Raw genomic sequence first — 143,053 nt, forward strand, 5'->3', positions numbered from 1 at the left:
CATGACTGGGCTAAACGGACAAGTAATCTGACTTGGGGTGGGCAGAGGTTGATTAAGATCTATTGGTGTATCATCAAATGACTTGCTGCAGGTCTGCAAAGGATTTTGCCTCCACAATAGTTGAGCAATTAGTACATAAACTTTATTAGCCCAGTTAATCCAAACATAAATTTTATTAATTTCCCCCGCCCCTCCACAGTGGTGATCAAAGCTGTTTTGTGTATGCTCAAAGCATCAAACAGGCCTGTGTTTTTCATTATACGGTGCTAGTTTTGACAGCGATGTGGCGCTGAAGGGGGAAACATTACTTTAGTTTTTTTTATCCGTTGTATTAGAAAGGCAAGAATACAATTATTAAAATATCACTTATGTGCTTTGATTCACAGAACAAATAAAACAATAGTTTATTAAGTAGGCTACTGCGGCTTTGAGCAATTTTTAAGTGGTCCATGGCCATGCGCACATAGAAGTTTGGAAGCTGCTTCCTCCTGTAACTTAGGAACATAGGAAACTGCCTTATACCAAACATAGGAGCCAATATTTGAGGGGGTCAACCCCCCCCCCAAGTTGAAGGCCATTGCCATTAGAATGGTGTGTGCATGCCAAGTCATGTGATTAATTATTCAAGGCGTTGGTTACCTGAGGGGGACCCCCCCCCCCATATTTTAGTCAAGTTGGTGCCCCTGATACCAAGCCAGAGCGGGTCAACATTGAGTGGCAGTGGGTCTCCAACATTTCAGGAAGGTAATCTCTCTTAGTTCTACCTGAAGATGCTGAGGACTAAACCTGGACCCCCATGTTCCTTTGACAAATATTTATCGGAGCTGAAGGTGGAAGTCCAATAGGTACCTGTTTTGTTTGTACCTGTAAGACAAGGCAAGCATTGGGTAAGGTAGATCATTTTGGACAGTTCTTCAATAGGGCAGGGAGATCCTCAGCTTGGTAATTAAGACTGTAACAGCTACTGGGGTGACTGCAAAAATAAATAAATCTCCTCCTCTCATCTTAACTTTTTTTCTTTTCAAAGTGGACTGGCTCAGTTGTGGAAAACTGGCTTTGGGGACTGGATGGGAAGAGAAGGGAAGAAAGAGAACCCTTTATAGACCTCTTTTTTTGGTGGTGGTGGTGTTTTGAGGACACCACACAACAACAACAACCATCCATGAGTTTCCCCCACGAAATCAAGGCTGCTGGCTGTGTGCAGCTCCCATGCCCAGAAATCTTCCTGGGACCTAAATGGTGTTTGAGCAAAGACTCAACTTTCCCCATCGTCTTCCACCCATCCCTGCTGCAGGTGATACACACCCTGAGGGTGTTTTGTGCGTTTTTTTTGGTGGGGTGGGGGGAGTTTAGAGCGAAGAGAAAGGAGATGAGGGGAGGGAGAACAGGAGGAGAGAGTGAGTGGAGGAGGAGGAAAGGGGGAATGAGAGAGAGAGAGAGCGCAGAAGGAGGACCAATCTTGGGAGGGAAAGGTATTAGGAACAGCTGCTCTAGCTCTTGCTCCCGCTCCTTTCCCAACGCACAAACCCGCTGCCAAAAGCAGCTCCGGGAGCCAACAAGCATGGGCAATAGTCCCCCTTTACCCCTGAGATCAGGCTGGCTCCATCTGTTGACAGCGGCGGCGTTCTGCATCTGGGGGTCAGAAGCCAAGGTAACCCCGTGGGGATGTTTACGTGGTGGGCGGGCGGGCGGGAGGGAGGGGAGGGGGTGCTCTCTTTCGGGTCCCCCTCCTTCCTTCTGGGTAGATTTCTCCCTCTTAGTGAGGGGTGGCGGGGCACCCTTAAAACTCCCAACTCCAGCGGTAGGTGATGCGTGGGGGGCTAATAACGCCGAGCCACAAAGTGTGGGGTTGGTGCGTAATTGCGTTTTCTCTTCAACCGGGGGGGACGGGGAGTGCGGGGGGGGGGTTGGTGGGTTGGCTTGTCCAGACATGCCAGGATGTTTTTGTTTTTCCAGCGAGTGGTGGTTGTGCTGGGGGATGTGGAAGAGAAGGAAACGCTTTGATTTGCAAATTGTGCCCATGTGTGAAAAATAAAAAAAAAAAGGTGGGTGGAGAGCGGGAGGCGGCTACCGCCTTTCAAGTCAGCGAGGGGAGATGTTTATGATTTTCTCTGCCCGAGAGTGGAGAGCAGCGTACACGGTCGCCTTTTATTCTCACCCCGTTGACTCTGGTCTTTTTCTGTTTTTTGGTTTTTTAAACTATGCTACGCGGAAAATTTGGAGACGGGGGGGTGGGCTATACAGCAAGGACACACGAGTGTGTTTTCCTCTTTGATCTGTCACGTGTACCCCTCCCCTCCCTCCCCCGCCCGCCCCGCTCTCCTTTTAATTAAGTTGCAAGGAAGGACATGACCACCTCATAGCTAAAAGGCTTTTCACGCTCTGGAATCGGTGCCTTAGATGGAAATCCCGATTAAAACAGGTGAGGGGGGGGGCGAGGCAGAGCTGCTCAGATGAGCCTGTTGAGCTAATTAATTTGGTCCTCTGGCCACAGATAACAGAGGATGGCTTTTGCTTTGTTTTCAAGGACTCGGAGGTCTGAAACTACCTGCTACCTCCTGCCTTCCTCCTCTACTTTCCTTTTTAGGCAAACAGGTGCTTCAGGCTTTTGTACAGTTTCAAAAACCTGTGTGATCTGTTTGGCTGCTGTTCTCACACTGTTGCTGCCAACGTGGGGCGAAGTCTGTTGCCCACGAGGTATTTTGGGGGACGGTTTCCATTATCCTTGACTGTAAGTCATGCTTTATAAGGCTAATCAGGGGAGGACATGGGTCGTCTTTTGTAATATGGCGCCCTGTGCAAGGCCAAAATTTGGCACCCCAAAATGGATTTTTTGCACCCCTTGGCTTGGTGCCCTTTGCAGAGGAACAGCCTGCACCACCCTAAATCTGGCGCTGGACCAGCGAAGTGAGGAGCTGAATAAAATCTGAAGGGCCACTGGTTCTCGATTCCTGTCTTTAAAGAGATTGTAAGAGGCAAGTGTCATAGGCTAAGCATTTGTTCCATCGCTGAAATTTGGCAGTGAAAATGGCAGGGTTCGTGAGTGTGTGTGTGTGTTTAATTTTTATACCATGTTACATTTCCACTAAGGCTTTCAGAGGCAAGAGAAAATAAAACATTACAAATCAAAATCGAAATAGAATAAAGATCCATGTTTAAAGCAGCATGATTAACAGGAAGAACTACAGTTCCCAGGATTCTTTGGGGGAAGCCATGTGCTTTGAAGGTGTGTTGGATGTGCTATAAAATGTATGGTGTGGATCGGCCTACGTTCCATTGGTGTATATCATTTTGTCAACAGAACAAGTTAAATGACTTTAACTTAGCTCTACCTTGGGTACAACCTAATGGTCCAAACTATAAATGATGTTGATTACATTTTTAAAAAATAAATACGCAGATTAATTCATGTAAACAGTAACCTCAGGGAAGCCTTAACAACTTTGGGACTGTGAGGAGTAAAATTTTAACTCTTTTCTATCCCTGACATGCTCCTGACAAAAATCCTCACTCCAAAACTGCTATTTGCATTTGTAGTGACCATTGGCCCCGTTCAGATGAAATGGTAGAAGCAGCTTCTGAGAGCCAAATTTGTCAGGATTTGGAAAGAAAGAGTTAAACGCCACTCCCCACGTCAGGCTTCCCCCCTATGCTGCTGTAGATATAAACAAGCACACATGTCAATTAGACAAGTAACACCTTGTCTCCATTGACCTAAAGTTCCTTGATTTTGACCATGTATGCATAGGAACTCATTGGGTCTGCCTTAAGGGCACAACCTGCTTTAAGTTTCTAGAGTTGAATTTATTATCCCAGAGGAGAAAGTGAGTGATGTATTGTTGGGTGGTAACTGAAATTGTGTTTTTTTGCTGCCAAGGGTCAGAGTCTGGATTATATTTTCTGAAGGTTTGTAAGGTTTATTAATATGACTCGGTGTGAGAGACTGAATCAGTTTACTGTGAGAGGATTTTTAGGGCCCACCCAGTTTTTTTTTATTGTACGCTGTTTCAAACTGTTTTTTAATATTGTGCCTAAATTGTTGTGATCTGTCCCAGTAACCTGCCCCAGGACCTTAGGGTGAAGAACAGATTAACAACAACCAACTATGTCCAACTGGGTGGGAGATGAGAAGGGAACATTTATATTGCTGTCTGTGTGGTGCTGTATTGCCCTAGATAGAGGTGGGTGAATTAACTGGTTGTATTTAATGCTGCCTAGGATTTTGTGTGTGCCAGATGTTAGCTTTGCAACAAATAGCTGGCTGCACACTAGCTGTATTATGGGTACTGTGGTAGTTGGGAATAGTTGAGGGTGAGGTTTGTGTGCAGAGGACTGCCAATGATGTATTTGGGAGATGTTTTTGTGGGTGGGTGGCGTGTGGGTGCAGCTCCTACCTCAGTTATTTTGTTTACCCACGAATGGAGTTTGTGCTGTGTTTTCATATTTGACTTTTTATTTATTTTTTACTTTTTCTGTTTAAGAGAACATTGTATTCCCCTTCACAGAGCCACAATTCGCAGTCACTTAAGAAGCCACAGTTCCCAGGATTTTTTCCAGAGAACTCATTGGCTTTGAATGTGCATTGCACTCTATCAAGCGTCCATATGACTGGACAGATGGCTTTTGAAGAGGAGAAAGTAAGCAGTCTGGGGTCTTTTTTTGGCCTTCATGGTTTTGACAAGAAATAACATTGGCTTTTTCCTTTTAAGACTTCACAAGCCATTAATCTTGTGGCTGTGAAGTTTTCTTTCTTTTTCTTTTTCTTTGTTGGAAACACAATCATTTTGAGTCATGAATATGATTTCAACATTGGTCTGTTTAAAGACCATTGCACAGCTTTGCAGCACATCTAAGCATGGCTCCGAGAGCTAAAAAATTAGTTTCTGTCAGAGCCTTCTGATAGACCTCCCTATCCCTATTCAGACAAATAAAAAGTATAATTTCCTGCCTTGGAGCTTTGATTGGACAAACCACTAAGCCTGCAAATTTATTTTTAAAAGATTTATTGGCTAGGCCTTCTTCCCACAGAGGTGGCAAACCTGTGACTGGACTTTACTACTTTCAGTTGCAGGCAGGGACGCATATGATAGGATGTGAGGGTGATCTGGCTGCGACATCTGTCACCCCATTGATCGCCAGGGTTGGTTTGGCTGATCTGACTGGCTAGGTGGGTGTCCCCTCCCCTCCCTCCCTGCTCCTTGTGCGTCCCTCCCAAAACTGTGTGCTCGGTGGAAGATGAAGACCATCCCAGATAGAAGGAGCCTACTGTTTTTCAGTCAAGGGTGTACGATAGAATGTGCCTCCATGTAAAAATAAAAATCTTTTGTGTGCACAGAAAGCTAGCAGATCAGGGAGAAGACATGGTCAGAAACTCCCCCCCCCGCCCCGAAAGGCTACTGTTCTGTATGCATGGAGTTTTATATAACAGAACTTTCATTTATGAGAGTCCTCATCTGCATATCTAGGGAAACTGTAGTTTCCCCCCTCATGGGGCTAGAATTTGCAGTTTCCTTAGCAGACTACAGTTCCCATGATTCTTTGGAAAAGTCATTGGCTATAAATATGGCATGGATCTGCCTGTTATTGCACAGGAGAATACATAAGCAGGTTTCTGGCTGTTGCAAATGGATTGCAAATAGATTGTAGAATCTTCTGCACAACAAGTTCCTGCTAGGAGAGCTGTTGTGCTGCATGCCCACCCACTAGTTTGTGCAAGTCTGTATAGCATCCTTCCCCAAGTTGATGCCCTCCAAAAGTTTTGGTCTGTAACTCCTCACTGGTGGAGACTGCCATATATGATAACACTGTACACCCCAACCTTATATATGCGTACTTGGCAGTAAACTCAATCGAGCCTATTCCCAGGTGCACTGGAGTGCAGCCCTAGTTATATCACCTTAATTTGGCTCTGAATATTGTTGCTTGTATACCCGGAAGTGTCTGCGGACAGCGCTGGCCCCCGGCCTCTTGAGTGAGATGGGTGCACAACCCTAGAGTCTGTCAAGACTGGCCCGTACGGGCAGGGGTACCTTTACCTTTATATCTTTCCAAATAATCTTTGCTACATGAACTAGGTGGATCCTAATGAAAGATGTATTTGGAGACATCATCAGAGAAACCAGTCTCAAAGAACTTATCACATCATCCCAGGTCATTGTGAAAATAAATTTGGCCAATATATTGTACTGTAGAGATAGGGTATCTCCTATATGTGCAGGAAGTCCCAGGTCCATGTCTTTGCATCTCCAGGTAGGACCAAGGAAGATTCCTGCCTGAGTCCCTGGACAACCAACAACAAGCCATTGCTTCAGCTTGTGGTTTGTTGAAAGTAAACACACTATAGTTAAGCCACTGGCAGCATTCAGGCATAATTCTAAACCATAGTTTTGGGTTATGTTCAAACCAGACCACTGTGTACCGGAAAATCCTGTTGGCACTACATACTCGGTGTAAACCCTGACAGCAGGAGACAGAGTTTATTTCAACCCACTCTTTGCCAAAAAAAAAATGTCAGGTTAAATTTGTGGCTATACACATGCCACATAGTATATGCAAACTTGGCCAGTGCCCCAAGTCTATTAAGGGAGACCCTCCACACCCCAGAAGAAACAAGTAAGTCCCACAGAGATCCCGTAAGGCTATCCACTAGCTTATGTATGTAGTTGCATCTTTATAAAAGTGAAAATATCCTCACAATTTGTTTAGATCTGTGGTTCCCAAACTTTTCTTCCCACAGACCATGGGGAAATTGTTGATGGTTTTTCTGGGTGGAATTCGACTAAGGTTTACTCAGAGTAGACCCATTGAAATTAATGGGCCCAACTTAGCTGTGTTCATTAATTTCAGTACTGTACATATGTAGTTGCATACTAACCTCCACCTGTCGTAGCAATTGCAATACTCTGCAACTGTATTTTATTGCTTGTTTTGTTTCTTGCCTGTTACTTTACTGTATTTCAAATTGAATTCTGTAGCGTTCAGGTTGTAACACAGCAGAATATTATGTGAGAAGTGGAGGAGGCAATGGATGAACAACTGCAAATCTATATGAATATTTGATGTGACTGATGGGCTGTCTCCTGTCTCCAATCACAAATCCACAAAAACAGCACAGACCACCATTGGTCCACAGACCACTGTTTGGGAACCCCTGGCTTAGATGGTCTGGTGTGGTTTCTCAGGCTCACAGTAGCCATATGATGTGGGTTAGGTCGAGAGGTGGGTGATCCTAAGGACACCCAGTGAGGTTGACAACCGAGCAGGAATTTGAAACCAGATTTCTTTATCTATACGTCTTGTTTTCCATATACCATGCTGCCTTAATTAGCAGAAGCAGTGCCATAATTGTGGAGCATAACGCTCTCTCTTTTTATGATCATGCCTCAGGGTTCATTCTTCCCTCCTCTGCCCCACTGAATGGCTGATTTGAAAACTGGGTCCAATTTATTTTTGGGAAATTCTGTTTTTTATTAAGAAAAATAAAATAAAAATAAAACCACAATATGTTGATTCCAGGAGGAGGAAGCACATATGCATAGTTGAAATTAAATGCTTCCTGCTAGCTCCTAAGTGTGGGGCAGTGTGTTATCTAGAGTGCAGGCTTTTAAGAAGCCTGAATTCAAATCCCCCCAGGGACACCACTTAGGTAGGGCAGGAAATGCAGTCTCCCCTCCGCCTCCTTTCTTTCAGACCACATGCAATGGCTTCTTAAAGGAGTCTGTACCTCTTTCTCCTGCTGTTGTGAACGTAATAGTCACTATAAAGATGATTGCAGAACTAAATATATTTCCTAGGGAGTATGTTCAATTGGGAAGGGATGCGGGTGGCGCTGTGGGTTAAACCACAGAGCCTAGGACTTCCTGATCAGAAGGTCGGCGGTTCGAGTCCCCGCAATGGGGTGAGCTCCCATTGCTCGGGCCCTGCTCCTACCAACCTAGCAGTTCAAAAGCACGTCAAAGTGCAAGTAGATGAATAGGTACCACTCCAGCGGGAAGGTAAACGGCATTTCTGTGTGCTGCTCTGGTTCGCCAGAAGTGGCTTAGTCATGCTGGCCACATGATCCGGAAACTGTACGCTGGCTCCCTCAGCCAATAAAGCGAGATGAGCTCCGCAACCCCAGAGTCGGCCACGACTGGACCTAATGGTCAGGGGTCCCTTTACCTTTTACTTCTAAAGGTGGGTGGCGTAAATGGTTCTAAGTTGTTTTGATTTGGTGGTTTTTTATATATAATAGCTTATTTAATTGTTATTCAATATTTATAATGGATTGGTGTACAATTCTGTTGCATCTTGTGCTCCACCTTGGGTTCTGCACTGGGAGAGTTGGTCATGACTGGACCTAATGGTCAGGGGTCCCTTTACCTTTACCTTTAAGTTCAATTGGAGTAAGGGGTGACATGAGAGAGATGTTTCTTTTCTCTTCCTCAAAGCACTAGAACTCACGGACATTCAAAGAAGCTGAATGTTGGAAGAACGTCCTGCAGCACAGTTAAACTATGGCACTTGCTCCCACAGGAGACAGTGATGGCCACCAGCTTAGATGGGTTTAGACAAATTAATGGTGGAGAGGGCTATTGATGGCTGCTGGTCAGGATTGCTATGCTTCCTCCACAGTCAAAGGCAGTAATGCTTCTGAATACCATTTGTTAGGAAACGCAGGAGGCGGAGAGTGCTCTTGTGGGTCCTGCTGGTGAATTTCCCATGGGCATCTGGTTGGCCACCATGAAAACAGGATGCTGGACTAGATGGTCTGATCCAGCAGGCTCTTCTTATGTTCTCAGATCCTCCATGTGTTCCTATTTTCCAGGGACATCCTTGTTTTAGAGAAGCCGTTCCAGTTTCTGATCTGATTCTGGAATGTCCCACTTTTCCTTAGGATCTCCCTATTTTCGTTGGAGAAAAGTGGGAGGGTATGGAGTTATTCTGTACAGTGGGACCTCGGGTTAAGTACTTAATTCGTTCCAGAGGTCCGTTCTTAACCTTAAACTGTTCTTAACCTGAAGCACCACTTTAGCTAATGGGGCCTCCTGCTGCTGCCGCCGCGCCGCCGGAGCACAATTTCTGTTCTCATCCTGAAGCAAAGTTCTTAACCCAAGGTACTATTTCTGGGTTAGCGGAGTCTGTAACCTGAAGCGTATGTAACCTGAAGCGTATGTAACCTGAAGCGTATGTAACCTGAGGTACCACTGTATAGGCAAGGCTTTTTTCAAAATGTTTAATGTTTTATTATCAGCCCAGCAAGACAACGACAAAAATCCACCAACAGCATACAAATCAATATGGCTAACCTGATCCAAAACACCCACTGACCCCACTCACACATGAAAACAAAGACCACCACAGCCAATCACAAACAAACAACCACACCCCAGGCCAACCCCAACCTCACCACCAAAGGAACACAAGTGAATAGCAGAGAACCTGCACAAGCGACACTGACACAAAACCCCACATATGTTAAGTATAATAGAAACATTGCCACCTGACCCCACCCCCACACCTCCCCCCTCTTTCCCCCTCTTCTTCCTAATGTCTCAATAAATGAAATTGATCTGTAAAAAATGTTACTTGGAAAAAGAGAGAGAGAGAGAGAGAAAGAGACATTGCACATACTTTTGTAAACCAAGAAAATCCTTAATAAAATACATTTGAAAATAAATACATAACCCTATTCACTAAAAAAATTAAAATGTTTTATTATGTTTTTTTATGTATGTTGGAAGCTGCCCAGAGTGGTCTGGGCAACCCAGGAAGATGGGTGGGGTATAAATAGTAAAATTATCATTATGGAATGGGACGTCCCTATAAAGTGGTACCTCTGGTTAAGTACTTAATTTGTTCCGGAGGTCCTTTCTTAACCTGAAACTGTTCTTAACCTGAAGCACCACTTTGGCTAATGGGGCCTCCTGCTGCTGCCGTGCCGCCGGAACACGATTTCTGTTCTCATCCTGAAGCAAAGTTCTTAACCTGAAGCATTATTTCTGGGTTAGCGGAGTCTGTAACCTGAAGTGTATGTAACCTGAGGTACCACTGTATATGAAAACAATGGTCAGGGTTGATGGGAGTTGTAGTCCAAAACATAGGGCACGGCACAGGTTCCATATCCCGGCCTAAGGCAAAGGATGGGATAATAATGTAAATAACATGAAGCAGAAGGAGGAGAGAGAATGTCGCAGGCAGTCTAGGGCTGGTTGCGCTTGAAGCAAGAGAGAAAGTCTGCTGTGTATTTTTTCCATGACGGATCACTCCCGAGCTCAGTGAAGTATTAAAAAATTTCAACTCCGAAACTATGTCCATCAATTAGCAAAGAATGCAGTCTGATTAATAAAGTCTATGACATTTCAGCTATTAAGTCTGTAAAAGCAACTGGCAGTGGAGCCAGAATCACAGCTTGCCGTACCGAGGTCTCCTGCCAGATCAACCGACCAAATAATGCAAGTTGAATCCGTACAGTAAATGATGCAGCCGGGGCAACAAAATAGGTGCCTTGGCATGCAACTGCTGAAGCACTGTTTATAGCCAGTAAACACTACCACAATTAGAAAATCTGGGGGGCGGGCAGGGGAGCAATGGACGCTTCTTTTCCAGTATCTGCTGCTACGCTAGTGAACTGTACCAAGTCATACTGTTTGGGGTTGTATGCAATGTACCACTGCCTTGAAATCACTTAGGGGTCTAGTTGTGCTAACTGAACATTGTTGCACAAGGGAAAATACAAGTGCATTACCAAAGTTTACTGTTAAGCAGATTACACAACTGTTGTGTTGGATTCCCTTGTTGCACAACCTATAAATGTTGCCATCTGCTTGCGCAACAAATGGACATTGGACACAGCCTTTTGTACACCTATCCCAATACAGACTGGCAGTGACTCTCCAGGGTCTCTGAGAGTGGAGGATATTATAGCAGGGCCAGCTGCTGTCACACTTGCCTTCTTGCAACCATTGCAGGAAATAAGAGCAAACTCCTAGGGGCTGAGGAGTCTTCGCACCCCCAATAAAATATACGAGGGGACTGGGGGCACCCAAGTTGATAGACATTGCCATTCAAATTGTGTGTGTGCACACTGTGTCTCATGTGATCGATTATGTGGGGCGGGACTTACCTGCCCACTCCAATATTTTATTCAAGATGGCACCCCTGGTTCAGGGGGTGGCTCTGCTTATCATTCGCTTTGGCTCCACCTAGTGGTTGGTCTTCCTGCCTTTCTGCCCTGCCAGTCCCAATTCCACAGGAGGAGGAGGGGGAGTTTGGATTTGATATCCCGCCTTTCACTCCCTTTAAGGAGTCTCAAAGCGGCTAACATTCTCCTTTCCCTTCCTCCCCCACAACAAACACTCTGTGAGGTGAGTGGGGCTGAGAGACTTCAAATAAGTGTGACTGGCCCAAGGTCACCCAGCAGCTGCATGTGGAGGAGCGGAGACGCGAACCCGGTTCCCCAGATTATGAGACTACCGCTTTTAACCACTACACCACGCTGGCTTTGGTGTTAGAGCTGGAGAGTCCCCAAATACAGCAGGACTGGCGTACCACATTTTTTAGTAAAGAGGGGAAAGACAAGAGAGACCTAAGCTGAGCATTGCCTTCTGCATGCAAAACAAGTATAAAATCCAGGTGTAGTTAAAATTCACAATTAAAAAAATCAGTCAAGGTGTTAAAAGGATCCATAATTTAAAAATGCAATAAAACAAGCCAGTTAAGAAGCATAGTAAGGAAAACAGTGTAAAAGGCAATTAAAACAATTAGATCACAAGTTCAAATTCAATGAAATGCTTGCCTAAATGGGCACGTCTTCAGGAGCCGGCAGAATGCCAATGCTGATGTGACCTCTCATATTTAAGCAGGAAGGGCATTCACCACCAGTTAAGAAGTCCAACTCTTTGTTACCACAAGCCAATAATTGTCAATCTGTGGCAAAACTGACTGGGTTCCATTTGATACGGCCCCAAAATTGTAATAACACAATCATCAAGCCAAAGGACCAACACAAGCATGGTGTAGAATGGAATTGTAACTCCTTCCCCTCCCCAAAAGCAGAAGACTTATAAAACAAAAACCTTGGGGTTACAGCAGATATGTTGATACCTCCCTCTTTCCCCCCCATGGCCTTGTTTTGGCTACAATCCTGTCAGCGCTCCCCACCTGAATTTGTTATTGGAAGGAATGATAAGGAGAAAATACCAATGATATTCACTAAGGTACATTATCTGGGGAGGAAAAAACACAGAAAGGGAGCATTTCACATCTGAGGCTGCAATAGAGACCCACAACTGGGAGCTGGGAAATGGAGACACTGGAGGTGCTCTGTGCAGGACAGATTAAAGAAGAAACATATTCTGCCTCCTTCTGGTTGACAGTTCTAGATAGATAGATTTTTGCATCAACCACTGGCCTGTATCATTTAAATATGAAATACAAACATAGAATCATAGAACTGTAATGATGATGATGATTGTTGTTGTTGTTGTTTAGTCGTTTAGTTGTGTCCGACTCTTTGTGACCCCATGGACCACAGCAAGCCAGGCGCTCCTGTCTTCCACTGCCTCCCGCAGTTTGGTCAGACTCATGTTTGTAGCTTCGAGAACACTGTCCTCTGTCGTCCCCTTCTCCTTGTGCCCTCCATCTTTCCCAACATCAGGGTCTTTTCCAGGGAGTCTTCTCTTCTCATGAGGTGGCCAAAGTATTGGAGCCTCAGCTTCAGGATCTGTCCTTCCAGTGAGCACTCAGGGCTGATTTCCTTCAGAATGGATAGGTTTGATCTTCTTGCAGTCCATGGGACTCTCAAGAGTCTCCTCCAGCACCATAATTCAAAAGCTGCTGGTTTCCCCTGGCAACTTTGGGCAGCTTCCAGCACTTATAAAAACATAATAAAACACCAAACATTAAAGACTTCCTGATATTGTAGAGTTGGAAGGGACCACAAGGGCCATCATGTATAAACAATTAAGGAAATAAAATTATCAAACTAAAAACACCAGCTGTTACAATCTGTGTACAAATAAAAACACTACTTCACAGAGAAAGGTACCAAACTCAGTTAGAATTCTGCTGTAATTGACTATATAGCAATCTTACAACTGGCATATAGGCATGATGTTGACCATTTGAGGTTGCCTCCAACACAGAAAATGATTATCTCCCACCAACTATGATACTTGCATGTTTAGTGGACAGCAATGCCCATTGAAAATTCCAGTTTCTAGTTGTGACTGTTGTTGTTGTTAATAATAATAATAAAAAAAGTGGCCACCTGAAGTTGATCAACGTTTGGCTCCTCTCTGGTTATACCAAATTCCATATTCTGGTTTGAGAATGGAACTGAAGGGGTTCGCTTTTTTAGAATGCGGATTTATGTTTTGGGTTTTCTATCCAAGCTTGTTTATAGGAAGCTGCTTTGTACAGAGTCAGACCGCCACCTACCTCAGTATCATCTACACTGAGCTGCAGCAGCACTCCAGGGTTTAGGCAGGAAGTCTTTGCCAGCTGGAGACACCGGTGATTGAACCTGGGACCTCTGGCATGCAAAACAGACTCTCTACCACTGAGCTACAATCCTTCCCTTGATAAGTGCCTAAGCATAACTTCCCTATGTATAGATGCCTGATGCTGATTTGCCGTGACAGCTGCTTTAGGGAACGCAGTGTTTGGGGTATTCATGTCTCTGTTTTGGTGCCTAATGATTTGAGTGCATGAAGCATAGCAATACTCTCTAATGACGACGGGAAAGGAGAATTTCTAAAATTGCAACTACTGACGTGTCTGTGTATTGTTATAACATGCTAATTGCCTTTTTACCTCAGAAAGGGTAGCTGGTGTGTGTGTGCCAGGGGGGTGGGAGAGAGAGAGAGAGAATTTAAAACAGCTAAAACAACTCTGGAGACAAGAGCAGCATCAAAAACTCTGCAGCAGTTTCTTTTTAAGTCTGAAAAAATACAAATCGGAAAAATTTATAGTGTGAAGTTGAACACCATTCAGTAAAGCGTGGGTTGGCATGCTCTAGCCAGCGATAATAGTCAGCATCCTACTAAATAGATCTGCTAGCACAAGGACTTCAGGCAGCATGGAGAAATATTCCCTCCTTTCCTATGCCCCCCCTAAATCTGTTCTGAGGGTCCCCACAAACCCTTGGGGAGGGCACAGAGGAGGTACCACTGGACAAGCAGAAATACTTGCATTAGCAGATCTGTTTAGTTGGATACAGCTCAGTGAGTTTCAGAGCTGGGAACCATCACCTAGAACTAGGGATTTAAGAAGGCATCAGTTTCCATTCCAACTATGTTCCAACTGTGCAGTGCTGTTTCCATTCCGCTGCAGTTCAGTTTCTGGCAAAATCCACGTTATTCGTCTTGACTGTCTTTAGTGGCGGAATTTAATGTAAGTAATTACATTGTTATTAAGTTATTCCATGCCACTCATTTCAGTTTGAAGGAAACACAGTGCAAATGTGTGTGGGGGGGGGTATCATAAATTACATATCATTTGCAGGCTGAAAACAACAGCAGCAAATACCGTTTGCATTCCTTTCCAGACCATGGGACAAATTCTGCAGACGTTGGCAACTTCTGTTTCAATTTCCATCCTAATTCTCCAAAATCCCTACTTAGGTAAAGGTAAAGGTACCCCTGCCCGAACGGGCCAGTCTTGACAGACTCTAGGGTTGTGCGCCCATCTCACTCAAGAGGCCGGGGGCCAGCGCTGTCCGGAGACACTTCCGGGTCACGTGGCCAGCGTGACATCGCTGCTCTGGCGAGCCAGAGCCGCACACGGAAACGCCGTTTACCCTCCCGCTAGTAAGCGGTCCCTATTTATCTACTTGCACCCGGGAGTGTTTTCGAACTGCTAGGTTGGCAGGCGCTGGGACCGAACAACGGGAGCGCACCCCGCCACGGGGATTCGAACCGGCGACCTTTCGATCGGCAAGCCCTAGGCACTGAGGCTTTTACCCACAGCGCCACCCGCGTCCCGTAAATGGGAAATCTGCAATCCTTCAGGTGTTATATAAAAATGTAAGAATAGTCTACGGTCCTGAATGTTGGGACATTCAGCATCATTGGAGCTCCACGAGTTCTTGTGGGAGAGGGTGAAAAGCTCTACATAATTTTACAAGTGGTACCTCGGGTTACATACGCTTTAGGTTACAGATTCCGCTAACCCAGAAATAGTACCTCAGGTTAAGAACTTTGCTTCAGGATGAGGACAGAAATCGTGCTCTGGTGGCGCAGCAGCAGGAGGAGGCCCCATTAGCTAAAGTGGTGCTTCAGGTTAAGAACAGTTTCAGGTTAAGAACGGACCTCCAGAACGAATTAAGTACTTAACCCGAGGTACCCCTGTATAAACTTCTATCATGTTACCTCTAACTCACCTTTTCTCTAAACTAAGAAGTCTCTAACACTTAGGATTGCCATATATCCGGAAGTTCCCGGACATTACCAGGATTCGGCTGTTGGAAATCTCTTTAATGTCCAGGAAAATGTCGGAAGTGTAGATTTTGGTGAATTTCCTTAAAAATAGCTCAAAAATTTGCAAAAAACAACAACCCCTCAACAATTTTTGTGCCTGGAGTTTCACTTTTTGAAATATGGCAACCCTACCAGCGCTGCAACCTTCCTTTATAGGGCAGTTGTTCCATCTCCTTGATCATTTGGGTGACCTTTTTCTGAATCTTTTCCAACTCGACAATATCCCTTTTGAGGTGAGGCAACCAGAACTGTCCACAGTACTCCAGATGTGGTCATAACATATACAGTCATACCTCTTGTTACGTTCGGTTCAGGTTACGCCTTTTCAGGTTGCATCCCGCGGCGACCCGGAAGGGGTTACTCCGCTCGCGCACGTGCAGACGCACAAAATGATGTCCTGCGCGTGTGCAGAAGCGATGAATTGCGACCCGCGCGTGCGCAGACACGAGTTGCGTTCCTTTCAGGTTGCGAATGGGGCTCTGGAATGGATCCCGTTTGCAACCAGAGGTACTACTGTACTTGTACGATGGCATTACAGTATTGGCCATTTTATTTTCAACTCCTTTCCAAATAATCCCTAGCATGGCATTTGTCTTTTTTTTTTTTTTAACAGTCCCTGCACGTTGGGTCAACATCTACTGTGACCCCCCAAGTCTTGCTACTGATCTGTCACCTCCAGTTCAGACCCCATGAGTGTGTATGTCAGGGGTCAGCAAACTTGTTCAGTGTCCCTCAGACCTTGGGGGGGGCAGACTATATATATATATATATATTTTGGGGGGATGAACGAATTCCTGTGCCCCACAAATAACCCAGAGATGCATTTTAAATAAAAGCACACATTCTACTCATGTAAAAACACCAGGCAGGCCCCACAAATAACCCAGCGATGCATTTTAAATAAAAGGACAGATTCTACTCATGTAAAAACACGCTGATTCTTGGACCATCCGCTGACCCGATTTAGAAGGCTGTTGGGCCAGATCCGGTCCCCGGGCCTTAGTTTGCCTACCCACGGTGTATGTGAAACTAACGATTTTTGCTCCAACATGCATCACTCTACACTTGCTTACATTGAATTGCATTTGCCATTTTACCACCCTTTCACTTCATTTGGAGAGGTCCTCTTGGAGCTCTTTGCAACCTCTTTTTGTTTTAACAACCATGAACAATTCAGTGTCATCAGCATGTTTGGCCACCTCACGTCTAACTCTAACAGAGGTTCCCAATTAGCTAAGTACTGTGGACCCCCTGTTTTTCAAAAGCCAAGCTATGGACCTCCTACTGTTGAAAATTTTATTATCTCTATGGTAGTTTTTGTTATGTGAATGGTGCCAGGGAACCCCTGGGGTCCGCAGACCACCGACTGGGAACCACTGCTCTAGATCATTTATGAGCAGGTTAAAAAGCACGAGTCCCAGTACTGACCCTTGAAGTCTCCACTTTCTACTTTTCTCCATTTGGAGAACTGTCCATTATTCCTATTCTTTGCTTCCTGCAATTTAACCAATCCCTGATCCTTGATGTTGCTAACTTCCAACTCCCACCAGCCACAACCTGTATAACGAATGGCCATGGAAGACTGGAGTTGTCGTCTAGCAATATTTCTGTTATAAAACCTTTTATATTTCCAAAAGTGTTAATTTTTTTGCTAGCTGACTCCCCCACCGTATACAGTAATAACCCCCCTTTTCTTTTTGACATTTCCAGGATAAACCCGGGTATTTTCTCTGTTACTAGGGTTAGATAAAACCACATCACTACTTTGTTACTATCTCCCTTTATTGCTATACATAAGATAACAGCCTGGATAGCTCAGTTGGTTAGAGTGTGGTGCTGATAATGCCAAGGTTACAGGTTCGATCCCCGTATGGGACAGCTGCAAATTCCTGCATTGCAGGGGGTTGGACTAGATGATCCTCAGGGTCCCTTCCAACTCTAAAATTCTATGATTCTATGATTCTATTCTATGATTCTATGATTCTATAAGGCGATCTTTTCCATAAGCTTTCCCATACTTCCATTGGGGTATTCTTTCCTTTATTTTCTGCATCAGTTTAATCATAAAATCCTTTATTTGCTTGAATTCTGTATCATATTTCAATACCAAATGGTATGATTTTGACAATAAACAGTCATTTTGGTAATTATTTTTTCATAACCCATTAACCTTCTTGAATTATCATTAATCATGGGATTTTTGATGTTTATGAAAACCTGGATGTGCTTTAAGGGTTTTCCTGGTTTAGTCTGCTCTTGATTCTTTAATAATCGGGCTTCTTATCCCGAATAACCAAATCTCTGTATCTAAGGAAGTTGTTTTTCCTCCAGATGTTAAAAACAAACAGAAGTCAGTTCCAATTCTTAGGGCACCAAGCACTGGTTTCAGAAGAGAGACAGCTGGATTCTTTAACTCTCTTTATATATTTTTATATTTATCCCATATTCTTTACCAGTTAGATGTAAGAAAATTATTATTATGAGGGTAGCAGGGTTAAGGGCTACCCTTGGGCGATGATTCTCTATTTGTGTGATGTTTTTGTATTTTTAGATACAGGGTTGACCAATATACTTTGGATCTGGCACAGCAGAACAATTTGGGGAAAATAAACTGCTTGCTGGTGAGCACTCTGCAACAACAACTCTGCTGATTGGCCTTTCCTGTGACTGACGAACCAGAGCCCTTTTCTCATTCCCATCCCTGCTGGGTCTCCAGGCTTTGCAGTGATGCACAGGCAATGACGTGAAATTTACAAGCATCCTGCCTCCTGAAGTCCAGATTAAAGCAATAGTCCCAGAATCTCCTCATCTTCCCCCACCCCCCAACCCCCCTTTACGATTTTCTCCTTTGGATAAGTTAGGTTTTGAGGGCAGCTGTCGCAATTTTAGCAATGACTGTCTGATTTGCATGTTCTCTGCTTCATGAGTGCGAGATCCAGGGAGTGACTCAATTGTGTGAACAAGCCAGATGACAGTCTAATTTGCATCATTTTCAAATCGCCAATTCAGCTTTTCGGTGTAGGTTTTTTGTTTTGTTTTTAAAGTACCTGTGTAGGGTGTTGCTTTGGTATCATGCATGGGTAGCCATTCCCTCTTGCTGGACTCCTAACTCCCAGTTAAGATCACGGGCACAGGGATGTATTGGGATCATAACTGTCAACCTTCCCTTTTTTATGGGAAATTCCCTTATTCCAGCGCCGTTTCCCGCTGCTTCCCACTGCTATCCTGTAAACGCTGCTGATCCCTTATTTTCAAGGCTCCCCGGGACAGGAGAGGCTGCCGCTCCCTTATTTTCAAATCTGAAAGTTGACAGCTATGATTTGGATATAAGAGTGGAGAGGTAAGCAATTTGTCACTGAGCCCATCCAGACTCGTGTGTGTGTGTGTGTGTGTGTGTGTTGAGAGAGAGAGAGATTCTGTAACATGTCATTGATAATAGTGAATTAGTCGAGGATTTATTCTGGACCATCCACACATCATGCTGCAAATAGTATTGAAAGTGGATGGTGAAGTCCAGTCAAAGGTGACTATGGGGTTGTGGTGCTCATCTCGCTTTCAGGCCAAGGGAGCCGGCCTTTGTCCACAGACAGCTTTCCGGGTCAGCAGGACTAAACAGCTTCTGGTGCAATTGAACACCATGACGGAAGCCAGAGCACACGGAAACACCATTTATCTTCCTGTCGCAGCGGTACCTATTTATCTACTTGCACTGGTGTGCTTTCGAACTGCTAGGTTGGCAGGAGCTGGGACAGAGCAACGGGAGCTCACCCCGTCGAGGGGATTCAAACCAACCAACCTTCTGATCAGCAAGCCCAAGAGGCTCCGTGGTTTAGACCACAGCACCTCCCACATTGTGTATAACTGCCTTGATATCATCGTAACCACAAATAACCATGAATGCACAATTTATTTATTTTTTTAAAAAAGAGTGTCTGGAAGAACCCAGAATGCTTTTGCTTAAAGTGTTACCAGATGCTTTTGACAAAAGAACGGGATATTTTCCTTAATGACCTGCAATCTCTGCCTCTTTGGAATAGGACACCCTTCAGCAAGTGAGAGGCATCAAGAGATTAGCTAGAAGCAGTTGGCAGATTTCGGGGCCCAAGATGGTTTGAAGATATTACATTGATCCTGGTCCCGATTATACTGGCTGCCACAGGGCCATCTTTAGTATATCCGGCGCCATGCTGCAAAGATCCCTCCGGCGCCTCCCCCCCTATTTCCCAGAGTTTCCAACCTTTTTACGGCACTGCCGGCAGCTTTACTGGGCCGGAGGAGTCGGGCAGTGGCTGGAGGACGGCTCCTCTGGTGAGGAAGAGGTGGAGGCTCCGGGCACCGCACTGCTTCGGCGCGGCATGGCGGAGGCGGGTGAGGGCAGTGAGCTGATGCCAGGAGGTGCCACGTCCAGCCTCTGCCTCTTCCCTGGTGCCCTCCAGAACTTCGCGCCCCGGCGCCCTGCTCCACTTGCCTCTATGGGCAAGACGCCCCAGGCTGCCAATTAGTTTCTGGGCCCTAGTCAAAGTGCTGGTTTTGACCTGTCTACATTTTTGTACACCTTTACAGTCATACCTTGGGTTACAGCCGCTTCAGGTTGAGTTTTTTTCAGGTTGCAGACCGCCGAAATCTGGAAGTACCAGAACGGGTACTTCTGGGTTTTGACAGTCGCGCATGCATAGAAGCGCTAAATTGCACTTTGTGCATGCGCAGAAGTGCCGAATCGCAACCCATGCGTGCGCAGACACACAGACACGGGTTGCGAATGCTGTGGGTTGCGGACGTGCATCCAGCACGGATCACGTTCACAACCTGAGCGTCCACTGTACTTGGCTGGAGAACTGCATTGCAAAATTCAGAGGAGTGCAAGTTTTGAAGGATGGGTGCATTTCAGTTCTTCTATTGTTTAAGAAAGCACAAATTAGGTAGGTTCACCTTTCAATGCAAAGTGAAACGAATTTCTCTCCACCCGTAGTATTACAGAGATTCTAGTACTGTCTCATCCAAACTAATTTAGTGCCAGTATCCCTGGACTTCGGGAAAGTGAGAATCACTTAGCATTATAATTGGGACAGGGAGGGGGAGTGTATGGAACTGCTTCAAGGCTGGGGGACATTCTGGGAGGTCCACAGACTGAAGTGAGTGGTGGGAGAGATTTGTCCGCATGCTGTTCTTCCACATATGGATTGCTTTCAACCTCATATGGCTTTCTGCAGCACAGACATCCAACATGTGGAACATCCTACGAGTTTGCATAAAAGGAGATTTGCTTTGTAGTGTTGGAAAACAAAATTCCAAGCTGTTTTCATCTTTGGGTTTAAAACAAATAACTTTTTTTCAAAAGGAATGAGAAGCCAATTCAGCTCTGCAAAATTAGCCAACTCCACTCATTCTGTCCAGGCTAGGAAGGATGGAAAGAAACTTTCTCCTATAGAGCTCAACCCAACCTCATAGGATTATTTTTTGAGTGTGGAATTTAACTTCCCAGAGGCCAAAGTTTGGATGTGAACTCATTCTGGAATTTCTTATTTGGTTTAGGAGAAGGAGCTGTCAACAAGCTACTTTACCCCATCCCCAAAATCCTTTTTCTCACTTTGCTTAAAACATCCCATCAAATGGCTTTATTTTGTCCCCGAATTCTTGACCCTTTTGCTCATCCTCTGCAAATATCCATTCCCATGTACCATTGAAGGTCCGTATAGTTAAAGCTATGGTTTTCCCAGTAGTGATGTATGGAAGTGAGAGCTGGACTGTAAAGAAGGCTGATCGCCGAAGAATTGATGCTTTTGAATTAAGATGCTGGAGGAGACTCTTGAAAGTCCCATGGACTGCAAGAAGAACAAACCTATCCATTCTGAAGGAAATCAGCCCTGAGTGCTCACTGGAAGGTCAGATCCTGAAGCTAAGGCTCCAATACTTTGGCTACCTCATGAGAAGAGAAGACTCCCTGGAAAAGACCCTGATGCTGGAAAGATTGAGGGCACAAGGAGAAGGGGACAACAGGGGACGAGATGGTTGGACAGTGTTCTCGAAGCTACGAACACGAGTTTGACCAAACTGCGGGAGGCAGTGGAAGACAGGAGTGCCTGGCGTGCTCTGGTCCATGGGGTCACGAAGAGTTGGACACGACTAAACGACTAAACAACAACAATGTACAATTGAAACATCAAGAAAGTGGCGAAAAGATTATTTCTGGAAAGGGATAAACCGACGTCAGTAATCTCTGCTCTGATAACCTCCCGATTGGATAACCTCAAATGTGCTGTACATGTGTCCAAGATTCTGGTCTAGATTGACCCAGCAGCCTCTTCTTACGTTATTAAGGCCCTTTCCACCGAATGTTAGGGTGTGGGCAGGATGATGTTGGTGGAGATACTAGGATGCTTTTGTATAATGAGCTGCTCAAGGCGATTATCTCACTCCCACACCATTATCTCAAGCAAGGTAAATCCAGCAGTGTCAAGGGCTTTTCTGCAGTTGCAGTATAATTATGGGTATCTAGTTTCATCATTTTAATTATTTAATGCAGAGTTGGCAAATGCCACTCGTGTCTGATAGTCGTTGTTGTTGTTGTTTAGTTATTTTAGTCGTGTCCGACTCTCCGTGACCCCATGAACCAGAGCATGCCTTGGAAACTCTCACTTCTCAAAGCTGCTCCTTTTTTATGTCCATGGAGTTTTCTTGGCAAAATACTGGAATGGACTGCCAGTTCCTTCTCTAGGTGGATCACATTTAGTCTAAACTCTCGGCTATGACCTGTCCATCTTGGGTGGCCCTGCACGGCATAGCTCATAGCTTCTCTGAGTTATTCAAGCCCCTTCGCCAAGACAAGGCAGTGATCCATGAAGGGGGATAGTCATTATGTGGTCCCCCCCCCCCAATTTTTTCAATTGATTTTCCAGATTAATAACAACACAAACAAACAAACAAACAAACAAACATAAATCCTAACTGTAATAGTTCCGCTTTTGTTAACATTGTTAAGTGACTTCCTCGAATCCCCCTGGCTGAGTTTCAGTGTATATAATTGTAGCAGTTTTCCAAAACTAATTTCTCATAAAATTTACTTACTCCGTTAATATCTTTCTTTTTTTTTCATATTCTTCTTGTGTTTTCCAATTCTTGGCCAGCAAAATCCTAGCAGCAGTTGTGGCATACAAAAACAATCTAGCATCTTTCTTGGGCAATTCCAGACCTATTATTCCAAGAAGAAAGGCTTCTGGTTTCTTAATAAATGTATATTTCAACATTTTTTTCAGTTCATTATAAATCTTCTCCCAGAAGTCTTTCACCTTGGGGCAGGTCCACCACATATGATAGAAGGTACCTTCTTTTTCTTTACATTTCCAACATAGATTATCACTATTGTGATAAATCTTTGCTAATTTTACAGGGGTTAAGTACCATCTATACATCATTTTCATAACATTTTCCTTTAACACCATACATGCAGTGAACTTGACCCCTTTCCTGCACAACCTTTCCCGGTCTTCAGACATTATGTTATGTCCCGCATCTTTTGCCCAATCTATCATGGGGGATAGTCATTATAGTCCCATATTATTGGACACACTATCCTTTAGTTTTCAGAGCAGGCCTGGCAAGGTAGATCAACAACAGTGGCGGAGCTTCATGCTCCGGCACTGGGGGGGAGAGATCAGGCGTGGCCGTGGCTGGTGCACATCCCGGAGGGCGTGGCGCGTGTCCTGGGGGCATGGTGCACCGCCTGCGGGGGTGTGGCACCCAGTATGCAGGGGGCAGCCGCGATGGCGCCCCACCAGGATCGTGGCGTCAGGGGTGGTGCTCTGTGTTTTAATTAATTAATTAATTAATTTTTAAAAATGTCTTAAGGTAAAGGTACCCCTGCCCGTACGGGCCAGTCTTGCCAGACTCTAGGGTTGTGCGCTCATCTCACTCTAAAGGCCGGGAGCCAGCGCTGTCCGAAGACACTTCTGTGTCACATGGCCAGCGTGACAAGCTGCATCTGGCGAGCCAGCGCAGCACACGGAACGCCGCTTACCTTCCTGCTGGTAAGCGGTCCCTATTTATGTACTTGCACCCGAGGGTGCTTTCGAATTGCTAGGTTAGCAGGTACTGGGACCGAACGACGGGAGCGCACCCCGCCGCGGGGATTCGAACCGCCGACCTTTCGATTGGCAAGTCCTAGGTGCTGAGGCTTTAACCCACAGTGCCACCCGCGTCCCTTAAAAAATGTCTTACCACCACCCCAATCCTTACGTGTGTTATGACAGACTCCCTCACTGAAGATGGGAGCTGGGTAAAGTGACCGATTTTCTGAGTGTTTAAAAAAATCGGACTCTTCCCATTAACAATGCTGGAGTGGTCTGTTTTGAGTGCTTATGGTAAGGTTTCTTTATTAAACTAAACTCGGGGGTTTTGCTTGAGCAAAGGATGTCATGCATCCACTTATCCCAGAAAGCAGTGAGGAGGCACTTCTGGAGCAAAACTAGACTTTTTATTGATTTGCACTCAGTGGGGTTTTTCAACTCATGTGAGGCGCAAATACGTAGTTTAAGGCAAACACTATATAGCCTGAAGCACTATGTAGCCTGAAGCAGCACTCTTGCTTAAATGTAGTCTCAGGAAAGACTTCCACCTAGAATGGCTATTTGTGTTTCTACAACAGCAACAATCTCAAAGCCTCTTCTAAGACTTTTACTTTCCTCTCAGGGGATCAGATAGGGTTAATCTGCTGAGCTAACCCTAGTCTCTCTGGAAAAGGTCCCTGTCTAAGTGACAGGCAATCCCTATCTAACCATTTAACTATAAAGTTCTGGATTTTTAAATTTTCAGTCCCTCCTGATTGGCTGATTTTTTAAAAAACACAAATGGGACATAAATGACATCCTGCACATCCGCTTTTCCAATCTTAAATTCAGTTCTCTGCCTTTCTGCAGCAATTTTGCATTAAAAAAAAAAATCCCCATGAAAATTCTTCAGTATCTTAGGGCACATTTCTCTTAATGAATGTATTTTATATGCTGTTATGGCAAATGTAATTTTTTTTTTTTTTTGCAAGCAACTTCTCCCAATGTGATGTCTTTTTGTGTGTAATTTCCACAAATATTTTCATTTTTATGCACAATTTCCCCATGTGTCAGCTGCAGTCCTGCTTGCAGCTTAGAGAGGAAGAGCAATGGCTGGAGAGTACAGTGGTACCTCAGGTTAAGAACTTAATTCGTTCTGGAGGTCTGTTCTTAACCTGAAACTCTTCTTAACCTGAAGCACCACTTTAGCTAATGGGGCTTCCTGCTGCCGCTGTGCCGCCGCTGCATGATTTCTGTTCTCATCCTGAAGCAAAGTTTTTAACCCAAGGTAATATTTCTGGATTAGTGGAGTCTGTAACCTGTAGCGTATGTAACCTGAGGTACCAGTATACTTGGAACCACCTGTCTACAAGCTGTCCATGGCATCAACAAACAAATTCCCATAGTGGAAAAGCACAACTCCTTAAGTCAACAGGGAGGGAGGGAATGCATTTATTTATGTATTTTAGCCCAAATCAAATTACTCATCCAGTTACGTAACAGCAGTTTTACCATATGTAAATGATTATGGGAGTTAGCAATTTCCGCACTATAAAACATCAGTTCCAAGCAAAAGTATAACATGTCGACATGAGCTAGCATTAAAGGCTCTGATTTCCTTAGGGCCTATCCGATTTTGGGCTGCATATACACCATATATTTAAAGTACATGACTCCCACCCCACCCCCCTCATATAATCCTGGGAACTGTAGTTTGTTAAGGCAGCCCATGTAGTTTTGCCGTTGCCTGATGATTATTGGCTTGTGGTAATATAAAAGTTGGCATTTTCATTGGTGGCCCCCGTTTTTGGTAATGCCCCATCGATGATGGCATTCCATTGGCTCCTGAGGACACACCTCTTTAAGCAAGCATTTCCCTGAACTGAACAGCAGGTTTGTTTGTCTGTTTGTTTGTTTATTAATATGCACATACAACCAAACATATACTCACTTATTTCAAAAAACTTGAGTACAAACAAATACAAAGAATACAAAAATAAATACTACACCTATGTGACTTCCCTCCACCAGTGTACGTCATTTCTAATTCCTTAATATGCTTATTTACCTTGAAATTTTTATCTCTCATCCTTATGAACATCAGGTTTTCTTGTTTTGACTGTTTGCTTTATGGCATAGCTTAACTAAGGATGTTTTAACGCCCTAGTGGATTTTTATCGTGGATTTTAATTATATATTGATTTTTACAGTTGTAAACTGTTTGGAAGCCATTTTGGTAAATAGGTGGTATATTAATATATCAATTAATTAATGATAATTGAAGTGGCTGGGAGTTGTAGCTCTGTGAGGGGTAAAATGCAGATGCTTTGGGACGCTTTAAGTGCATGGTGTGTACACAGCCTTGATTTATGACAAAACAAGTTGGAATTGAATCAAATGGCTGGAACCCGAAACCAAAGCACTCCATACTGCAACACTGTGTTGCATATCCTACAAGTAGTCAGCAAAATATTGTAATAATAATTTTTAATAATTTTATTATTTGTACCCCAACCATCTGACTGGGCTGCCCCAGCCACTCTGTGCAGCTCTATCAGACTGTATTATTCCTGCTTGCAGATTGGGGGGAGGGGGAGCACCTGCACATAGGATACTTTAGCACAGGGGTCAGCAAACTTTTTCAGCAGGGGGCCAGTCCACTGTCCCAAATACCTTGTGGGGGGCCGGACTATATTTTTTTTGGGGGGGGAGGGAATGAATGAATTCCTATGCCCCACAAATAGCCCAGAGGTGCATTTAAAATAAAAGGACACATTCTACTCATGTAAAAACACCCTGATTCCCGGACCATCCGCAGGCCAGATTGAGAAGGCGATTGGGCCGCATCTGGCCCCTCGGCCTTAGTTTGTCTACCCATGCTTTAGCACATCAGGGAAGAAACTTAAGGTATGGCATAGCCCACTAATTTATGAAGCTACCTCCCTTCGTGAAAAGAGCTAGCTCACCCCACATTCAGAAGTGGTTTGGTCCTAGGATGCTTCTACAACAAGGCTCTGCTGATTTGCGTACCCCAGTTTAAATTGTGGATAATGCTCTTCAGGGTTTAAAGGAAAAGCAACTGCAAGGGGGATGTAAGAGGATAAGGCTAGGACCAGCTGCCTCATTAAGATAACCACAGCTGTGGACTATCAGAAAAAAGGAGCCTTCACCAGATTGCACAATTACTCCATGAAGTCACCATCCACCACATGGTCTCTTCTTTGGCCAGAATTGTAGCTTGTAGGAATGAGGGTTGAAGCAAAAAATAAATAAATGACCAAATAAATATGGGCACTTAAGTAAAGATCAGGAAAACCAAGAAGGCACCAGATTTTGCACAGACAAAAACATGCACACGCACACGTAACAAGACAGTTCTTGGTGCTTTCTCGAAAGGAGGACTTTTTCCAGCTTGCAAGCAAACAGTCTCATGCTTTTGAAGACTCGCAGACCAAAGCACCATTTCTCTGTAATTATCTGCAGAGCCCTATGGCACCCCATGCTATAATCAGCAAATGCAAAGGATGACAACTACACATGAGTAATTTGGTATATATTATTATGATACACATTTACTTGCTGGTATAATGAGAGCCAAACAAAGGTCAGGACAACATTCTAGAATACGGGATGTATCCAGCCAAGTCCAACTCAGAATAGACCCATTTAAATTAATAGACCTAAGCTAGTCAGGTCCATTAATTTTGACGGGTCTACTCTGAAATGTATTGGATTGAATGCAACCCTATACTGAGATTTTTCCGGACACAGAGGCCACAGCTGCTCTGTAGATGGTCTGTACATTTTAAGCCTTTAATTGGACATTTGCTGGTTGCCGCCAGCCTAGTGATTGCTAGATACTGGAATGATTTGGAGGAGTGTCTGTCATGCCTTGGTAGTAAAAGTTCTGGCAGATTGCTCTAAGCGAAAAACTAAAATATAAGTTTAAAATGGCAGTGGGGGGGAAGTCTACAGACAAGTAGTGGAACAGTATCTCTTTATTGCATATGTGAACAACAAGGGACTCCCTGTAGCATACAGAATATTTTGATCTATTTAATTCTGGACACTAGGACATTATTTTAGAGATTCTAGGACATTTTCTTTTTATCCTAACACATGTCAATCATGTAGAACATGACAGTTTTTATTCTTGGAAGAAGGGGTGTCTTTCGAGATTTTGTTGTTTCTGTTATTGTACGGTGGCAATCCTTTTTGGGTGGTTTGGAGAAAATCAATAAAAACATAATTAAAAACAACACAGCTGGTTAAATGGAGGTGGGTGTTTGATCCAAAGATATATTGGGATTGAATTTTTAAATGCCCAATATATTTATTGGGTCCCTTTCAGACAATAACCCCCAAAACACACACACCAGTAATGTAGGGCTAGCCCCAAGCCAGCATTATCTTGTCCTTATGCAGTGATTGTCTAAAAAACGGACTTGAGGACTTAAGTAAAACATCTGACTGGCCCCCCTGGAAGCAGGCTGTTGGTCGGATCCTGTATGACTCTTCTTATGTTCTCCTCCTCTTGTCGTGGTTAATTGCTTCCTCCACCCCCTACAGCATGCAATTCACCATTTGCAGTCAACAAGCCATAAGCATGCACAGGTCAGTCATCTTGTGGACAACCAGCTGATCGCGATCAGGCAGCCTCAGCCTCTCCACATGTTTTCAAAATGGAAGCCAAGAGATGTGATGCTGGCCTCAACCTGAAGCTCCTCCCTCAAAATCGCACTGCGGTCCCTGTACTATTCACATCTGTGTCTCGACTTACGTAAATCTGAGTGCTTTCAGATGATCACTTTATTGAGCCTCCATCATGATTTGTTTGTAGGGAGATGAGATGATGTTGCTTATTGAATGAGGACGCATGATGATTTGTTTACAGGGAAGTTTGATAATCATGTGTTGCTGAGCAAGTGGGAAAGGGTCATGGCTGATTGGCACAGCATCTGCCTTGCATGCAAAAGGTCCCGGAAGGAGGTAAATATCTGGCATCGGTCAGGTGAGGCTGGGAGAAAAAAAACGGGAAACCGTTGCCAGTCAGTACAGACAGTACTGAGCAGGATGGACCAATGGTCTTAGTCAGTATAAGTATGCTGCTTTGTGTTATATCACACTTTCCACTGCATTTTCCCATCACAAGACGGGCATGTTCTTTTGGGGAAGTACGTTGGTTGTGCAAGACCTCGCAATCAGTGATAATTTTGCAACCTCAATTTGCCAATATGTGATTGAATCCTCTCTGAAAATAGTGACAGTCTAGATGTGCCAACAGCCGCCATAATAAACTGTTCACATTCAGTGGGACAGATTCCTTTCTCATATTTAATAACACTTTACAATTCAATATTATCAGTTGACCCCTCCTTCTGTATCTCCTCCAGACACTCCTCTTTCAGGCTTTAAATTTCTTTTTTTTCTTTTTAAAGCAGTCTTTTGATCTTCCTTGCATTTCCTCCTCCTTTGTCTTGTTGATGGAATACATTCATGAGTCTGCTCAGCCTTTCTGGCTATAATGAATAAATCATTGACTGCTGAGGTGACCTTTTCAGATATACTTTTTGTGAACAGAGCAGATTGTTGGGTTTGGCTGGTTTCCTCCCTGCTTCTTTTTGTTCCATCACCCCTTGCAGCCTTTCATATCAGCAGTTAAAAGTATTCCTTCTCAAATAAAGCCAAACAGCCTGCCTTCCAGATATGGGTGGGGGGCCTCCATCCCACAGGCCAAATTAGGCCCGACATAGATCCCAGTTGGGCCCATTTCCTCAAATCATACCCACCTGCCCTGCAGCTGGCATCAGGTGCACGGTGGTTAGAGATGCAAGTCGTTCAACTGCATGACTGTCCCATAAGGAACTTGATCAAACAGCTGATCGCTGCTGGAAGCAGGCTTGAAGTCACCACCTATCAGCTGATAGGTGGTGATTTCAATTCCGCTAGTCTGTGGTGCTTCAAAGCACCACATAGGGTCAATGCAAGCCCTATGTGGTGCTTTGAAGTTCCTATGATCATCATCTGATGTTATTATGGTGGCAGGTGAGCCTATTCTGTCCTCCCCACCCCAACCCCAGGGTAGGAGAGATAAGTATCCGGCCCACTAACCAGATCAGGTTCCCCGCCCTGCTTAGATTCTAGGAATGTGAGAAAAAATTTAAACCTACATCTCTCATTTTACAAGTTTTCCACTGGAAAAAAGTGGAGTGGGAGGAAGAGAGACTTTAAGAACTAATTTATGGTGTATTTCAAAGCCTTTAATTTCAGGGTGAGCCAAAGAGGGCCTGTTAGTGAGAAGGAATCTAGAATATTTTGACATCTGTGCCTATACACAGACTCTGTAAGATTTGTCTGTTGTCCTGCCAAGATCCTTTTTGTGTTTAAACAGACTAAAAACGACTTAATCCTTTTTAGTTTTGTTTTTAAAATAAATCCCCTTTCCTCCCCAATTAATGCCAGGGAATGAATGGTGCCTGCATAAGAGCGACTGCCTTATTAATTTATAACTTTCCTCTTTTCAAGGCAGCAGGGAGGCGGCGGGATTTATATCCCTCGAGTTAATGCATTGATGTTTTCTGAATTGATTTATTTCCCCTAGATCCATGCATCACCGTGGACCTGAAGGTCAACACGTCCTACTTCCTTCAGAATTAAGGCACGCTCCTCCACACAAAAACATTCCCAACAAGCATGCCAGCTTGATTATACCTTTAATCAAGGAAACTATGGACATGGCAGCTGCCTCCAATGTGAGCGAGGCAACAAGTTACATATCTAGGCCATTCACAATACAGTTGAATCCCACGCAAAGCAAAAGGTGGTGTGTTGATCCATAGGGGCAAGTCCCATAATCCTGTCAGTTTGCATTTCTTAGTGCAGAGAGTATCGATCTGATGTGTAGAGATCTTTCCTATTCTACTTAATTCAAGAGGGTTCTGGAAGCTTCTGGGAGTTTCTCTGTGTGAAAGAAACAAGCAGAAGGGTTGTGCTGTTTGGGTTTTTCCCTCAGATAAGCTGAGTACAGCTGGTTTAAACTGGTTCTGTTATCTCTTTCTGTCAAGATCATGCAGACTATAATAATAAGGCCAGAAGAAGCCTGAGTTTCACTCTTTCTATCGCTCTTCCTTCTGGTGTGGTGTTCTGTACATAATATGCTTAGTGTTAAGGTTTAGTCTTATTGTAAGTTATTGTAAGTTTAAGTTAAGTCTGCTGCAACTGGATTTCTTATGGACAGTGCCAATCGCTGAATGTATTGGATTTGTGACCATTTGCCTTCAGTAGCAGTAAAACTCTGTTGGATGAAATGCAATTGCCTCTGGTCTATTCTTTGGGAATCCTACAACGTGTTTAAGTTTTTACTCTGCTAACTACACAGTCGTACCTCGGAAGTCAAAACGGAATCCATTCCAGAAGTCCGTTCGACTTCCAAAACGTTTGAAAACCAGAGCACGGCTTCTGATTGGCTGCAGGAGGCCAATGCCGTCGGATGTTTGGCTTCCAAAATCGTTCGAAAACTGGAACACTCAATTCCGGGTTTCGATCGTTTGGGAGCCGATTTGTTCAGGAGCCAAGGCGTTTGAGATCCAAGGTATGACTGTACATTGGAATCTGCTCTGGATCAGTATTGAGTAGAATTTCAATGACAAATCCACCACTGGGCATATATTTATCAGGAGCAGCCACTTTACAAACTAACAAGCCTTACTCTGCCTAATAGTGCCAGTTAAAGCCCATCTTAGTTCAGTGCCCTGTTCTCACAGTGGCCAACCACATGTTTATGGGATGCCTATGTGCAGGGCCTGAGTGCAGCAGCACTCTCACACTTGCAGTTCCCTGCGATGGCAATCAGAGGCATATTCCTTACAAATATTCTTCATTGCACAGGCAGGCAGCTAGATGAAGTTTGCAAAGGGGTGGGAACAAATGCCAGTGACAGAGTGTTGTTACTTATTTTATTCAAAGCAACTAAGAAGTAATCTCCTCCCTTTTAATTTCAGGTATACTATTCTTGCGGCGCACAGTTCAACTTGTTGGAAAGAGGTCTTATTTTATCACCTGGTTTCCCAAACAATTACTCATCAGGCATGCACTGTATTTGGCAGTTCTTTATCCCTGCTGGAACATACCTCATGTTGGAAATTTTTGACTTCGATGTGTTTGAAAGCATCAGCGAAAATCCACATGTCTGGGGTGGTTTCCTTTCTCTTCCAAAAAACACAAACGAGGAGCTTTCCCCCACTGAGGAAAATGCAGACTTCCCCACCACCTTTCCTACTAAGGGTATAATTTTCGAAGAGTCTCACTCGAAGGATTTTTATAATCTTCATGATGATAGATTTCCAGAGGCCACCTCTCAGAAACAGGAGTCTAAGCATTTCCAGCAAACGCAAGGACCCAAAGAGTTAGCGGTTACTCAGCCTAGTGAGCTGCCCTTAATAGGAGCTACCAGTGCCACTTTGCCAGGACAAATTTTGGGTGGAGTACAAGGGGATCAAAACCCGAAGGACAAAATACTGTTTGCTCACCTTGCTGCCAGGGGAGGAAGCGAGAATTCAGAAGGCCCTAAACAACATTTAGGAAATGTGACTTTTGCAGAGGACATGACCATTTCAACGGTGGCCTTGCCAACAGATGCTTCCTCCACGCCACTGTCCTCAATTGATGTTTGTCCCCATGATGTCTTGTACGTCTCTGACCTCACTGCCTTCTCTTCTCGCTTCTGCGGAACAAATTCACCGCTGAACAAAAACATGACTTTTGGGTCTTCTCTGAAGATGGTGGAAGTCATTGTGGAGCTGATCACGACCACGGATCGCGGGCGAGGCTTTGCGATGCTCTTTGAGTACAAGAATGATACAGAACTGGTAGCTGTGAGTGACTCAAACGAGGGGATAGAAAATATGATGATGCTGATGATAATAGCAGGGATAGTCTTCTTTGCACTTGTTCTTTTGTCCTCGCTCTGTATAGCTTGCAGGTAGGTGCTGCCCTTGTTGACTCGTTTTTGAACCCTTAACTTGAGATGGGGAAGAAGTTCAATTCAGTTCACATTTCAAGACCGACCTGCTGCATTTGCACTTTCTGAAATAATATCTGAACAAAAGCACAGCCACCCTAAATTTGCATTGTTCTGAATTTTGTGATGCAGTTCTCCAGCTAGGTAATAATGTGTACCAAAAATTGCATATACAGTGGTACCTCCGGTCACAAACTTAATTCGTTCCAGAGGTCCGTTCTTAACCTGAAACCGTTCTTAACCTGAGGCGCGCTTTCACTAATGGGGCCTCCCGCTGCTGCCGGGCCGCCGGCGCGCGACTTCCGCTCACATCCCGAGGCAAAGTTCACTACCAGGAGCATCTACTTCTGGGTTACCCGAAGCGATCATAAGGAAGATGGTACGTAACCCGAGGTTCCACTGTATATTAGGGGAAAGTGTGCAAAAATATATATTAGTGGTAATAACATACAAAGTGCATTATATTTGGGGAAATTGCTTGTAAACATGTGTATATTACTCAGCATGGATACAAAAATGTGGTTATTAGGCTACATTTGCACTAACAAGCTGACAAATTTTTTTTAAGATGTTTTAAAAATGCAAATTGCTGCAGAAATGTGGAGAACTGAATTTAAGATTGGAAAAATGAGAAACAGAGAACTGAAATTTAGTGCTTCGTTGATCCCTACCCTTAACTTTCATTTAAGAATTATCGCTCTCCGCTGAGGGATGCCTTCCAATGAGGGATGCCAGCCGATAAGAATATTACTAAGCTACGTCTGATTGCTTCATTAAATTAATAAATTAAAAACATTTTAATTGCTTTAAAAGGTACCCCAGACTAATGGGGCAGTAGAGTTCTTCTTAATTAAAAAACAAGTGCTTATATTAAACAAAAACCACCTGCACGTACTATCTTTGAAGAGACATTTTAGAGAGAGTACCTCTTCAGAGATGATGCATAGTGAACTATGCCTATTGTCTAAAAACAAAAAAAGGATACTCTTTTCCCCCCTGTAGACCTTTTTCTTTCCTTGTAGGCAAATTTGTGCAGATTTTATTGATTGAATAAATTGACTGAAATTCATACGATTAATTTAGTCTTTCCTTCATTGAGGGACAGCTCCAAATGTCATCTTTGTGTCTTGTTGCCCAGCCTGCAAAGACGGAATAATTTACAACCAAGTGATTTTTGCCGTATATCAGTCATGGATGTCATAGAGCATTTATTTATTCTTCCTACATTTTTATTCTACCTTTTATCTAAGGAGCTCAAGGTGGCATACATACTACTCTCCCTCGCCATTTTATCCTCACAAAAACCCTCTGAGATAGGTTAGGCTGAGAGCGAGTGACTGGCCCAAGGTCTTCCAGTGAGCTCCATGGTCAAGTCGGGATTCGAACCCTGGTCTCCCAGGTCCTAGGTCCAACACTGCAACCACGATGCCACGCTGGCTATCTTAATCTGGACCCAACCTTACGTCCTTTGCACTGGGCTCCAGTTGGTGAATCTCTTCTAATAAAAGTACAAGGCTGGTAAAGTGAATTAGCCACTTCAGGAGGCAAATGCCAAAGGACGGAGAAGCAGACAGAACCATGTGAGCCATGTGGCTTGCTCAGCAACCCCTAAACTAGCATGCTGCTCTGAGGTGCGGTGGAGGACCCTGTCCCATGGCTGTTGTTGAAAAAAAAGAGATGGCTACAGTTTGGGCCATCTTTTATACAGTTGTGCCTTGGATCTCAAATGCCTTGGCTCCTGAACAAATCGGCTCCCGAACGATCAAAACCTGGAAGTGAGTGTTCTGGTTTTCAAACGATTTTCGGAAGCCGAACATTCAGCACAGCTTCCGTGGCTTCCGATTGGCTGCAGGACGCTCCTGCAGGCAATCAGAAGCCGTGCCTTTGTTTTTGAACGGTTCTGGGAGTCGAACGCATTCTGTTCGAGAACCAAGGTACGACTGTACAGTGGACCCTCTGGATATGAATTTAATTCATTCCGGGGGTCCATGCGCACCCTGAAAATTTCGTAAGAAGAGGAGCTGCTTCTGCGCACGCACGTGGTTTGATAGTGCGCTTCTGCGCATGCGTACACGGCGAACCCCGGAAGTATACACTTCGGGGTTGCTGCGTTCGCAGCCTGAGGGTTACGTTACCCGAAGGTAACATAACCTGAGGGTCCACTGTACGGTGGTACCTCGGGTTACATACGCTTCAGGTTACAGACTCTGCTAACCCAGTAAAAGTACCTCGGGTTAAGAACTTTGCTTCAGGATGAGAACAGAAATCGTGCTCCAGTGGCACGGTGGCAGCAGGAGGCCCCATTAGCTAAAGTAGTGCTTCAGGTTAAGAACAGTTTCAGGTTAAGAATGGACCTCTGGAATGAATTAAGTACTTAACCCGAGGTACCACTGTATATGGAATTGGGAAGGTGCCATTTTGCTTTTTTTGCCTCAGGTAGCCAAATGTCTTGGGCTGGACCTGGGAAACAAAAACCCAAAGTCCCAAACCACTGTTGTAGGGTGTCTGAGGGGAAAGTGCTGTAACATAAACACTAATTATTAGTCTCTGTTACTGAAAACTGACTCTAGGCAGCGTTCAACCTCGGCTCTTCTGTAGCTCAACATCGCAAATTAGCTGACGACCGTTTCTGGAGTAAAAGCCTGCACAAAAAAAGCGAATAACCTGTTTTCCGAACATGCCCTGCTTTCTCCTTCTCCTCACCGTGGCCTGTCCTTGGGAGAACCAGAACTTGGCTACCCCTCGCCTCATCTCTCCTATTCTTTTTTATCGTTACCATCCCTATTATTACTGCTTTTAATCTGCCGGTTGCTGGCTAAAAGTAGCAGCTCCCCACCTCTGCAGGCAGCCCGAAAGGCGCAGGCCAAATCTAGCACCCTGGCACTATTCTAATTGAGTGTGTGTGTGTGTGTGCGTATCTGTGTGTGTCTGCTGTAGACACTCATTCCCTTCAGCTCTCTGGGAAACTCCAAGATTTTGCCACACTGTTGTCTTTGTTTACTGGTTGGGGAAAGGAATGAAAGCCTCAGTTGTTGGTTGGCCAATAATTCTAATTACTTTTGGCCATGAGGCCAGGCCTGGGTTAGCAGCGAGGCTGTTTTTCACCCCTCTTCTTTCCCAAGCCCCCAAGAACAAGAGGCTCGTCCACCTTATTTAATTTGAATCGTGCCCTGCAGAGTCCTGAGGGTTTGGGGGTCCCCCTCCCGCCCCACTCTGTGGCTGTGAAGTATGAAGAGGCCTTGCAACAGAAACCAAGCTCTGTTGCAGCGCTGACCTGCCAAGGAGCCGTTTCTGACGGCAACCACTGTGCTACCCGCCGCCTTATCAGAAGAGAATGAGCTTGTTATTCCCTCTCGGCTCCTTGCAGGCAACCCCAAAGGCTGCCACCCCTCCTCTGTTTTTAAACTTAACCCAAAAAAGAGGAGCGCGGTAAGGCTGTATTTCTTAGAGCCCAAGCTGGCCTCACTCTGTGGGGTTGTGGAGCTCACTTGACCAGTTTAGAGCCAATGACTGTCTCTATCTTTGGTGGCCGACAACTTGTGTATCCCTGTACCCAGAATGTGTGTGTGTGTGTGTGTGTGTGTGTGTGTATTTGAGACTCAGATACCAAAAGGGTCCCTTTCACCATTGTCAACCATCTTGGACCCTCAGCAGGTGAGGCCTTGTTGGTGCTGCCACCACTGTGGGGTGGAATTCATGGTTGCCATTAACCTGTGATAGGGCCTTCTCGGTGGTGGCTCCCCATTTGTGGAATGTCCTCCCTGGTGAGGAGCTTACTGACTTTCAGGAGGAATTTTAAAACATTCCTGTTTTAATGGCTGAACCTGGCAGCCCTGGCTGAGATAATGTTTTAAGCATGCTTTTGCTATTGCACTGTTCATGTGTTTGCTGCTTTGGGCTCCTTTGGGAGGAAGGATGGGATATCAATTGAATAAATAAATGAGTGTGTGTTTGTGTGTGCATAGTTATTTCCATGAGTAAGATAACTACTACTATTCAGTGCTCCCCCCCCCCCAAAATGTTTAGGGGTATTCTCATTTTCCTACTTATAGTGAAATACTGCCCCTCAATGGGGCCAAACTTAGATTCACCAAATGTTTAGGGGTATGTGTACCCCTGCGCACCCCCTCCAGATAAAAGCACTTCTACTACCACTACTTCTCAGCGATAACTATAATATGTCCAGATGCTACAAACAGTGCAGAATTCAGCTGTGAGACTGAAGCAGGTACTAGGAATCCCCTAATACTGACTCGGAAAGATCTTCATTAGCTGCCTGTTCATTTCCAGGCTGAATTTTATGTGCTGGTGTTGACCTATAAATCAAAGCTGGCACTTTTACCAGTGTCACCTAACACTGTTCCATACTTCCATAATTGACCCTTCAGTGTGACAGCACCTAAACTTTGGAACTTCCTGCCCCTTGATATTAAGCACTGTACTACCCTCAGCGCTTGCTAAAAATTATTATTATTATTTAAGCAAGCATATCCAGACGTATAAATATAACATTCATTTTAAAATGTCATTTTATTTCATAATGTGTGTGTGTGTGTGTAGATATATTTTTTATTAATGTTAATTTTAATCTGAAAATTTTAGCCTAACTTGTTTTTAATGGTGTTTTTTATCAGTAATTTTAATGTATGTTGTATCTAAACTTGCTTAGAGGTTTTGATATTTAAGTGGTACATAGGTAAATGTAAAGGGACCCCTGACCATTAGGTCCAGTCGTGGCCGACTCTGGGGTTGCGGTGCTCATCTTGCTTTATTGGCCGAGGGAGCCAGCGTACGGCATGACTAAGCCGCTTCTGGCGAACCAGAGCAGCGCACGGAAACGCCGTTTACCTTCCTGCCGGAGTGGTACCTATTTATCTACTTGCACTTTGACGTGCTTTTGAACTGCAAGGTTGGCAGGAAAGTGGTACATAAGTTCTGTTAAATAAAAACAAGTAAAATTAACATAAATGACTTGGAGCAGAGGTATCTAAATGAACAAATCTCACTGTGTCAGCCGGCCCAGCTCCTTAGATCTGTGTGAAAGGCCCTTCTCATAAACACATCACCAAGGGAAACACAGCAGGGGGTGGCACAAGAACTTCTGTTATAGCACCACCATTACTGAAATCCTTACCCCCAGAAGTACACCAAGTGCTGACATTTTTGATGCAAGGTTAAAACATGTCTGTTTGCCTGCATGTTGCATTATTATTATTATTATTATTATTATTATTATTATTATTAATCACCCACCCTTCACCCTAAGATCCCAGGGTGAGTTACAACATTAAAACACAATATTAAAAACTATTTAAAACAAGTTACCATTACAAAAATAAGGTGTATTCTGAAAAATAGACACGTGTTGAAAGCCAGGGTAAAGAGATGCATCTTCAGCATTCTCCGGAAGCTGTACAATGAAGCTGCCATATGAAGCTCCCTCCCCTGTGGGGAGGGAGTTCCACAGCTTAGGGGCTGCCACCAAGAAGGCCCTCTCCTGGGCTGTGACCCTCTGTGCCTCTGAGGTTGGAGGAACTACCAAGAAAGCACCCTCTGCTGATCTTAGCACCCAAGAGTGTTTCTAGGGAAGGAGGCAGGTCTTTCAGATATTTATTCATGACATATTAATTCGTTGCTGTATTTGGGCATTGTATTTTACTTCTGGGAATGTAATGTGCAATTTTGCCCGCTCCAAAAATGGGAACACCACTGTGGGTAGCCTGAATTTTTGGCTGTCTTTCTTCCTAGAAAGAGGTGCAGGATCTTTTTCAAGTGTGAGGGCCACATTCCTGTCTGAACAGTCTTCTGAGAGCCACATGCCAGTGGAGGGCGGGACCAGATGCAAAAGTTGGTGCAGCAATCCATGTACAGTAGACTAGCTTCTACAAACATACACCTCTCTCTATGCTCCACCCATACAAACAAGAGACATTATCAGAGCCTGTGGTGGGTTGTGGCCTGGGAAGAGTTCTAAGGCCAGATAGAGAACCCCTGTGTCAAAGGTTCCCATCTCCTGGTCTAGTAGATGATGCTGAACTTCCAGCTGCAAGGGCTGCTGAAATGTACATATTTGTGACGTTTCCTCTTGCCTCTTTCCCCCTCCCTCCCCTGCTCCCCCCACCCAACCCATTCAGGAAGAAATTGTGTCCCAAAAGGAGCTCTTTGGATGCACGCAGTGACCAAGAGGTTAGTGCTAATAGTTTGTGGTCTTGGTGGTTTGTGCAGGTTCTTGGTTTTTTCCTCTCTTTGATTCTTGTTGTTGTCTCCCTGAAGGTAACAACAACAACAACAATAATAATAATAATAAATTTATCATTTATACCCTGCCCATCTGGCTGAGTTTCCCCAGCCACTCTGGGCAGCTCCCAATCAAGTATTAAAAACAAGACAGCGTTAAATATTAAAAACTTCCCTGAACAGGGCTGCCTTCAGATGTCTTTTAAAAATAGGATAGCTACCATATTTTTCGCTCTATAAGACGCACCGGACCACAAGACGCACCTAGTTTTTGGAGGAGGAAAACAAGAAAAAAAATATTCTGAATCTCAGAAGCCAGAACAGCAAGAGGGATCGCTGCGCAGTGAAAGCAGCGATCCCTCTTGCTGTTCTGGCTTCTGGGATAGCAGCGCAGCCTGCATTCGCTCCATAAGATGCACACACATTTCCCCTTCCTTTTTAGGAGGGAAAAAGTGAGTCTTATAGAGCAAAAAATACGGTACTTATTTCCTTCACATCTGAAGGGAGGGTGTTCCACAGGGTGGGTGCCACTACCAAGAAGGCCCTCTGCCTGGTTCCCTGTAACCTTACTTCTCACAATGAGGGAACAGCCAGAAGGCCCTCGGCGCTGGATCTCAGTGTCCGGGCAGAATGATGGGGTGGAGACGCTCCTTCAGGTATACAGGACCAAGACCGTTTAGGGCTTTAAAGGTCAGCACCAACACTTTGAATTGTGCTCGGAAACGTACTGGGAGCCAATGCAGATCTCTCAGATGTTGACTTGGGAATGTTTTGAGTTGTAGAATGGGATCCAGAATGCTGCTGTTGATATCAATGAGCTGCAGCTGGTGATGCCGAGTCAAGAGAATGAAAACAACAACCACTCTGTTGACGGGAATGGAGCCGGTAAGCAGCAAATGTATAGGGTTTTTCCACGGTACTCTGTACAGAACAGTACTGCTGCAAAACCAGCAACACCCTGATGGTATTAAACTATAAATAATAATAAGACATATTTGTGTTTTCTGTAGTCACTTCCTACGATGGCAGCATGGAGTGCTCTCCTCGGCAAACAGACCAGGATATACCTTCTTCAGTGTCAGCAGTGACCACTGAGTCTGGAAGCGACGAGGTGTTTATTATTTCAGCCAGCCCTGGAGCTGGTGGCTTAAGTTTCACCTCCTACAGAATACAGGTAGAGAAAACCTTGGTGTGTTTTCAGTGAGACATTTTCAGTGAATGAGATCTTGGGCTGTGTTTTTAAGCATTTCCCCCCCTTCCAGTTGTCTCAAGGTTTGATTCACATGTGCATGTTCAACCAGTAATTCGCAGATTTTTCAAAAGCCAGGACACAGCTATAACCTCAAAATACAAGATGGGACCCACTTAACAATGTTTAGCTACAACTTGCAACCTTCAAATTTTGTTAGACTACAACTCCCATCATTCCTACCCATTTCCCATACTGATGGGATATGGGACTCCAGCAACATTTTTGGGGCCACAGGGTTAGCCACCATTAAATTTTGTTCTAACAAAAGGCAGCACATATTTTAAACCTGTGCTACACACAAACACACACACACACACACACACACACACACACACAAAAGGTGTAGCCATCTTGGTGCCCTCCAGATGTTGTAGACTACAATTCCCATTATTCCTGATCATTGGCCTTGCTGGCTAGGATTGATGTGGGTTGTAGTACAAAACATCTGGCGGGCAATGTCTACACAAATACATTGACCAAGAGAAAAGACACAGATTTAAATGAAATTCTGTGAGCTTTTCGTGATACAGGAAAATACTGAAATAAATTCTCCAAATTCCCTGGTGGTAGAATTGTGACTATAGTCTACTGCCTAGGATAGGAACATGCTCCCTGTCCTAAATCAAGTCAGAACTTCGCAAATAAGTACTTGTTTTCCACTTAGTTGCTGCTGTTCTTTTCTTTTCTGGATGTTATGCCAATGTTTATGGGGGTGTGAAATTTTGAACCTTGACAGTAAAAAAAGATCCTAGGATCACCCTCGCTTGAAATGCCTGTCTAGACAATGTGAACCTGTAAGCGGATTTGGAAAAGAAAAAAAAAAAGATTATCTAAATCCTTTTACTGAGAAGCAACTGTTGGTCAACAGTGGCTCCAGGATTCCTAGGGAGTGTGAGTCTGAGCTGTGATCATGGCAGGAGCCCAATGCTTCATGGATGAAAATAGGGACATGCTTGTAATTCCACTGTGCTCATAGTCAGAGTCAGCACCCAGCTGTCTTCTGTTACATTTTTTGGGGTTGTGTTTTCATACCACCTTTCTGCGTAACATTCAGGGGCAGCTGGATCAAGCCGCCATTTAAATTTCCCACAATGCCTCCAGTGGAAAATGGTGGTTAGGGCAGCCCCATGGTATTGTTTGGGCACTGCTGCTCTCTGTTGCTGTTGTCTACACCAGATAAATCCCCCAACAGCAGTATCCACTAACAGAGGAAGGGGCTCACCAATGGAGCATAGGATGTCTTTCTTTATAGAGGTCAGTCATCTATTTTTACAGCTGTCCATGATTTACCATTACTAAGGAACAGGAAATAAGAGCTGTCTCTAGCTCAATAATCCCGTTGAGATTATTGAACCCAAGTTAGCAAAGTCCATCAATTTCAACGTGTCTATTCTGAGTAGGACTAGCATTGGATACAACCCATTCTTGGCCGCTTAATGGATTGCCAAAAAAAGGGGGACAAAATATTTGCATAACCTTTGCTAGTACATGTGGCTGCTCAGCCTCATATCCAGGAGCTAATTGTTGGTGGGAACTTCAGATCCCCTCCTGCTCTCATTTGTTATGGTTATTGATCTTCAAACTGGACTTAGACTAGACAGCCCTTCAAACAGAGGACTCTCGCACAGAAGCCTGTCCTCTGACATCTCTACACACAGAGGAATGTCCTCTATAAAGCTTGAGACCCTAAACAGGAGCAGTTGGGAGTTTATGCTTCCAGCAAGAAAGCTAATCCACCACTGTTGAGAGTCAAGAGTGTGTCTGTCCAGGAAATGAGTTTTGAAATCCATGTAAAAACTGATTCTGTCTTCTAGAGATTATTCCAGTAGTGTTTCACTTCTGGGGCATAGGGTGAGCCAAGCTGGCGATTCCAGATTAATTCTCATGGCATTAATACAATTCCAGAGATATGCCCAAGCCATTTGATGTCTTTTCAGCTTTCTTTCCTTTTTTATTATTTTAAGCAATTCACAAGTTTTTGTGATTAAGACCATCGTTACTGCAAGAATCAGTACTGAAACCAGTTTTGAGATGTAGGTCCCTGAGGGGAATAGGGGTCTCCTAACAACTCTCAGCACCCTTAGCAATGTACAGTTCCCAGGATACTTCAGAGAAAGCCATGACTGCTTGAAATTGTATAATACTTATTCAAGTGCATAGTGTAGATGAGGCTTGTGTATGTGTATGTGTATACTGCAATTTTTAATCTGCAAGCACTATTTTAGGACTGAAGGTACATGTGCTTGGCATGTAGAAGTTCCCTGGTTCTGTGCTATTTACAGTAGCAGGTAACTAGAGAGACCATGCCTGTGAACTTGGGAGTGGAGTTACCAGTCTGAGGAGTCAGTGGTACAGCTAGGGCCCAGCCAGTATGGTCAATGTTCAGGGATTATGGGGACCATCTTCCAACATCTGGAAGGCACCACACTGGGCAAAGCTGATCCAGAAAAGAAGTATATGTTTTTGAGTCAGAACAATTGCTTTCATTCATATGCAAAATACTGTGAATTTAATCTATTGATTAATCAAGTAAAAGTCACAGAACCATAGAATTGTAGAGTTGGAAGGGACTATGAAGGTCATCAAGTCCAACCCCCTGCAATACAGGAATCTTTTGCCCAGCGTGGGACTTGAACCCAAAACCCTGAGTTTAAGAGTCTCATGCTCTACCCGACTGAGCTATGGGATTTTAATTGGGTCAGAGCTTCAAGTATGGATTTTAGAAGAAAATTCACGGGCCAACTGGATAAAGGTATCTCATGCAGTTTTTTGGTTTTGATTTATCTGTCTTTTTTCAATTAGGACAGAAAACTGAAGAGAAGCATCACGAGTCCAGGCTCAGTTTCTGACTGGCTGACAGCAGGTCCAGCAGAATCTGGCACCAGTGCTACAAATATAGGGGTGGCACAGACAGAGAGCCATTGCCCAAGTCAGCGAACATGGCGTGCTCGTACTTTTCATGACTTACTAGCTCCATTGCCTCAGCTACAGAAAAAGTGGTGCAGCTGGGCTACGAACAGCCCTTTCACCAAACTGGTTAACAGCAGTGTAAGTATTTGGAGAAAGCCCTGGGGATGCAAGGTGAATGTGTCCAGCAGATCTGCTGTCAAAGTTTGATCCAGTGGCTTCAGGTCTAGCCTGTTTCCCCTACTGGTACTGTCATGCTTGCATGCTAGTAAGAATCTAGCACCTGCAAGTCAAGTAAGGCCCAGTGTGGGTGGCCCATGGGGTCATTTTCACAGAGCCATGCCCATCTGTCGCACATGTAATGCCATCTATGGCATCAGGTGTGGGGCAGGTAAAGGCACAGCTGCAAAGGAAGCCTTTAAAGGTCAAGGGACCCCTGACCATTAGGTCCAGTCGTGGCCGACTCTGGGGTTGCGGCGCTCATCTCGCTTTATTGGCCAAGGGAGCCAGTGTACAGCTTCCGGGTCGTGTGGCCAGCATGACTAAGCCGCTTCTGGCGAACCAGAGCAGCGCACGGAAATGCCGTTTACCTTCCCGCCGGAGTGGTACCTATTTATCTACTTGCACTTTGACGTGCTTTCAAACTGCTAGGTTGGTAGGAGCAGGGACCGAGCAACGGGAGCTCACCCCGTTGCGGGGATTCGAACTGTCAACCTTCTGATCAGCAAGTCCTAGGCTCTGTGGTTTAACCCACAGCGCCACCCGTGTCCCTAAAGGAAGCCTTTACAGGAGCCTTAAAAGTTCTCTCCCAATTGATCCTTGGCAAACGTGGCTTGCTGTCAACACCCAACAGCTGATAGGCACCAACAGCAAAGCCTCACTTGAGAACTCTGTAGGGCAACCAATCCCTGCCCAGCTAAGTAGTACTAACCAGCTGAGTGACACTTATAGCAAGCCCTGCATAGCCAATGGTCAGGATTGATGGGAGTTATAGTCTAGCAACAACTTGTGGGCCAGAGGTTCCCCATTCCTGACTTTGATTCTGTAATAGAAAAAAAAGAAAAGAATGGTGGAAACCTTGCGAAATATTAACAGGAGTTTTCTTACCTTCAGAACACTCCTTCCCACATGTGCATGTGTGTCTCCCCCCTTTTTTGCTTTGACCTTTAAGTCGTGGGAAAGGCAATCATGCACAAGGCAGAGAAGGAAATGACAGTGAAGAAATAGAGCAAAATGACCTCTTGCTCCTTTTTTTTACGACTTCTTAAGAAATATTCACTTGTAGTTCCCTCAGATCTGATTATCAGAGTTGACGTTATGATTGCTCCTGCCAGGGCTTTTCTGCATCCACGAAAGACCAGACTGCAACTACTCGGAAAGTAACTTCAGCTGCAGAAATAGACGGCATCTCTGAACCGGCTTACTTGGACTCATCGGCCAGCGCTGCATCTTACCCACTGACGTATTCGGCACAGAAACAACGCAAGCTAAGCAACAGCTGCAACTTGAAAAGATCCCGTTTCAGAAACCCTTACTTTGGGTTTTTAACAAGTTCTCCCGACTGTAACCAACCAAGGCTGTCTGATCATGCAAAGCACATTGGCGCAAGATCTCCAGTCAACAGTCCAAGCCAGGGAACCGAAGACCTCCTTGAAGGGCCCATTCAGTTCACAAGCAACATAGTCAATGGCTCAAAATCCAAGGAGCTCTCATTGGAAATGGATAAACCCAAACCTGTTTTTGTTATTTCTGAGGAAGGGGATGATCAGCAGCCTTTGGTTTTAGCAGAGCATGTGAATCAATGTGCAGATGCTTTATCTGAGCCAAATGTTATCCATAATAATATGGGGTTGACCATTGCAGATGAGCAGCCAGTGGACCTAACTCTTCAAGAAAGCTCAGTTGAATCCACCAGTATCAGAGCAGACCTTGATCTTTGGGGAGAGTACCCAAATTCACACAGTGATTCCCTGAAGAGCTGCAGTGGTTACAAGGATAAAAACTATGGGCCTGTTTCAGACACTGGCACCACTAATTCTCATCCGAATTTTGATTCCTTGGCCTCTCACCGGTTGTGTCAAACTTCTGTTCAGTAACTCCTCCAAATATGGGTATCAGAACTGATACTGAAGGTTGTAGGTTTGTGCAATTGGAAGCAATAAAGACACATGTTCCTTTTGAGACGGAATGGAAGCTGCATTGTACGTACAACGTGGAGAATGTGCTTGGGCAGCCTTGACTCTAAATGTTGGAATAGATTGTGTGTTAAGTTATACCCTATTGCATTGCCACCTCTCACTGAGCTGCATCTAATGACTGTTAGTTTTTTGTTGGCTTATTGAGAGCTTATCAAGACTACCTGGCTGGTACTTCTTACAAAGAAGACAGGCTTTCTTAAAGTTGGTGTGATGAATATGGAAGCACTGTCTATTCCCACACTATACCAGGAAGCAAATGGTCAGGCTTGCATTGAAAAGAGGCATGCTGTTTTGGACATAATACTTTGAAATATATCAACCAAATTCTAGTCACAGCTGGAGGAAATCGCACAATTCCTTACTGAAGTTTGATTGTGGCTTGGACAGGGAAGTGGCAGTGGGTACCAGTTAGAACTGTGTTTAGCAGAAGAAACACACACAAAGAAGTAAATGGTTAGCTACATGAGCACAAAACAAAATGCACAGCACCTTTGCTTGGTTTTTTTTTTACTGCATTTGTGTGTAAAACTACATTAGATGTGAGACAGTTAGGATTGTCAAGAGTCTCATTAGCGATGGTAGTTCTGGCGATTCTTAAGGACTGCATTATAAAAGGATTGCTTCTTTCCTAAATCCTGCAGAAGGCTCTGCCACTTGGGGTAGGAGGATTTTCTCTGCCTGTGGTGCAACATACAGTAAGTACACTAATAGTATCATCTGGGGAAAGTCCTGGCAGCTTTGGAGAGATGAATGCACACTTTGGTAAAACACACACTCTCATTGCACATTATTCAAAGAATACCAGCTGCAAGGAACTAGAAGCTCATCAAACCTAGCTAACTACTGTTAGGGCAATTCACAGTGGCCAGGGCCAGTATGCTTGCCTCATATATGCCTGTTCTCACTGCAGCAATAAACACAGTTCCAAAGGTTGTCCCCTGTTTTCTTCGACACCCATTTTTGCCCCATAAACACTGGTGTTCATTGTTGCAAAGATCATAAAGAGTGGAGACGCAACTTAAGAATGGGGGGGTGAGGGGAATCCCAACTGGCTGCAGTTCCCTGTCACGCACATCCGTGCATCTCCATTTCAGAATATTTTACCTCTTGCAAATATATACATGGCAAAATGCTGGGTGGTAAATCATGAATAAATCTGCTATTACTGGGTAAACTACAACCAAGCTATGCACTAGTGTTGTCAAAAACGCATTGCCGCGCACACATTCTCACAATCCCAAAAATAAATCACCAGGGACATTGCAAGTGCAGTTTCCCGTTGAGTTAAACATCCATACAGATTTTGCAGTCCTTGGTCTGGTGGTCTAGTTTTTTCAAATCATCCTTAGACATTTGTCAAGGGTTCTTGGGCGCCTAGGAAGTAAGTGTGTCTTTGAGGATATTTGGGGTATGCTTTGCTCACAGCCACACAAAAAAGTTGCTTTGAGGTCCCCAGTATTCCTTGAGAAAGCAGGTCATGTTTGTCAAGTGCTTTAATAAGTTGCACCCTGGAGCTATTTTTAGCATGTGATGAATATTCTGTTTGTACTGTGTTGTTTTTTAAACATCCAATCTAGCTAGTTATTGCTGATAAACACCTATTTGCTTCTTCAACCATTTTGTTTCCATTACTAAATAATGCATTTCTGTCACCACCAGGGCAGTCTAGAGACTTTTCAGCTTCAAGCAGCTGTGCAATTCTGATTCTAATGAAGTGTGTATTCTAGGGCTGAATGAAAGGAAAGCCTGCTAGTTTGATTATACCTAATAGCCCCTTAAGGATTTTAATTGCTTCCCAATGGTAACCTGGTAAGAAATGTATAATTACTTGCATTTCTTCAAAGGGCTTTTGCTATACACGAATGGAAGGGATCACATCTTGGGGAGCTCTCTGGTTGCACCTGGTTTAGACAGCTGAGGAAGGCTTCCAAATATTTATTGCAAAGCAGATGCCCTGGGAGGAATGGGAAAAATCTAACCCGCCCTATCAAATGGAGCAATTTTTCATTTTTGCTATGCTTAAGGAGTCTTAAGTCTGGCTCCTCCTAATATACTTAGCCTTGATTTTGCCCAGACTAATTTATGGTTTCACCTGCTGTTTAAATTTCCATCTGCTCTATCTTATCAGTATTGATAGCAGTTGTGCAACATTTTTCGTGTGCGTGCGTTTTAATCATGCATGTGGTCTCTATAGAAATATGAGCAGTGGAGTTTAGCCATGGCTATGGACCAAGTATGAACCACATTTACAGTGCCTTTGAACTTGGAATTTTCATACATTTCTCCTCTTCATGATTAATGGGTAACATCCAGAAGTCAACAAGTAGTCTTTAGCTTTTTCTTTTTAAACAAACGAATATTGTATGGCTCTGCAAAAACAAAACGAAACCCAGAACTGTTTGATATACCAAGGGGTCTATTACAGTTGCAGCCCTATGTTAAGGGCAAGACATTCCACTGTTGCACTGAGGACAGAGGGAATGGTATTGTGTCTTAGAAAATGGCTCAACAAATGGATTTGAAACTAGGCAGGGTAGGAGAGGTAGGTCTAAAATGTAACTGGTGCCAATCATATGCAGTCTACCTCCCACTGAGTTCAGTGGGGTAGACTCCCAAGGTTTGTAGCCTGAGGTTGCAATCCTATACATGTTCTTAGCCCAACTGAACTCAGTGGCATTTACTTCATGACTGTGCTGTAACTAAACTATAGGCAAACTGTCTTCTTGACCTTTTCCGAACAGTTTAGTCTTGCTTCTGCATTGTACATTAAGGTTGGCAGCTATGAGTAGCATGGGGGACAGCGTCACTTGGAATTAGGAATGGGAAAGAGTGGGGCTCGAGATTAGGGTCACAGTGGGGTTCAGACAATGGAGGCAAAAAGTGTGGGGTTGCCACCCATCAGCTTGCCTCGGGTACTTGAATGAATGAACTAAGTTGGTCAATAAAGGTCTTTCCCTGCTCCCTTCCGACACGCATTCTGGACCGCAGAAAAGGAAAGTAGCTTCTAGATCCATCTTTTTTAGCTTTTTACCAAAAGATGTGGTTTGATGAGTCAACAGTGTGATGCAGCAGCAAAAAAAGCTAACGCTATTCAGATCAAGGGAAGTAATAGTACCACTCTATTCTGCCTTGGTTAGACCACACCTGGACTATTGTGTCGTGTTCTGAGCACCACAATTTAGGAAGGATGCTAACAAGCTGGAACATGTGCAGAGGAGGGGGAACTATGATGATCAAGGGTCTGGATACCAAGCCTTACAACAAGCGCTTGAAGGAGCTGGGTAAGTTTAGCCTGGAAATGAGAGAAGATATGATAGCCATCTTCAAATATCTTAAGGGCTGTCACATGGAAGGGGGAACAAGCCTGCTTTCTCCTGCTCTGGAGGGTAGGACTTGAACCAATGGCTGAAAGGCGATTCTGACTAAACACACAGAAAAACTTTCCGACAGTAAAAGCTGTTTGACAGTGGAACAGTCTCCCTTGGGAAGTTGTGGACTCCCCTTCCTTGGAGGTTTTTAAGCAGAGGTTAAATGGCCATCTGTCATGGATGCTTTAGCTGAAATTCCTCCATTGCAGGGGGTTGGACTAGATGACCGTTGGGTCCCTTTAGATACTATGATATTGGCCCTTTCCTGCAAAACTGCTGCAGCAGCCAGTACTCAGCTTGGGCTAGACCTTGGAGCTGAAGTCCAGAGTCACACAACAGAGGGCCTCAAAAAATGATCACCCACAGATCATGGGGAAAGCAGAAATCAGGACCAGTCACAGTATAATTCTATTATTATTAAAAACATTTTACATCTGAGGCCAGGTGGTTACAGATGCCTGTGTGGAATCGTGGTTAGAATGTTGGACTAGGACCTGGGAGACAAACTGACACACAGCCTAGATGCTCACTAGTCATCGCCTCTCAGCCTAATCTACCTCACATGGCTGCTGCAGGGATTAAAGGAGGGGGGGGGGGAGAACCATCTACACCTCCCTGGAGGAAAAAAATTGGAATGTAACTGCATTAAAAAAATGTACACCACCACAGAAGCCCTTGTCCCTACTCCTCTCCCTGCCATAACAGTATGTGTGTATGTGTGTGTATAATATATATATAGGAAATTAGATGTCTTCATACACAGTTCAATATCACATGAAGTAGTCCAAAATTTGAGCTTTAATGGCAAAAGAAAGGAGGGGAACCAAGCCAAAATAGAAACTCAACAAAGAAAAAGAAAATAGAAGCAGTTTTCATGAGTAAACTTTTTAATCCTTGACATTGCCACAAAAAAGTTGGAAGAACTATTTGCCCACCTTCTTTACAGAAGAATATCCCAGAGAAGGAGACTAGGCCTTATTTAGCAATACACAATCCTCCCTGTTTTCCACATCTATCCTAAGAACAGACTAATCCCCAACTCCCAGTGTTTTGTCTCTCTTACAGAAGGGAGGTGAAGCCTGTACTTCAGAGAGGTTAAAATATGCCAAACCATTTACAGTTTTTAAACATCAAGTAAACTTTTAGAAGTTAACACATTAACTAAAAAATATCACCTGGCCAAACCATACAATTTGCTTTTGTTTGTTTTTTTGCTTTTGTTTTTTTAAAAAAGGACTAAAACATGTAAGAGTATGTAATACCCATGAACAATGGTGCTCTTCAACCCTTAAAAGAGCATATTAAAGATTAAAGGTCAATTCAGCCCCACCAACATTGGCAATATTAATTATTTTCATTCTTTTAAAAAAGATACAGCGTACGCACAAAAAACCCTTTTCATTCCATTGCAATACTTCAATCGCCTAATGCATAGAAAAAGTAGATTTAGTGTGTATATATGTGTGTGTGTGTGTGAGGAGTGTGGTAGCATCAAATTCACAGCCCTCTGATGTGCAGCACAGCCGATTGCTTCATTTCTTTTTACTCATAACATGGTATTGATGTGCCCAGAGCAGGAATATACGTTCCTAATGTGAACCATTACAAGTCAAGTATAAAGCACCATTTTTTCAGGGGAGTGGGGAGCCCATAATTTTCAACCCTTCCAGCAATCGAAAGAAACTCTTTGCTGGAAGCCAATTCTGAATACAGGAAGAAGCAACAGGGAATGCAAAGCATGTCCTGGAGACAGATGTGCAAGGGGCTCCCTTTTTTCATATATGCAAAAAATGTGCTTGCATGCACATGCTGAGCTGAAACAGAGACCAAGCAGCTGGAAATGCTCAGCCTTAGAGGATTCCGTAACTGCAGACTTTTAAGATATTTTTTCCCCAAAGCTTTAAACACACGCACACAACAGAACTCGTGTCAGAACTGAAACTAAATGCACATTTTCCATTTGTCAACTTCAAGGATTATTCCAGACCAGCTTTCCCCTTAAAAATAGGCCATTCCATACTATTTTGTATTTTGTAGGTACTAAACAGGCATCTTAAAGCCAGATCCACCCATTCTTCCTGCCAAAGCTTTACAGATGCAAGTTCAAGATAGACACTTCACTCACCCTCTTCATCCCTAATATCATATACTCACATCGCTAAATGTTAGTAACTTCCCCACTGATTGTGAGCTTGCAACTTGGCAAGTTATAGGCTGCAGTTTAAGTGAATCCTGTTACCACAGAAGAGTTTTAAGTGCAAGCTGCTAGATGACCTAAAACCAGAAGATAATTCCACTTTTAGTATCCTGACTGCATGTTTGAGTATTCTCCCACAAAAAAATAAATAAATTAAAAAAATCTCTTTATACAGAAGAAAAAGTTAACCCCTACTTCTGACATGCTAATATTTGTGATTGTGGGAGAAGCATTCATACATGGAAGTCATCATTGCAACCTGAAATGATACATGCTTGGAACAGCATTACCCAAATGGATTATCCTGATTGTAACAAACTTGTCCTTATGCTCTGGACTGACTTCTACTCTACCAAGTACAATACAGATATGCAGACATGTAATTGGGAACTATTACATAATTTATAATTTTGCATATTTGTCTATCGTTTTCCTGGGTAAGTTTTAAGTCAGATGGGTTGGGAAGCCTGTTTAACCAAGGACTGCTCTAAATTTAAATGTATGCATGAAGAAAAAGCTGTTATTTCGCTTCTCAAGCACCATGCTATTTCCATGGCAGTAAGCTGCTTCTTGCTCTCTGTTGACGACAGTTGCCAGATTTGTGGTCCAGCACACCAGCAACAGTTCTTTAAGTGTAATATCTGGAGAGTTTGAGTTCAGACAACAGCAGTAATCAACTAAAAACATTCTTCTGTCCTGTCTATGTCTTCACCCTTTTCTTTCGGAATGAAATCCAGCAGTAATTCTGATTTCCCAAAAGGTAACGTATTTTACATTGTGCAGTATTGCCTTTTGGTCTTTCCAATGCCAGGACACGGTTAACATTATTTCAGGAAATGAAAGCACCATATATTCTAAGAATACAACTTGACATCAGGCTGGGCTTGGGAATCTGTTTCAAACTTACTGGTAACATAGAAACCACTTCCCTGTAGCAGTTTCCCATGTTGGACTGGAGATATGTAGGAAAGGTGGAAAGGACCTAAAATAGTGTCGCAGGCCAAACTGCAGTGGGTAGACATAGCATGTGTTCTTCCCACCCTACTCTCCTGCGTCTTCAAGTCAGGGAACTGGATACAGCTGTACCTTGGTTCTCGTACTTAATCCGTTCCAGGAATCCGTTCGACTCCCGAAACTGTTCGAAATTTCCTGCACTCAATCGGAAGCCGTGTCGGACGTATAGCTTTCGAAAACCGGAACACTCACTTCCGGGTTTTTGGCGTTCGGGAGCCAAAACGTCCGAGTTCCAAGGCGCTCAAGAACCAAGGTTTGACTGTACAGGGAAATGACTCCTGTACCACTAACAGGATGTGTGGACGGGGTTCCCAGATCATGAACCCAGATTTAAACCTACTAAGCCATGTTTAGGGTGCAGTCTAGAGCATCCAGTCAATTGACTGCATCAAGGTTTAAGGGCACTCCACTTAAAATTCTCCTATGGCTACAAGTGAGCAGGCGCTCATTATGTTAGGTTGGCGTTTTAGGGTGGGGTGGGGAATAAGTTTCTCTTACAAATGGTTTGGATGTGGTTAGTAAACCGTAACACTTTGGAAGCTCTATGTTTTTAAAGCCAGGAGTGAAAGAACGACGTTTTTACACACTTAAAAGTGACAAATCCTTTTGCAATACCTTTGACCCACCCTTAAAGGACACTCAGGTAGGCAAACATCCTGGATTAGCCTGTTGGCTTTCTCTTTGGGTGAGTTCCCACATTACTGTTTTAGGGTATGGGAAGTTAATGTGTTGCACCATGCCCCATTATTACAAAAAGGAAGACTGTGCTCTTGGCATTATTAAATCTACCAGCACATTGATGTTTTTAAAAAGCAAACTTACGTTGTAAAAATGTACAATGCAAAGCATCATCTAATGTATTGCTGAACAGCGGCATTGCTAATTTAGCAACATAATTCCAGAAGGGGGGGGGGGGGGTTTGAGGAAGCAACTTATTTCTACATCCTACCCTGCTCAAGGCTGCCTTGATCCAACTGTTACAATCTGCAGGATAATTTGCAAAGTAGAAATGTATTCATGCACAGATAATTTCAAAGGCAATTCCTGATTTCAAAGGCAATTCCTGTTATTTGTACTGCTTTGTGTGTAATTCTAAAGTCTAAAGGAGAGCTTAAAAATGCTTAGAATAAGATGTGTGATTCTACCACCATGCCTATCATATAAGCGGAGACAAAAACAACAACTTTCCTCTATGTGTAATGAAAAGAACGCAGGAAATATAAGAATAAGGGGAGGTCCAATCAAAATTTAAAAAAAAAAAAAGTTCTACTGACAGCACCACCAACTAAAAGTTATTGACCTTGCTTGGATTGTGCCCATTCCGTACAACTATCTAGAGACCACCTTTATGGTCTAGGAAAGGAATAACAAGTCTCCAGTGTAACTGAGCTGTAAGTAGGGGACAGCAAATGTCAACAATTGGTGGGGCTGCTCTAAAATATTACCTCCACTTCTCTCCCAATGGCTGTTAAAAAAGAAAAGAAAAGAAAGACTTGAATGAACACATTTGCTTCGTAAAACGAGGTCCAGGATTACTATTATTTTGATCTCAAAGGTCCAACGGATATCAAAGCAAGAAGGTGGACTGTCTTGCTATCATTCTGGTCCCAAGACCGAAAAGCAAACGTATCTAAGGGGAGGAGAAGGGAGCAGAGCCCCAGGGATTCCAGGAAAGCAAAAGACCTGACCAAAAATAAAAAGAGATTGCTCCCCTTTATCTTATCACCACCACAAATAAAAAGGGTACATTTCAGCTGCGCTGACTGGGCATTGCAGCACTTAGGCGCAAATGTTGAAAGAAAGGGCAGGGTATCACAAGTCACCCCTGACAACTGGATGGGCCAGGCCAAATCCAGGGGTGATCTTTTTTGACAGCCATGTTGATTGAAGGGCCATGCAACCAATCCCCTTAGCAAGGCCATGTAGACACAGCCCCAACTGTCCTCCACTGTACCACTTGGGTAGAGCGGATAACTACTGCTGCCCACCTTGTAGTCCTACTTCACCCCACAAACAATAGCTCTCAATATATTTGAACAGCGCAATTACTGCCACACAGTGTAGACTCCCCCTACTTTATTCAATGCCATTAGGATCCTTCAGTCCAATGATGATGTCATTAAGTCAAAAACATGATGAAGCAGGGGCAGACTAATCATGAATGAATTGCTTGTTCCACACTGTCTATTGAAGGAAAAGGAAAGGAAAAAAAGACACTGACCTGCTCATAAACTGTGAAAAACGTTTTACAAATCAAAAATATACACCAGAGGCATCTGATGTAAAAAGAGTAACCAACTCCCTGCTATGAGGGAACAATGAAACAATAACTGTACGGTCAGTATTGCAGATTTAATTTCCCCCTCCTTTCTTACAGGCTGCAAGTATTCAGGCCAGTTAAATGCCTCAAAAAACACCTTCAGTTTTTGAATCGTGTTTGTTCACAGATGTGATTGAATTTCCTGGAACAACAAAAGACTTGAGTTAAAATTTTAAAAAACACAATAGAAAACAAGCAAACAACAGTTGATATGATTTTTTTGGCAAAGTTATTGAGCTTCTTCTTCCGGGGGGGGGGGGGAGTTTTTGAGCTACTTTTAACGAAATTCACCTTACGATTTCTGGATTTTCCTGGACACAGTTTCCAGCGAAGAAATCCCAGCTATCTCACAATTTTATAATCTTGAGTGCTATCCCCCACCCTTAGGTTTTAAGTGAAGGCTAGCATTTTTAGGGTGGTTAATGTCAAATTTAAAGAAACACACTATCATCCCCATCCCACAGGTGAACTGTTGAAACTGTTTATAGCCCCTGGGCAGATTTCTGGGCAGCTCATGTTCTTATAATGTTCAAAGGGAGCTAGCACTGTCAAGTTTCCTTGCCACATTAGATGGGAAGTTTTTGTTGGTGATAATTTGAATATAGTATGTTTTAATATTAATTTGTTAGCTGTTTTGAAATAATGCACTGGTTTGAATGCAACACTAAACCACAACATTGTGCTATGTGAATGAATTTACCTGTAGTTTGCTCTTTACTCCAAACTTAGGCAAACTGTGGTTAATGTTAACTATGATTAGTTAAACCACTGAGCCTCTTGGGCTTGCCGATCAGAAGGTCGGCAGTTCAAATCCCCACGATGGGGTGAGCTCCCGTTGCTCAGTCCCAGCTCCTGCCAACCTAGCAGTTCGAAAGCACACCAAAAAGTGCAAGTAGATAAATAGGTACCGCTCCGGCGGGAAGGTAAATGGCGTTTCCGTGCGCTGCTCTGGTTTCACCAGAAGCGGCTTAGTCATGCTGGCCACATAACCCAGAAAAACTGTCCGCAGACATATGTGGGTTCCCTCGGCCAGTAAAGCGAGATGAGCGCCGCAACCCCAGAGTTGTTCACTACTGGACTTAACTGTCAGGGGTCCTTTACCTTTACCTTTAATTCAAAGTTGGCTTGTTTCCACTAATCACATTTAAAACTAACCACAGTTTAGTGTTTCAGTGACATGATAAGCTGTGGTTAATCTAAGGCAGGAACTTTCTATCACCTTTTTGTATCTCTGCACTGGAAGACAGGAGAACAGGCATGCAAGCCCAAGGCTGCGCTAGTTTCATTCTTGCAACAGGGTTTAGTGCTATTCTTGAATGCAACCAATATCTAAGACCTACACAGGGCTGCCTTTGAAGAGTACTCTAAAACTTCTGCTGGTCCAGAATGAAGCTGCTGGAGTGCTGACTGGGTTTAGGTGCACAGAGCATATAATTCCAGTGCTGGCGTAACAGTTAGCATCATGGAGGAAAATGATCTCTCGTCAGAAGCATAGAAAAAGTTGTGCATGCATTTTTTTTCTGGCAGAACCATTACGCTGACCCTGAAATGCACACAGATTTAAGTTCCTATAGAAAAGTATCGAGGGGGTGAGGGTAGGGGCGGGGGCAACTCACATTGCATGGTGAGCTTTGACCTGAGTCCGGCAATTGCGCCCCCAATAGCAATCAGGGCGTGACGTGACAGCCACTGTAAGAAAAAACACCAACACATTTGATGCACAATTGACGTTAATTAAAAGCAGAGAGATTTGAGGGCGGGTGGGTGGGCGAATCAGTCAATCGTTGTTGTTGTTCTAAAATAAGGTGCGGACAATTATTTGGTAGCAAGTGCAAAGCTATGTAAGTAGATTATCAGTTGGGGGACCAAACCAAACAACAACAACATGTATAGGTGGAATTTTTTTGAAATTTAAGAAGATATAATAGAAACAGCAACATGCAATATTTTAAAATATTGAAACTTAATGTTAGCATAGTGCATGCTAAGCTGTTACTGATGTATATGCACATGCGATAGTCTTGTCCTAGAATTTTAACACACACCATAAATATAGTCCCAGTGCAGAACAAAATGAATATTCCTCCAAAACATTTGTATTGTGGAAGAGAAATAATGGGAGAGAATTACTGTAGGTCTCTTTTGCCCTTTGGTATAAGATTTAAAGATTCTCTCCAAAATGAGGACAAATGACATACTTTCCAGCTCACATATGCGAGGGGAAAAGTTGTGAACATGGGTTAGGGACGGGCAGTCCTCAGCCATCTAAAGCTGCTCAGAGTATTGCTGCCTCTACCTGCCCTTCCCAACTTCAGAACAGTAGCAACTTTATGTAGGTGGGACACAGCTAATTGCCAACCCAAAACACTGACTGACTGGCTACTGAATCGCTCAGGAAATATTGATAGAATTATGTAACCAAGGCTTCCAATTTTATTTAAAACTGATTTATTTCTAGTGTTGTTTGTTGGCTTTTGTTATAAACCAAGGAAAAAAGGTGGGGAATAAATGAATGAATGAGTGAATGAATGAATAAGAATGACAGTTTTTCCATACCTGGCAATTCAGCAACAGGAATATTCTGCCTGTACTGATAAGCAAGCTCTCGGAAGCTGCGGAGGCCACAACAGTAACAGAGAACAGTTTCTCCAGTAATGCGGTAATCTGGAGGGCAGAGGGGAATCAGAGTTGCAGATAGTCAGGGGCCAAAAAAGCCATTTCATGAAATATTCCAAACAGGCAACAACTCGTCAAGAGTACATATGCTTGCTGTAAGTTATTTGAAAGGCCTTGGTGAACTGAAAGGTGGTGAAAGGACCACAAAGATGGTGTCAGGCCAACATCTCTGGGAAGGCTATCCCATAACCAGAGTGCCACCACTGAAAAGGCCTCTTCTGGCAGGTTAACCACAGCTACTTCACCTGGTGGAGATAGTTGTGGAGCAGGGTTTCTGAAGAGGATAGGATCAAGGTTGGGTTGGTACAAATGGGGATGTGTAATTTGCTTCCCTGAAAGCGCACAATGCAGAAGATATGCCTCTGGAAAGCTCAAGTCAGAGAGAAAAGATGGGGCTTACCTGGTAAAATAAAAACTCCTCTTTGAAGAGCTAGGAGACTTTCGTTTAACATATTTTTCCATGTTAAACCCCTGGATGCCAGGTAATCCTCAGATGAGAGAAAAGAGTAGTCAGCAGCATGTAAAAGAGATGCACTAAACAACTTGACCCACCCACCCACCCCATGGAAAGTAGTAAAAATGTATTCTGCAAACTCGGTTTAAGCAGCTATATTCTCTCAACTGATATACTTTAAAACTGAATATACCTTTAGAATATCCGATTCATAGTTATTGCCATTAAGGACGCCATCTAAACACTTGTCACCAAGATTTATTTCTGTAAGGAAATTAAAAAGAGAGGGAAAATTATCTTTGCTCTGAAATACCCAAGAGGTGTCTTCTCTTTTCTCACCACAAGGATGACCTTCAAAGCCTAGAGGTCATGATTTCAAGCTCACAGAACTGGAATATTGGCTTCATTGCAGAAGTATTAGTTTCCATGTCAAGGGCTGGAAGCTGGATGCATGGGAATCCCTTCCTGCAGAAGGTAACATGCTCAACAACCTAGGGCTAAAAAGTGTCTTATCAACTGCTACTAGCCACAATGGCTACAGTCTCCCTCCACAACTGGAAGCAGGAAGCCTCTGAATGCCAGTTGCTGGGAGTCACAAGTGGGAGAGTGCTGTTGTGCTCACGTCCTGCTTTCAGGCTTCCAATAGGCATTGGGATGGGCACATTGAGAACAAGATGGACCAGACAGACCATTGGCCTGATGCAGCAGGACTATTCTTAAGTTCTCAAAAAGGATGCCACTGGAGTCCACATTAGGGATTGTGCATTGCAGCATAGTCAGACAGAGCTTAGAATGCATGAACAGAAATTGGAACATTACAAATGGAAGTCATTGTGGATCTCATTCATGGTTCTCTACTCCCCAAGTCTTGAATCTACCCTTCTCAGGGTCTTCTGGGGAGCACAATTTAGCTTTGTTCAGGGGCCTCGATTTCCCAGAGACCGGAAGCCTCCACCTGCCTGCAGAAGTTGCCAGCTCCAAGAATATTTTTTAGTGCACGCTCTGGGAATGCCTCCTTCCAACCCTCTCACTTGCAGTGCTCTTTCCCACCTGGAGAAAGGCATCACTGTCTATGGTAAGCCACCTCTTCCTGCACAATTTGTCTGAACCAGGAACCTCCACAGGGGGACAGAGGCTTCTCTCTGTAGGGTGAGTTTAGTAAAATATTACAGTCTCAACCAGGACTGTGTTTTAAAATACACCAAGGCCAACTCGGGTTGTGAGAAAACACTTTAAGGTTGATTACATTTACCAAGGTATGTATCAAACAGCTTAAGAGAAATTTCATGTGTTTGCTAATATTGCTGGGAGCCAAACTGTCTCAGCTTCTAATGGTCAGTGCTCCCAAATTCCTCAAGAGTTTTTGAGAAAATTCCATCAATAGCAATTCCGCCAACAGAAAAAAAAGAAAAAAAAGACTCCTGGAGCGAGACAGTGGGCCAACCTACCACAGAACGGTGCCAAGCAACCAAAACATGCCACTCGAGTGCAACCCCAGTACAAGTGACAGAAGGGTTGGAGACAGATGGTGCCTGTGAACACAGAGAGCAGAGAACATGTTGTGGCATCAGGCATCCAGAATATCAAGTAGTAAAGGACCCCAAATTCCTTATTAGCTATCAATGAATACACTCCCATTATATCTGTTGCATACAGTGAGCATCTTCACCCTCACTCAGCCAGCCAACCACTACTTATAGGAAGTTGGGGGTGAGCATACAGGTAGCATCTCCCCAAAGTGACATCACTTCCTGATCAGCCAAGTAGAATAACTGGAAGCGGAAAGAGGGGAGGCAGAAGACCAGAAACAAAGGGAGGAGTAACTCCCTTAAGGATGGGGAAGTGGTGCTCTGCAGTGCTCTTCCTACAGCGGGAAGAAAAGGCGAAACTGGACTCAGCCCACTGGTGAAAAAGGAAGGGCTTACACTCCCTCTTCAGTTCTTCATACTGAAGCAGCCACCCACTATTTGAATCCCAAAGGAATTCACGCACTGCCATGCGAGGAGAAGGAATTGGGTGGTGATATCTATTTAAACATAGAGAACAGGCATTCCCAACCTTAAGCCCTCCAGATGTTTTAGACTACAATTCCCATCATCCCTGACCACTGGTCCTGTTAAGGATCATGGGAGTTGTAGGCCAAAACATCTGGAGGGCTGCAGGTTGGGGATGCCTGATATAGACTGTCCTGTTGCAAACGTACACACCGTCATTAATATTTTTTTAAAAAACACAATACTTCCCAACCCTCTGCTGGCTAAATCTGCCCTCACGCCTCCATGGCAAAATCATCCAAAAGACAGTAGTTTGGAACAAACAGCAAAAATGCCTAACAGAGTAGGCAACCGACTACTAGCTCACATTGCTGGGGGGCGATATGCGGATTCTGTTCACGCTCTGCTCTGCGGTCCGGCATCGGCTGGAAACAGCAAGTGCATATCACGTGGCTTCCTTGAGAAGGACACACATACTCCTGGACAGCTAGGTTGGGAGAAAACGACAGGGAGACACGGAAAGAGTTGGAATAAAAACAGGGCATGGACAGTGAGCTTCATAGAATCTCAGTGGTCAGGATCAGGACCAGGGGCCACCCAATCCAGGTAAGTCAGACCTTTCTGCATCAACCAACAGCTCTGTGCAACTGGCACAAAAGCCCTGCTTGTTGCAGATTATTTGATTTTGATTGTTTAATTTCTACCTCGCTTAATATTTTAAAAATATCTCTAAGCCGTGTACAAAAAGCTGAAGCAAAAACAGTCAGCTTAAACAAAATATTACAAAAACACAAAGTTAGGGTAATATAAAGTTACTAATATATAATTATCAATTAATATAAATTCATTAGTCCATCTAGCTCAGTACTGTCTATGCTGAGTCCCAGCAGCAACCCAGGATTTCAGATAGGGAATCCCTCCAAGCTGGTTCCAGAGATGCTGGGGACTGAACCTGGGACCGAGTCATGGCCCTTCCCTGTAGACTGATCCAGCTGTGTGCTTGAAAAGGTAGACCTATGAAAAATCAATATAATACCCTCAGCAGAGAATGCCAAGAAGCTCAAACATGACACTCTGGCTATATACACTTTTCCATGGGGAACAATTCAACAGGCAATTACATCCTATCTGGCCTGGGGTGAGAGCCCATTGATAGTATTGCCCTATCACAATGGGGTAATAATGGGGAAGGAAGGAAGAGGAAACCTATTGGGGAGTGGGAGCAAAGAACTTGCCAGGCTAGACACAGCACGAAGGCCTCGCGTTGCCACCCACTGACTGCATTCTTTCACCACACTGACCTGTTGGAAAGTTGGCAGAGGTAGATGGTGCATCCCCCAAGGGCTGCCGGGCTTCCGTTTCTCCTTCCTGGCCCGGGGAGGCAAGGGCCGTAACGGGTTGCCGACGGTACCCCGGACACTGTCGGCACACAATGTATGGCTGACTGAAAAGACGGGTGCAGGTAGGTTATTGGAACTCGTTTGAAAGCCAAAGTGAATTCAATCAAATTCAAGAGCCCCCACTGGACTGGGCCAGGAATTCCCACATCTTGTTTTCAACCGTGGCTTCCGAGAAACTCAAGCAGGGCATGAAGACAGCAAAGCTGAACTACAGGATAGTGAAAGATCATAAGAGGCTCATGTTTAAGAGGGGCATGGCCCTGACTGTCTAACTGGGATGAAAACATCAGGTAATCCTGGCACTCTTTAATAGGCAGCACACAGGTGAGATGTGGCCGTGTGAGAGAGATTTCTTTCATGGCTTTTGTAGACCCTTTCAAGAGCAGAAGACTGAGTAGCTCCTGCAGCAGCAACATCTAAAGCCAAAAGAGAAGATTTTTTTACAGCACTGGCCTCCTTCAAGTGCCATGTTGGGCAGAAGATTCCTGCGTTGCAGAGGGTTGTACTAGATGACCCTTGTGGTCCCTTCTAACTCTACAATTCTATGATATAATGCTCAGGATGAGAAGCCATCATGCCCCTGAACATCCATTATGCGCAACAGTAGTGAGAGAAGAATACTACCTTCATGTCCTCCTTGTGAGCTTCCCCAAAACCAGCAGGCCAACGATACAATTTTTACCTTAGTACAGTCCAACCATGCTACAATAAAAAAAACTTGTGTGTGCGTGCACACACACAGTTTCCTCCGTCAAGGCAAGCAATAGATATCACAATTCAAGAGCAAATTCTAGGCAAGCAAAGGCACTGAAGGAGCCACCATGGCCTGAGAAGCATCTCAAAGGCCAGATTCAAAATGTCGTCCTGGTAGCAAGGCTGCAAGTCCCACAAAATCAATCCTATTGCCACAACCATGCTCACCTAATATCAGAGGATTCGCTATCTACGTCAGACAGCTCCAGCAGATCTTCAGAACTTCCTTCTTCATCCGAAAAGGACCTCCGCACCTTTGGCTGAAGCATGTCTTGAGTGATTTTGTTCCGGGCATCCATGCTTCGCACATCTTCTTCATTGCGACACTTATCTACAAACAGAGGAAACTCGACTAGCCTTTTGACTAGGAGTTGGTCCTAAGCTACACAGGCTCCCATTCAAAAATGCGTCCATGATCATTTCAGAGTCACTCTAAGCTGGCTCTTAAAGTGGCTTTCAGTTCAAATGCATGGAAGAAGAGTTTGGATTTGATATCACGCTTTATCACTACCCGAATGAGTCTCAAAGCGGCTAACAATCTCCTTTCCCTTCCTCTCCCACAACAAACACTCTGTGAGGTGAGTGAGGCTGAGAGACTTCAGAGAAGTGCGACCAGCCCAAGGTCACCCAGCAGCTGCATTTGGAGGAGCAGGGACGTGAACCCGGTTCCCCAGATTACGAGACTACCACTCTTAACCACTACACCACCTGCCCCTTACATAGGAACAGAGGCACAGGCATGTGCAAGCCCTGTTCAGTCATTTGGTATGGGCGGGTACTGAATGCATGGAAGGGATTTCGGAGAACGCGCCTGGCTGGCCCTGCATTCCAGCTTTTGATTCACATTCCACCACCAATCCACACACCCATCTAGCCAACGCACAAATTGCAACAGACTCATCCATGTGTGCCTGTGCACTTGGGAAGGGCTCGATTCATGGAGATGCAATTTCTAGTGAAGGGAGCCCTATTTGAATACATCCACATGCACACAGATTGATGCCAATTGTATTGGCTGAGGGGTATGGTTTGCTTACACGTCAGTGTCTGGGGGTGGGGCTAGCCAAATGTGTTCTCGGAAGCCCCTTGATGTGTTTGGTACCCTCAACTACCAAATGACTGAATAAATTCACTGTGTGTAAGTGGAGTCGACTCACTATTTCTGAATGAATGCAGCTCATCTTGTTAGCCTGCACTTGATTGCAGCACTATCGTGTTTGCCCCCACCTCCAACTGTGGTCTCTGGTGTGACCACTTTTTAGATTGTGAACTCCTTTGGGCAGGGACCTGTCCCCCCGCCCCTCTCTCTAAAGAGCCATGTAAATCTATCATCAGCATCAACAACAAATATCTGCGGACGGTTTTCCACTTGCCTGGGTGCTGGATGAGGTAAGCTTCCACCAAATTGTTCAAAATATGGTTTTTACAGATACGTTCCACCGGACAGCGGCAAGTTGGACAGAGAGAGGAGCGTTCCATCCATCCTGAGTAACAAGCGGCACAGAAAGTGTGCATGCAGGGCTGCAAGCTGGAGAGAAAAGGGGAAACCTTGATATGGAGAGGATGAGGAGGAGGAGGAGGAGGATGTGCCTACAATCAAATGTGATGTTTCTGATTCTATGCAAACCATGGTTTGTAGGGCTTAGGAACAAGCCTACTCACAGTGAGCGGTTCCCTCACTGCGAGAAGCAAAGCTACAGGGAACCAGGCAGAGGGCCTTCTCGGTAGTGGCGCCCGCCCTGTGGAACGCCCTCCCATCAGATGTCAAAGAGATAAACAACTACCTGACATTTACAAGACATCTGAAGGCAGCTCTGTTCAGGGAAGTTTTTAATGTGTGACATTTTAATGTATTTTTTATCTTTGTTAGAAGCCGCCCAGAGTGGCTGGGGAAACCCAGCCAGATGGGCGGGGTACAAATTTATCATTATCGTTATCATCATCATCCTTTGTAACCCTGCTCCGGAGTGTTCCCTCAAGTCATCAAACTGTGGTTTGACCAAACTAGAAAATGATTCATTAAGCTGATAATGTGCAGGCAGGAGGAAAGGGGAAGAGTAAGTGTGCAAATGCAAGGCTTCCCCCCAGCACACCAAAACATTATCTGCAGGATCAGAAATGCCACATCTCAGGCTGTGTGTTCACCAATTTTGCAGCACTGCAATTTTAATCTGTGTTCGCATGACCTTCTTCAAAATGCGTAACATTATCCCATGGCTTTTATCCACATAATCAAATGGCAACAAAGGTTCTGGGCTTTTATGTTGGCTCCAAATGCGTTTGAACACGTATGGAAAAAGGAATCAGTTCAACTATCCTGAAATCAGCAACAGCTTTGGCCACATCCACACCACACATTTAAAGCACCCCTGTGCCACTTTAACAGCCACGGCTTCCCCCAAAGAATCCTGGGAATTGCAGTTTGTCAAAGCTGCTGCCTTCACAGAGCACCTGTAACAAACCTCAGTTCCAAGAATTCCCCGTGACTAATAAGACATAAGACTGCTTTAAATCTATGACGTGCTTGGGTTAGAGGAGCTGGATCCTACTCAGCCTTGCCTCTCTGCGCTCTGCTGCTGGAGGCGTCATTCTCCCCATCCTCAACCTTCTGCTTGGTGCTGAAACAGACAGCTCTGCTGAATTGCTCCCAGGGCAGCAGAACCATGGAATATGGTTGGCTGAGCAGGTATGGTGGCTCAGAATGCTCATTGGCTTGCGGAACTGATGCAACAAGGGATGGATGTGGGGAAGGTGTTCTGAAGGAGCCAAGAGGGGCTGCACTTTCAGGGGCAGGAGAGCAGGAAGAGAAGAGAGGAGAGCTAGGGAGGCCGCTCAGAAGACTGGGCGGTGAAAGGAAATGGGATGTGGGGAGAGGAGGAACTCAAGGCAACAACCGGATGTTGGAATCATGGAGTTAAAAGAAGGCAGGAGCCAAGCACAAAGTTGGGGCTGGGGCAAAACAAGAGACAGGGCCCAGAATCAGGAACAAAGGGGTGTGTTATTGGTAGGAAGGAAGCCCAAGGGGACAAACAACTGCTAGATCTAGACCCCCCAGCAAAATGAGTTCTGTCCACTGTGAATTCTATAGTCGCCACAGCAATGTGACCTGGCAACCCTCAAGGGGTAACAAGAGCCGAACAGCAACGTGTGTGTAAGGGGCGGGGGAAGAATCTCACACAACAAATTGAACTAACCCACCAAATGTTGGGCTCCATGCTCTTAAAGGGTAGGTAATGTAGCTGTGGACCATGGTGATTGGAAGCAAGAGAACTCAATCCATCCTGGAGTATACAAAGTTCCATTGTGATTGCATGTGTGTGTGTGTGCTTCTCAGCGCTCGCTCTCCCACCAGCAAACATTTTCTCACTGGGAGAAAAATAGCTCGGGGGGGGGGAGGGGGAGTAAGTGTGCGCAGGGGGGAACAGTTCCCCACCATTTCCCCTTCTCACCTGCCCCCAATGAGTTTTCAATCCCCCGCCACATGCATACTCTATACAGGAACTTAGCGGTGAACTGATTCAAAGACACTGGCCTACTGCCATTACTTCTGGTCTGGCCCACAGACACCCGCCCCCCCCTTACCTGACACAGTCATGCAGCAGCTCTTGGCAGATGATACAGGTGAGTGTTTCTTCCATTTTGTCTGGCTTCACATTTGGTGACTTCGTGTCTTCGGTCCCCGTTTTAATTGCACATACGTTTGGAGGAATCACCTGGAGATACGTGCTGGCATCGCCACCTGCAAGGGGCGGGAGGGGAACACACATCACAGCGCTGGCACACACAGTGGAACCCAAGACATTGTTGCTCAACAAACAAGACGCTGCCCAAGCCTTCCCTGCCCATTTTGAAGGCGCGGAGCTTCTCCGTGCCCTGAAGGGGATCTTCCCAGGCTAGGCTGGGGAAACAGTGGCACCTTTCAGCTGGGTTGCAGAAGTTACACCAGGAAGGGGTTTCAGGGAAGGGAAGATAAATTGCATGGCAAGTTGTGGGGAGGTAAGGGACAGTAAGGAGTGCCCAAAGTTACTAGGATGGGAAACCAGCCAGATCTTGGACCACAGACCTCTTAAAAAAATAAGTAACAGTTATTTATTAACCTGCTTTTATTTTCTTCCTGGCAGGCTCCAGGGCTTCCTCTTCATCCCTGCTTTTCAACTTGGGCATAGCCGACACGGTTTTCTCTTTATCCCCTGAAGAAGTGTCAGAAGTTTCAGTATTTACATTTGGCTGCTTGTGTTTAAGTGATGCTTCTGGACCACATGGTTCTAAGCCAGGCAGGGAAGGTGCAGGAATAAAGGCGTACGGTTGCGACCCTGCCCCCAAAAGAAGAAAAAGAAAGAAAGAAAGGGAAGTGCAGCACATCAGCAGAAAGCATTGCTGACTAATTGAATGCAAAGCGTTCCTGTGCACAAGGCAAGCAATGGCAACTACGGTATTTCTCGTTTGGCCAATATAGAGGAGTAGAACCACCCCCTATTATAATAGATGTACTTGCTTGGTCTTGGGCAGGGGTTGGCAAGGTTTTACCTGCCTGGGCCAGTCAAGTCCCATGGAGATCGCTCTGTGGGCTGGACCACCTGCGCGTGTGCAGACGCAATTTCCGTCGCCGCACTGCGCAAGTTTAGTGCAGCAGGCAGGGACTCGCCAAGTGGGCGGCTCGGTTCGGGGGCGGCTCGTGGGCCAGTTAAACTGCCCCGCGGGCCGCAAGTTGCCAACCCCTGGTCTTGGGGTATACAGAAAACCTGAAAAATGGCACTCCTCCTCCTTCTCCAAAGACTATTCTGGATTTCCACCCCCAATTTTTGAACAGCTTAGGCTTCAGCAGGAAGGCCAGCGTGAAATGATCATTAGACACATGGGGCCAAGCGAATTGAGACTTTACCAGATGTTGAAGGATTATCCTGCTCCGTGGATATGGCCTCAGCGAGAGAGGTAGAAGCAGCATTAAAGAGGTTCGACGTGGAAGTGGATGGCTGTGGTTCGTCATAGCTAGCCTGGTTAGCCGACGGTGGCAATGCCGCTGAGGTCCCATCTTCGCTTTGTCTGGTACTTGAGGTATCTTTGGTCATATGGCACATGCTTTCGACAGTGGCTTCTGCAGAGGGGAAGGGAGCAAGGGGACACGTTCTCTGGTGCTGCCTCAACAGCTCGAGAGGCTTAGAGAAATCTCTGTTAACGGGATTCTGCAGAGCCCGGCAGCTTTAAAAGGGATGCAGCTAATCTTCACTGCTCATTCTCCCCTGCCTCCACTAGCAATGAGCTAATCACTTTTACTTACCTACTGGCTCATTAGCTGGGTCCTGTTTTGGATTCAAGGATTCATAAAGATATGCAACATCTGAAGAGAGAGAAAATCGGTAAGGCCAACGGTTCCCAACAGGTAGGAAGACAAGTTGAGCTACCTGGAAAAGGCCAATGGTCCAGCATCCTGTTCTTAAACCAGATGCCTATGGGAAGCCCTCAAAAAGGACTTGAGTGTAATAGCACTCTTGCCGCTTGCGATTGCCAGCAACTGGCATTCAAAGGCAAACTGTGTCCGGCAGCTAAGGTAGAACATAATCATCATGGGTAGTAGCCACTGAGAGCTTTATCCTCCACAAATTTGTGTAATGCACCATTTAAAGCCATCAAAGTGGGTGGCCATCACTACTTCCTGTGAGAGTTCCCTAGTTTAATTACAGGTTGTATGAAGAAGTGCTACCTTTTTTCCTGTCCTAGAATCATAGAGTTGGAAGAGACCACAAGGGCCATCGAGTCCAACCCCCTGCCAAGCATTCTGAATCTTCCAAGCAAAGATGGGTCTTCCTAAAGACAATTGCCTGGGGAGGTTCAGATGCCTCCCTGACACTCCCTCTTCCATTTCCAAAGTGCACCATTTCTGAGGCAGGAGGCAGTCTGCTACCCCAGTTTCCCTGCTTCCTCCCAACCAGCGCCATTGCAGCAGCTCTGTGCTTCACTTATTGTTAGTGCTGGAATCTAACAAAAGCCAGTGTGTTCTAGTGGTGAGAGCACTGGCATAAGAGTGCGTAGGCCCAGGTGCAAATCCCTGCTCAGCCATGAAGCTCACTCCATGACCGTAGGCCATTTTTACACACACACACACACACACACTCCCTCATCTACCTCACATGGTTGTGGTGAGGATGGCAAGACAACCCTCACGTTTTTGGCCATGTGGCCCACAGCTTTCTTTAATGGCTAGGCTTTTGGCCCGGGACAAGAGTGCATCCCATATAAGCTTCACTCGGAGAAATGCCAAATTTTTTTCCCCCTTCGTTTCTGCGCACACGCGCACACACTAACCCAGGGGTGAGGAACTCGTGGTCCTCCAGATTATGTTGGACTCCAACTCCCATCAGCCCCAGCCAGCAGGGGCAATGGTCAGGGGTGCCGTGAATTGTAAGCTGGCAACGTCGGAGGGTGGTGCCGGCACAGGTTCCCTCTTCTTGCTCTAACCCAGTGATCTCCCACCCACCAGCCCCTGCGCCAAAGAAGCCCATTAAAAAAAGAAGCAGCAGCAAAATCCCCTTACTGTTTTCTGGCTCATTTTTCCTGTAAATAACATAGATCACATCTCCAGTCTGTAACGGGTAAGTCTGCTTCTTCACCACCTTCTGTTTGTTAATAACCGTTCCATTAGTGCTATAAAATACAAACAAGGCCTTCTGGTGAGTAACAAGGGATTAGGAGTGGGGTGGGCGGGAGAGAGGAGGTCTACATAAGTGGCTAACCAGAAACCTGAAAGGAACTCTGAGGGTCATGTAGTCCAACCCTGCTGCTCATTGCAGGAATCTTGCAACGACAAATTCCCAGGTGGTCAACCAAGCCTCTGCTTAAATACCTCCAGTGGGGAAGAGCCCACCACCTTCTGAGGAATCTCATTTAAACCAGCTTAGTCAGAGCTAGCTTTCAGACAGAGGACGGAGCACACACAGGGCTCACCTGGTCACAATCCTCCCCACTATGGCAAGATGTACTTTATTTAAACTACTGCGATTGTTATATCATATTCTGGGAAATGATATATAATGAATTGAAAAGGATGCTTAAAATAGCGTTTGTAAAAAAATATTATAGGGACAGAACTATCTAAACTGTACAGAAGCTTATTCATGTATGCTACTACAGCGGCAAGAATGTTACTCGCCCAAAAATGAAAAGAAGCAAGGAAGAATGGATACAAAAACTTATGGAATATGCAGAAATGGCAAAACTTACTGGAAAAATAAGAAATCAAGATAAACTTTTTATAAAAGAATGGAAATGGTTTATTGAATATTTACAAATAAATTGTAAATAGATAAGAACATTGGCAGGATTATTGTAATAACCTGCACTTTCATAAGAATATATATTTAAAGAAAATGAATAAATGAACAAATTAAGTTAATTTGGATATGTAGAAGATATTAAAAATAAATTTGAGGAACTGCAGAAAGAGGGGGAAGGAAGTCAAGTTTTGAAAATGATTGTAAAATTATTGAAATGTATAAACCTGAAAAGCATAAATAAAATTTAAAAAACAAACTACTGCGATTGTTTCTAATTTGGCACCTACACAGTATAAGTCAGCATATGTAAATCTGTGTCCTCTTTAGTCCCTTTTTTAAAAAAACAACAATGTGTCTCCTCTTATTTAGCTATGCCTAAACTGGTCACCCTAGCTGTAGCCAACTAATATGATTACTATTTTATTTTTTTACTTGACAGGTCACAATTAACTTTTGGCGGGAATTTTATAACATTCCTATTCACCCAGGTATTTTGATGGTTGAAAGATAACTGTTCCTGGCAGCCTGGACAATTATTAAACTGCAAGAGCAACAGTTTTATACGATTTAGATGTTTTTAATGTTTAAATTGATTTTAAATGTTTTAATCTTTAGTTTAAATTGTAATGTTCTATCGCCCAGGCTCTTTGGGGAAGAAGGGCAGGAGGTCCTCCTCAGAACAGCAGCAGCTCTTGCACACAGTGATTAATATCAAAGTCTGGATGATAAAGACTATTTAAGAAACACAAATGGCCGTTGCTGCCATCGGGTGGACAAAGCCTGTATTTACAAGACACTGAAGGGAAAGTGCTAGAATTGGGTAAGAAGAGCTGACCCTAAACAGCAAGGGGGAGACAGAGCGAACCTCACGAATAAAATTTCGCCCCCCAACAGCATCCACATGTTATCTTCCTCATCAAAATGCCATCCTGTATTATATCCATCCCCATTTAATATAGATTTATGCAAGAAACCTGACAAATAGAAACTGTAAATCCAAATTAAAGTCTGGGGAAAATATAGGACGGCATTTTAAAGAGGATAATATAATTACCGAACAAAAACCCCCACCCTTGCTCTGCTCCCTCCTCTTCCAGAGCTTTGATAAAAAAAAAAGCCCGCTTGCCTCATGCCCCTGGGGTCCCAGAGAGTCTGATACCAAGAATTGGGAAACACCAGAGTTAACACACTTTTTACTCAATGCACAATTTAACAAGATGCAAACTGGATTTTTCACTGGGGTGTGAAGAAGGGCGAGCAACTTTGCAAGACACGAGAGACCCTGTTCATTTACAGTTGCTGATTAAGGGAAAAGTGGGGGGAGGGAGTTGCCAAGTGAGGAAAACCATTTGCTAGCCTTTTTGATCCAGAAAGCAGGAAACCTTTTCTCCAAACTGGGAAACTGCAAAAAGGTTCACTGCTTTTGCATAAGGCTCTCAATGCTAATTTTATGGGCCTTCCAGAAGAAATTGTATCCCCTTCCCCCAAACATAAGACTCCCAATTCATGTGCAAAATAATCCTAGTACTTTTTTTTTTTTTTTTACAGAAAGCATTTAGCAAACTGTTGACTTTCTGCAGTAAAAATGCAAATTAAAGCTGCTTCCTAAACAGAGAATTGGGGGTGAGGGAAGATGCAAGAGAAATATAGAACAGGTATCTCAGCTAAATTTGGAAACATTTCTCTTGCTTATTTTTTTTAACATTACAGCTTGATCCTATGCATGTTTGTTCAGAGGTAAACACTAGCTCTTTTAATGAAACTTCCTCCCAAGCAAACGTGTATGGGATAGTAGCTTTAATTAGGCAGCTCGACCCTGTTTTAGTAGTGCTGGAAAGCTAATCATTTAGCAGCAAACAGAAAGGCATGGCCAATGGTCAGGGGTGACAGGAGCTGTGGTCAAACAACATTGGGAGGGTCACAGGTTTCCCACCCTTGTTCTAAAGGGCACTGATGGATCTTTAAGATGGAAAGACAAGTGCAGGGGCTGTGTACCAGATCCGGGCAAAGCCTGGATCCCATGCCCATTCATGTAAATCTGGGCTTCAGCTGGATCGAGATCCGAGTGATTACACATGTGTCTGACTATTCCATACCCAATTCTTCTGGGCCACCCTACCTGTAAGTGTTCCAATTACTAATGCTCTCCATCAAATCTTTTATTGTCCTGCCAGCAAAACAGATTGTACTTTGGCTGTAATAATGTTGGCAGCTTGCTAGCTACAAAAGCCTGTGAGACCTCTTACTCTCTTATGGGCTGTTTTCATTTTTGCAAGATGATGTCGAAATAGTTGAACAGATTACTTCAAAGAGAGGCGATGTCACAAGTCGTGCACACAGGAAAGTGTATGCAACCAGAGAGACACACACACCCACACACACAAAATCAACATCAGGGCAGTTATGGAAATCCCTTCTATTGGAACAGAACACTAGAAATAGTTAAAAGCTCTGACATCACAAAAGGGGCAGGAATCAATACCACAGGGTCTCAAGCTTGAGGCAACCCAAGGCGCAATCGAGTCATTACCATCCAAGGAATCTTGGGAACTGCAACCTCAGTTAACAATTTTAAGGATTTGTTGATGGAATAATCACTACCCTCACAAAATTAGAGTTTCCATGGGGAAAGCAGATAAAAAAATAAAATCTGGTTTTAAGTGTGCAAGCTGGACAGGTCCCAAGAGAGAAGCAGGATGCAGAAAATATCAACATATTGCCTTGTGGTCAAATAAGGACAGCCAGGACACTCCCACGTGAACACTTAACCAGAACATTTTACTCAACAGAACCAGGCAGGGAAAGCAGAAAAGGTTCGGGCGAAACTGACCTGGTATCCTCCAGTGATACTTGACCAGATTCTTCATCCACCCTTATTTTACAGTGATCTCCAGACACCAGTTTGTTGCCAGGAAAGGACAGGTCGCAACCTTCGTGACAAAAATGATAGTGTCATTAGATCTGCAGATATTTCTGGAAGAATTTGGCCTTACTGAGGCCATCACAATTTCTGCGATGCTCACACACAGGGTATGAGAAGGCTGACCATCCCCTTTTATTGGGACAACTTTGTGCTCCTCAGGGATATACTGTTTCTGCATATGAAGTTTGTATTTTGCTATCACGGACAATAATAATTTGATAGCCCACCCTCCACAAATCTGTGACATCCGTTTTCAAAACCAGGACAAGTTTTTCATATATCACCAGAATTCCAGGATAGCCAATCACAGCTTTCTCCAGCCACATACCCTCCATACTATGGCTTATTGGATGGGGCTGATGGGAACTGTAGTCTAACTACATCCCATCCCCCATCCCCCCCAAAAAAACCTTCAGCCCTACATATCTAAGTCTGTCATCATAAGAGTACTTACCATGAAATAATTTCCATAAGGATAGCAGTGTGTAAGTCTGTTGCAGCAAAAACAATGAAAAGTCTTCTGGCACATTAAAGGCTAGCAAATTTATTATAGCATGAGCTAGTCCATGAAAGTGAAGCAGCACAGGTGAGGTTCCCACTTCCTGAACATAGCAGGCCACTGGCGATTATTGAGAAGGGAGATTCAAGGCATGGAGTGCTCAGTGCTGTGTGGCAAAGCCAACCCAGTGCTTCTGCTGCGATGCACAGTGCCATGCTTTTCCGTCTCAGTAAGTGCCAGCTTACCATTTTATTGAGAAGCCAGGAGAGCAATGGAGTTCCACCCATGCCACCTCACTGGTCACTACTGAGCTCATTCTATAATAAATGTTTCAGGCTCTAAGGTACCACAACACTCTTTTGACCATGAAGTCAGTCCCACTACATGTCTGAGGACCTATGCCAAGCAAATATGTTATCAGGCTCTGAAAGGCCATCTTCCCATCAGAGAACATACATCATGCAAAGGTCACATGTACACCACACATTTAAAGCACATGGCTTCCCCCAAAGAATCCCAAGAACTGTAGTTTTATTAAGGGTGCTGGGAAGTAAAGTAGCTATGGTGGGGTAAAATACAATTTCCACGCTACCATTTTTTTTTGGGGGGGGGGGAGCCATGTGCTTTAACATACAAGTTATTTGGATGTGTTCACAAGTTAACACTCTACATTTTATGTTTAATACATGATCATAGTTTCTATATTTGTATTCATGCTTTCATGTATTTGCAATTGTATATCATGTCTGTTTCTTCTATAATATATATTGAAAGCAGCTTATAAAATAAGGGAACATTTCCTAACTTTTCCTAACAGCATCTTACAGAGAAAGAGCACAAGTGGAAAGATTAAGTCAGAACTTGTATCCACATCAACAATTTTGACAGTTCTTATAATGATTTACTATTCTCTCATACAAGCTGGAGGGTTTAGTACAACATGTGCCTAACAACTACTTAGGCTGCAATTCTTTATGCAATTACCTGGGATTATGTCTAATGGGGCCTACTTCTAAAGCAACATGTATCAGATTGCATGGTAAGCATCTTTCACCTTTTTATATAAAAAAATTGAAATGAAAACAATGTTCTGAAATGCAGATGTCTTGCAAAAGCAATCAAATATTGCAGCTGTGAATCACAGAAAAAATGAGTATTATGTCAGCTTAGAAAAAATGTATTACCCATGTTCCTTGACTCATAAAGGAGTTTTCTTGAGAAAGTAAAACATGGAGTCCTAGCTTATTTTCAAAAACATAAAAAGCAAAACAGCTTAGTGTACGAAACAGGAAGCAAGATAAAAACAGGCCCTTCCACGTAAAGCTGTAAGTCTGTTGATTGTTGATTATTAACAAGAAACTAAGAAAGCCTTCTCAGCTCACCCTAAGAGAATACCAACACAGAGACACAAAAATCCTCAACTGTGGGTTCCCTATGGCTGGGTAGAAAACTATAAACAAGGGATTGAACAGACAGCTTTTGCATACCTCTCTGCCATCTTATAGCCCACACATCCACTGCACGACTATTTCTGGACCATACCTTTTTTCCTCCCAATTGTCAACTCTTTCTTCAGCAACAAGAGGTGAGGCTCGGCTTCCTCAGCCCCCAAGCGGATCAGCTTTCCCCAAGGCTTCCGCTGCCTTTGCTGCTGTATTTGTCCTCTGACTTCCGAGTGCTCCATCTGGATTCACATCTGTAGAGTTTGGGACGGAAAGAAAAGTTAAGCGGCCAGGTGGGGGAAGTTTCATTTTCGCTCCAACTGGCAGCTTCTTGCAATAAAGTTGTTTCTCTGGGGGGTGCGGGGTTGGGGAGAAAAGCAGCACGCGAGTTACAATGAGACAAAACAAGAAACGAACTCCTGAGGAAGCACGTGTTGTAGGTTTGCAGTAAAATCTTACCGTCTGATAAAATAATTCTTTTTAGGGGAGGGGAGGGAGCAGCTCTGTAGAGGTGCATTTTCACTCCCACCTGCTTCCCCACCTTCTGAGCAGTAAGTCAATGGGGGCTTAACACCCCCCCCCCCAGAAAAACCTGTTCAGAATCTCAGCTTTAACCCCATAAATTCCTCCCTAGCGTCTCCTTTGGGCGGTGGGTGGTTCTTCCTCCTTTTCAGTTTCCTCAGTTGCTCAACTCCTCCGCCTTCTGTTGCGTTTCTCAGTATCTTTTTTAAACAACCTCCCTTTAGGCTTAGAAACTGGGGGAGGGGGTTGTGTGTATGTGTGGGAGAAAAGCTTTCTTTTTAAAAAAGGGTGGGGAGGAAAACGGGGAAGAGGAAGAAATAAGGGCCTGTGCCAAATACCTCCCCCTTGGTGGCATCCAGGCTCCTCCAGAAGGCCTCTGCGAGGTCTGGGGGGAGAGCTGAGCCCGTGAGGGGAAGGGGGGCCTTTACAAGGCGGGGGGGGGGGACTTTACAAGGCTGGAGGAACTCTTGCACAGCGCCCCATATTCACAGCGCCAGGATCCCACCTCCCTTCGCTCCCCCACCGCCCAGCCCGGGAGGGAGAGCAATGGGGAGAAGAGAGCCCCACTCAGCCCCCTCTCCTTCCTGCCCCCTTCCACCCCCTGCCCCAGCCCCACAGGCTGAGCTCCCCCCCCCCCCGGCAGCCCCAGCCCCACCAGCCTCTTACGCCCGAGTCCTGCCGCTGAGGCTGCTGCTGTCAACAGACATTGCCAGCCCTCAGCTGATCAGGCCCTGGGCGGAGCTTGCCAGGCCTCTTCTGGCCTGCCATTGGCCGGTCTAGGTTCGAGCGTCACCATAGAGAGGGGTGCGGGTGAGGCCGGCAGAGAGGAAAGGAGAAAGGGAACCGGAAGGAAGAGGGCGGCGGCGCTATCTATGGCACGGGCGGCAGCTAGAGAGTCGCTCGCTGTGCTTACCATAGAGTCCTTGCCTATTATTATTATTATTATTATTATTATTATTATTATTATTATTATTATTATTATTATTAATTTGCCCTTTTCACTGACAGGCACTCAATGCAGCTTACTAGAAACAGGAAATAATCATTAAAAAACAATCAAGGCCCATAAAGTCTGTTTTGAAAATCATTATCTATCTATCTATCTATCTATCTATCTATCTATCTGTATCTATATATATTTCTATATATAGCATACACGCATCCCTCTGTGAAGGATTGATACACAAGGCCAGTTTGGGGTTTAAATAGAGGTTTTGCCAATAGAAAGAAGCTGCAGCTATACACCCACCACAGATAATTGGGTGGGATTGATGGTCGCTGTGAAATACACAAACACACTATTAATACAAACAATTCAAATCAACAGCAACAGTTGAATCTGATAAGTAAATTAAAATCTGCTAAAACAATGCAATATACATATGACATATGACTGGGTAATTAAACACAACTGGGGGGCCAAAAAGAGTACATGGTTGCTAATATAGGTCTGGGGAATCTTCTTCCAAGTGTCATGATTAAAATGCATCTTGTATCTTTAAACTTTTTTTTTTTAAGTTGGAAACTGCAATATGCAGAAGCACTAGGGCCAATTTCTGTATTTGTCAAGCTAGTAAGTTAATGTTTACTAGTGACATTTATGCTTAGTATATATTCACATAAAACTGCCAGAGGCAAAGGTGGGCAGAGCAATCAATGCAGATTTCACCCTCCCATAGTAGGTTAGTTTCTGTACCAACAAAGAGGTTGGGGGGCTCGTCAAGACCTCAAGTCAAGGAATTTCAGAGTAATTTCTAATTTTGTACCGCTGCATTACAATTCATTAAAATGTTCAATGCAAGTAATTTAGGTCAATTCCTGTCCCACTTCAATTGTCAATTTAATCATAACTGCTAAAGCTGATTATTGGGTATCTGGAGAAGTGGACTCCAGTGCTTTGGGCGGTCCAGAAGTGGTCCAGCTTCTACTCCAGCCAGTCCCAGCCAGCATAGGCAATGCTGGCTGTGTGGACGCTATAATCTTAAAGCACTTGCTTCCCTCAAAGAATTCTGGTTGCTGCCTTATTAATGGTTGAAGGCAATTGTAACTCTGCGCGTTAAACTAAAGTGCCCAGAATTCTCTGAAGGAAAGAATGTATTATGAATGTGCTTTAAATGTATAGTATATACACAGCCCTAGTCCAACCACATCTGGAGGGCCAGAGGTTTCCCACCCTTCATTTAAGGTGCCATAATACAGCAATCTTAGCCCTACTACCTGGGAGTAAACCCCAATGAATTCAATAGGATTTGCTTCTGAGTAGCTATGGTTATGATTGTGATGTAACACAGCTATCTTTCTGGAAACTCTGTAAATCTCTGTAACTGTGTTATATGCTATATACACCTGAATGTCTCATACAGAATGAAAAAAGCCTCGTTATTTATCACAGTTACGTACCACCGTTCTGTCATAGCACCTAAGGCAATTTTAAAATACTAAAACAAATGAGAAAAAAATATAAAGTTCGGCCATGTCAGAGGGAGGGGACAGTCTGCCTAGAGTGCATGATTATTAGCCACATAGATTTTAAAATGTATTTTATAACTGATATTTTATAAAATAAATGTGGTGCCAATGTGGTGCAGTGGTTAGAGTGTTGGACTAGGATCTTGGAGACCAGGTTCAAATCCCCACTTAGCCATGAAGTTGACTGGGTGACCATGGGCCTGTCAGCATTTCATAGAATCATAGAATCATAGAGTTGGAAGAGACCACAAGGGCCATCGAGTCCAACCCCCTGCCAAGCAGGAAACAGCCTGTAGTGGAAATGCTGAAGAATTGTAATTGAGGAGGTGTAGGTAGCATTGAAAAAGGGACGAGGGTGGCGCTGGGGTCTAAACCACAGAGCCTAGGGCCTGCCAATCGGAAGGTTGGCGGTTCGAATCCCCACAACGGGGTGAGCTCCTGTTGTTTGGTCCCAGCTCCTGCCAACCTAGCAGTTCGAAAGCATGTCAAAGTGCAAGTAGATAAATAGGTACCGCTGCGACAGGAAGGTAAATGCATTTCCGTGCGCTGCTCTGGTTTCGCCAGAAGCGGCTTAGTCATGCTGGCCACATGACCCGGAAAAACTGTCTGCGGACAAACGTCAGTTCCCTCGGCCAGTAAAGCGAGATGAGCACCGCAACCCCAGAGTCGTTCACAACTGAACTTAACTGTCAGGGGTCCTTTACCTTTTAGGTAGGATTGTGCAATTAACCCTTCATTTAATACAGACTTAAGTGCTTGCAGGTGCACTCCTATTCTTGGAGATGGCCCAGTTGTGGGTTGATTGCTTTACAGCCAAGTGACAGTAATACCAATCAAGCCAGGTGGAAGTAGCTGAGTTATTTAGCCTCATACCTGGAACAGATAAAAACCATAGGGCTTCAGCCAGGAAGGGGAAGGGGCTTAGAGATAAAATCAATAATTGTTTAAAATGGGGGGGGGGGATAATTAGAAAACAAACATTAAAATAATTAAAACTATATGCATATAGAAAGTCTGCTTTAAAAATACAAATAAGTACATGTACAATAAAAACAGCTACAGCTCTTTGGGAGTCATTTTGGACTCACAGCTGTCCATGGAGGTGCAGGTTAATTCTGTGTCCAGGGCAGCTGTCTACCAGCTCCACCTGGTAGGCATGCTAAGACCCTACCTGCCCACGGACTGTCTCGCCAGAGTGGTGCATGCTCTAGTTATCTCCCGCTTGGACTACTGCAACGGGGCTACCTTTGAAGGTGACCTGGAACCTGCAATTAATCCAGAATGTGGCAGCTAGACTGGTGACTGGAAGTGGCCGCTGGGACCACATAACACCAGTTCTGAGAGATCTGCATTGGCTCCCAGTACGTTTCCAAGCACAGTTCAAAGTGTTGGTGCTGACTTTTAAAGCCCTAAACGGCGTTGGTCCAGTATACCTGAAGGAGCGTCTCCACCCCCATCGTTTAGCCCGGACACTGAGATCCAGCGCCAAGGGCCTTCTGCTGGTTCCCTCATTGCGAGAAGTGAGGTTACAGGGAACCAGACAGAGGGCCTTCTCGGTAGTGGCGCCCACCCTGTGGAACACCCTCCCTTCAGATGTGAAGGAAATAAGCAGCTATCCTATCTTTAAAAGACATCTGAAGGCAGCCCTGTTCAGCGAAGTTTTTAATATTTAATGCTGTACTGTTTTTAACACTTGATTGGGAGCTGCCCAGAGTGGCTGGGGAAACTCAGCCAGATGGGCGGGGTATAAATTATTATTATTATTATTATTATTATTATTATTATTATTATTATTATTAGAGCCAGTTGAAGTTCCTGAGTACTTTCAGAGGCAGCCCTGTGTAAAGTGCATTACAGAAATCCAGGTTATCAGACCCTACATACAACAAAAAGTCTCAAAGCGGCTTACCAAAAACATTTATAGCACAATCTGAACCATGTTTAATCAGAAATAAGTATCAATGAATCTGATGGGGTTAGACTAGCTGGTTTAGTATGTCCCTCTTCATTTTTATCTCTATGTCTGCTCCATGCGCAAAGAGGCATGTATTAGAAATCAAATACATCTCTTCCGGTTCTCGAATGCAGCTGCTGTGAGTCTCCTCCATTGGCGGGGCAAGGGAATAATATGACAGGAGTTAAAGAAGCCAAATCCTATGGGGAGTTTCTGCTGTTGCTTTGCGACCCTCTCATTGGCTGCAGAGCAATTGAATTCAGGCTGTTGAGAGTGGTTTTCTTTTATGAACTAGAGGTACAAAGTCAAGACTTCTTTCTTTTTACCTACTGCTCCTGTCTCTTCTTGGTCCAAGTCAATTGTTATTCAATTGACAGAATGTTTGTTTTTGTTTTATTATAAGTACTTTAAAAAATCCTGCCCTTTGGCCCACCAAATGGTACCCCAAGGCAATTTTAAATAGCGTTTTTAATTATATTTCAAGGTTGTTTTTATTACTCTTTTACGATGTATTTTAATTTTTTGTCGCTTGGTGAATTGCCCAGAGAACTCTTGTTCTGATGTGTCTATTTAAATGTTAGAAATAAAATGAAAACAAACTAAAGCCCCAATAAAATTCAAAATGCAACAGAAGAACAAAAGCAGAGAGCGGAAGTTTATATACTCAGGTAGCAAATGAAAACAGACATAGCAAGGGAGATCAAGAAACCAAATAACCTTTTAGATTTGCTAGAAAACAGTTACTTCGTTGGTGGCAGATGTTATTTTTGTCATTTAATCAGGGTTCGTATTTGCTCATTAGCAGCCCAGTGAGAAAGGAGGTAAAGTGTATAATAACCAGTGATAAAAAACCACACAGACTCAAGATTTTAACTGTAAACCGTTTAAAAAGCCTTAGATAGAAGCAGTGGCGTAGCGTGGGTTGTCAGCACCCGGGGCAAGGCAAGTAATTTGCGCCCCCTAACCCGGGGCAAGGCAAGTAATTTGTGCCCCCCCCACTGCACTGTCCCTCCCCCAGATAGTCCCTCGCTCTCTCTCCGCACCGCACCGCATGCCTGGCACCCTCCCCTCCACAGTGGGCGGCGACCCGGCGGCTCGGATCGGATTCGCACAGCCAGCACTGCAGTGAGAGAGAGTGAGTGAGCCAGGTAGGGGCAGAGAGCTGCGAGTGCGAGCGCCCCCCCCAGATGTTGCACCCGGTGCGCCCGGTCCCCCCCTGCACCCCCCACGCTACGCCACTGGATAGAAGATAACGATATTATTAAATGTGAAAATAAACAGCAATATAGTACCTTTAGAAAACAATATGGATTAATAATGGCATAAAAATAAAAGCTTGTTGTTTCCTCTGCTAACAGACTATTTCAGCCCCTTCTTTCTATTTTGATACAAACTCAAATCTTTTTAAGTTTCTAGTTCCTTCTTATTTGGGTGTGAGTTGCTTCCATGAGCAAGGAAGAATCGGCTCATTTAGTCTGGAGCCAAGGGCTCCCTTCCTGTCACCTTGTCCTTTATTTTTTCTCTTTTGGGAGGCTGGGCCCATTATCCTTTAGTGATGTTCTGAGCACTGGGCTGCATATGTGTGTGTGTCTGTGTGGTTTTTGTGTGTGTGGTCACAACTAGTAAATACACCGCTGTGGCCATTAAAAAGAAAACTGGCCGTAATTCAGGATGCTATATGGCTTCCACGTGCTGGAAGATTTCATATTAAAACCCCAGGAGGCCAAAAAGAAAATTGAAAATCTGAAAATGTTGGTTGACGGGGGGCTTTTTTCACATTTAATCACAAAGAATCTTGAGCTTTGTAGAGCTCTGGGGATTTGTGGGGGGGGGGGAGGAGAAGGACATTAGAACACTGAGTTTGAAAACAGCTTTATGCAAACGAATATTAGGTTTGTGGCTAACCATATCCTAAATGTGGAGGAAATGATTTAATTGCTTACATGTTAAGGGATTAAGGATCTATTGGGGAAGACAACAAACAGTTCAAACTGTACATAGCAAGCAGGGTAGAAGACAAGCCACATTGCTCTTACGAATAAGCAGATTGGGCATGTGTTGGGTGCGCACTATGACTGCAGTCTGTGGTTTACATAGGAAACTGCCTTACACAGACCTTTGTGCCATCTACCATCTTTCCCCGAAAGTAAGACATCCCCGATAATAAGGCCTCCCCTGAACATAAGTGTTAAGTTGTGGGTGAACATATCAGACACAGCGATTCTTCAACAGCTCTTGTTTATTCACAGGCCAGAACAGAACAGAACTGAAGGGTCCAGTCAGCCTGCTTATATAGAACTCCAGTACAACGTAACTGTAACAATTTTCTAAAACTATCCAATCACTGAACGTCACTTTCGATCCCTCATTTGCATAGCTATCTACAGTATCCCCCTGCTGGCCCAGGGTGAGAACTTCAGTACATAACAATATAAGGCTCCCGAAGCTACCGTAAGGTGTCTGACTCATCTGGACCGTAGTGGCGGGTGCTGCCGTGCAGCTCACTGATTGGCTGCAGTGCAGCTGGAGCTGTTCAGGCAGTGCAAGGTCTCTTTAAATCAGAGAGCCTGTGCTGCTGTCAGGACAAGTTGCCGCCTGCTGCTTGCTCTGCCCTGACAGAGTCTGACTGACTCACAATTAGACAATAAATGTGTACCGTATTCTTCTTCGTGGAAAAATAAGACATCCCCTGAAAATAAGACCTAGCGCATCTTTGGGAGCAAAAATTACCGTAATATAAGACACTGTCTTGTTTTCGGGGAAACAGGGAAGCTCTGTATTGTGCCAGCAGGGGCTCTTGTGTTTCAGACAGTCTTTCCTAGCCCTGCTGGGGATTTGAACCTGGGACCTTCTACATTCCACCTTGTGACTAAGGCCACAATCCTAACCTCACTTACAATAGCACTTACTTCTGAATAGACAGGGTTTGGACTGCACTGTTCCTCTTCATCCTTTGAATCAAGTTTGTCAGAGCTAACTGAACTGGCAGGCATTCTGCAGCTACTTCACTTGCCAGTAAGTGAGGCTTTACTTAGTTCTGCCATGAGAGAGGCTCCTATTTAAAATAAATGGCAGCCAGTTCTATGATTAAGGCAGGTCTATTAAGGCCTAGAGACTCCAGTTTCTATTTTTGTTTCATCTGGTGGCGATGTGCAGCCAGACGTTCATCGTTTTGAATTTTGGTGAACACAAGAGTACTTGATCGCTGCGGTTTTTGACAGATGGATAGAGGGAAAGGCACCTTCTTGTAAGTGATGGTATGTTAATCAGAGCCGCAGCTGTCTCCGTGAATACAAATTGCGGGCATCAAGGAATCGCCTGCCTCCATTCTAAATATGGCACAGTACTCACAAAGCACCATGTTGCCAGCAACTCGCTTATACAGATGGGTCAATTCAGGCTCTGTGTCCCCGTTCCGCTTCAAAAATCGGATCAGGATGACCCCCTTATTAAAACCTCAAGGCAGTTTATTTAAGAGATTGGTTGGAGATAAACCTGTTTCTGTCCTAATTTTTCTTGTGGCAGAACCAATTCATCCTTGTCCTTCCCAGGCCGGTCTTTTCCATTTGATTTCAAATTGGATTTGGACCTCCGGGGATTTTTGATGTCAACCTCCCTAATGTAGTGTCAGCAGGAAGACACAGAGAGATAAAAAGTCAGTTTCACTTAAGAGCAGATTTATCCTTCACCCCTCCCTCTTCCAGCAGTCTAACCTGGATTTTCTTGGCCTCTCAATCTCTTGCATTTGTCTGCTAACAACCAGAGTAAATAGGTTCAACAGAGATAAGGCCCTACTAAGGGCAGTCTTTGCTTATGGTGAGGCAAGGCAAGGATGCATCTGGAACGAGAGCTTCCTATATATTTATGTTCAGAGAACCAGGCTATGTGCTTCAGTGTTTTTTTTAAATTATCATTTAATATTATGACTACTGCTGCTGGTAATTTGATTTCTTACCCTCCCTTCACCATAAGGTCCCAGGGCAGATAAAAAAAAATTAAAATTCAATGTTTAAAACAGTGTAAAAAAAATTACAGTCACAGGAATAGGGTGGGCCCAGAAAATATATATCTCGGTTGTCAAAAGGCCAACATAAAGAGGCACGTCTTCCAAATAGGAGGAGAGAATATAACGAAGGTACCAGACACACTTCTGTGGGGAGGGAATTCCACAACCTAGCAGCTGCCACAGAGAAGGCCCTTTCCCAGCCCATGATCTCCCCACAACCTTTGAGGGTCATGGAGCTTGAAATATATCAAGAGTGGATTTCATGCTCTTTATTCAGCTCATAGTGGTGAGGAGGGAATGAATGTCCCCTCAAAGTATCTGCTTTATATACATTATTTACACAATGGGCTGCACGTGATTGGCTAATTCTGGAATTCTCCTGTAGGCCAATCAGGTTGTGGATTCACTTCTATCTGGAGCTGGATTGGGTGGCTCCTGCCGACCAATCATACTGCTGCATTGTTCTAGGACCAATCAGACTGCTGCATTCTGAATCCTATTGTTCTAGGATCAATCAGACTGCTGCATTTTGGATCCTATTGTTCTAGGACCAATCAGACTGCTGTAGTTTGGATCCTATTCAACTCAGTACATAACAGAGCTACCAAGAGTAAGCTTGCCATACGTTTGCATTTTCCCAGACATATCCAGAATACAGCAGTTGGCAGCAGCAGCGTCCGGGCAGAAATCAGGTAAATGTCTGGGTAAATGTCTTTGCCGATTTTCCATAAAAATAGCTCAAAAATGGCATTTTTTTGTGTGATTTCCCTCCAAAAGCTCAACAACTTAGGCAAAACAAAAAAACAACACTCTCCTTTCACTCAGCATGCTCAATCTGCCCAACCAAAAACACAATAGCATGGCTAGTTTGGAAAGATGCCAGCACAGAGTAACACCTGGCATGAGGAGGAGTTTAGCACAGGAGGATGGAAGGAACATCTCTGAGAAGAAATGGGTGGAGGTGCTGAAGGAAAGTAGACAGTGAATAATAATAATTATTTATTTATTTATTCCTCAGCCACTCTGGGCGGTTCCCAACAGAATATTAAAAATGCAATAAAACATCAGACATTAAAAACTTCCCTAAACAGGGCTGCCTTCAGATGTCTTCTGAAAGTCACAGAGTTGTTTATTTCCTTGGCATCTACAGGACGGGTGCCACTACCAAGAAGGCCCTCTGCCTGGTTCCCTGTAACCTCACTTCTTGCAGTGAGGGAACTTCCAGAAGGTCCTCGGAGTTGGACCTCCGTGTCCGGGCTGAACGATGGGTGTGGAGATACTGTTATTATTAGGTGCGGCCTGTGCATGAGGTAAGTTGAAGCCATTTGCTTCAGGGGGCAGATTCAACCCACTCCCTGCCCTCTTCCTGTCCCTGCCATTGCACCACTGCCCTCCCCACGCTGCCAACACTGCACTGTTGCCCTTGCTGCTGCCATACCCTCCAACATTTCTCTGGTGAAAATAGGGATGCCGTATTCCCTAATAATAATTTTACTATTTATACCCTGCCCATCGGACTAGGTCACTCCAGCCACTCTGGACAGCTTCCAACATATTAAAAAAAACCATAATAAAATATTAAACATGAAAAAACTTCCCTATACAGGGCTGCCTTCAGAGGTCTTCTAAAAGTTACGTAGTTACTTATCTCCATAACCGCTAACATTTCTCTGATGAAAATAGGAACATCTTATGGGAAAATTTACCAGGCTGGCCCTCATTATAAGCCACATATTTGCACTCAAGAGGCTCAAGGCAACTGGCATAGTAAAAATAAAAGAACAAAGACATTTAAAATGGCTGGTGGTGGGGTTATTGTTTTGTTTTGTTATTGTTTTTACCCTGTATTTTTGTGCTGTGAACCACCCTGAGATCTAAGGATGAAGGTCAGTATATAATAAATAATAATAAACAATATGGGGACAGAAGAATGGGGAAAGAGAAGAAAGCTGTTACGGAAGTGAATTTAAAAGGACCAAGGAGGAGGGATGAAATAAACTAGCAGTTTTTGTTTGTTTGGTGGGGAGGCAGGAGGTACCAGGTGGGAGTGAAAGGAAAATGGGAGGAGAAATTACAGGAGATGGGTAAAAATACTTTTGAGTGGTATGCAGGGGCGGGAAGGGAAAATATAAAAGAAAAAGCCCTTTCCAGATCAGCAAGCCTCCAGTTGCCACCATTTTGTGATTGGCTCTTGCCCTTGCGCCACCATTTTGTGACTGATTGGCCTCCATAATTCTCAGTCATCTCAAATGGGCCCTGGAGGTAGAATGTTAGACAAATTCACGTCTATACTGATGTAGCAAAAGAAGCAAAAGCTGTAGAATTTATATTGTTTGGGGCAACTTTTTGGAAGTATGAGCCCAGAGGTTTGTGCTTCAAAGCTCATCATTGATTGGGCTTTAATAAATGCAGTCGTACCCTGATGCTGTGTTTATCCAGCGTCCCTTTCTTGGGGATAAAGTGTTCATCCAAGGAAGAATTGGGGAGCTTTTCCTCATTTATCTAACACTGACTGGCAGCAGTGTTTTGGGTTTCAGGCAGGAGGCTTCCGCACCTTTAACTGGAGATACTGGTTACTTAACATGGCATCTTTTCTATATAAAGGATATGCTCTACCGCTAAGGCACTGTGTCAGAACTTTGTGTCAGAACTTCACAACCTCTATAAATTAGAAAGAATTTAATAGCTGGGTGTCTGGATTCTACTGAGCTGTGTGCATGGATTGTTGTAGGGGGGAAAAATCTGCTTGGTGTTTTTTTTTTAAAGCTTTTTGTTTGTGTGTGTGTGTGTGTGTGAGAGAGAGAGAGAGAGAGAGAGAGACAGTTCCCATAGGAATAATTCCAGATATTTCACTGTAAAAGGCCCCCAAAGCTACCATTCCCACCCCTCACCCCCATTCTATCCCATAAATGCTGTGCAAGTGGTTGGAAATTTTTGGCACAGCTTCATTTGTAGATCTGGAAATCATCCAGATACAAAGATTAACACCCTGATTCTTACTTGGCACTTTGATGGGATGATTTAACACAGCGCAAGCACCTATAATGGCCTTCTGAGCCAAGTATTTGCTGAACACCCACCCTGTTTGGCATAAAAGATAAGGCTGCAAGCTGTAGAGATAGGGAATGGGTGTCATTACAGCAATTCACAAAGCTCTAAAGGCACTGTGTCAATAGTAGGTGCTCTAAAAACAACTAATTAGAGAACACCAACAGCAGATTATGCCTTTTTGATTCAGGCTCCCCAAGCAATTGCAAGGCATGTAATTTTAAAGGCCTGACAAGCAATTTGCTGATTGGCAACAGTGGCTCTGCTTCTCACCTTTGGATTTTGCAGGATAGGCAGTTCCTGCCAACTGGCTTGTTGGCGCAAACTTCCTCTCACACCAGCTGGTCTACTCCGGTGCAGGCTCGATGTTCCAGCCTTTGCTTCCAGTGCGGCCTGCCCACCTAAAACTGGCTCTCGTAGTTTATTTCCCACAGAATGGCTTCCAGCTTTTCACTTCCTTCCACTTAGGATTGCCAATTTCTTTTTATATACAGCACTTCTATATATATTTTGACAACTTCAAAGCAGGTATAAATCAACGGTGAACCTTTCCCCATGTTATGCAGACATAGCACTAAACCATGGTTAGCACCAACCATGTTTGTTGCCTTTAACCTGGGTAAAGACACAGTAAAACTATGGTTTAGCATAGCATGTCATGCTAAGCCTCCAGAGGACCCATACAAAGAAATATGAATAAGCTACTGTTGCTTTAGAGGTGAGCAAATGGAGTACAGTGGTACCTCTGGTTACGTACTTAATTCGTTCCAGAGGTCCATTCTTAACCTGAAACTGTTCTTAACCTGAAGCACCACTTTAGCTAATGGGGCCTCCTGCTGCCGCTGCATGATTTCTGTTCTCACCCTGAAGCAAAGTTCTTAACCCGAGGTACTATTTCTGGGTTAGCGGAGTCTGTAACCTGAAGCGTATGTAACCTGAAGTGTATGTAACCTGAGGTACCACTGTATTTAACAGTCAGTCAAAGCAAGCAAACCAGGGTTAAGGCATCTACACAGGTGCCTGCGTTATTTTAGATAGTTTTGACTAGTTTGGCGCAGGCCAGTGATCCTGTGCCTTTAATAAAGAGACTTCTAGTATATCTCTCTCAGCAGAATTGATATTGCTATAACATTTAACACGATAGAGCTCTCAGATCTGAGGTTGAAGCTATTGGCAGGTTTTCTTTATGCATCTCATTTACACCTCATCATGTAGTTGAGCTGCAGGAGTGGGGGACTTTTTGCAGCCCGAGGGCCACATTCTCTCCTAGACAGCCTTTTAGGGGCCACATGTGGGCGGGGCCGCAGGCTAAAGTTGGCAGAGCAATAAATGTGAATTCTGTGTTTGCACTGTGAGCTAGTTTTTTTGCAAGCGGCCCCCTTTCCCTGTCTTCCATCCAGACAAGCAAGAAGCACTACCAGAGTTCAGGGACACATTCCAGGGCTGGTGAAGGGTGTGACTCTGCAGGCCTGAGGGAAAAACAGAGAAGCTTGGAGGGTCACCCCCCCCCCAAGGCCAGGTCTTTGGTTTCCTGTCCCCTGTATTCAACTTCCAGTGTGCTGCAGTGGTTAGAGTGTCACCCTGGGAGAGCAGGGTTCAACTCCTCACTTGCCTATAAAGCTATTGGGTGAACTTGCGCCAGTCACGGTCTCTCAGCCTACCTCACAGTGTCGTTAGGATAAAATGGAGGCGGGAGAGCCGTATATGCCTCTTTGAACTCCTTGGAGGAAAGGGTGGGGTATATATGCAATAAGAAATAAGAATAAAATAAGTGTACAGCACAACACGGAAGAACACCAAAACTCAGTAATCTTTCTAAACCTTGAATCCCACAAAGCTATAGCCCAGTCTCTGGTCATATACAATGCGTTTTATATCTCATTTAGGCTGCATCTAGACACATCAAAGAAGCGTTTCAGTAAGAGTTGTAAATTTAAACAGGGAAAACAGGTAGAGAAAAATGGGACTCAATGTCGCCATCTGGTGGCACAATGTTATATCACACATAACAACTTTTTCTTTACCAGTCTAGCTGGGAGTTATTTCTGTCCATCTCCTATGCTGGCCAATGATCTCAGGACAGCACAGCCAATTGCAATCATCACTAAGTTCCCACCCCTGTTTCCAGGGTTAAAAAAAAGTCACCAAACCTGCTATGTTAAATAGCAAATTAAAAACCCTTCTAGCAGGAATGTGCCTCCATTTTAATTCCCCCTTTAGCTTTTCTCCCTTGGATAGTCAGTCAGGAGTACCTCAGCAACTCATTGAAGGTGCTAGAAGGTTTGGTTGGGATTATGACCGTCCTCCCCAACCAATCAGATGCATGAATTTGCCACCTGTTCTTTGAGGCTGTGCTGGTTTTTACCTCCTTTTGCAAACAGCAGGCGAAAGAAGCATGATACTAACTTCAGCTCTGTGAGTTTCTGGTGTTTATTACTTCTAATATATATGTGTGTTTGTGTGTAATATGTAAATAGAGCTCTATAAGAATGGTGGTATACTACGGTATGGCTAGAGGGACATGGGGAAAAATTTTTAAAGCTGTTTTTTTGGGGGTGGGAAGAGCAGGTGTAATGTTGTTTCTACTAATTTAGCTTGTGTGGAGGCTGCCCTGTTAATATTTGACTGTACTTGCTTAATTGAGCTCTTTTTCTCTTTTGTGGTGTAAGGTTTTAAAAACTAACTTTGGGAAAGGGCAACTGTGCTTTTCATAGCAGCATAATAAATTCAGGAATGAATTTTGACTCATACATAGAACAGGGTTTAGGAAAGCTGAGCAGCACCCAGAGCAAATTAAGGAATTGCAAAGCAAGAGCAAGACTTCTACACCTGCATTTGTGTCCTGCTGGATTCAGTGGGACTTACTCCAAAGTAAGTGTCTGTAGGATCGTAGCACCACAGCACAATGCTAACTATGTCTATTAGAAGTAAACCCTACTGACTTCAGTAAGGCTTACTCCCTGGTTAAGTGGAGTTAGGATTGCAGCCTTAGTATTTTATTATATTGTAGATGCCTTGGGGGCAGCTGTTAGGTTGTTTTCTGGCCCTTCATATAGATTTTTCTATGCTAAAGCAGTCTGGAATGGGCTAGACGTCGTTAGTGCTGGATTTTATTGAACTTGTCCATTGAACTAATGTTGTTCGGATTTTCTGCTTATCCGTTAACTCTGTTACTTCAAGCAACATACAACTTTTATAAGCGACTTTTTATTGCCTGGTGTTTTAGTTTTTTTTAGTATTCCTGTTGTGTTTTTTTAAAAAAGGTACCAGTAGTGTTGGGAAGGAAAAGGATAGAATAATTAGTAGCTATTGAGCAGAGAAAGTTTAGGAAGGGCTATTTGACATAGCAAACAGCTTATTCCCAAGTGGTGAAAATACCATCAATGGCACCATCTAATGTCATAGCTCTTATATGGACTTGAGAACGTTTCCAAGAAGTTGTCAGTCCTTCTGAGACATCCTTCATGTATTTTTGTGGATACCCTGATTGGGCCTGAACGAAGATAAAGTTAGCTAATTTGCGCTGTAAACCCCCCCCCCCAATAATCTCCTTTGCGCCACCAACTTTCTGCCTTGTTATGCCTGTTGGTCACCAGCTGCTACTGAAATAGGGCAAACATGTCCATCACATCAGTCAATGAGTCAACAACAACTGGTATTGTCAATTACATCTATAATTCAGATGCCGCTGCAGAAAAAGGCCCTTGGAAGCCAGCCAGTGGCGTAGCGTGGGTTGTCAGCACCTGGGGCAAGGCAAGTAATTTGCGCCTCCTAACCTGTGGATTTGCGCCCCCTAACCCTAACCCCCAGATGTTGCGCCTGGTGCGGCCGGCCCCCCCTGCACCCCCCACGCTACGCCACTGAAGCCAGCTACTTCACCATGAAAGGTGAGGGGATTCAGAGAACTTCTGAAGAATATCTGGATTCACATCCACATTTAAAGCACATTGCTTTCCCCCGCCCCAAAGAATCCCAAGAACTGCAGTGTGTCAAGTGTGGTGGGAATTGTAGCTCTATAAATTATAGTTCCCAGAATCCTTTGGGGAAACCAGGTGTTTTAGATGTATGGTGTTCTTGTGGCCGTTAGTGGGCACATACTTTTGGGGGAACAGCCTTTCTCCCTCCAGTTGACATAATGTCTATTATTCACTCAGGCGTAAGACTCCATTCAGAGTGGGTGGGTCTGGGACCACACCTCCACCCCCAAGCACCAGCAGACCCTCCAAGTCTCCTTATTTTCCAGGGACCACCCAGATTTAAAGAAGCCTTCCTTCTGTCCTTGGGGTGTTGCTATTTTCATTGGAGAATTGTTGGAGGGTATGGAGATATGGAGAGATGAGCGCCATAAGCCCAGAGTCGTTCGCGGCTGGACTTAATTGTCAGGGGTCCTTTACCTTTACCGTTATGGGGTTACCCCTGAGTCAAGTAGATAAGTAACTATACAACTTTTAGAAGACACCTGAAGACAGTCCTGTATAGGGAAGTTTTTCAGTGTTTAATGATGGTTTTATATATGTTGGAAGCTACCCAGTCAAAATTGTTGTTGTTGTTATTGAATATGACTTCACTATTTTCATTGGAGAAATGTTGGAGGGTATGATGAAGTTTATACAGAGCCTAGGACTTGCCAATCAGAAGGCCGGCGGTTCGAATCCCCGCGATGGGGTGAGCTCCCATTGCTCGGTCCCTGCTCCTGCCAACCTAGCAGTTCGAAAGCACGTCAAAGTGCAAGTAGATAAATAGGTATCCCTCTGGCGGGAAGGTAAACGGCGTTTCCGTGTGCGGCTCTGGTTCGGAAGCTGTACGCCGGCTCCCTCGGCCAATAAAGTGAGATGAGCGCCGCAACCCCAGAGTCGTCCGTGACTGGACCTAATGGTCAGGGGTCCCTTTACCTTTACCTAACCCGAGGTACCATTGTATCTATTCTGCCATGGGTGCTGACTGGGGCTGATGGAATTTAACTGTCACAAGGTGACAGTCTAGTGATAACCTCAGATTACAAAACTGAGCAAAGTCTGACTGTAGTGCTTTGACACTAGATGGCAATGTTGGTCTTTAGGAACAGCCTTTCTATTTCTCTCTCCTCCCCCCCCCCCTTTCTCTGTCTGAAAATTTGGCACAGGCAGATAACTTAGAGATTTCAGTTTAGCTGCTTTGTGCCTGCCACTGTTATCTCCAGCCGTCCCCCTCCCGGGCTCTTGTAAACTCTTTGTAAGCCCTCAGGCTGTTTTACAGATAAAATGTGGAAAAGGGGGGGAGGAAGCCACAACGGCTTTCATTATCACACCTCTCTAACAACTACAGCTTTTGCCTTTCTTTTCAAATTGGATTTTACCCCGATTGTCTGCAAAATAAAGCTTGAGCCTCCAGACTGACAACTGGACTGACATGCATTAATGGCAAGCTGCAAAAATAAAATGGAGCCTGGTGCATTGGAGATGCACACAAAGGGGCCGGCGATGTCTGCTTGGGCTGATGCGGAGCTGTTAGAGTCGTGTAGCAACTTAAGGAAGACCCTCAATAGGGCTGTCGGTGGCTGTCTAGCGCACCATTTTGTCAGGGTCGGTGCTTGCGGTACAGCAGGTGATGGAAAGGGCTTTCCCAACTTAGCAGGACCACCTGGGATGGCTAGAGCAGCCTTTGCACTGCAAAGGAGGAGGATAAGGCTATGTTCTTCTCTGTGTTTGAGGCAGCTGTGCATCTGAATGCCAGTTGTAGGGGCTTGCAAGGGTGGGGGGGGAATGCTTTAGCTCTCAGTGGCTGCGTCACTGCCTGCATGTGGGCTCCTTGTGGGCATCTGGTTGACTATTTTGAGAACAAGGTGATGGACATAGTTGGGCCTACGGCCTGATCCAGCAGGATCTTTTGCTTTAAATGCTTATGAGGCTTCTTTCTTTTGGAGGTTTTAGGCACAGGAGGGTGTACAGGGTCAGAGTTAAGTGTTGGGGAAGTATTCTGGTTTTAAAAATTAAAAAAAGCCTGTTCTTAATTTAAGGGGTTTAGGCTGTCTGCACACTTTGAGTCTCCCATCACTGTAGAGGAGGGAAACTGGTTTTTGTTAAAGTGAAACCTGAGATTCCTAGGACATCTATCTATCTATCTATCTATCTATCTATCTATCTATCTATCTATCTATCTTTCATCTATCTATTTTGCCCTTCCCCACAAGGTCCCGGGATGGGTCACAGCAATGCAAAAACACAACATTAAAATCAGTAAAAATGGCGGTCTGGATCTGACTGATATGCTTTTTTTCTGAATTGAGGTGTTACAACTTTCTTGTTGCTGTTGAAAAAATTTCTTTTGACCGAAAACAGGATTCTTACCAAGCTGACTGCATGGTGGGGTCCCCCCCACCCCCGCAGTAAACTAGCTTTATCTCTCTGCTCACAAGTGCAGCTTGTTTTTCTTTTCACCTCCAGACTCTTTTTTTAGCGTTTCCAGGTTTCATCTGCTTAGCGAACATCTGGATTGTAGATTATTCTTCCTCTCCCCCCTCAGAGATGTAGTTTTTGCCATTCTATTGCAACTTGAATTTCATTTCTGTCCTAATGTATAGCTTCCTTAGTTGCCAAGGTGTTAATCTTCTCCCCTTTTAGTATAATCTGCACATTTCATCAGCCTCCTGACTCTACCCCTTGGTGCCGAAATGCTGCTTTTAAAATAACAATAGGGGAAGGTGTTTTGTACTTGCAGTTGATGCTGCAAGTCATTTAAGCATAGTCATTTGCCCTGAGCGCCCCCCAAATTAAATTCTAAGGTGTACACAAATTTTCTGCATAGGAAACGCTTCAGCATGTGAGAGCATACTGCATTTTTAAAATAGAGGAAGATTTGAGTGAGGGCTGTAGCTCAGCGGAGACAATACGAGGCTTTATGGTTCGACTTGGTAGAAAGGAGCTTCTTGTTAGGAGAAGAGCTCTAGTAGCTCAGTGGTAGAGCATCTGCTTTGCATGCAGAATATCCCAGTTGTTGTTGTTGATGATGATGATGATAATAATAATAATAATAATAATAATAATAATAATAATAGAATTGCTATACCACTCTCCATCCACTTTAATGAAGAAGTAATACTGTGTGTGTGTGTTGCTGTTTTGTTTCTATGCTGTGTATTTTTGTGTCTTTTATATTGTATGCCACCCTGCAATCCTCAGATGAAGGGTAGTGTAGTAATTTAATAAAATAAAAAAATAAATATCCAGGTAAGCTGCAGGGGGGACCCATTTCTGAAATGCTGGAGAGCTGCTGCCAATCAGTGTTGACAATGCTGAGCCAAACTGGCCAATTATCTTGTTCTTTAGAAGGCAGAATCCTGCTTTCCTCCCATTTTAGCCTCCTACTGGCATTCTTTAGTGCATCAAAGGTATACCAGTGAGGATTAGGCACCAACCCAAAATATGCAGGGGTCTCTCCATCTGCATATAGTCCCATTCCCCACATGTTTGTGGATTACCGGGGTGTGTGTGTGTTTCCCCCCTATCCACCAGTCTTCTGTTAAGGGGAGGAAGGTATTAGTTGAGGAATCTGGGAGGCCTGTTGCGATAACAAAACAAACAAGAGATCAGTGATAAGGTAGAGTCTCTTTGGTACATAATTACCTTAAATGAAGGCCTGTTGGAGTCTAATGTCGTCGGCTGTTTTGATGTGCTCCACGGCTCCCTGCTTCGCCACCCCAGGCCGACATTAATTCCCAGTGATGGCATGCCGGAATGACAGACATTGTCAGGAAGGGGCAGTGGGGAAACTGTGAGAGTACGATTGGGGGTGGTTTGGAACGGACAAGTTCCCCTGTTATTCTTTGTGGCAGGCAGCGAACTTGTCCATACAGCCGGATCCTCTGTCAAGACAAATTTAAGAATCTTCTCCAATGACACTCCCAGGCAAGCTGACGACTGCCTCAAAGTCACCTTCCTTTCCCTGTAAATGATGTGCTGTGTCTCTTTGCCGCTCCATCAGGCGGAGGAGAGCCGCTTGTTGCCTGCCGCCCCAATCCTGCAGGATTAAGCTGCAGCAGCGCAAGAAACCCTTTGTTGCTGCCTTGTCGCTGTAAAGCAGAGCTGGGGGATCTCAAACCCAGGGGCCACACAGACATACAGTCCTTGTTGGCTTCTTTCCACACAGGTTATTGCTGCTTGGAGGGAGAGGGGAGTAAAAAGCGAAAGGTGTTGTTGTTGGTGGTGAGCTGGGTTGTCAGGGCCGAAATTAGGCTTTCTGTCACCCGGGTCAAAGACCCAGTTTGGCACCTCCTCCTGATGCATGTTTGCATACATCAATGCATACCTACAAACACCCGCCCCACAAGACATTTATTCATATAGGGCATAAAAATAGGCAATATATTATTTGAATACAAATGAATCCTTAGAAGCATTATGATTGTATGACCAAAGGGGAAAAAATGAGCATCCCTTCCAGCGAAAGCAGTTTGTTTGTCAAAAGTAGAACTTCCATGTGCAGCAATTGTCTACCTGAGGTCAGGTTTTGAATTGGATTTATTTGGTCACAGGATCATTAAAAGATTGCATTTCCGTAAGATCAGTCAAGACCCTCTGGTTTCCTTTTAAAATTGTTCCCCTCCCCCCTTTGAGGCTTCTTCACACCCACCCCTCTTCTTGGTTCTGTACAAACCCTTTCAAGGAGCTTTGGTGTGTAAATTTACTCCCGAGTAAGCTTCAACAAGATTCCTTTCGATTTTATTTTTGTTCGATGACTCATTTCAGGAAATGATAATTTTGTAGTTGTTTTAGGTTTCATGTAAGGTGAAGAAATTCTTTTTGCGAATCTAAAGTAGAAAGTGCCCTTGCGTTACAATCCTAATGCAGCCTGGCTGACCAGAGCTTGCCAGGGAACTCACATACCCCTTAAATGGCTTAAATGACTCTGTAAAATGACTCAACCTTAGCATATTATTGTTGTTGTTGTTGTTGTTGTTGTTGTTATTATTTTAAATAATACAATAAAACAAAAGAATACCAAAAAAGGCAAAGGACAAAACATAAACAAAAAAAAGAATATAAATAAAATTACATATATAATCCCACCACCCACCCTTGACTCTCCTGCACCACATCCCAATTTCTCAACATTAGCTATTTAAACACCTTCTGTGATTATATGAAGGAATCATAGAATTGGAAGGGACTCCAAGGATCATCTAGTCCAACTGATTCTCTTCCTCAGCTTCCCGCCCCTCCCTCCATCCCTCCAGAATTTTTCCTCACACAGTAGCAAAAACCCACAGGGGGCCCTATTATCTGCTTCACTAGGGAGAGCCCCGCAGCCTCTCCAGATTTTCCAAGTTCCCCTCTCCCTGAATCTTGTTAAAAATGACACTTCTTCAGCTTCATGGGGAAAGGGGAAGGATGGAGCTTGTGGTTGATGTTCACTTTTCCATCTTTCTCTCTGGATGAAGCCCAGACATGCTGGGAAGCTGGAAGTCTCAATGGCACGCCTCTGGAGGCTTCACCTGGGGCAGAAACCCTGGCTAGACTCCCCCCAGCTACGGCTCTGGGGTTGTTCAGGGCTTTAGACACTTAAGCCTCACAAATCTGAAAAATGGCCTCCTTCCCCCTACAGACCTTTGTGGGTGTTAATATAAGAGGGCCCCCCCCTTGGTGCGTTTTGGGTTGTGCGTGGTGGGCAACCCAGGCGAGGGCATTCTCTGTGGCAGCCCCAAAGCTGTTAAATTTCCTCCCCACAGAGCTGCGTCTGAGAACACTTCCAATGTGTAGTTTATTTGGCTTCTCTTTGTCAGGCTAGGTTGGGGAAGCTTTTTGCAATGCAATTTAGACGAAAGAGAGGATGGGAACATAGGAAGCGGTGTTGTTATGAAGTCAGGCCATTGGTCCACGTACCTCAGGGTTGTCTGCACTGACCGGCAGCAGTTCTTCAGGGTTTCAGACAGTGACATTCCCTACCTGGAGATGCTGTGGACTGAACCTTTGATGTGCAAGGCAGATGCTTTACCATTGAACTACAGCCTGTATGGCTTATTTGTAATGCTATGAAGTGGTACAGGAAGAAAGAAGAAAGTGAAATTAGTCAGATCCTTTACAGATACGTGCTTTATAAAGTCAAATTCTCACCCCCCCCCCCGCCGAGTGCTTTTCTGAGACCTGTTTGCAGATTAGTGCGTGCTTACTTATTTTAGACAATTCGCTATGTTTGGTAGTCCTGTGGAGCAAAGGCCCGTGAGCCTTTAAACTACAGTGGTGCCTCGCAAGATGAAATTAATTCGTTCCGCGAGTTTTTTTGTCTTGCGAAGCACCACGGCGGGGAGGGGTGGGGAGAAGCAGGGCAGCTGCCGCAGCCGGTCCTTGGACTCACCCGCGCCTTGTGGACACCGCGCGATGCGGCTGCTGGAGGGCGGCGGGGCTCAGGAGCGCGACTCCGGCTGCAACGGCTCTCTCAGAGGAGCGCGCGAGGGCGGTGGGCAGCGGCGCGAGGCAGCCGGAAGGTCGGCCGGAAGGTGGGAGGGAGCCGGAGGAGCCGTCAGCAGGAAGGTGGGAGGGAGCCGGAGGAGTGGGGAAGCGAGCGTGCGACCGTCGCCATGACAGGAGAGGCAGGGCTGTTTCGTCTAGCGAAGCAAGCCCTTTGGAAAATCCGTCTTGCGAAGCACCTCAGAAAATGAAAAACCCTTTCGTCTAGCGGGTTTTTCGTCTTCCGAGGCATTCGTCTTGCGGGGTACCACTGTACTGGAAAACCAATTCCTGGCTTCTGAGAAGCCTCTTTTTTTCAGACTGTCCTTGTAGCTCTAAGGATCAGCCCTTGTTTTTTGTTTTTTTGACTGGAAGCTGTGATTCTGAGGATGCCAAGTTCAGACATTTGGGCTATCTGTGTGTTGCATCAGAGCCTTTTTTTGGGAAGCAGTACTGTGTTAGGAAACTCTGTTTCAGAGGTGGCCTTGAAAGAGCCTTCGCTTCCAAGACTGTATTAGTGAAACAGATTTGTGTTTTTTTGCAGGAAATGAAAAAGAAAAATTCTTCCTGGAAGCATCTCCTGACCTGATTACGATGGCTTTTTATCTCTCTTTAACTTGCCCTGCGCTCCGTGTAACACATGAATCGGGGGAGCCCTGTAGATGCTTTCTGAAATTAACTAATGGCATATGACACGACAAGGGCTTCTTCTGCCCCCCTTCCTTTTTTTATATATAAAAAAAACAAGATTAAGAAATCTCCTAGGGTAGCAGGAATCCCCTGGAGATGCTATTAACTCGTGCTAACCACACCTTTGAAATTGCTTTATTGCTTTAATAACGAGGAGGCGAAAAGTAAGCGGGGTGGGGATTCACCACATTTATTATTTATGCCAGTAAAAGGTTACCATTTTTTCTAAAGACTTCAGCAAAACGGGAAAATGCCTCTTATTTACTGCATCATCTACAGCATCTATAAACTCCCCTGTCCAGCTTGGCATGGGGCAAATTAGCAAATCGGCTTCCTTGACCCTTGTAGGAAGCAGCATGGCTCAGCGGTGGAGCCTCTGCTTCTCATGCATAAAGTTTTAGGTTCAGTCCCTGACACCTGCGATAGCTCAGTCAGTAGAGCATGTGACTCTTAACCTCAGGGTCATGAGTTTGAGCCCCACGTTGGGCAAAAGATTCCTGCATTGCAGGGGGTTGGACTAGATGACCCTCGTGGTCCCTTCCAACTCTGTGATTCTACCTCTAGGTGATCCTGGGAAAGACTCCCTGCATTAAACCCTAGAGAGACACTGTCAGCGTGCACATCACTGAGCCCAGTGGTCTGAGTCGGTATAAAGCTGTTTCCTGTGTTGTTTGGTGTCAAGCTGCTGCTCAGGTGCTTTCCATGCACAAGGGAACACGTTTTAATCCCTATCTCTAGTAAAAATAATCAGGCGGCAGCTGATGGCCACAGCATCTTCACAGAGGGCCTTCTAGACAACACTGTGCTGTGTTGCCTGGTGTGGTCAAAGGCAACATTCCTGGTTGAAAAGGATCATTCCTTCTTTGGAGCAGTTTGCTGTGCTCTGTGGGTAGCGGAAGCATTTGGCTGGGGGCATCTCCCCCCACAGTTCTTCAGCGTAGCACATTGCACAACCAGTCTGTGGCGCAGCTGTTACAGATGGGCAGGGCTGTCTTAAGCATATGCGGCGCCGGGGTGCAAAGATCTGCCTGGCAGGCCCCCCCTAGGTTGCCCAGTCCCAGGCACGCAGGAGGGCGGAGCCGGCTAGCCACTTCAGCGTCTCACTGGCTCAGTCACCCCTGAACTCGTGGTGACAGAAGAGCCTGCAGCAGCACTCTGACCGACGGGCGGGCTCTTCCCCGGACTCAACTCTCAGGCACCGGACTCTTGGCCTGGTGCCCCTGAGAGTCCAGTGCCCGGGTGCCCCGCACCCCTAGCACCTATGGGTATGATGGCCCTGCGGATGGGTGTGCATCAGGTGCTCTTGGAGCAGCCAAATGCTATACGTTATTCGTGCCAGCAATAATAATAATAATAATAATTTTATCATTTAGATCCCACCCATCTGTCTGGGTTTTCTTCCCAGCCACTCTGGGTAGCTTACAGCACACATAAAGACATAGTAGTACTCAACACTAATGTCTCGCAACAGATATAACTGATTTGTAAGAAAGACTGTACAACCTGAAAAAAGAGACAAGGTGTGTACTTTTGTAAACCAATAAAATCTTTAATAAAAAACCAAAAATAGTAAAACGTCAAACATTAAGAGCTTCCTGACACAGGGCTGCCTTCAGATGTCTTCTAACAGTTGTGTAGTTCTTTATCTCCTTGGCATCTGATGGGAGGGTGTTCCACAGGGCGGGTGCCACTACCGAGAAGGCCCTCTGCCTGGTTCCCTGTAACTTCACTTCTCGCAGTGAGGGAACTACCAGAAGGCCCTTGAAGCTGGACCTCAGTTTCTGGGCTGAACAATGGGGGTGGTCGCTTCTTCAGGTATACTGGGCCGAGGCCATTTAGGGCTATAAAGGTCAGCACCAACACATTGAATTGTTATACGGTCCTGGTGGCCACTCCCGGTCACCAGTCTAGCTGCCTCATCCTGGATTAGTTGTAGTTTATGCATCAGCTTCAAAGGTAGCCCCACGAAGAGTGCATTGCAGTGGTCCAAGTGGGAGATAACCAGAGCATGCACCACTCTGGAGAGACAGTCTACGGGCAGGTAGGGTCTCAGCTGGTGCACCAGATGGGCCTGGACACATGGAAGGAGCTGCCATTTTTAACTGTAACTGTACCTTAAGCTCCCAAACCAGAGCACTTCTGGGTCCTTGCTATATTGGATGATATGAACACTCCACTCCACTCTCTCTGGACAAGCACCTCATTCCCTTCCACATTTTGCTGCATGCATATATCCTGGCTGAATCAGTCTTTCACTGTCTGGGCCTCTGTGTCATACTTGGTGCCATGGCAAATAGGGAGTGCAAGGTGAAATTGACTTTGAACTTAGCTAAGTAGAGGAGCTTCCTTAATGGGAAAGACAATAAAAGTGATGTTGCTTTTTGCTTTTTATGTATTTATTTGATTTAACAACATTTTTATTAAGCTTCATCAACCAAAACCTCTAAGCATTTTCCAAGAGTATGAAATGGTACAAAGGGACGCAGGTGGCGCTGTGGGTAAAAGCCTCAGCGCCTAGGGCTTGCCGATTGAAAGGTCGGCGGTTCGAATCCCCGCGGCGGGGTGCGCTCCCGTTGTTCGGTCCCAGCGCCTGCCAACCTAGCAGTTCGAAAGCACTCCCGGTTGCAAGTAGATAAATAGGGACCGCTTACTAGCGGGAAGGTAAACGGTGTTGCCAGAGCAGCGATGTCACGCTGGCCACGTGACCCGGAAGTGTCTGCGGACAGCGCTGGCCCCCGGCCTCTTGAGTGAGATGGGCGCACAACCCTAGAGTCCGTCAAGACTGGCCCGTACGGGCAGGGGTACCTTTACCTTATGAAATGGTACAAAAAGCCATAGTGAACCCCAGAAGCAAGGAGCAAGGTCGCTTTCCCTTCGGTCATACTCTTAATGGAAGCCATTCATCAGGGCCACAGCCAGGTCTGAATCCAGATTGGGAACTTGTTTTTAAAAGCTTGATTTTATTAGTCTTTTCTTATGAATACTTTATGTCTAGATGAACCACTTAGAGGCTTTTCTTGACTAAGCAGTATATAATTATTGTTAAATAAAATGAATAGTTTGTGTCACCCAAGATACTTGCAGCTGTCCCACAAGACAGATAAATAACACAGTGATAATCTATAAAATTTTGAGATTTTCTTTTTCCCCCCTTTCTTTTTTTTATTCACATAATGTACATTCTTTGCAACAGACAAATCCAAAATAAAATCATATATAGCAAAACCATAAGTCTGATCTCCTCTCCGGTACCTTTACTTGATATTTCTTGCTACTTCTTCCTTATTTTAATTCCTTATTTTACGTCTCTTAAAACCTAGGCCAATCTTTAACAATTTCAATTAATACCTTCACCTCCCTCCCCCACAACCCAGTGCTTCCCTCCACTTTACCTACTATTATTTTTGTTATTGTTGTGTTACTCACTTTATTCGTTATTCCATCCTTAATATAATATTATATTATAATATTAACCTATCTCCTTGCGCCTTTTAAACTTTTGCATGCTAATTTCTAAGCTCCAGCACCGACTTTTTTCATTTATTCCTTAACATATTCCCACTCTTGGTTAATTTTTTGATTAGAACAGCCTCTGATTTTTGCTGTTAATTTTGCCATCTCCGCGAATTTGAGAAGTTTGGTTTTCCAATCTAATAATTCTGGTATTTTATCTGTTTCCAATTTTTTGCCATTACGATTCTGGCTGCCACGGTTCCTTTTATCCTTGGGGATGTCACTCGATACTAAAGCCAACAAAAATGCCTCTGGTTTTTTAGAGATTGAACTCCTAAATATCTTTTTAAGCTCTTCATGTATCATAATCCAGAACTGTTTAACCACTTTGCACCCCCATCACATATGGTACATCACCCCCACCTCTGTTTTGCATCTCCAACAGAGCTTTGACTGTTTTTTGTACATCTTTGATCGTTTTACTGGGGTGAGGTACCAGCAGTAGAACATCTTCATTATGTTTTCCTTAATCAAATAGCATGCTGTGAAATTTATATCGGTTTTCCATAGCCTTTCCCATCTGTCTAGGTGAATTGTCTGGCCCAGCTCTTGTGACCATTTTATCATTGGTTCTTTTATTATCTCATCTTTCAGTTCCCATTCAAGGAGCAAGCCGTATATTTTCGATATTATTTTCCTATTTGGTTTCAAAAGTTCACTTTGTAATTTTGATGTTTTGTGTTCAAATCCTATTTTTTTATCTTGGTTGAAGATATGCAATACCTGGTGATATTGTAGCCAGCTGTTACAATAGTTCTTAACCTCTTCATAAGGTCTTATTTTTACCACACCGTGCTCTTTTATTAATAACTGTTGATATGTTGGTCGGTCCTTCTCCATATTTACTCTTTTCACTGCCAATACTTCTAATGGGGATACCCACCATGGTATCTTAGGTTCTAACAACCATTGGTAATCTGCCCAAACTTTATAAAGATACTTCCTGAGTATGTGATTCAGGAAGTCTCTGTTTACTGTCACTTTATCATAAATTAAATAGGCGTGCCACCCAAGCGGTTGTTCCATCCTTCCAAATCCAGAATCTCTGTTTTGTCTAGCATGACCCAGTCTTTTATCCATCCTAAGCATGCCGCCTGTTAGTAAATTCTCCAATTCGGAAGTCCAAATCCACCCCTCTCTTTGATGTCTGTTAACAGTTTATATTTAATATGTCGTGTCCCCCCCCCCTTGCCATACAAATTGGGATATGTCCTTTTTTCAAATATATCATATTTACTGATTACCGGAATCATTTGGAATAAAAATAAAGTATTTTTGGTAATATACTCATTTTGATCGTAGAAATTCTCCCCCACATTGATAATTTTAATCTCTGCCAAGTTTCTACCGTATTTTTCGCTCTATAACACGCACCTGACCATAACATGCCCGTAGTTTTTAGAGGAGGAAAACAAGAAAAAAAATATTCTAAACGAAACAGTGGATGTATGATTTTTGTGGTTCATGCTGTGGCCACAGACGTGATCTGACGGTGAGTTTGGGGTAGCCCAATGCAAAAATCCTGAGGATCCATGCTTTGTAACCACGTTTTTGCGCCATTACGGCCCCATGAAACAGTGGGTTCGTGTGTGTTTTTGGTGCAGGCTGTAGCCATGGATATGCTATGTGATCTGATGGTGAACTTGGGGTGACCCAGTGCAAAAATCCTGAGGATCCATGTGGATCCGTGCTTTGTAACCACGTTTTAAGTGGGGAGGGAAGGAAAAGCATTCAAGGGACAAGGAGCACGCATGGGGTGGGTGGAGAAGGATGCGGCTAATAATGCAGGCAAGGGGTTTAAGGGGAGAAGGAACACGCGTGGGGTGGGTGGAGAAGGATGCGGCTAATAATGCAGGAGAAGGGTTTAAGGGGAGAAGGAGCACACGTGGGGTGGGTGGAGAAGGATGCTGCTAATGATGCAGGAGAAGGGTTTAAGGGGAGAAGGAGCTCGGTGGGGTGTGTGGAAAAGGAGCTTTTCGGCGAGCTGAGCGGGGAGGGAGGAGGGAAAGAGCACTGTTGCTTTAAAGTAGCCAATTGGACAGCAGCCACTTACAGCAGTGTAAGCACCTCCTTTCCTCTCCTGCTTTGCTCCTTCTCTCCCTCTTTGCTGCTTTATGCAGCTAATGGCGGATCCCCTGCAACCCAAGTCCTGCTCGGTGGATCAGCTGAGACGCTGGGAGAATCGTAATTTCCCCCTCTCCCTCATCCCGTGCCCTCCTGTCCCCAGCAGCCTTTTAAAAAACTTTTTTACTGGTTTTCACTGCACTCGTGGCTCAGAGCCTCCTGTGCCCTGCCGTCCCTCTGCAGCCTCATTGCTCCGTTTAGAGAGCGGACCTTTGCTAGCTGAGGCTGCAGCAGCTGTTGCTGGCTACAAGGCGCTTTTTCTGGCTCGCTATGGCTCCCGTCTGTCCCTCCTCCCGTGTAAGCGGATGCTGGCCGCTTTGCTGCCATGGCTCTCCCTCCCTCCCTCCTCCTCGGCTCCTCCCCCTCCTCCTGGCTGTAAAGCAAGCAAAGCTAGAGCCGCGCAAAGCGGGACAGAAGTCTTGCAAGCGGCTCCCGCTTTGCTTGACTGACGGCAGCCATGGCTCCAGTCGAGTGCATTCGCTCCGTAACACGCACAGGCATTTCCCCTTACTTTCTAGGAGCAAAAAAGTGCGTGTTTTGGAGCGAAAATTACGGTAATTGGTTTCTTATTTCCTTCCATGCTTTTATGTAATTATCTTTGAACAAATTAATATTCATGGTTATATAAATCCCCAGATATTTTATCTTTTTTACAATTTTCAGGCCACTTGTTTTTTTCTAAATTCTTTTTCTCCAATTCATTCATATTTTTGACCATTATCTTCGTTTTATCTTTATTTAATTTGAATCCTGCTACCCTTCCAAATTCTTCCACCTTCTCTAACTATTTATACTATTTATCGGATTTCCCACCATTACTATCACATTGTCTGCAAATGCTCTGATTTTGTACACATTCCTGCCCAATGTTATACCTTTTATTTCCTCTTCATTTCTTATAGCCTCATTTAATACTTCCAATGTTAATATAAATAAAAGAGGAGAAAGTGGGCACCCTGTCTTGTTTCCTTCTGTATGGGGAAATATTCTGTCATCTCACCGTTAATTACCAGATTGGCCTTTTGGTCTTGGTATATTGCTTTTATTCCATTTAATATTAATGTTCCCAGCTCTAGTCTTTCCAATATTTTCTCAAGAAATCTCCAGGATAAAAAAAGAAAGAAAGAAAGAAAGAAAGAAAGAAAGAAAGAAAGAAAAAGAAATCTCCAGGATACGTTATCAAAAGCTTTCTCAGCATCAATAAATACAAAAGCTGTTGTTTTCCCGGGATTCATGTCTAGGTATTTGATCGAATCAACCACTAGTCTTAACCTTGTCACACATCTTCCTCCCTGGTAGGAAACCTACTTGATCTTGAATAATATATTTGTTCAAAACTATTCTCAATCTTTGGGCCAGAATACCAGCATATATTTTGTGGTCATTGTTGAGTAGGGATATAGGTCTATAAAGGTAAAGGTAAAGGTACCCCTGCCCGTATGGGCCAGTTGTGTCCGACTCTAGGGTTGTGCGCCCATCTCACTTAAGAGGCCGGGGGCCAGCGCTGTCCGCAGACACTTCCGGGTCACGTGGCCAGTGTGACGAAGCTGCTCTGGCGAGCCGGCACCAGCGCAGCACACAGAAATGCCATTTACCTTCCTGCTATAAAGCAGTACCTATTTATCTACTTGCACTTAGGGGTGCTTTCGAACTGCTAGGTGGGCAGGAGCTGGGACCAAAAGACGGGAGCTCACCCCACCGCGGGGATTCGAACTGCCGACCATGCGATCGGCAAGCCCTAGGCACTGTGGTTTTACCCACAGCGCCACCTGCGTCCTTTCTTTATTTTTGTCTTGCTTTGGTATTACAATAATATGTGCCAAATTCAATGACTCAGGGGTTTTCCCTTCTGCTATTATGCTATTTATAAGTGATTTCATAGGAGTTGCTATCGCCTCCTCCATTTTTTTGTAGTTCATTGCCGTGAGCCCATCTGGGTCCAGCTTTGCCTAATTTTGCTTTTGAGATTGCTTTGTGCAGTTCATTTGAGGATATCGGCGCATTTAAATACTCTATTTTTTCTTTCCCAATTTTGGGTAGTCATTTGTCCTGTAAATAATTTATAGCATCTTCCTCTGTTTCCTTTCCCATGGTATATAATTTACTGAAGTGCTTTATAAAACATTTGTTTATTTCTTCTAGATTATATATATTCCCCCCTTTCCTTTATTTTATCAGTTTGCATTTCCTTCTGTCTCTTTTTTAATTGCCATGCGAGCAATTTTCCCGGTTTATTCGCAAATTCAAAAGATCTTTGTTTCATCCATCTTATATTTGTTTCAATTTCTTCCCCAATTATCATTGTTAACTGCGCCGGCAGTAATTTGATTTTTTGAACTGCATTCCTATTTTTTGGTTCTCTTGCTAACATTTTCTCATTGTTGGCTATTTCTTTTCTTATTTCTTCTAGCTTCTTCTCTCGTATACTTTTCTTTCTTGCACTTTGCTGTATGTAATAACCTCTAATACATGCTTTGCTGGCATCCCAGATTGTTCTAATATTCGTATGCAGGATTTTTAGCATTTTCCTTTCCTTTCTCACCTTCACCAACGTGGCAAAGCAGCAAGTTCACTTCCGTAACTTAGTTTGCGGACTCCATGCAAAATTCAGTCGCTTGACTGGTATATGTGACTGTTTGCAGAGTGTTCAGAGTCCATCTCAATGCTTGGCCAAAGCTGCAGCAGCCTGAATAGATGAAGCAAATTAGCTGAAGCAAAGGGGGAGAGGTAGAGGGGTGTGTGTGTGTGTGTGTGTGTGTGTGAGAGAGAGAGAGAGAGAGAGAGAATCTGGTAGAATTTCACGATGGATACTGTTCTGAATCTCTCTGTCGTATCTATCTTGCAGAGAAGGAATATGCTGTTTAGGGCTGCCTTATCAGTGTTTATCGGTGTAGACGTTCTGCTCCAGAACCCCAAGCTCTTTTTAAACCTTGACATCAATACAGGCAGTGATAAGATAAGTCCTGCTTATCCTGTCCTGGCTATTCTGAATAAGATAAGCCCCCTTTTAAAAATCAAAACAAGCCTCAGAGTTTTTGTGCTGTGTGTGCTGGGCAACCTCTAGTCAGGCTCAGAGCCAACAAACTGAAGTCCCCCCAAACCAGCAGTGTGGTGTAGTGGTTAAGAGCGGTGGAGTCGTAATCTGGGGAACCGGGTTCGCGTCTCCGCTCCTCCACAAGCAGCTGCTGGGTGACCTTGGGCCAGTCACACTTCTCTGAAGTCTCTCAGCCCCACTCACCTCACAGAGTGCTTGTTGTGGGGGGGGGGGAGAGAAAGGAGTATGTTAGCCGCTTTGAGACTCCTTCGGGTAGTGATAAAGTGGGATATCAAATCCAAACTCTTCTTCTGGGAGTCCTTAACATTGCTTCTGAGACCAGCTCTGTCAGCTCAGGCAGGGAGACTACTGAGCAGTGAGGCAGGTGCTAAACCAGCAGAATACCTAATATGTCCCAATTGCCCAACACCAGGAACACACACTCTAGATTCCACAACTCCCCTTCCCTGACCCTCAAGTCTGTCCTGATGCTGCACCGAGTACCCAGGTGGGCACAGCTGGGTGAGACCAGCTCCACCCTGCTCACCTGCCCAAGTCTCAGTGATACAGACCTGATCAGCCTCTCCGCCTCCATAATCAAATAATGGATACAAGAGCTCAGAGCTAACCTGGCATTCAGCAACAGCAGCTGCAGACCTGAGGGCTGGCTGATGGGACAGCCACAATTTCCCAGGTTGGAAGAGGGACTGGCACATGGCACAGTCAATGCCTGTCCCATGTGCCCCTTATCTGGCCTGCTGCACCCACCACACCATCCCTCCCCTTGCCCAGAACCACTGTGATTTGGGTCATCCCTGCTCTACCCAGCTCCTCTCTTTTCCAAGCACATCCTAAGTCCATTTATTTAAAACTACAACCCGCCCCCATTTAAGAAAACACAAAAACTTTAAAACATTTTAACCCCCCTGGCTTCTTCAGCAGCCTGCCTAATCTTTGTCTCTTGGCCCCCCTCCTCTCCAGCCTCCACTTCTTCCTCTGATTCTGGACTGCCTTCTGCCACTGCCTCTTCCTGCTCACCAAACCCTGTTGCCTCTTTTCCTTTTGACATCTCCTCCTCCCAGTTTGCTCCTCCTTCATTCTCTGACCACCCATCATTGTCCCACCACCAATCCCCCGGCTCTGAGCCATCCCCAGCCGGTGCCTCAAAGCACTCCTCTGCGTTAATAGCTAGGCATGACTTGCCTAGCTAGTGATAACACACAGTGTGGCCATTTAAAGAGTTTATGTGGCACCCTTGGCATACCGTAGCATGGCTTATCCAAACAGAAAAAAAGAATGGAGATGAATGAATGTGGAATGGCCTTTTTGGTGAGGAAATAATTTTGATTTTAATTAGGGAAGAAGAAGGGCCAAAAAGGGGAGGGGAATGGTGGCGTATTTTCTCTTGCAAGGAGACAAGACTAATGAATTTACAGCTCTGGGAGATGACCTCTGAGCAGCGTTCTCCAAAGCGCTTGTGCAGAAGTGTTTTCCTTTGTTTAAAAAGTACAGCAGCCTTGTATTTATTTTTTTTAAACCACAGCAGAATGAAGGGAAACATCTGATGAGGGAGGCTTCAGGCAGCTGCTGTCTGTTCCAGCAGGCTCTAACCGTCTGCAGACACACCAGCACAGCTTTCCAAAAGGGGGAGAAAAGCAACACACATTTCTCTTTCTTTCTAGAGCTGGAATAGCGCTCTCTCTGTGTGTAAATAATGTCATGATAAAGCTTTGCGTTCTGCTTCCTCTCATCATGCTTCCCAGTATTTAGGAAGAAATGTGTGGGAGTGCATCTCAATCCCTATTAGGGATGGGTGAAACTGTCATTCTCCAACCCTCATTTTTCCCAATCTTAAATTAATCTCTCTACAATTCCACATCATCTTGTACATTTTTTTCCTTTGAAAACACCTTACAAAAACTCACCAGCTTTTTAGCATGACTTTCTCCTAACATACACATTTTTGTGTGTGCAAATTTGACCAACATACAGTGGTACCTCGGGTTACATACGTTACAGGTTACAGACTCCGCTAACCCAAAAATAGTGCTTCAGGTTAAGAACTTTGCTTCAGGATGAGGACAGAAATCTTGGTCCGGCGGCGCGGCGGCAGCTGGAGGCCCCATTAGCTAAAGTGGTGCTTCAGGTTAAGAACAGTTTCGGCTTAAGAATGGATCTCCGGAATGAATTAAGTACTTAACCCGAGGTACCACTTTACACACTTTTGCAAAGCAATTTCTCAGTGTGTTTTTGTGTTATTTTCACAAACACACGCATTTGAGTGTGTGCTTCACCATTCCTATACAGTGGTACCTCGTGTTGCGTAACCTCCAGGTTATGGAATCTTCGGGTTACGGTTGCGGCAACCCGGAAGTGGGCTTGCTGCTTGCACATGCACAGAAGCGGTCCTCCAGTTACCAGATTTTGGGGATACGGCCGGGCCTCCGGAACAGATCCCGTTCGTAACCAGAGGTATATGCATTTGGTACTAGAGAACTGCATCACAAAATTCAGAGGAGTGCAAATTTCAAACGAAGGCTGTGTTACAGTTCCAAAATTGTTACGGAAATTGAGGATTAGGGAGGTTTGTATTAAAAAGGGAACTGGATTGAATTTTTTCCCCTACCCTCGATGGAAGCACTTTTATTGTTTCTTTTCTTAGCAATTTGCAATCCCCTCACACTCAACTGTCAGTTTTGTTGTTGCATGCAATACCACCATGTAGCTCTTTTCGGGACTGGTTCTGCCCTTGTCTCCACCATATTCACAGCACCTGGTTCATTAGGATGCTTATTTTAGTGGGTCTTGCTGGGTGCAGTACCCATGCGTATTGGTGGTCTCTCTTCAAGTATGTTGCTTCCCATATATATTCAGCCATTTTTCTCTATGGTTGTGGAATCTTAACACAGTCCTCTTCTCCTCCCCCACCCCATAAAGCTTTTCTGGTGTTATATTCTAAGCCATTGTTTCTACAGCGCCGGCATTGGGAGCGGGGGGCACCCTGCTGAGCTGACAGCTGTGTCGCTTGAAACAATGGCGCGAGTTAATGGGCCAAAAGGCTCATCAGTGTTTTTCCCATTAAAAGTATTTTTAAAAATACATATAAATAATGTGATGACCATAACTTTTCTCTCTCCACTCAAGTATCGAGTAAATTATTGCTGCGTTATCCTGTTGTAAATGAGACAACAGGATCATAAACTTTTGTTAGTTTTGGCTGCTCTCTGGTTTGGCAGCCCATTAAACCAATTCATTATTAGTGCGAGTGCAGAGGTGCAGGCCCTTTTTTTGGGGGGGGGGGTAGAGGCTGCGTGAGCTAATACGGAAGCTTTTGTCGGCCTGCCAAGTGAGGTGGCTATAATCTTAATGGCTTTTTGTGCACGTGTCTTTGACAGTGTGGGCCAGAAACAAAGCTTGGATATGGATTTCAGATGCCTAGGTGCATGTGTCCTCTCTGGCTGTTGAGCCACCACCTGAGCAGGTGGAGCATGTTGTAGAGTGATCAAGACTGTACCATTTGAAGCTGCCCGCGAAAGGGCTCTAAGGGAAAGGGATCATATAGCTCAGTGGCAGAGCATCTGCTTTGCAGGCAGAAGGTCCCAAGTTCAATCCCCGACATATCCAGGTAGGGCTGCATGATGGTCCCTTGTCTGAAACCTTGGAAAGATGCTCCCAGACAGTGTAATGAGCTTGGGGGGTGGGAGGAGGAGGAGGAGGAGGAGAGGAGGGAGAAACCAGTGATCACCAGTGAGCCAGCTTCCTATATCCTTTGAATTTTTTTTACCACACCCTTCTTGTAGAAGGCAAGCATGTAAAGGGTGAGCCTGGATAGCGCAGCTGGTTAGTAGAGAATGGTGCTGATAACACCAAGGTTGCAGGTTCAATCCCAGTATGGGACAACTGCATATCCCGGCATTGCAGGGGGTCAGACTGGATGATCCTCAGGGTCCCTTCCAAGTCTACAATTCTGTATCAGCTAGATAGCTCAATTGGGTAGAGCGTGGTGCTAACACAAGTGTTGCAGGTTTGATCTCCATAAGGGACAGCTGCAAATTCTTACATTGCAGGGGGTTGGACTACTAGATGATTCTCAGGGTCACTTCCAACACCTATTCTGTTCTAATCTAATCTCGTAGTTCTGGGATTCTTGGGGATTTTTTTTTCACATTACCCTTCTACTTTGAACCACTACATTCATCTGCATGTGGAACTCAGTTAGGGTTGCCGTATTTCAAAAAGTGAAAATGAAAATCAGGACACAAAAGAAGTTGTTGAGCTCTCCCCCTCCCGGACATTTCAGCATTTTTGGCCCCAGACACCATTTCTGATGGCCTAATCCTGGCTATGTCTGGGCAATTCTGGACATATGGCAACCTTACGATTAGTACCTCACGGTTCCCCTGCCTTGAGGCTCCCCTGTGGGGTAGGGCTGGTGGTGGTAGGAGGGAGCTTGTATTGTCGTCCCCTTGCCGCTGCGTGCAAATCTCCCTCCTCCTGTTGTAAAACACAGTCTGGCACTTGGGAGATCTAGTTAGCATGTGCCTGTAGTAAAATGTGCCTGACTGAAATGAAATGTGAAGTGTAGCTGCCTACCCCAAAGCATGCACTGCTCCATCATGTCCCCCCGTCCTGCCCTCCCTGAATAAAATGCACACCGTGGGATGTCTGTCTGTCTGTCTGTCTGTCTGTCTGTCTCTGTGTGTGTATATATATATATATATATATGCTGTTGTCTCCTGTGACTGCTCCTTGTCTTCCCTTGGGAGGAGATATTATGTGTGTGTGTAGAGCCAGGGTGTTGACAGCTGGGCATGGGGATTTCTCCAGGAGCTGCTGCTCCAGCTGCTTCTTGTTGGAGGAGTAATCCTTGTGTCACTTGTCAGGATGTCGGCTGCTCGCCACCACAGTAATAGAGCTCCTGGGCGCAGCTGGTGAAAAGCCAACCTTTCCCTGTCATCTCCTGCAAAGTGCTCCGAAGGATCAAATGTTTCAGCCAGCAACGCGAGAACAACAGAAAAAAACTGAAAGGGACCACGCGGCCCTTCTGCGGGAAAGGATGGCACTCACGCCCCACTGGGCGACAGCGTTCCATTACCCAGGAAAGGGGGCCAGCCACTGCTTCCAACTTTTTGCTGAAAAATGGTCATTCGCAGACCCTGCTAGGAACTCTGATTTAGCAGCAAGTTTTCCAGCAGGCAACAGGGTCTGAGGTGGGGCAGCTCCACCACCACAGAGTTGGTTATCTGTTTGGTAGAGGATGGAGTACTTGGAGGTGCCTTTGTGGCAAAGAGATCTGCGCTGCCTGAGCACAAGCAAACAGGCTGACTCAGCTAATTGGCTTTGGCAGGTGGATCCAGTAGCTAACCCAGGCGAACTGAAAAGCCAGGCAGGGCAATCTGTGCCCAGCCAGTTGGCAACCTCACTGCTAACAGAGACGAACTGATAAATAATTAGCAAGGTGGCATTCGTGTCCTATTTCACAAGTTCTTCCAGTGCTCATTACTCTGGGGCTGGCTCCGGTCAGGGGCTGTTTGGTGAGAGTTTTGCCACAGCTCTTGAAAGTCAAAATGGCCCTCGCGGAAGTGCCAGTAAATGAACACAAAATGAAAACAAGATTGCACCCAGATACATAAACAAACCGTCTACCAGTGGGCCTCAAATTGCACGTATCTTGAATCCTGTGATACATGTTTTAGTTAGGGGATAACTGTGTAAGCCCGAGGGAGGAGAGACTCTTGTAAGGTGACCTCACTCGCAGCTTTGCCAGCACATGTTAAAGGATCAGTCTGCACAGATTACTTTTAAGTGCTCTTTCAACAGCAGGTGCCAGAAGTAACAGAAGGTAACTCCTTTTCTTAAGCTTGCATGTGGCTTTGATGGTTTTTTTTACAGGGATGTTTGCCCCTCCTGCTCTTTCTCTCTCACTTCTGCCCACTCCCCCCCCCCCCCTTGCATCAGTTAAGGCCTCAAACCACAGTTTGGATTTTCCATTATGTTCTGAAATGGTAGTCTGTAATTTCACCTTGTCATTTCCACACAGACACACGCAGCCCCTCTCTTCCTTGTAACACAGTGTGTTGCTAGAAAACGGCGTATTGCTGATAAAATATTGATCGTGGCAGCTTTACGGGGTTGTGAACTCAGCAGGGGCAATGTCCTTTGAAGTTTCTCTGATTTCCTTCAGGATTTTCTTGGGCAAAAAAAACTAAGCGGATTCCAGATGCAGAATTGCTCAGCCTGCAAAAAAAGCAAAACCCTACCCCACCCCTTTAAAAAACTGCCACCCTCTTTTTGTGAGAACCCTGCACGTCTCTCTTTGCAGAGGGTAATAATGCAAACACAGAGCAAATGCCCAGTGGCGTAGCGTGGGTTGTCAGCACCCGGGGCAAGGCAAGTAATTTGCACCCCCTAACCCGTGGATTTGCGCCCCCTAACCTGTGGATTTGTGCCCCCTAACCCTAACCCCCAGATGTTGCGCCCGGTACGGCCGGCCCCCTGCACCCCCCACGCTATGCCACTGCAAATGCCTATGATAAGAACTGTAGAGAAGGTCGCTGGACATGGTGTATATTATAGTTCACCGCTGTTAGTGTCTGTCTCTTGCCACACCTCCTCCCAATTTTATCTACTTCACAAATTAGACCAAATGGAATTGTAGGACAAGTTAACTCTCACCCGACACTCCAGTCTGAATACAACTGCATAACAAGTGAGGCTACTCTTAGATGTCCTTTAGGAGGGGGTCAGCAGCTGGAAGTCCATACAATCTGGTTGTGTCTGAATATTTTTTTTGGTGGGAGGGGACTTAAGATTAATTGCCCCCTTCCACCCCCTCCCCCACAAAACTAGCTATTCATTGGAAACTTGTGCTTAGGTGAACGGGGACGGGGACATGGTTTTTGTGCCTCCCCACCTGTTCAGTTTGTGTGTAGCGTGGTACATCATGTAGCACATAAAACTCTGCCAAGATTCCATGACTCTCCCACATGCAACATGGGCCATGAGCATCTTTGAACCAGGGAGACTGCAAGCGAAGAGCCAGCAGATGCTCAGCTGAGCCACATGACTCTTTAACGGTCCAAATTCGCCAAAGGTTTAGTGGTGTTAATAGGCTGAGCACGTTCATCAATAAACCATTTACTCTCCCTCTCCCGGCCCCCCCCCCCCCCCGGCAGTCGCTCTGACTAGATCTGACACACAAACACTTAACTGCCTTTTTCATCCAAAATCAATGTTGTATTTATCTTCAATGATCTACAAAGAAACCAAATGTTTAAAATTACAAGGCAGGGAAAAGGATATTTGCCGGGTGGGGGTAGGGAGGAAGGAAAGCAAAGGAAATACAGAGTCAAGAGAAGAAAACATCAGCAGATGTTTGAATTAACTAGAAAGCAGAAACCCAGAATATAAAAATGTGAATACTGGATATATTTGGAAGGAAGGAAGGGGCACAATGCCCATATATATCCTTAGCAGGATGAGGGGTCTGGCCTGGTGTAAAGACAACTAGGGGCTGCATATTTACTTTCCTTCTCTGATCCAAATCTGTGCAGAGCCCTTTCTAAGCAAAGTCTAAAGTTTTCCACATGGGGGTTCTATCTCCCTGCTCTGCCTTTCCTGCAAATGAAAAATTTGAGGGACTGCAGCTTTTTTTTAAAAAAGGGACTCTGTATATGCTCCGTTGAACTGAGCCATAGCAAAATTCACATACGAAAAGTAATATTATAAATCAAATGGTGGCCAAATAAAGCAGCAGCAACACAACTCCAAACGCCCAACGCCAATGACTCTGGTCATTGAAAACTACAGGTGAACGTGTCAAGTATCTTAAATTAACCCTTTGGACTTCTTTCCCCCAGTGCCTCATATTTTTATAAACCCATAGGGATCCACAGGAGAGAGTGCTTCTTTTCTCACGTGCCTGACATCAACAAAGGACTGCAGCCCACTCCCCCCACTCTCTGGCAGGGGAGAGAAGTGGAGCCAAGAGAGAGAGATTTGTCGCATACTGCTGTATCAGTTGTGTCTGTGTAGCAGAAACTTCAGTAATAAGATAACCTGGATCTTTTCCTTACGTTTATTGAACATCCGTGTGTTATGCACACAAAACAAAAATTGAAATTATGATTTAGATAAACACTGTAGGGTTTGTTTTGCGGTAGAACAAGTTTCCTCTTCCCGTAACGATCGCCCTTTTCCTACGAAGCTGCATGCTTACATTGAATGCGTCTGGGGTGGTTTTTCTGGGTATATGTGTGTAGTTTTGTAAATGCTTTTTTTTTGCCTACCCTCACATCAACCAGGACCTGCCTCCAAGTTATTTTGCATAGTTGAAGGTTTTGTGCCATAGTTGGGGTTCTTTGTTTTTAAAGACAGTGACAATGATGCGTTGGAATAATGTTAACAAATAACCAGAGAGTGGTTCTAAAAACCATTTTTTATAAAGTCTACCTATGTTAAGAATTCAATATTGGTGTACATTTATATTAACAGAATATTTACATATTGTTTTCTTTTTTGTTGTTTAAAACAAGAAGTCAAAAAAAAATTCATTTCTCCATAATATAAGGCAAAACCAAACAATTTTGTACATTATTATTATTATTATTATTATTTTAATATATATCTGTAACTTCAGTTCCAAAGTACCAAGAGAAAGTGAGTGGCCTCAATTCGGGAACCTCACAGTGGACTGTACAAAACTACAGTATTTCCATAAATAATACTTTCAGAAACCCTGGGTGTGTATTTTGTATTTACTTAAGGATCTGAGGCCATTAAAATTTAAACTAAAAAAAAAAAAAAGCTCTTTATGTAAATAAAGAGCACACAAAATTTAACAAAAAAATACAAATTCATTAAAAATGCTTCTCACATTTGGGAAAAAATGTACAAACCTGGTAATATTTTAACTCAGCACAGAAGCAAAAACAAAACGAAGAAATAAAGACCTATATATTAAATTTCAATTTTCAGCAACCATTTGCTTGGAAGGTTCGTAACCTATAACCCTCCCGCTCCCCAATTATTTATGGAACTGTGCTTAATTTCTACAAATTTTACAGTTAAAAAAAAGTTTACAGCAGTGCATTTTTAAAAGGTCTCTTCCCCCCCTCCCTCTTTTATATTTACAGGTGAGTTTTAAAATTCATCCTGTTTGTTTGTTTGTTTGTTAGGGACTATCGTGCCTCTACTTCTTTGGGGTTCCTAGAAGGAGAATAGTCTCTCGATTCAGAGTTTGTGAGTGGCGTAGTCCGGCGGGGGGAGGATGGTCTTGTACTACTAGCTGGTACCAAAGGGGGCGGGGCACTCAAAGCGGCTGTTGGTGGGTTCCTATTCAAGATTCCATTGTGCATGGCAGCCGAGGGGCTGAGTCTGGGATAATGCATCCCACTGAGATGAGGCATGAAAGATGGCACATGGGCCAGGTGGCTTTCAATAGGGGACGAGTGCAAGTGATGCATCCTGGCACGCTCAAGTTCTTCCCGTAAGTGCAACCTCTCTCTCTCCTCCGCTTGCCTGAGTCGCTCCTGCTCACGCCGTGCTTCAAGAAGATTCTCGTGGTTGTAGTCGTGGGGTTCTCTGTCTCGGTAAGAGCGCTCGTGGTCATAGAACCCAGCGGCGGTGGGGAACCTATGGATGGGATCGGCGCGGAGCTGGAAGTCCATCCGACGGTGCAGGTCCAAGCTCCGGTAGGCATCTCGCAACGGGTCCCTCACGGGGTCCCAGGAGAACCCAGGATGGGGCAGTCGCTCCCTTCCCGGCAACGGATTCATGCCCATTAGAGGGGTCATCATTCTGCTCCGATCCAGGACATTCATATTGCTCATCTGATGGACAGCGCCCATGGAGATGGGCATGGTGGCTGCCATTGTATGGGGCAATGGTAACCCATGCAAAGAAGGTGGTGGTGGGTGCTCCACAGTTCTGGAATGCTGCGACGGTTCTGAGCTCACAACCAACACGTCACTGTCCTCCTTGCGCTCCTCTTTGACCTTGATATCGTTCTTGATCTTCTGAAGGTCTGCTGGAAGCTCGGGCTTTCTTTCAATATCCTTGTTCATTAGATTGCTGAGTTTTAAACTCTCGCTCAGTGCAGGTTTGCTGTAGGGAGATACGGACTGGATTACTGGCTTTGTGTTGTCCTCTGAGGATCTTTTTTCATGGCTTGGTGGTTCTTTCACTGGGGAGCGGCTCTCTTTGATCTTGTGCTCCACAATTGGAGGAGGATCCCTCAGCCGGTCAGAAATATCTCTCTCCGGTTCTTTAGGCCTTTCTCTTTCACTGAGGCCAACTTGCCTAGAGAGATCACTGGAGGTCTGACTGTTGCTGCGAATGAGGTTGCTAATCTGGTGAGTCACTGGGGCTGAAGCTGGCGAGGATCTATTTGAATGCCTATTTTTATCCAAAAGGTCCCTGCAGGAAAATATATCATATTGTGAATATGTTGCTGTCTTCTAACAATTTTGTGTTATTTTTATGCATCTTTGGTAATACCGCCATTATTTAACAAAAGTATCAGTCATTTCATCATCAGACCGTGGTTCAAATTTCCACTCAGCCATGAAACTCACGAAGTAACCTCGGCCTAGTCACAACCTCTCAACGGAACCTACTTCACAGGGTTGTTGTGAGGATAAAAGGGGGGGGGGAGAACCGCTGATGCCACCTGGAGCCCCTTGGAGGACAGGTGGGATATAAATGTAATAATAAATATGTCACATTGTCTGGAAATGCTGAATGCCAGATGTCCTCTATGCAACTCTGGATAGATTCAATATTTATTTGTTTGTCTATTTGGGCCTGGAAGTTTTCCCAATCACCCTTAGGCTACAGCTTCTATCCAATTCTTACGGACCCTTGAGCTTTTTAAAGCCTTCTAACTAATCAAGTGATGCCAGCAATCCACGAACATCCTGTATCGAACAAGCAGATGGTGAACCACAGAAACTTTACCTACGTATCCTCAAATACCCTTTCTTATTTGGCATTTAACTTTCATCATTCACTCTGATCACAGCAGTTGAATTTCCTTAGGAAACGCAACTGCTGTGATCAGAGTGAATGATGAAGACTGTATGCCAGGTGAGTTATTATGAAATCTGTTTAACTTTACTCTGCCAGTAATATTTTTGTGTTTTGCTGGGTTCCTTTTGAGAAGGATCAAGGCACAGTCGCATCACTGACACTCATGCTTTTAAGACAATATTGGGTGATATGGAGCAAGTTTATACAGCAATGTTTTTGAGGACTTAACAATTAAAAATCTTCCTATAGCTCAGCTAGCAGAGCATGAGACTCTTAATGTCTGGGTTGCAGGTTGAGCCCCACATTGGACAAAGAGATTCTTATATTGTAGTGGGTTGGACTGCATGACCCTTGGGGTCCCTTCCATCTCTTAACAATTCTATGAAATCAGAGAAGTTCCCAACATTTTGCAGGAAAAAAGGGCCCCAGAAACCCACAAAATTTCTATTAAAAACACATACTGGGTAGCTATACAAATTATGTGACGCTGTGGATCAGGGCCAAGTGGGTTGCAGCACCAGGATTTTGCTACAGGTTGACTCAAAGGGCAGTGCCTAATTAAGTCCTCAGAAGACATATAGAAGTCTGATCTCTGCTGACCATACGCTTCCTAATGGATCTCATGGGACAAATGTTGACTATAGTATCAGCAATGCCATATCAGTATCCAAGGTGGCACCAGTTGCTGAAGCAACCAGATGTTGATGAAGGCAAGAACAGTGGGGAGGCTGAACCCGGGCACCACAACCATGGGGATCCCAGCTCCACAGGGATCAGATGACTTTCAGGAGAGGACCTGATCAGAAGGATGAACAGCAAGTTGGCTGGCATATAAACCTTGGGCCAATTTGGGCCAATGGTGCACCCTTCATAGGTGGAGCATAAAAGGATATCCTAGCACGCTCTCTCTCTCTCTAGTTACTGGAGGGCCTGGCAGGAGAACATTGCAGCAGCACCCAGGAGACTGCCACCTTCACTCTCCTGACCAGAAACCTTTCAGGAGGAGCTGGGTTGTGCTCACCTGTCTCTTCTTCCACCAGTTCCTATCCTCACGCCTTTTCCCCTCCCTTTACACCCGCTTTACGGGCCGGTTAGCATGCTACGGCATATGGTGGTGAAACTATTGTAATAACTCACCACGTGACTGCCTGATTTTTACCTGCAGCAGCTCACTGTGTAGATGGGGCGATTTTTCATTATGTTCTCCAAACGTTTCCTTTTAGATCAATATGATAGCAAGGGGAACTGGCCAATTGGAAAGGTTGTTGTATATCACCTGCCACCCTCCAGTTCTTCCTGGACTCTCAGCTCCCATGCCCATGGGACATGCTGCCTGGGGAATGATGGGAGTTGAAGTCCAGCAGCAAGTGGAATACTCACAGGCCTCACACCCCTGGCAAATGCGAACTATACACCCCATGATGCTTCCACATCACTTTAAAGGTTGGATTCAGGCTCCTGACTATTAATTACACCATATGAGATTTTTGACGTGGTTCTGCTTAATAACACTCTAAGTGGAACATATCCGTTTACAGAGAGGTATGTTTCACTCGTAGGTGGCCTCCCCTCCTCACCTGTCCTTATCTCTGTCTTCTTTACTTGAAGATATCTCTCTCTTCTCTGACTCCCGGTCTCTGTCGTGATTTGTCACAGAGGAGCTTCGCTCAGAGTCACCGGGCTTTGGCCACTGCGGAGGTGTTGGGAAGGATGGTGGCGTCCGGTGGAGCCTGTTCCATGGCTCATGGGGGTTGTTGAAGCTCTGGACGTTGGGTCCTTCTTTGTGAGCAAAAATGCTATTGTGACCTAGAATCGGGAGGAAAGGGGAAAAGACTAGGTTAGTTCTCTTTGCGTGCCCCTCTTCGAACAAAAGACTTTTTGTCCCAAATAAGTTCTGCACAAGTGCCAATTATGAGCTCAGTTATCCTTTCAAGGCTGGATAATATAAAAAGAGGGAGAGAGAGAGAGACTGAAAAAACAGTAATTAACTGTGGAATGAAATAGTAGCCGTTTAAAGTCTCTGCAGAAAAAAGGCTAACTGCAGATCTGAGTAACTTTGTGGAAGTAATGAGGCCGTTTGCTTTGAAGATAAGAGGTGACTCCCAAATCACCCTGTTTCCCCCGCTGTGATATCCATGGCTCAACTGGCACTGTTGCCACAGCCACTGAGATTAACTAAGAGGATGCAGCTAGTTAAAAACGATCAGCCACCTGCAGTGGGAAGCACTGAGTTGAGATCTTTGATTAGGGAATGAACAGGCTGAGCTTGAAGGTAGCAAATCTCCTTGGGCATAAATCAGCCAATCTGATTAGTTCACCAACAATGCTCCTCTACAAAAACTCCCATCAGCAACTGTGTTCTGCATGCAGCTAACTTTTTTAAAAAAAGAAAAAAGAAAATGGGGGTACTTTTTTTAATTCTGAAAACTACCTCCAGAATGCACTGAGTTCTGTGGCGTGTAAAAGTATTGGAGCGCCACTTTCAAGGCGTACAAGATAATGCAACATTGTTTAAAATTCACATTTTTTTCATTGTGAATCTTTGACTAAATACAAAGCAACAATTTCTAGCAATTTTATACATTATGCAAGAGACAATGCATGTTACAGTACTCTTCCCACCCCTACCAACTTCCCTTCTTCCAGCGTAATGCGTACCAATCTAGCAGGCTCTCTGTCCAGAAAGGTTGGCTCAGCTTAGTGAATCGTCTTGTATCACCTTTGTGTCTCAAGGTGCTACTACAATCTAAATTTGGAATATGCAGATTTGCTCTATGGAGACTGAAATTAAAATATCCTTGCCCATCTTTGTATGATGCTCTCAGTGCAATTAGCAGTTGTAGGTTCCATCTCCCAAGGAACACAGAAGTGTTGCCTAAGGATGGAGATGAATCTGAGTAGCACTAGGTTTTAGTGTGTGAAAAAATGGGGGACTCAACCATTGCTTGTTTCTTTGTCTCAGCAGTCCTAAGTACACCTTGAAACCTGCACAGTGCCTAATAGCGTGTAAACAAGTCATTTCCCACAACCCATTTTAAGACTGACTAAATGCAGACCCCATAGTTCCAACAAGAAGGCAGATTTCGCTTTCCCCCTGCTGCTTTGCTAAACATCCACCTGAAGGGTTGGTGGAGGACTCAAATTGTTGGTGCAGCACATAATTGCATCAAGCAGTAAATTGCACTGGATTAGCCAATGGAAATGCCCTAAGCTCAGTTGCAGGACACATGCTTCCCATACGAACGGTCCCAGGTTAAATCTTTGGCATCTCTGTGTCAGGCTGGAAAAACAATCCTGTCTTGAGATCCTGAAGAGCTGCTGTCAGTCAGTGTAGACAATACTAAGATAGATGGACTTCAATAAGCAGATTCCCATGTTCCTGTGATTGCTTCCCATAGAAGTATCTTGAAAAAGCTACATAAATAGCCCATCTTGATGTACTTTCCCCCTGTACTTTTATCCACGTGAATAAAACCACTTTGAGGTTTTATTACAATCAAATGGTATATAAATGTTGTGAAATAAATAAATAGTACAAAAAGTCACTGCATGAGCACCAATCATTAGCTGTGATCTGAAACAGGGAAACAGATGCAAAATCAGTGCTTCACATGGGTGTTTCAAAGAACTGAAAAGTCCAGCGCAGAAGCCATCTGGCTACCTTGATAACTGGGAGGAGGAGGAGAATTTAGCTGTCTATAATCTTTTCTGCCTCCAAATAAAATGATTAGTGTTATTCAAGGTGCTCCTGGATCGTAGGTGTTCAGCTCCGAGAAATGCGTCACAGCACTCATTTTGTGCTCTTTTTCCCTGTTGGATCTGAGCTTGATGTGTTTGAATAAACCCTTAAAAAAAGAGAAGATGATGCATGTATGGTAAAGAGTTAGCATGTCCTCTCTCCAAAATGGCATTTTCAGGGCTCTTTGTGGCGACTCCATGCCTTTAACAAACAGTGAGAGAAGGGGCTCTGAGACACGCGAAGAAGATTAAGGGGATTAAGGTTTTACTGGCCCCTGTTTTCTCTGGAAATAGAGTGCAAGCAACCAAGTATGGTTGCCACTGGGTGGGGGAACAAATTATGGGAAAGCTCCTGCCACAGAGACCTGGAACACTTAGGTGCAGTGTTTTGTTTAGTTCTCAAAAGGAGAATGGAGGTTAGGAAATGAAGGTTTTGCTCTATTTTAAACAAACTACCACCAGCTGCTTTCAATGTGAGCATGTGGTTTCTCTGGAGAGGAGGTTTGTCTACAGAACCCAGCCAGTACTTACTCAGAGTATGACTGCCTAATCCTCCAAAGGCATTGCTGCCTAAGTTCCCAAGGCCGCTGAAGGTGCTTGACCTGCTAAATGGATCTGGAAAGGCAAACAGGGTTTTAGCCGGCATTTAGCCAAGAATGTTGGAGAATGAAATGCACCCCTTTCTCCCCTCCCCCTCTTTATATATATATTTTAATGGTCTGAATCCAAGTAGGATTAGGCCAGACTTTAAGCTGATCCTTCTCACTGCAAGGTTCTTTGCACAGAAAATTCCCAGCGTGTTAAAAATGGAGAAGGGATTTGAGAACTTGCTCTGCAAAACAGGTGCTGGAGTTAAGCTCTGTGCGTGCCAAGCGAGAGGGAAGCTGAAAGTTAACAGCCCAGGAGCCAAAATTGATGGGCACAGCTACCAAGCTGATACCCGATCCACCTGGAATAGCAACAACAAAATGAAAAGCTGAAAGCTGATTTCTGACGTGGTTGTGATTGTTTTTTTTTTGTGGGGAGGTGGCAAACAGATAGGAGGAGATGCCAATGCAAGAAATTCAGGCACGCATAAAGTGGCTTTTTGATACATATACTGATCCTCTCTCTTTACCCCTCTGCTTTGGATTATGTAGGCTAACAAATCTTATACATATCTACTTAAAAGCAAGCCCTAGGGACTTGCTCCCAGGTGAGCATGTCTAGGAGTACAGCCTTTGTTACACTATATAGGCCCAACTGCAAAGCTAAAATCTGACATAACCTAGGAACTCCCACATAAAAGCGTTACTGCATTAATTTGACACCTCATTCCCTGGAAATATGTGTTAGCTATTTTCATCCAACAGTATATTTTATTTGCTTTCCTTGTCATTTGCCTATGGAACCCACATGTTCTGAGAGCTGCTAAAACTCTGCAAAGGGCTGCTTGACCTCAGAGGAGTTACTAGCAAAAATGGCACCATGACCTGGACTCCTGATTAAATACTCTTTTAAGTTATAAAACACTACTCGTGGACAAGAGTGAGAGTCACAGACACCCAATACCACCCCCACTCCCCACAATGGCATACTATGGGCATGAATATAGTAGCACCTCTTGGTCAACCCTAGAACCCTAAATGGATAGCTCTAATAATATGTAAATATCATATTATGGAATTATGTAAACACTATCCTTAATTTAAGGATTATCTAGGAGCTGAGTTCACACCATCTCAGCAAACTAAACTCCATGAGAGACTGCAACCGACTGACTGGTCACTGACTGACTGACGGGGAAGATTTGTGGATGACTCAGATTAGTTTAATTGGTCTAGCAGTGTGGGTTGATTACTGTACTCCATTGCCTGCCCCATACTGGTAACAACTGGAAAAGGCTCATGTGTTGGCTAGCAGTTTTTACCAATGTGGTCACTAGCTCAAATCAGAATGAGTCAACACAGCTACAAGTGTGAGTTTCTATCTATAACAGAGATGGGTGACCTGCTTAGCACTGAAAACATTATCGCAAACTTCAAATCACTTGCTCAGATCTGCTTCTTCCAGTATGAGGGCAAGGAAGTGTCTTAAAGAAATCAAGATGAAGATTATCAGAATTCTAACTTGGCAAATCAATACAAGCATGGGTGCAGCCATGGCTTTTTTTCAGTGGCACCTCTCAGGTGGGCACCACTGCCATTATAAGAGAACAAGTGAGGTGTTCAGGGTGAGTTCCGGCACCTCTTTTTCTAGAAAAATAGCACTGGGTTACTACTGCCCAGGAGAGTTAAAAACAGGGAGCTCCAAACTGAGAGGCAATATATCTCTGATAACCTGATGCTGGAGACAAAGCAATAAGATATGGCTATCCCTGTCATGTCCTGCTTGTGAGCTTCTCAGAGATACTTGAGTGGCCAGAGGCTAAAAGGACCTTTTGGTCAAATCCGACAAGGCAATTCTTTGGTTTTTAGTTCATGGTGTGTAGTGAAGAACACGCTCTGGGAGCTTGTGTACAGTCCACAGTCCCTGCATTGCCCACCCTGATCTTCAGCAAACCTCCAGGGGACAATCTAGGGAACACAGAAAAGCCATTTGAGCACCAGCTAATATTTGTCTTTGGTGATTTCAAATGTTTTCTTTTTTTTCCCTGCCCAGCCCTGTAAAAACTGGAAGATGGCACAATTGAGCTGATTCATCCCTGTTATCAGTCCTGCATGTACTGTTGGAGATACAATGCCCGTCTTGTTCTCTCTTCTGTCCTTTAAACATTTGAGTTTTTCCAGGAAAAAAACTCATGGCTCTCTTGTACTGCCTGGCAAATAATAACTGGTAATACTATTATGGAGGATTCTGCAGCTGAAAAGGACACACAACCCAAGTATTTCATCTTTGGAAGGACAGAAATTGCCTCTCTGGGTTTCTTGGAAACACTGGTGGATCTTCCAATGGTAAATAAATCTGATTTGACATAAAACTGCTATCTCTGAAACTTTTCTCAGATGTATATTGAAGGCAGCCTGAATATCATTGCAGCTTAAGAGGATACTTCTGTCTCTTCCGATTCTCTTATATAAACAGCACCCCCTCCCGTCCGATTTCTTGTGGGGAATGTTGCTTAGGCATTGCCCTTACGAGGTTAAACCTCCTGCTCTGCTTCTATACAATTTTTTTAAAAAAAACATTGCTAATGCACAGGAAGCCAAGACACATATACAGCATTATTGATAAAAGGTGAAAGAGTTTACTTACACCTACCTGCCAAGTGGTTAGTAGGCAGGAAGCTGCTGTGATGAGGCGAAGGGCCGAAAGGAGTGGCGGTTGGGTGGGCAGAACCTGTGGATGCAAGAAAGAAGGGACCATTGTATTTTAAAAATGTCAGCAGAATACCCACAGGAAGAAAAAAACACCGAATGGGTCAACTCTTGAGTGTTACTAATGTGGGATACAACCCCAAGTCAGCTGTTGCCATGCGTCTGTCTTGAGAGACAATGGAGTGTGCCTCTGGGAGTGAAGTTGGCGACCTCCTCAGGGCACAAGGTATGGAGGTCTTGTGCTGCCCAGACAAGAAGACCCCCTCCTTGGCCTCACTTATGTGGTCAAAAGGAAAGCAGAGTGGCACCAATGTGGCTGCAGCAAGTTAAGAACTGGCATATTAGCTAGGTAGGCTGGATCACTATGTGTGTGTGTGTATGTGTGCGTGCGCATGACCCATTGCAACATACACAGACAAACACGGGGCCAGGCCGATGTCATGAAGCGAAGCTTTCATGACAACACTTCCCATTTATGTCATGATTTCGTGTGTTCAAAGTGCTTTCACAGCAACCATTGCGGTAGCATTCAATGGTAGACCAGAATCCGCATGTGACAAATTGGGGTAAGGTGATTTGGGGCCATGCTGAGCTAACCCATTGTGTGAGTGGAAGCCAGTGCAGCTCCCCAAATCTGTTCCAGTGCATCAGGAGAACCTCCAGACCAGTGTGCTGAGAGGAGAAGGGAAATCATTCCAGCGGGCAGGCAGATATGCAATCTCCTTAATGCTATGTTGAATACAACCCTAGGGTTTGCCTATGGCCACTTTGAATTTGTAGCTGGTGTGTGATTTGAAGCAGAAACTCCCTTCCCTCCCAGCACTCTACAGTACTAGTATCATCAGCTCCGGTTACTGGCTGGCGTAGGGTTCGTTTTTGGTATTTTGGTTGCATAGAAATAGTTGGGAGAAATGATATTTCTGGTAATGCTTCATGTAGTATGGGGCAGGAAAGAAGCCTTTTGTGAAAGTTACAAAAATCATGGCAGTAAGGCATTTCTGAGCACAGGTTCTGTTGGCATGGGATGGGTAAATATGGACTTGGAGGGCCCAGCAACTAAGCATCCCTCAGTTGAGTGATATTTCCTCCTCCTGCTCGACTAGCTGAGAATTCCTGTTTGCCAGGCAGAATTTTACTGGGCTTGAAAAATCCCACGACACCTAACATCCAACAAATCTGAAAAAACTTTGGGTTCTCTCCAATCTACCCCCATCAAGGAGATGGTGTGTGTGTGTGTGTGTGTGTGTGTGTACACACACACTCACACCCCATGTATATGTATGTATATTTATATTTAGCCTTATCATTTACTCATGAATCTGCTTTCTGACACACAGTGTGTTGTCTCCATTCACAGTCAGCTGCGTGCTGGAGCTCTTTCCACACCCCCCTGGCTGCCAGAAGGCCATCGTGTAAATCTAGCAGATGTGGGGAAATGCCTTCCAAGATCAAACACAATATTCCTACAGTACATACTGTGAAGTCATGCAAAATGCAGTTTACAGGAGGCCAAAAGAGAAGTTGGGCAGCTCTCACACTGGGAATGGTCATATGTGGGTTTTGTTTTATTATTCTTAATTTATCATATGGTGAGACTTCAAATGAACAGGATCATGGCACAGGCATTAGTGGAAAAGGGAAGGCCGTTCAAAATGGAGAGGGAAGCACTTTTCTCTTATTCCTGTTGGAAAATGGATATATATATATATATATATATATATATATATATATATATATATATGGCATGCCTTTCTGCGGCTCCTCTAACACTGTGCTTTGCTATGTGAGGTGAAGCAGGATTTCAACTCAGCAGAAGGAGTGTCAAACCAGCACCCTTTTATCAGCATTAGGCAGAATCTGATATGCAAGTTAAAAAGCATGGATGCATAGATGATAAATGGTACATCATGCTCAGTAATCTTTTGGCGCTCTCTCTCCCTTCTCTCCTTGCAACTTTTTGAAGCATATCTACCATCTTGTACTTTGCATTTATTCTGGTCATTTCCATTTCTCTGCGTGGAGATTCCTAAAACAAGTGTTGGCAGCAGTCCAGGTAAGTGTGAACAAGTAGCAAGAATTGGAGTAGCATCCAACAAAGTTGTCTCTTTGCACAGAGACTTCATCTTCTGCAGTGGACCCCCCCCCCAAAAAAAAACACCCATCTCAGGAGGGTCAGAACAGAATTGAGGGGGAGGCAGGAGAAAGAGGGGAAACTCCACTGTGCAAAGCGTTAAGTTGTTGTGTGAATGGGACAACTTTGTTGGATGAAACCCTTTTGACTCTTACAAACAATGGTGACGTGCAGAGCAGACCTAGTTATAAACATGTATCTAGCTATTTCAGTAAGATGGAAGCGGTGGAGTCTTGGGCAATTCAAATTTGTAGGCGTGAGATTAAAATGGACTGCTCTGAAACTTGTCATTCTAAATTTTGGAGTGGGAAAGGGAAGGAAGGTCAGGTGAATATTTCAGTTTTGTTTGTTTCTTTTAATTACAATAGGCCTAGAACATAAGAAAAGCCTGCTGCATTGGGCCACCTGAAAATGAACTCTAAGCATCCTATTCTCGGAGTGGCCAACCATATGCCCACGGAAAGTCCGAAAGCAGGATCTGAGTGCAACAGCACTCTTCCCCTCTTGTGATTGTCCACCAAGTGATTACATGTATGTGTGAAAGCTGTAGTTCAGCAGTACAGCGCTTGCTTTGCATGCAGAATGCCAGAGATTCAATCCCTGACATCTCCAGGTATGGCTGGGAAACCCAGCCTGAAATCCTGGAGAACTAGACAGTCTAACTTGGTATAGGGTAATTTCCTGTGACCGCATTTTTAATTTAGGGTAATCCACTACTGAATGGTCGAGTGATGTATATGCATCTGTGAATCAGCCCCCCAAGTTTGGAGTTAAAAGGCAGAAGAAAAGCAATAGCTAAAAAAAGCAGAGCTAGCCAACACAGCTTAGCCCTAGTAATCAATGGAGATAGAACACATAAAGTTGAACTCCATGATTAATCACCTTGGATTGTTTCACGTTTGTTTTCAGGTGGAAGCAGGACTGCAGGTTACCACTTAGAAATTGGATTACATGTTCTGTTCTATCTGTCTCTGTCTTATAGATCTCCAGACTTGATAACTTGCATTTTTGTTATTCTTGCAGGAGATTCTGCACAGCTGTGTCTGCACACCAGAGGTGTGAATATATTTTTTTGTGCATTCAGTACAATGCCTGAAATGGATACACACCAAGGCTGGTGTCCATTATTGGCCAAGCATTCAAGCTCATATTCTAGAGAGGCAGTCTCTAGCGGTGTGAGACATTCTGGGATATCAACACTCTACTGTCTGCTTAGGAGCAAGTGGGTTTCATTAGTGAAAAGGAGAAGGTTGGTCTAGGTTTGGACAAAGGAGAAGGCATGCTGCCAAGAGTTCCCTCAAATTGGAGCCAGTTCTGGGTACAAACAGATTTAAGCTGCCTGTCCTAGAATACACCCAAGCTTTTCCAGTGGCTGTGTGTTGCAGGGGAAGATAGTTAGGAATGTGCCCTTGATAAGCATTCTGATGAACCTCTGGGTTCCTAGGAACATGATGTGGAAATCCCTGGCTCACCATGAAATGACTGAAAAGTGATCGAGTGAATTGGCTCTAAGCAACCAGAAAACGAGTTAAGGAAACTCCAGAGAGAAAAGCTGCCATGGCTAGCGGGACGCGGTGTTATCTATAAACATAGCAAGTTGCTCGACTGCTTTGAGACGGATGGAGGCTGTCATCTCTCTAATCCTGTAGGATTTCAGAAGGTGTATAACGGATGGGAGATTTCTTCAAAGGAGACAGCTTACAAACTTGACTACATGGGGCTGATAATAATAAGAATTAAAAAAAAGAAAAAGAAAGAAATCCTTTGGAGAAAGCCAGGGACAATATTGTGGGCTGTCGGGGAGTTATTAAATATAATGTCTGCCAGGCAGCTGAACATTCATCCCAAAGCCAGGTGGGCCTAAGATAACTTAAGTCTTTTTGCAGTAACAAGGCAATACGGCAGAAACCATGATTCACCCCAACTATACTCTTGTTCCATAAAGTGACTAGAAAGCCTTAGATACTGTAAAGTAAAAGATTTATTCATTTCTCTATAAGAGTCACAATGTTTGTTCATCCTGCTCTCCTCCGATAACCAACTTTATTGAGATTTACAGTCCAATCCCTCTTGTGATTAATATACTCACAGGTGGGTTGGGTCATTTATCTGGGACTGAAATAAAGGCTTCCTTTGATCTGTTGCCTATGCTCTTCAACCCTATACATGTTTACTCAAATGTAAGCCCCACTGTATTCAGTTGAGCTTATTTCCTAAGAAGTGTGCTTAGAGCTGAAGCCTTAATAGATCTATTTCTCTGTCAAAGCACCCCAATTGTGGAACTCCCTTCTCACTGGAGATACGAATGGGCATCCTCCATATTGTCTTCTCATAGCCATCTGAAAATATGTTTACTAATTTAGGCTTATGGAAGAAATTAACAATCTATGTCATACGATATTCAGAATTCATTGAGACAGTGTCTGTTTTAAGTTCGTATGCCATTTATTCTTATTATAGGTACAATGTGTGTGAGAGAATTACTTTGATTTGTGAAGTAGGAAAGGGTCCAGCCAAACCTGAATCTGAACAGGCCATTTGGGTGATTGGGCGTTTCGGCCCCAAGGCTTCAATGTTTATAAAACTAGTGGTTTTAAGAGGAAGAAAGCTTTCTGACCATGTCTGCACATGTATTAATGATTATTAAATTTTGCACAGAATAAAAGGGAGGAGAAGACAACAATTAAACGCATATGTCCATACTTATTCAACACTCATTCCTCCTCACCTGTGGTGGAAAAGAGTGGCCGGGCGAGATCTTGAGGATAATGGAACCCTGGGAACACACCAGGGGCAGGAGGTCTGCTGAACAGGTCAAGTTTCCCACCTATCTCTAGCTTGTGGGGATCCAGTTGCATTTGCTGTCAAAGGATACAAAAAAAAATCTCATTATACATTTTTCTTTCCTTTACTACAGAGAAAAGGGGAGGGGGGAGGAAAGCAGTAAAAGGGCTCAAACTTCACGCCTGCGTTAGCACCGCCAGGGAGAGTTAGCCAGAGTGATGGCAGCATCTGTGGTCTCATACTGAGAGTCATGCTCTGACAGTAGCCTCTATGAGGCCATTTCACTCCACAGCTTCTCAGCTGCCTGCCTGCCTCCTCCTCCTCCTCCATGAATAAGTTCTGAAATGAGCTCTTAGCCCCATGGCATTAACTCAGCAGGAGAATGCAATGTGATATGCTGAGTGAGTCGTGCGCCCCTCGGATCAGTCTGCAGCCTCAGCCCGGCACAAACATGTTCCACAGGCTGAAAGCTGCAGACAGAACTAACCCTCAAAGAGTTGGATGACAAGAGTCGCATGCTTGGTTGCTTCAGTTCAGTTCACAGAGAGAGACGGAAAAAGACAGAGGCTTGTGGCGGCTATCCCTTTCCTGGGGCAAAGAAAGCGCAGCATGAAAGACTCATGGAAAAGGAAGAGGATGAGGAAAGAATCTGCTCCCTGCATTCAGAGTGCTACACAGCCCCGTTTATTTCAATATGCTTTGAGGACGGAGCTTTCTTTTGCATGCTGATAAAAACTAGCCTAGGTGCACGAAAACAGTGCCCATTTGTTAGGAGGACACTCAAGTGTATCCTTGGAGGTTAAGCAGAAGCTTCATACTTTCCTCATAAGAGATAACAGCTATAAATGACCTATGAAAGGATGGCATATATTCCATGACCGCAGAGAGCATAAGTAATGGAATAATAAACAAAACTTTGCAGGAGCTGAAAGGCTGCTACAAAAGGAGCAGTCCAACCGCTCTTCTTCCTCTCCTGGTAATGTGGAAGGCAGGGGTAATCAATATGGTTCCCTCCTAATGTTGCTGTTCTCCAATTCCCATCGGCCTCAGACAGCATAGCCAATGGAAAGAGACAATGGGAGCTCCAGCTCACAGCTTCCGGAGGGCACCACACTGGCTACTCCTGGGGTAGGAAAACGAAAAACATGAACTGATGACATTTCATTTCGATTCCCCCTCACTCCACTGACTGTTCTTTACGGGGGGGGGGGGGACTCGCAGCACGATGATTATCCTGTCATACAATTTTTATTATACGTTAATTGGGGAGGCGGCAGGGAGAAGGAGCCACAGGGCCACTGTTTTTGACATCTGCTGCACATTGCCTGTAATGTCTAGTTCCACCCAGACTGTCAAGCAAAACTATGTTTGATACTAAGAACTATCTTACACAAAATCAGCATAGTAAGGTATCTACTATGAAAGAGCCTCAGGTGGAGGTCTTGCTCAGCCCAGCCACCTGACAGCATGTAGCTAGAGCTATCAGGAAGTCAAGCTGTGGCACCTCAACCATGCAAAGGAAATGGTTGGGCACTGAGTTATGACTCTGGCTGCTGAACATATTGGTTCTGACACTCCCTTAATATATAAAAGCTAGTGTACCTTAACCACTCCAGCAAGACTGTAAAGCAGGTAATATTGAAGTATGGAAGGTTGTTAGAAAAGCAGATTGAGCCATTTCCAGGCTTATTAGTTGCTACCAAAGTGTGTGGCTCTTAAATGGTTTCTGCTTAAAATAACGGTATACCCACTGAACCTGATTAACATGTGCAGTCCAGCTCTATTAAAATGAAGGGATACTTGCCACTTCTGTAACACGTTGTGGACTGGCCACATTTCTGCCTTTTTCCCTAACGCTAGTTACTTAGCTATGGCAGTAAATACATGTGATGGATTAATGAGCAAAGCACAAGGTGGTTGTGGTGATGATAATGAAGAGAGGGGCATAAAAACAAGTAATTTGGCTCTTAAATCAAAGCATCTATTCAAGGCATCTAGGATCCTGTGGTTCTGCAACTCCCAAATACACGTGCCTTGTAAAACTTCTACAGAAATTAATTGACCACAGTGTTAAGCATTTGTATCCGTGGTTGTTGCTAAACCAAGATTTTGAAGCACAGGTAGTGTTGTGGCTGAGCTATTGTTTAGTTTCTTCTGTTAGAAGCTAAGAACATCCTCTTAACAATTCCTGCTAATGGACTTCCCTATTTGCATGGACACTACTTCTGCCTCCCCTATATCACCCGAAATATTCATAACTGCCTCCCAAGAGTTTCACCAAAATTCTGCAACATGGTAATGAAATGTCTATGGCTTTGATTGCGCTTATTGATGCATATTATAAAAGATGTTCTAGCTAGCACACTTTGGGTCTCTGTGTGGAATTTAACTCCCCTCTGACTCAATAAACCCCCCCTGTGAGAAGTGGCTATAGCATCACTGAGATCACTCAAGACTTAAGTGCCTTGAAAACTGACATCTGGACTCTTCCAAGTGCCGGATTCTTTGCTTGGGCAAAGGTGAACCATCTATCCCTAACATTCTCACCTCTCCAGTTCCAGTCTCCCCCCATCCCTCCCCTCCACACAATACCGCAAAATAAAAAACCCCAAGCACCTCTGACACAATGACTGTCATTCTACTCGCCTGCTCTATGTTTTGTAAAATGTCCTTCACCGTACCGCTCATTTCACTCTGAACAGGATAACACTCCATATTCCACAGGAGGTACTAGTGCAGAAGGGAAATGATATTAAACACGCGTGCTTCGTACGCCCCCACTGTCCCCACAAGCCTCCCAGCTGATCTCCTTTCGGTTGCATATTTTATACCTTTGACTCGTTTTGCTACCAGTCTGCCCTGCCCCACCAGACAAGCACAACCAATTACAGCTCTATGATAGATGTTAAAAGACAGAAAGGCTTAATTAATTTCACACCTTACAAGCAAAAGCTACACCGTGAGAAGCTACTTATTTATCAGGTGGGAGTAGCAGTGGGAACACATCATGTCAGCCGAAAGACTCATCATCTCTGAATAAATATGCTCATTTACCTTTATCTTCTGCTGGTGATGGTAGATCTGCCAGGCAATCTGTACGTGAACAGCACACCACTTGCCAGGCTTCTGCAAGCAAATGGATTTTAAAAATGGAGGTTTAACTTAAAATACCAGCAATCTGGAGCCATTTTTTCCCCTTGACAATACTCCGCTCACAAAAAGAGACTACTCATTCATGATTGTTTTGTGGAAGAATGGAAGCCTTTTTTTTTGGAGTATTTAAAGAAATATTGTAGTATGATAAATTCGTGAGCAGGATTTGAACTATGAGCAACAGAAGGAATGAGATTGTACAGTGGTCATGATATAAGAGAGAGAAGACTGAGTGCATCAAGGGGAAGAAACACCACGGAAAACGGGTGGGGAAGTCAAAAAAATCAAAGCAAAATTATGTTTTGGAGTGTATATGTGAATTTTTTTGAAATTTAATAGAATATAATAATTAAAATGACTAGTCATTCACAGTGCTGGATATTGATTTGGTTTGTATAATTTAGAAATATGCAGTATTGTTTTCATGTGAGGGAAGATTAAGGTAAAGGTAAAGGTACCCCTGCCCGTATGGGCCAGTCTTGACAGACTCTAGGGTTGTGCGCTCATCTCACTCTAGAGGCTGGGAGCCAGCGCTGTCCGAAGACACTTCCGGGTCACGTGGCCAGCGTGACATCGCTGCTCTGGCGAGCCAGAGCCGCACACGGAAACGCTGTTTACCTTCCCGCTAGTAAGCGGTCCCTATTTATCTACTTGCACCCGAGAGTGCTTTCGAACTGCTAGGTTGGCAGGCGCTGGGACCGAACAAGGGGAGCGCACCCCGCCGCGGGGATTCGAACCACTGACCTTTCGATCGGCAAGCCCTAGGCGCTGAGGCTTTAACCCACAGCGCCACCCGCGTCCCACGAGGGAAGATTACTTGTAACATATTCCTCCTTTGTGGAGCTTGGAGAGCATCAGATCATATGATGCAATCCCACCCTCTTCAAAGATCTGTTAGTGAAGCCTGCTCAGGATATCATGTGTGTTTTGGATGCAAGATTAGCATCCTCAAGGTACAGGGACTTTTTAGGTTAGGTGCCCCTATGGGCTTAATTTACACCCCCCCCTCCCCCCAGTATTTGCCTCCCTTAGGAGACAGGTAAAGCATTTTGTTATTCTCAGGCCTTTGAAAAACAGGCTCCTGCTTATGAAGGACAATCACACCATTGCTGATCTGTTGAATTTAAGGGGCGGGGGGAGAGTATAAAAACCATGGTCAAACCATGGTGCATGAATAAGAAGAGCCCTCCTGGATCAGGCCAAAGTTAATTTAGTTCACCATCTTATTTTCAGGAGCAGGACATGAAGGCGGTAACTGTCTGCCACTGTTGTCCCCCCTGGAACTTGTGTTCAGAGGTACAGCCATGATGACTAATCACTATCTCTTCTTCACTCTCAATGGAAAATCCCTTTATTAAGTAAGAGGAAAGAGCATGGATAGGCCTGATAAATATATAAAATAAACATATAAAGAAGCTCAAGTCGGGAGAACCATATTTTATTCTTCCCACAATCCAGAGGATTGCACATGCATTGATTTTTTCATCCTTAATTCATGAAGGAGAAGCCTCCTTTGGATTGCAGGCTCTAAGAAACTGTGTGATTGAAATCATGAAAATTTGTTTAGCACTGCAAATGCTTCATTTGCATAATTTATGCAGGTAGCAGAATCTAGCTTTTCCTACTGTAGAATTTGGGCTAACTTGGAAAGTTGAAGCAGAAAGTGAATGCAAGGTACGAATCAAGAGTATTATTTAATCAACTTCAAAGGAAGTGCCAAGACAGATTTATGTCACATGCATGTACATTTTTACATTTACACAAATTATATTTTAAGAAAAGGTAGATTAAAAAAAATCCCTGACAAACCTTACTTACTCGTACTGGAGCCCGATAGGGGTCAGACACCTAAGGAAAATGTGGAAAAACAGATCAGTCTTGGAAAGTCAGTCATACAGAGGAAAAGGAATTTAATTTGAGAGAATAGATGACAATAAACAGAGAAAATAAATCAGAGGAGAATTGCCACAGGGGAAAACCTCCTTCCACTAATTTGCACCAAGTTAGAAAGTGCCAAAGGGTGCCCTGCAGTCTTAGCACTGATGGAAACATGCCTTTATAAAAGCAGCTAGCAAGTAAGAATGTGGATTCTTCCAAGTTCAAAGTCAACTACTTGAAGCCATCCAAACTGGCACAATAGTTTGCATGACTGCTTGCACTGGAATGGTGCAGGTGCAACACATCTGGTGAACCCCCTATGCAGTTTGAAAACAAGCAAGACTCAAAACATAAATTTATGTGGTCCAGTCGGTTCAGCTATTTACCCATTAACTTAAAATTCGGGTCTGCTAACCAGATCTGAGGATCCAGTTCTTTCTCCATCTTGCTTTTTTTTTAAAAAAAAACACCCCAGCAATAATATAACAAAGGGTTTTTTGTTTACATAATGATAACATTTCCCATTTTTAAGTCTTCTACTCAGGAAAACCCGAGTCTGGGAAGCAATAGCACAGCCAAAGGTTGTGCCATTTTCCCTCTCTTTTTCTGCAGGAAAAATATACATTATGTTCGATTTTTAGAGGGCTGAACCTTTAGTTGGAATGAGACGAAGACAGAGGTTTCACGTGCTTTACATACCCCTGGCGTCTTTTGCAGAAGAGTATGGTGTACTGCTCCAGGCCTACTCGCTACGTCAATAGGATTTGAAGTCTGCAATGAAAGGAGAAGACAATAAATAAAGGTTCCACTGCTCCAGCCACGATTTAATGCGACCCTGTTAAAACATAAAGCTTGTAAATATGCAAAGTTAGTTAAGTTTAGTATGGTAGCTTAGTATGTTTTTGTAGGAAGGGTTTCAGTTAAACGCCCTATGAGAAATCATACTTGCTATTTGGTGCTCGTGGACCTAAGCCTTAGGCCTGGATTTTTAGGCCTTGTTGTAGCCAGGAGCACCTTCGCACAACCAAAATGGGTTCGCGGGCTCTGTCCTTTTCTGGAACCTCCCAGCCTGGCCACAGTGATTCATGCTTTAGTTGACTGTTGTTTGGATTATTGCTAACAGCCTGTGGGACTGCCTCTGAAAGACGTGGAAACTTTAGCTGGTTCTGAATTCTGCAGCCAGATTTCTTATGGGGTTGGGATATAGGACATGTATTGTACTAACTCCTTTGGCTGCCTAGTTGCTGTCACTACATAAATAAGCGAGTGGCTCCTGAACTGGATGAATGTAGGGCTGCTTTTAATTCACTCTGTGTTGTTGCAGAATGTAAAAGGTAAAGGACCCATGACAGTTAAGTCCAGGCAAAGATGACTGGGGTTGTAGCGCTCATCTTGCTTTACAGGCCAAGGGAGCCGGCATTTGTCCTCAGACAGTTTTTCCGGGTCATGTGGCCAGCATGACTAAGCCGCTTCTGGTGCAACAGAACACCAGAACCAGAGCAGCACATGGAAACGCCGTTTACCTTCCAGCCAGAGCAGTACCTATTTATCTGCTTGCAGTTTTTGGTGTGCTTTTGAGTTGCTAGGTTGGCAGGAGCTGGGACCAAGCAACGGGAGCTCACCCCCTCGCGGGGATTCGAACCGCCGACCTTCTGATGGTCAAGCCCAAGAGGCTCAGTGGTTTAGACCACAGCGCCACCTGCATCCCTTGTTGCGGAATGAGGTGCTCACAAAAAATGATATAACTTGCTCAGTAAGTGGCAGAGCTAGGGACAGATCCTGTTCTGACCAAGGTGGGGATGAGAGGCGTTCTCACCCCCTGGCATGTTTAATTGGGTGCATAGGCTTTATCCTGAGAAACCCAATTGTAAAAGCTTTCAGTGCTCACAAGTGTAGAGATAATCTTGGAAAAGTGGAAACAGAGCGTATGATGGTAAACGCTTTGTGTGTCTGTGTCCCCAACGTTCTGAAAGTTGACTCCTGAATAGGTTCATCACGGGATAGGGACCCATCATACTCTGCAGGATTGGACGGAAGCAATTTGCTGCCTCAGGCGGAACAGCAAAAAGCACCCTCAGAACAGTCAAGGAGTGCAGTAACCAAGGTCAGTTAAGGTGTTTAGGCAGCCGAGGCTCAACATCTCTCAAGCTCCTTTCCCCCTCCCTGGTGGTATCAATACAAGAACAATAATAAAAGTGAATAGCAATTTGCTGCCCTTTCATAACCCCCCAAGCAGCTGCCTCACGGTAATTTGTGCAACATTCAGTGCTCTTCCCTCAGTTACCATATAGCCACTGGCTAGAAACAAGGGATGTAGAACCTTTATTAGTCTGCAGGCCGCATTCCCCTCATGTGCCACGTTCTGGGGGGGCAGATGCTAAGGGGGGGGCAGAGGCAAAAAGCAGGTTGAGTAACCAATGCAAATCTTTGCTTTGTACAGTTCCAGCTGTACAAAGGTTAGGGGTTTCTACACCCCACCCCACCTCTCGTCGAGGTAAGCAGGAGGCCTGAGAGTTTGGGTGAGGGGTTTGTGGCCTAGGGTTGCACAGAGGTACAGTCCTAGGAAGGCTACATCTGGCCCCAGACTAGAAGTTCCCCACCCCTGCTACAGACCCTTAGAAGCAGCCACATTCGTTTTGCGTTTTTTGTTGCTCTTTTGGACATAAATATAATTTTTTAAAATGATTTATTTTAGCTGTCAGCTTTGGGTGGCGGAGGGCATTCTACATCTAAGTCATGGTGTGTGCTACACTTTCTGGCTTCTTTGTGCAAAAAAGTTTTTGTCTCATTAAAGGGAGATGAGCGCACATATTCTTGTGCATTCTTCTCTCCCTAGCAACAATGCTGCCCCTCCTTCACTGAAGACACATTTGCCTTTTATACATGTGAAATTGCACCACTGAGCTTGTACGTCCATTCGCCTTGGAACCTTGCTAATTTCCTCTATTATTTTAGCAGGAGCAATAGCTGTTTATGGATGCAACTGTGCATGTTTAACCTGTTTTGAAACTAGTTTTTTTTTTTTTTAAACGTCCTGTAAATCTATGAGGAAATAGGAAAACCAGAAATCATACTATAGCGTATGATTGGATAGAACACCAAAAGGTGTTTTTTTAATTTTTTGCCCGGGGTGCAATTCTGCACAGTAGTTAACCAAGCCCTGAGGTTATACCTCCAACTTGGCGTGATCGGTCCCAGGAGAGCCCTGCCATGGCTTGTTGGAGGGAATGGGGCTCTGAGCCAGCAATCAGTCTTTTCCTTCCCATGGCAGTGCACCTGTTGTTCTTCAAGATGAGTGCAGAAAGTTTGGCTAATTCCCTAGCTAGGCAGTTAACCGATTAAACGGGCCAAATTGCTGTCAGATTTCAAACAAGGAGGCTTAAGGAGCAACCTGCAAACATACTTCTGTAACTTAAGTATGAGAGGTCAAGGATGGTTTTAAAAGTTGAAAGAAAAAGAACAAAAGGACGCAACGAAAGAATCCTGAGTTGTGTGTGCAAAGGAGAGGGTGGGGGAGATTCTCCCATGAGCGGAAGGGCTGTCAGGCCCCTTTTGTGAACTGATGGGTAGGGAGGCAAAAATAACAGCTATGATGCATTTTAAGGTCACATCACATTAATAGTGTGAGTGATAGAGTGCCCTTTGGTCCTTCTGTCCCCCTGAAGACAGATGGAAATGCTTCCTTTGGCAAAGTAAATTGAATACTTTTGACCTTTTCAAGTTCTTAGCTCATGAGAAATGGCCTTTGGGAAAGTAGCTAAGAAGTTTGCAGTCAGGTTGGATTCATGTGGTGGGGATTTACATATGAGGCCTCGGGGAAGTGACATGAGAAGTGGGGAGGGAAACAAAAACAAACTCCTTGCTTCACAGGGCAAGGAGGACAGAATTCATTATGCCACGGTCAGCCACCGAATGCGTCTGTCATGATGATCTAGGGCTTAAGGCAGCCACATGGGAGGAAGAGGAAAGTTTGAGAAGAAAAAGGTTAGGATGATTTGTGTGGATTTCAGCTTTATCTTTTCTCCAAGGAGATGAATCATTATCGCTGCAAGTTGTGGATAATTTAGGTGCGTCCACATGCTCCCCATTCAGTCAAATATAGCAACACAATGTTGTAAATCTGGGGGACTGCTTTCCCCCTTGGGGAAGGTTCATGTGCTGTTAGAGAAGACTAGCCAGTTTTGTTGCTATGCATCTCCTGTACACACAGTACAGAAGGGGGTGAGGATCCTACAACCTTGGGGCCAAACACAGCTCTTGCTGGCCTTTGGGACTTCCCCCAGGCCATGTCACTGACTGCCCTGCTCTGTGTCCTCCTTGGGTGCTTTTGCCTAGTTGGGATATGTCTTTGAACTGAGAATGCAGCCTTCCACCCAAAGGCCGGTGTTACATTTCTTATTTGTCTGACTTTTGCCTCTGGCCCCACTCACAGTTGATACATGCTCCCCACTCTGAAGGGTAGCCATGAGGGAATGTGGCCCTCAGGCCAATAAAAGATCCCCCATCCCTATGGTACAGAATCGTTCAGAAATAATTTATCCACTGACTACATTCATACAACCAGCTGCCTCTGGTTGTTGGGAACTGGGGTGGGATGGGGGAACTCAAACTGACTAGATAAAAGCCCTAAAAGGCTGCCAGAGTTCCATCTATTTAAGAACACCAGTATCCCACCATTTCAGTTCAAAACTGAACCAACCAAGGCATCTTAATGCACATTTAGGCAAACAAGAAAACACAAGCCACTCTGGTGGAGTGACCACACGGGAGAGAAATGAGAGAAGAGCAGAGCAATAAGGCAGCACAGGTAGTGGGGGGAGTGGAGTGGCATGGGAGCAGAAAGACCAGAGTGCATGGACATAACCCTAAATCAAGTACATAAATAGAAATACTTAACTAATTGAGATTCTGCCCCCCAAAAAAACAAAGCTTCGCCCCCCAACAGAAATCCTGGCTATGTCCATGCAAGGGTGCATGGGGGGTGGAAAGAGAAAATGAACTGGACAGGGTGGCAAGGGGGGAAGGTAGCCTCACGGGCGGCACCTTGACCAGGGCCCTTCAAACCTGGCAATAATACTGGGGTGGGGATTGGGGACCCACTCATCTTATCTGGACTGTGCTCATAAAATGGAGTCTCACAACGGCTGGAGCACATTGCAGAAGAATATGGAAAACAGTGGTTGTCTTGGACCAATTTTATGAGGTGTGAAGAGGGTGGTTTTTCTGGTCAAATTCCTTCCTTCTAAATAGTGGCTTACATGAAATTGCAAGAAATCCCTAGGCCCACTCTATATTGCTGGTGTGCATCTAATGATGAAATCAAGCAGAAAACAGCAATCTGGAGCAAAGAACCGTGCAATCGGGCTGTGAAGCAGCCCACAAATTTGCAAAATTAATATATAAACAAGAAAATTAAAAATAGCAAAAAACTAGATTCAAAGTCCCAATGACTGCACTAGGTTTGCTGAACAACTGGTCTGACTTAGCATAAGATAGCTCCTTCCATGAAACAGCTTGGTAATAAAGACAAAAACCAAAGGATGACTATTGTCTAGTGCAGGGGTGTCAACCTGGTCCCTACTGCCCACTAGTGGGTGTTTCAGTATTCTAGGTGGGCGGTAGGGGGTTCTATGGCACAAGCTGAATCCTCCTTCCATCGAGCACTGGTGGGCGGTAAGGAAATTTTACCATCAAGAAAGATGCATTAGTGGGCGGTAGATATAAAAAGGTTGACTACCCCTGGTCTAGTGCATTAGCTGTTGTCCTAAAGGTTTTGAAGCTGCTGTATTGACTGGCATTACTCCATAAAGAAATGAAGACCCCTGATTTGAGTCAATCCAGTTGGTTTTGCAAGGAAGTGGCAACCATAGTTGTTTGGAGGCATCCTCTTCCTCCAAACCCACATCCCGCGCCAAAACTGAGTGGGGAAATGGCTGTACAAAGATCATCCCTTTGGGCACGCATCCTCCGCATGTCAGCAGAAGGTAAACAGGGTTACAACCAGTGAGGGACAGCTCAAAATCAGACCCACTGTGTCACAGCAAACAGAGCGTTGGATTTGGACCAGGAAAGCCTACGAACAAACCTCTGTTTAATCATGAGGCTCATTAGGTGACCTTAAGCCACTCACCATCTTTTAGTCTAACCCATCCTCACAGGCTTGCTATGGGGGGAAGTGCCCCGCAAGCTCCTTGGGCAATAAATGCACAGAAAGTTAGGTTAAGATCAGGAATGCTTTTGAAAAGGAGAGATGGGAGCCTGGAAATACAGGTGCTTATATTACTGTCTTCCACAAAGGTTGTAATTCCCACTCGCAAGTTCACAAAAGAAAGGCTCCACCTGAACCCTAAGCTTATCGTTCGAACTGCAGACTACATTTTATGTATATTTACAACGCAGATAGCAAGGCTGCCTCTTCGGCAAATGCTCTTCCTTTTATCTCTGCATGGAGATATGTCTGCAGAAGCCGCTGGAGCTTTGGGGGGTTGCATTTCCCCACCCTTCTAAAAATCTACAATCCTACACTACAATTCTATACCCACTTACCCAGGATTAAGTCCCACTGAATTCAGTGGGGTTTACTTTTTACAGCTCGGATCACATTGCTCATGTCCATGCATAAAGACTTTACAAATGGAAATAAAGGAATCTCAAGCCTGGCACCATGAGAGCTTTTAAGCAACAAACATAGTAAGAGAGATGGTAAAAACTAGCTGAGCCTACTACTACAACGCCATTAGGGCCACCCTCCATGCTATATGTAAGTTTCTTTGTTTGCTAACATTGGGTGGCGGGTTTCCAGTGTTTAAGGGGTACAGGGTCACCCTCAGAAGCCTAAAGCTACTAAGTTATCTCTTTACACCAATACTAGGAGCCCTACTGCAGAATAATGTGGCCTTTTTCTTCTGCAGAGCCATTTCAGAAGTTGTCCATTGTGAGCTGTATTCTTGTGTTAATATAAACATGATATCCAGAATTTTAAGTATCATTTGACATGTCTGCAAAACTGCTTCAGGATTTGAGTGTCTGCAAGAGACAACAGGGATGGGAACAGATAAGCCACACAGGCTAATCTGACTAAGCACATATTGCTTTTGCTTAAATTCTAAAAAATCTTACTTGAAGCGTAGCACTCTCTTCTGATAAACAGCCAGCATCTACCCCAGCCCTTCCAAGCCACATTTCTACAAAACAGTTGGGGCTGCCTACATTATTTTCACTTGGCTTCCCTATATGATGCTAGTTACCCAGTGGTAAGGGAAAGGCTAATTGCAAACAGAGGCTGCAGCTTAGCTGATCAGTTTCACAGATGGTGTAGTTTCTGCTGGTGAGTTTCATTGCAGCTGTCTGATGACCGATTTGAGAGTGGCTGCAGTTTCAGAACCATTTGGTACGCACAGAATCTTTTGCTGCAGAGGTGTAAGGGGGGGGGGGGTTGGATGGCAGGTGTGTGCATGGGCCCAAAGTTTCGCCTTATATGTGCATCTGTGTGTTTTAAAACTGTCAACTGTACTGGCTGCATTTCAGTCTGTAATTCAGGCTCAAAGGCACTTTGTATAAAATGAAGCTTTGCATTCCCCATTCACTATAATGGGGAATGTAAAAATGGCTATGACACTTTCCTCTTTGACGAAAGTGGATGAAATGTTTGCAGAGTTCTGAAGAGTTCTGCTTTGTTTTTTGGATAGAGCAAAGCAATATAGGATTTAAAACAAAACAAAACAAAAACCCCTGAAAGGAATCTTTTAATTTGTACAGAAATTATCCATGGATGTGCTTTAGCAAAATAAACGAACGAACCCAGAGCTCTTCAGTGCTCAACAGGCAGTATTATGGGCAGCCTCACTTTTTGCAAAGCCCATGGACTCTGGGAAACATGGAGATACGGGAAAACTAAGACAACACTAGAGTTTGTGGGGATTCTGATCAGACCTTAAAGGGGTTTATTGACCTCACACTTTGACTCGGGGGGGGGGGGAGGCCCCTGATTCACCTCATCATTTGACCCTCACACAGAACTCATGCACACCCCTATTGTGTACCCATATACCACACCAGGCACCTGGCTATTTTTGCCCCATGTGCACACATCCAGAATTCTTACAGTGTATACGCACAATAAAATACTCACATGAAGAAAAAGAGCTCCATTCCCCAAATACCTGCCTATAGAAAAAAGGTACTGCAAAGCAGCTGTGGAGCCCAATCCAGAAGCGACTGGGGAGACCTGCTTGCTGCCCACTAACATCACCCATGCAGCTTCTAGTAAAATAATTGTGTTAGGTCATCACAGTCAGTGCTTCCCCCAAATGACCCCCAATTCTCTTGCCACTTGCAAGAGGTGGGCTGAGTGCAATGACACATTCCTTTATTTTTTAAAGGCAGGTGTGGAGAACCTTTGGCCCTCCAGATTTTGCTGAACTACAACTCCCATCGCCCCTAGCATTGACCATGCTTGTTGGTGATGATGGGAGATGGAGTTCAACAACATCTGGAGGGCCAAAGGTCCCCCGCTCCTGCTTTAAAGAATATGACTAGGGCAGAAGTAGGCAGTGTGGTACCCTTGAGATGTTGCTGCCCTACAATTTCCACAGTCCTCAAACACTGGGGCCGATGAGAGAGACGGAGTCCAAAATATCTGGAGAGCACCACAATGGCTACCTGTGTACTAGGGAGACCTAGGTCAGCAGCAGCAAGAGGTTCCACCTCCCTCCCTGAAAAAAAATGGGTAGACCTTTAGGGAGCTACTGTCTTTAACTATCAAGCAAATTGCACAAGGGAAACAGATGTGCCTAGTGAAAATAATAATTCGATCAAGAAATACACGTGTGTTTATATTGCAGCTACATTTTAATCATGCTTTCTTTCATATGGGCAAGAACAACAAAAATGAGCCTGTGGAAAAAATGAAACCATAATAAATTTGTACCTTCGGCTGAAATGCTCCCTGAAGTGACCCAAAAGGACCTGAATGTGGAAGCAGAGGTGGCATCCCAGGCATTGTTGGAGGATAGCTTGGAAAGAACTAGGAAGGGGGAAAGGGGGGCGGGAAGAGAGAGAAAAGGAGAGGGGTGGTTACATTACAGATAAGTAATAGATGTGAGAGACAAGTTTGGTGCAAATCGTAGGAGCTTGTTCCAAAACAAAAATTGCCAAATCAATTTCAAGCCCTTTATTGGTTAGACGCTGGGGGAGCTTGCCTAACTTATGATTCCTTCAAGAGCTAATTTTTAACAAACAAACAACTCACCCACTTTAAATTTACTGTATCGGTTAAGAAGGAGAAGACTATTTTAAAGGAATATTCCATTTTCATGCACTCACTCAAATCACATTTGCAAATATTTTGATTGCGAGCTTGGTGACCTGCTATACAATCTCTAAAGAGATTTGTACTTCTGAGTAACTCGCAAGTCTTCTGCATTTGGCTGCTTCTGAGGGACTTGGTTTGTATCGAGGGTGAATTTACCCAGTGTGTTAAGCAGCTCCCAGCACTAAAATGAATGCGGCCTTTCTAGTGAAAGACAAATGTTACCCTTACTGTGGATCAGGGGTGGGAAACCTTAAGCCAGGAGCCTAAATCTGCCTTTCTAGCTGTATGTTGGAAATCTCTATATGCCTTGCCCCCTCCTGAGGTCACACCCCTCTGCACCCTAGAATAACAGAATTGAAGGGGTGGAAGGGACTATGAGGGTCATCTAGTCCAACCCCCTGCAGTGCAGGAATCTTTTGGATGGAGAAGTATATGTGTGTTGAAAACCACTCACTTTTGCATAGTTCTAATGCGGCCTACTATGTCACATGTACTGACCTGCCCACTTTGCCTCTTTCCCCACCCAT

The 143,053-nt window shown here is 44.5% G+C and overlaps 3 protein-coding genes and 2 long non-coding RNA genes across 35 annotated transcripts in view; 2 read left to right on the plus strand and 3 right to left on the minus strand.

The window, feature by feature from the left end:
* Positions 1–1,272: 1,272 nt before the first annotated feature.
* LOC310666810 (uncharacterized protein) lies at positions 1,273–46,727 on the plus strand. 5 transcript variants are annotated; one of them, XM_083418256.1, is made up of 7 exons: positions 1,273–1,294; positions 31,501–32,480; positions 38,654–38,705; positions 39,539–39,641; positions 39,767–39,930; positions 42,811–43,056; positions 44,250–46,727. In XM_083418256.1, exons 2-7 carry the CDS (start codon positions 31,588–31,590, stop codon positions 45,009–45,011), a joined length of 2,220 nt encoding a protein of 739 aa, XP_083274382.1. In that variant the 5' UTR covers positions 1,273–1,294; positions 31,501–31,587; the 3' UTR covers positions 45,012–46,727. The 5 variants fall into 5 exon arrangements, with proteins under 5 accessions (XP_083274382.1, XP_083274381.1, XP_083274383.1 ...); XM_083418255.1 differs by lacking the exon at positions 1,273–1,294 and adding an exon at positions 1,375–1,651; XM_083418257.1 differs by lacking the exon at positions 1,273–1,294 and adding an exon at positions 1,701–1,801.
* On the minus strand, positions 31,439–36,014 carry LOC310666904. 2 transcript variants are annotated; one of them, XR_014506083.1, is made up of 2 exons: positions 35,223–36,014; positions 31,439–32,519 (listed from the first exon to the last, which is right to left on the minus strand). It is a non-coding gene; the product is annotated as an uncharacterized lncRNA (long non-coding RNA). The 2 variants fall into 2 exon arrangements; XR_014506084.1 differs by having other exon boundaries at positions 35,184–36,014.
* Positions 46,728–49,350: 2,623 nt separating the features above from the next.
* On the minus strand, positions 49,351–74,770 carry CHFR (checkpoint with forkhead and ring finger domains). 8 transcript variants are annotated; one of them, XR_014506043.1, is made up of 19 exons: positions 74,613–74,769; positions 73,525–73,678; positions 71,391–71,490; positions 67,822–67,931; positions 66,568–66,627; positions 66,172–66,384; positions 65,387–65,479; positions 64,872–65,028; positions 62,663–62,817; positions 61,458–61,620; positions 60,438–60,580; positions 59,504–59,623; positions 58,591–58,674; positions 57,336–57,406; positions 57,089–57,176; positions 56,569–56,676; positions 55,629–55,701; positions 51,958–54,154; positions 49,351–51,764 (listed from the first exon to the last, which is right to left on the minus strand). XR_014506043.1 is itself a non-coding variant. In XM_083418296.1 (18 exons), exons 2-18 carry the CDS (start codon positions 73,664–73,666, stop codon positions 54,112–54,114), a joined length of 1,923 nt encoding a protein of 640 aa, XP_083274422.1. In that variant the 5' UTR covers positions 73,667–73,678; positions 74,613–74,770; the 3' UTR covers positions 49,351–54,111. The 8 variants fall into 8 exon arrangements, 6 of the variants coding, with proteins under 6 accessions (XP_083274422.1, XP_083274419.1, XP_083274423.1 ...); XR_014506044.1 differs by having other exon boundaries at positions 65,387–65,602; positions 74,613–74,768; XM_083418296.1 differs by having other exon boundaries at positions 49,351–54,154; positions 74,613–74,770.
* Positions 63,245–65,509, plus strand: LOC310666916. Its single transcript, XR_014506100.1, has 2 exons — positions 63,245–64,515; positions 65,411–65,509. It is a non-coding gene; the product is annotated as an uncharacterized lncRNA (long non-coding RNA).
* Positions 74,771–113,268: 38,498 nt separating the features above from the next.
* The window catches only part of FBRSL1 (fibrosin like 1), a 767,640-nt gene continuing 737,855 nt past the window's right edge, over positions 113,269–143,053 (minus strand). For 6 of the 19 annotated variants that reach the window (XM_083418137.1, XM_083418135.1, XM_083418136.1 and 3 more), the window contains 10 exons: positions 142,143–142,238; positions 133,913–133,984; positions 133,145–133,183; positions 131,237–131,308; positions 130,829–130,912; positions 128,127–128,259; positions 123,206–123,289; positions 120,503–120,586; positions 117,811–118,039; positions 113,269–115,621 (listed from right to left, as the gene is read on the minus strand). In XM_083418137.1, the coding sequence (XP_083274263.1) occupies positions 114,385–115,621; positions 117,811–118,039; positions 120,503–120,586; positions 123,206–123,289; positions 128,127–128,259; positions 130,829–130,912; positions 131,237–131,308; positions 133,145–133,183; positions 133,913–133,984; positions 142,143–142,238 (2,130 nt within the window). In that variant the 3' untranslated portion in view covers positions 113,269–114,384. The remainder of the gene's footprint in view (positions 115,622–117,810; positions 118,040–120,502; positions 120,587–123,205; positions 123,290–128,126; positions 128,260–130,828; positions 130,913–131,236; positions 131,309–133,144; positions 133,184–133,912; positions 133,985–142,142; positions 142,239–143,053) is intronic. The other 13 variants (XM_083418142.1, XM_083418130.1, XM_083418132.1 and 10 more) reach the window with 10 other exon arrangements.

This window comes from Podarcis tiliguerta, assembly GCF_965153285.1.
Source record: "Podarcis tiliguerta genome assembly, chromosome: 16".
Lineage (NCBI taxonomy): Eukaryota > Metazoa > Chordata > Lepidosauria > Squamata > Lacertidae > Podarcis > Podarcis tiliguerta.

What these genes read in the sequence shown, in the direction of transcription:
- CHFR (XM_083418293.1), bottom strand. Translation starts at nt 73,666, where the DNA reads ATGGAGCACTCGGAAGTCAGAGGACAAATACAGCAGCAAAGGCAGCGG. An exon ending in CTGCTGCATGACTGTGTCAG is followed by an intron (nt 62,818 to 64,871) that starts GTAAGGGGGGGG and finishes TTTTCTCTCCAG; the next exon opens with CTTGCAGCCCTGCATGCACA. An exon ending in CTCTGCCAACTTTCCAACAG is followed by an intron (nt 59,624 to 60,437) that starts GTCAGTGTGGTG and finishes CTCCCAACCTAG; the next exon opens with CTGTCCAGGAGTATGTGTGT.
- LOC310666810 (XM_083418255.1), top strand. Translation starts at nt 1,424, where the DNA reads ATGAGAGAGAGAGAGAGCGCAGAAGGAGGACCAATCTTGGGAGGGAAA. An exon ending in TCACCTCCTACAGAATACAG is followed by an intron (nt 39,931 to 42,810) that starts GTAGAGAAAACC and finishes TTTTTCAATTAG; the next exon opens with GACAGAAAACTGAAGAGAAG. An exon ending in CCAAACTGGTTAACAGCAGT is followed by an intron (nt 43,057 to 44,249) that starts GTAAGTATTTGG and finishes TGCTCCTGCCAG; the next exon opens with GGCTTTTCTGCATCCACGAA.